The 144,179-nt window shown below is 36.4% G+C and overlaps 1 pseudogene; it reads right to left on the bottom strand.

Annotated features, from left to right (window-relative positions):
• Positions 1-56,639: 56,639 nt before the first annotated feature.
• Positions 56,640-140,757, bottom strand: LOC140506722 (UPF0711 protein C18orf21 homolog pseudogene; annotated as a pseudogene).
• Positions 140,758-144,179: the final 3,422 nt, after the last annotated feature.

Raw genomic sequence — 144,179 nt, 5'->3', positions numbered from 1 at the left:
AACGCATAAATTTTTGTTATTATAACTACTTATAAAAACTCAATTCATGGAGGAGGAGCCAAGATGGTGGAGAAGAAAGATACACATATGCTAGCTCCTAACCCACAACCCATAAAATGTCTGTAAAGAAGAACTCCCAACAAATTCTGGAGCAGCAGAAGCCACATAACAATGGAGTGAAGGAGATTTCTGTTCCAGAGAGCCCTGAGAAGCAGAAACCAAAGATTTGTCATGCACGAGACCCGGAGAAGAGCCCAGTCCTGTCTTGGCTGAGAGGCACTGAGAGGAGCAGATTCGAGCAGGCTTCAGGGACAAAATCTCCACCAGCAGCTCAGGTCCCTCCACCTACAGGCTGCAAAGGTCAGTGAGAGGGTCTTTTCAGCTTGCTGAGGAGGAAGTGGGGTGTCTCCATACCTCAGGCCCCCTCGGGATTTAGCAGAGAAAGCAGCAGCAGACAAGGGCTCCCAAAGCAGGAAGGAGCCTGGATTCATTGCTGAATGTCTCCGCATAAACCCCCTGAGGGAACTGAGCCCTGTGTGGTGGCCCTGCCCCCACCAGAGCACCTGAACTAAATCTCACACTGAATAGCAGCCCTGTCCCCTGCGAAAGTCCTGAGGCTGGGAAGCAGCATTTCAGTCGCAACCCCAAAGCACTAACTGGGCAGATCTGGAGGTGAGGTGTGGGTGGAGAGGAAACTCAGAAGTCAGGTAACTGGCTGGGAAAATGCCCAGAAAATGGAAAAAAAAATAAAACCATAGAAGGTTACTTTCTTGGTGAACACATATCTCCTCCCATCCTTTCTGATGAGGAAGAACAATGCTTACCATCGGGGAAAGACATAGAAGTCAAGGCTTCTGTATCCTAAACATCCAAAATAAATATTCAGTGGGCTCAGGCCATGGAAGTGCTCAAAAAGGATTTTGAAAATCAAGTTAGAGAGGTGGAGGACAAACTGGGAAGAGAAATGAGAGAGATGCAAGAAAAGCAGGTCAACGCCTTGCTAAAGGAGACCCAAAAAAATGCTGAAGAAACTAACACCTTGAAAAATAGGCTAACTCAATTGGCAAAAGAGGTTCAAAAAACCAATGGGGAGAAGAATGCTTTAAAAAGCAGAATTACCCAAATGGAAAAGGAGATTCAAAAGCTCACTGAATAAAATAGTTATTTAAAAATTAGAATGGAATAGATGGAGGCTAATGACTTTATGAAAAACCAAGAAATCACAAAGTAAAACCAAAAGAATGAAAAAATGGAAGATAATATGAAATATCTCATTGGAAAAAAATGACCTGGAAAATAGATCCAGGAGAGACAATTTAAAAATTATGGGCCTACCTGAAAGCCATGATCAAGAAAAGAGCCTAGACATCATCTTTCATGAGATTACCAAGGAAAACTGCCCTGAGATTCTAGAACCAGAGGGCAAAATACATATTCAAGGAATCCACAGAACACCGCCTGAAAGATATCCAAAAAGAGAAACTCCTAGCAACATTGGGGCCAAATTCCAGAGTTCCCTGGTCAAGGAGAAAATATTGCAAGCAGCTAGAAACAAACAATTCAAGTACTGTGGAAATGCAATCAGGATAACACAAGATCTAGCAACTTCTACATTAAGGGAGCAAAGGGTATCTAATAGGATAATCCAGAAGTCAAAGAAACTAGGACTAAAACCAAGAATCACCTACCCAGCAAAACTGAATATAAAACTTCAGGGAAAAATATGGTCTTTCAAGGAAGTTGGGGACGTTCAAGCATTCTTCATGAAAAGACCAGAGCTGAAAAGAAAATTTGCCTTTAAACACAAGAATGAAGAGAAGCATGAAAAGGTAACAGCAAAGACAAGTCATAAGGGACTTACTAAAGTTGAACTGTTTACATTCCTACACGGAAAGACAATATTTATAACTCTTGAAACTTTCCAGTATCTGGGTAGTTGGTGGGATTACACACACACACACACACACACACACACACACACACAAACACACACACACACGCACAAAGAGAAAGGGAGAGAGCGAGAGCGAGAGAGAGCACAGAGTGAATTGAATAGGATCAATAGTGATCATATCTTTAAAAAATGAAATTAAGCAGTGAGAGAGAAATATATTGGGAGGAGAAAGGGAGAAATGGAATGAGGAAAATTATCTCTCATAAAAGAGGCAAGCAAAAGACTTTTTAGTGGAGGGAAAAAGAGGGGAGGTGAGAGAAAAACATGAAGTTTACTCTCATCACGTTCGACTAAAGGAAGGAACAAAATGCACGCTCATTTTGGTATGAAAACCTAACTTAAAATACAGGAAAGTGGGGGATAAGGGGATAAGCAGGGTTGGGGGGATGATGGAAGGGACAACAATGTGAGGAGAGGGCAATTTAAAGTCAACACTCTTGGGGAGGGGCAGGATCAAAAGAGAGAATAGAAGCAATGGGGGGCCAGATAGGATGGAGGGAAAAATAGTTAGTCTTACACAACAAGACTATTGTGGAAGTCATTTATAAAACTACACAGATATGGTCTATATTGAATTGCTTGCCTTCCAAAAGGAATGGGTGGGGAGGGAGGGAAGAAGAGAAGTTGGAATCCAAAGTTTTAGGAACAACTGTCGAATACTGTTCTTGGCACTAGGAAATAAGAAATACAGGTAATGGGGTATAGAAAGTTATCTGGCCCTACAGGACAAAAGAGAAGATCGGGACAAGGGAAGGGAGGGGTAATAGAAGAGAGGGCAGATTGGTGATAGGGGCAATCAGAATGCTCGGTGTTTTGGGGTGGAGCGAGGGGACAAATGGGGAGAAAAATTTGGAACCCAAAGTTTTGTGGAAATGAATGTTAAAAGTTAAATAAAGAAATTTAAATAAAGAAAGAAAGACAAGAAAAAAAACCTAATTAATATAAAATGATTTCTCTAATGGGATCAAATTAGTGAAGAAACTGCCTCAAAGAATAAATAAAAAAATGATACTTCATCTCCGGGATAAGGAACTAAGTATATTGGTCACAAGAAAGACCAGCTTACCAGCTTAATACTCTTTTCTGCAAAATGTTTAGGAAAAGATTCATATAAGATTGTAAACAGCAATATCAGCACAGAAAATTTTTAAAAATAAAAAGGGAGAAAAAAGTTTATGTCAACTGGCAAAAGTTTGTTCCAAAAGCATTTATAGATAAAACAGAAAGTAACTATTACATACATTCCTGTTCTGCTATTTGACAAAGTGCAATGTTGCTTCAGAAACTGAGGTCAAGAACAGCAGTTTTATATCAAATATGTATAGGAGGGCATCAAAGTCATAATGATATTATAAAACTTAGTAGTCTAAAGCTTAAAATGTAATAGTTGAATGGTCAATGGCTTGAAATTGTAATAAGGTTTTAGGAATACCTACTAAAGTAGAAATTTATGTTGGAGGGTATAGAATTTTAAATGCATTTTAGAATAAAAATTCAAGATGATTTTAGAGAAAATTTTTACAAAAGAAAGTAAAATGATCAAAAGTGGTACCTGCACACACACACATGTACATATATATGTATATATGTTTGTGTCTGTATATATGTATATATATATACATATGTATGTATGTATATATATATATATATATATATATATACACTGTGTGTATGTATATGTATGAATAGATAGATAGATATTAAAATAGATACATAGATAGGTAGATAGATAGATATTTTTAAAACTCCTAAAAATATATAAGCTGGTATTGACATTTCTGTTTTCTTTAGTATCTCTACACTAGCTTTATGAGAGTACCCTTAAGATGTACTGTGAGTATTCTTTTTTCTTTCTATTTTTAAAAATTTATTCATTTATTTTTTGTTTCCAATAATCATTTCCACAAGATTTGGGGTTCCAAATATGCACCCCATCTCTCCCCTCTCCACACCCCAAAACACCGTGCATTCTGACTACTCCTTCTTCCAGTCTGCCCTCCCTTCTATCACACCCCTCCCTTCCATTATCCCCATCTTCTTCCTTTCCTTGTAGGGAAAGATAGATTTCAATACCTTATTACCTGTATTTCTTATTTTGCAGTCGAATGCAAAAACAATTCTCAACATTAGTTCCTAAAACTTTGAGTTCCACTTCTCTCCACTCCTCCCTTCCCACCTATCCCCACTGAGAAACTAAGCAATTTTATATAGGCTATAAATGTTTAGTTTTGCAAAAGACTTCAATAGCCGTTATGTTGTGATGGACTAACTATATTTCCCTGCATCCTATCCTGCCCTTATTTATTCTAATCTCTCTTTTGACCTTGTTCCTCACTTAAAGTGTTTACTTCTAACTACTTCCTTCTCTCATTTTCCCTCCCTTCTATTATACCCCTCCACACTTATCCGCTTCTACCCTACTTTCCTGTACTGTAACTTAGATTTTGATACCAAATTGAGTGTGCATGCTGTTCTCTCATTCTGCCAAATATGTTGAGAGTAAGCTTCATTTTTCACCTCTTACCTCCACCCTTTTACCCTCCATTGAAAAAAATTTTTGTAGCCTGTTTTATGAGAGATAATTTGACCCATTCCATTTCTTCCTTTCTCCTCCCAATATATTCCTCTCTCAGCAGTTAATTTTACTTTTTTAGATATTATCCCTTACTATTCAACTCACCTTGTGGCCTCTGTCTATATGTATATAATCCCTCTAACTACCTAAATACTGAGAGAATTTTCAAGAGTTGCAGATATCAACTTTCCATGTAAGAATGTAAACAGTTCACATTCAGTAAATGTCTTCTGATTTATCTTTCTTGTATATCATTTAATCCTGCTCTTGATTTTTGTTCTTGAAAGTCAAATTTTCTATTCAGCTCTGGTCTTTTCCTCAAGAATGCTTCAAAGTCCTCTATTTCATTAAATGACCATTTTTCCCCTGAAATAATATACTGAGTTTTTCTAGGTAGATGATTCTTGGTTTTAATGCTAGTTCCTTTGACTTCAGGAATACCATATTCCAAGCCCTTCAGTCCTTAATGTAGAAGTTGCTAGATCTTGTGTTATCCTGATCGCATTTCCACATTACTCGAATTCTTTCATTCTGGTTGCCTGTAATATTTTCTCCTTGACATAGGGAACTCTGGAATTTTTTTACAGTATTCCTAGGAGTTTTTCTTTTTGGATCTCTTTCAAGAGGTAATCAGTTGATTCTTTCAATATATATTTTACCCTCTAGTTCTAGAATATCAGGGCAGATTTCCTTGAAAATTTCATGAAAAGTGATGTCTATGCTTTTGTTTATTATCAGGTCTTTCACGTAGTCCCATAATTTTTCAATTTTCCCTCCTGGATCTATTTTCCAAGTCCATCACTTTTCCAGTGAGATACTTCACTCTGCCTTCAATTTTTTCATTCTTTTTTTTTTTAATAATTTCGTGTTTTCTCATAAAGTCATTAGCTTCCATCTTCCCCATTTTAAATTTTGAAGGTCTTTTTTCTTCAGTGAACTTTTGTACTTCCTTTTCCATTTGATTAATTATGCCTTGTAAAGCATTCTTCTCCTCATTGGCTTTTTGGACGTCTTTTGCCATTTGAATTAGTCTACTTTTAAAGGTGTTGTTTTCTTCTTCATGGATGTTGACTCAGTTTTCATGATTTTCTTGTATCACTCGCATTTCTCTTTCCAGTTTTTCCTCCACCTTTCTTACTAAATTTTTAAAATCCATTTTGAGCTCTTCCATGGTCTGAGGTGACTGCATATTTATTTTGGAAGTTTAGGATGCAGAAGGCTTTGACTTTTATGTGTTCTTCTGATGGTATCCATTGTTTGTTCTCACCTGAAATGATGGAAGAAAATAACTGTTCATCATGAAATTAGTCTGCTATAGTCTCATTTTCCCCCTTTTTTGGGCATTTCCTCAGTCAGTTACTTGACTTTTGAGTCCTTTGTCAAGAGGAAAGTATAATTTAGAGACCTGTAATTTATCAATTCTTCCAAGGTGGCACAATCAAGGGATAGAGGTTTAATCCTGTCTTCACTTTACTCTGGTCTGGTAGCAACCGCAACCTTTTCTGCCTCAGGATCTGTGAATAGAATTACCCTTCCAGAGCCTCCACCAACTCCACCAGTCACTGTTTCTCCTCATCCCAGGACTGCCACTCAGGGCTGAGATTCAGATCAGTGACTCAATTGCCCCACTGTCTTTAGGCCGAGGGCACATAAAATGGATGCTATAGATCCTGGGGCTGCCTGGGGCTGGGGATAGGGCAGGACCCTGCTCCCTTCTCACCCAGGTGAAAGATCTTTCTCACTGACCTTTGAAGCTATTTTTGGCTTTTCTGGAGTGAGAGATCTGGGAACCGCAGCTTCTCCCTGGCATTTTGTGCCCTGAAGCCTGTTCTGATCCTGTCCATGCTGTGCTTTGCAGTCAAGGCTTATCTGGGCTCTGCTCCCAATATATTTCAATAGACCTTAGTTCTTGATACTCCAGGCTGCCTTGGGATGGAAATCTCTTTCACTCTGTCATTTGTGACTTTTGCTTCTCTAGAATTTGTTTAGAGTCATTTTTCCAGGTATTTTATGAGCGTTTCCACATTCCCATCCTTCTACTTTGCCATCTTGTCTCCACCTACCGTGAATATTCCTGAGTAAATGTTAATTTCTTTTTTGGACAAGCTAGTTGGCTGAATAGATGGAACATTGAGCTTGGGGTGAAGAGGAACCAAGTTCACACCTGGCTTTATACATTTACTAGGTCTTACATAAGTCAATTTATGCTTTCTCAGATTCTTTATTTGTAAAATGAGATAATAATAGCATCTCCTTCCCAGGGCTCTTTGCAAATGTTAAAGAACTATATCAATTCTAAGTGTTATTATTTCCACCACCACCACCACTACTACTACTGCTACTGCTACTAGTACTATTACTACTACTGCTGCTACTACAACTGCATCAATGCACAAGGGAGCTAACATGCACTGAAAGAGAATCCTCTACAGTAGATTTCCACCTTATAATCAGACAAATGACTCAAGTGCACAGAATAAAATATTATTCTGCACTTATTATTTGCTGACCATTAAAATAATGCATTTGATTCAACAGAACAAAATACAGCTTTAGTGGCTTCCATATATGCAATATGTACAATGCTACAGAAGAGCCTTTGATGATAAATACAGCCATAAATATTGCTATACTTAATAATCCTTTTTAGGTTGATTATATTCTAGGTATAAAATAAGACACATAATCATTAGTGCTGTAATCCCATATAATGTCTAATGTCTGGCAAAGAGTATCAAATGGTGGTAAGATAGTCTATCAATGGTGGGCAAACTGCTCTAGATACACCTTTTTTCTCAAACTGTGGTCACAAGCAGAGTCAGCAAGTAATGAAAAAGCAATGAACTAAGTTCCTTTCCAAACTGCAGGACCCTGGAAGAAATCAAGATACAACTATTTTAGTAAGAAACTTGGGAAGGCCCATAAGCATGGGCAAGAATTGAAGAGAAGGAAAACAACATACCATAACTGCATTTTAGTAACTGACTAGTGTTTTTTTTTATCTATAGAATCCTCCCTAAAATGAAAAAAAAACCCTCTCTAATATGGAACTTTTCTCTTTTTTTAGTGTTTATTAATTCCTTTTTAGTTTTCAACATTCATTTTCATAAAATTATCAGTTCCAAATTTTGTCCCTATCTGTCCCCTAACCCTACCCCAAAATGTCATGAATTCTGATTACCACTTCCCCAACATTCTCTCTTTTCTGTAACACCCCTCCCTTCGCTTATCCCCATCTTCTCTCTTTCCTTGTAGGGAAAGATATATTTCTATGCCCCATTGCCTGTATTTCTTATTTTCCTATTGCGTGCAAAAACAATTCTCAACATTTGCTCCTAAAACGTTGAGTTCCAGCTTCTCTCCCATTCTCCTTCCCCATGCATCCCCATTGAGAAGGCAAGCAATTCAACATAAGCTATATATTTCTAGTTTTGCAAAAGATATCCACCCTAGTCATGTTGTGTAAGACTAACTATATTTCCCTCCATTCTATCCTCCCCTCCCATTTATTCTATTCTCCCTTTCTAACTTGTCTATCCTTCGTATGTCCTCCATTCTATCATCCCCCACTCCACTTACCCCCTTCTCCCATACTTTCCTGTAGTGTAAAATAGATTTTCATACCAAATTCAGTGTGCATGTTATTCCCTCATTAAGCCAAATGTGATGAGATTAGGCATCACTTTTCCCTTCTCAGTTCCCTTTACCCCTCCATCGAAAAAGCTTTTTCTTGCATCTTTTATGAGAGTTAATTCACCTCACTCCATTTCTCCCTTTCTCCTCCCAATATATTCCTCTCTCACCCCTTAATTTAATTGTTTTAGATATCATCCCTACCTATTCAACTCACGTTGTGCTCTCTTTGTATATACACACACACATACATATATGTATGTACATATGTGCGTATGTAATCCCTCCAACTACCCAAATACTAGAAAAGTTTCAAGAGTTACAAATATTATATTTCCATATAAGAAAGTTCAAATTTATTAAGTCCCATATGATTTCTCTTTCCTGTTTACCTTTTCTTGCTTCTCTTGATTTTTGTGTTTGAAAGTCATTTTTTTTTTTTAGCTCTGGTCTTTTCATTAAGAATGCTTGAAAGTCCTCTATTTTAGTGAATGACCATTTTTTCCCCTGAAATATTATTTTCAGTTTTGCTGGAATATCATATTCCAAGCCCTTACATTCTTTAATGTAGAAGCTGCTAGTTTTCCATAATACTGAGTTGCTTCTTTCTGACTGCCTGCAATATTTTCTCCTTGTCCTGAAACTCTGGAACTTGGCTACAATATTCTTAGGAGTGTTTTTTTCAAATCTCTTTCAGGAACTGATCCTTGGATTCTTTCAATATTTATTTTAATCTCTGTTTCTGGGACATCAGGGCAGGTTTCCTCGATAGTTTCAAGAAAGATTATGTCTAGGCTCCTTTTTTCATGACTTTCAGGTAGTCCCATAATTTTTAAATTGTCTCTTCTGGATCTATTTTTTCTAGGTGAGTTTTTTTTTTCCAGTGAGATATTTCATATTGTCTTTTAGTTTTTTTTTTTTTTTCATGGTTTTGTTTTGTCATTTCTTGGTTTCTCATAAAGTCTTTAGCTTCCATAGGTTCCATTCTAATTTTTAAAGAACTATTAACTTCAGTGAGTTTTTGAACCTCCTTTTCCATTTGGCTAATTCTAGGTTTTAAATCATTCTTCTACTCATTGACTTTTTGGACTTCTTTAGTTAATTGAGTTAACCTATTTTTTAAAGATTTTATTTTCTTCAGCATTTTTTGGGCCTCCTTTAGCAAGTTGTTGTTTCTCTTTCCATGATTTTCTTGACTCATTCTCATTTCTCTTCCCAATTTTTCTCCACCTCTATTATTGCTTTCAAAATCCTTTTTGAGCTCTTCCATGACATGAGACCATTTCATTTTTATTTTGGATGTTTTGGATGCAGAAACATTGACTTTTACATCTTCCTCTGATTGTATGCATTGTTCTTCCTCATCCGGATGGATCAAAGAAAATACTTGCTCACCAAGAGAGCATCTTTCTATAGTCTTATTTTTTTTCCTTTGTCAGAGCTTTTCACCAGCCAGTTACTTGACTTTTCAGTCCTTTGTCGAGAATACAATTCCTCTAAGGTTGCACAATAAAAGACAATAGTTTATGCCTCTCCTGGCTTCCGCTGTGGTCTGGGAGGAATCACAAGCACTCTTTTCTACCTAACATCAGTGAGTAGAATTCCCTCTTCAGAGCCATGACCAGCTCCACCAGGCCAACCAGAGCTCCTTCTCACCACTGGATCGCCACTGAGGGCTGAGTTGCAGATTAGCCACGTGATTCTCTCAGGTTTTTTTTGATTGAGAACTCCTAAATTGGACACTGCACAGCAGCAAATACTGCTGCCCTGGGGCCTCTGGGGCCAGACTGGGTTCCCTTCTCACCTAGGTGAGAGAGCTTTCTCACTGTCCTTTGAAGCTACTTTTAGCGTTTCTGGGTTGAGCGATCTAGGAACCTCAGCTCTTGCCCAAGATTGTGTGCACCCTGAGATCTGCTCTGGTGCTGTTCCTTTCAAACTGCCAAGGGCGACTTGAGCTCTGCTCAGCACCAGGTGTGACAGACCTTTCCTGTCAGCCTTCCAGGCTGCCTTGGGCTGGAAATTTCTTTCACTGTAATTTTGTGGCTCCTGCTGCTCTAAAATTCGTTTAGAGTTATTACTTACATGTATTTTACACACTATGTGGGCAGCTTCTACAGGTCTGTTCTATTCCACCATCTTGGCTCTGCCCCCCAATATGATACTTTTCAAGGTAACAAAATCATGACTTGCAAAGGGGAATTGAAGATATGTGATAGACATAAATAACATAATACAAATGAGGAATTTTAATGAAAACTTAGAATTAAACATTTTGTTGCTATCCAGTCATGCCTGATTCCATGTGATCTTGTGGACCAAAGAATGCCAATGTTGTCCATAAGATTTTATTTGGAAAGATCCTAGAGTGGTATGTCATTTCCTTCTCCAGTGGTCAACTGACTTGCCCAGGTTTACCGAGCTAGTAAGTGTCTGAGGCCAGTTTGAGCCAATGTCTTCCTGACTCCAGGACTATCACTCTATTTACTGATTCTCCTCTCTTTGGAGAAAATTATTACCATAAATGAAGATGGGTTAATAATTTACTTGGGACAAAAATTAACAGACTGCAATTTTTATTTGCATAATGTTGAGAGACATCTTCAGCACATTTGACAAACCCATTATGGAAGACTTGGTCAAATACTGCATAGGATGAAAAGTTTGGTCTAGTTACAATCCATGCTACATCCACATCAGTAAATTAACAAAGCCCCCATCGTGTAATGGGGAAAAAAAACCCTTCTATTTGGGAGTAACACAAGAAAAAGGTCTAATCCTTATCTCCAGAGTTTCCAAGCTGAGTGATTTTGAGCAAGTCACTTGCTCTCTGAATATCACTTCTCTCATACATAAAGATAACTTATGTAAAATATTTTTAAACAATAATATTTTAAATAACTAAATATACTTTTGTTGCTAGTTGTAAAGCTAGGACTACAACCAGGTCACTTGTTTCACAGAGCAGATTTGTTTCTATAACAATGCATCATCTCTTGTCTTTCATGCCCTTTCTTATTGCAGTTTCCCCCCTGTTCTTAAGGGTCTGATTTCCAGTAAACAAAGCCTAGCTTCAACTTTAGATTAAACTAAATTAGATAGATAGGATAGACAATTTCTAAAGTAACAAAAGAATGGAAAATTCTTAACAGTTTGCATTTTATTTCCTTCAGAACACCACCAGCAAATTATCTTATTTGGTTCCATGGAAGGAATGAAAAGGAGGAAGAGTTTATATAAAAATACAGGAAGTATGAAAAATATTTGCTAATCAATCCATTCAATAGTCATACAATACACCCTTGCTAAGAAAGAACTTACATGCTTGTGTGTATGTCAAAAAGAAGCCATTATAGCTTACTGTCAAGGAATGTATAGTTTAAAAATTTAGGGGTGAAGGAATGTCTTATAAATGAATTATATAAGTGAGAAAGTGAGATGACTATCAAGACAAGGTGACAAAAACTGCTAGAAGAAATTTCTGGAAGTACAGATCATTTTCAGGAATGGGATATCAGGAAAGTATACACGGAAGAGGAAGGCTCTAATTTCAATCTTGAAAGAACAGAGGAAAAAGAAATGGAATTGGGCTGCTGAGGAATCATTTTTAGTCCATGCTGAGCATACACATGATATTGTTTTAACAGTATGTTATGAAAATAACTTGTCAGTAGCTTAGAGGATAAGGATATTGGGTTGAGAACAAGGCTAGTTAGGTTGAATTCACAAAAACAAGATGGAAAGCTTTTATGAAAATCTAGTGAGAATAGTAGGTTTCATTCAATAATACTATTTTAGTACTGAATAATGGCAAAAATCTAAAGCCACAGTAGAGATTAAGGTTTAGAATATAGATATTTGCTTAAAAGAATGCAAATCTGAATTCTAAATGGAGGCTTAGTTATTTTATGCATGCATATATACAGATATCATTTATGTCATTTGAACACATATTTACATACATGCACATATATATGTATATTTTTTACTATATCTTTTCCTTTATGTTTTGAAAAAAATATTTATTTTTAACAGTCATTTTAAAAAGCTAGATGATGGAATAAAGCAGGGACTCATTTAGAATCTCCCCAAACCCCTCCAAATACCTATAAAAATAACTCTAAACAAATTTAGAGCAACAAAACCAATAAAAAGAAGTTAAACAAATTTTTATCCCTACACAATTTGGAATATTGGGAGGAAAAATCTGTTGCACCATGATGAGGGAGGAGTGCAATCTAGTGTGGACCACATCAACAGAGAGAAGGCCCCAGAAAACCTGAAGCAGGCCTCAGGTCACTGAATCATTGTTTTTAGTGGAGGTTTCCAGACTTCTGAGCCCACAGATGCCAAAGACAACTTAGAAGGTTAGTAGGAAAGATGCCTCAGACCTGGGTGAGAGTGGAGCAAGGTCCAACAAAAGTAGCTCCAGCACAGCCCTTTCCACAGAAAACCAGGAGCATGCGTTGGGAGTGACTGAATCAGCAGCATTAGTGGTTGTGGCTTTTTCCAGAGCTCTCAGTCCACAGACAGTAAGGGAATCGAACAAATGATCAAAAGGAGGTTACAGGGGTGTCTTTGCTAGCACTGAAACAGGATTCTATTGCATTTCCCATACTTGGATCCAAGTTAAAGTCCTGGGTGGCTAATACAAAACTAGCACAGCTGAATTCATGGCCACAGTGGGGGAGGGGGGCGGTTGTCAGAGTTCCAGAGCAGAAAAGAGTGCATGTCATAGAAGAACTGAAAATTTACAGGTGCCTTAAAGTATCTCTGGAAATAGATACACAAAACCGCTGATGCTAGAGACAGTGCATCCTTCCCTTTGGAAGCAGATTACTACTTTAAGAAATAGTAAAGGAAAAACAAAGATGACAGAAAAAAAAAGATAGGGACTAGCCTGAGTTTCCCCCAAATCCATTAAAATACCTTTGAAATGAATCAGAAAGAATTCTAGAGCAGCAGAACCCACAAAACAGGAAGCGAAATAAATTTCCAGCCCAAGACAACCTGGAAGGTCAACAAGAAGGGTTTGTTACGGCAGGTTGAGAAAGGAGTGAGGTATATAGCACGGTCTGTTTCAGCTCGGACCTGGCCCCAGTAAAGCCAGAGCAGGTCTTGGGGGAATGAATCACTGGTAGCAGTAGCAGTTTCTGGCCTTCTCAGTCCCCACACACAAAAGACAACTTAGAAGGTCAGTAGGAGAAGTTTGTCAGTCCTAGCTAAAGGAGGAATGCAGTCCAATCCAGGTCGTGACAGCACAGCACTGACCCCACCAAACAGGACCAGGCTTAGGGAGTGACTGAATTGGCAGTGACAGTGGCAGCAGCAGCAGTGCATGCTCCTGGTGCTCTCAGCCAACAGGAAAAATGTGTAAAAGTCACTTATTTGGACTTCAGAAGCCAAGATGATGGAGTAAGCAGTAAATGACTCTCACCTTCCCTTATTGACCTTGAAAAATACAGAAAATATTGCCCCAAGATATATCCTGGAACAGTGGATCCAGAAGAAAAACAGGATTCAACAGTCTTTTAGCTCGGAAAGCTAGGGGGATTAACTGGAAAAGGTTCCTCTTGCTGTGGCAGAAGGGGACCAGCACAGAACGAGTGGCATTCCAGCAAGCCAACTGTAAGTCCCATCTCATCAAACTAGCTGGAGATCATGAGCCCTAAGGTGATATAGCAGGCAAGTGCCAACACTAAGAAACCCTGAGTGCCTTGGCATGGGCAGGAGAAGTAGCAGACAACCAGTGTGGAGAACCACTACGTTCTGAGGCAGACAGGCATCCACTAGGAGCTGAACTTTCCTGTACTCTAATCCAGTGCCTGCAGAGGTGGTCAGTGACTAGACCACACCCATCTCCACTTGCCACTCTGGGAGCTTCGTTGTAATCCTGACAAATGCAGAAAAAATCCCACAGAACCTGGGCACACACCAGCCGCCAAGACCAGCTCTACCTCGGCACCTGGTAAGATACCAGACACATACAACCTCTAGCTGCCAGCACTGGAGGGCCCAGTACACAAAGCTACTAATCAGGCCCCTGTCCCACAGCATAATAAGATTGAGAAAGTGTCCCTTGTGCCCCAGAAGAAGAGGCCAACGTTAAAAGTCAGGAAAAAGGCAAATACCATGAGTAAAAAGCAACAAAGGAATCCAATGACCATAGAGAAGTATCTTGGTAACAGGGAAGATCAAAACACAAATTCAGGAGAGTACAACATTGCCAATATACCCACATCTGAAACATCAAAGGGGAATATGCACTGTACTCAAGCACAAAGAGCCTTCTTGAAAGAGCTCAAGAAGGATTTCAAAAGTCAAATAAGGAAGTCCGAAGGAAAAAATCAAGCAATTACTTTAAAAAATTTTTACAAAATGTAAAAAACAAAGAAAGAAAGAAAGGAAGAAAGAAAGAAAAAGAGGACACTGAAGGAACCAAATCTCTTAAAAGTAGAACTTGACAAATGGAAAAGGAGGTACAAAAACAGCTAACCTGGAAAATAGATCCAGGAGAGATAATTCAAAAATTATTGGTTTACCTGAAATCTATGATCATAAAACAAGCCTGGACAAAATCTTTCTATATATTACTAACAAAGTCCAACAGCAAGAAACAGGAAGAGAAATTCCATTTAAAGTTACTGTAGACATTATAAAATATTTGGTACTCTCCAGTCCAACTCAAACACAGAAACTGTATGAACACAATTACAAAACACTTTTCACACAAATAAAGTCAGATGTATATAAACTGAAAAAAATAAGCATCACTTGCTCCTGCACAGACCAGACTAATATTATGAAAATGACATTTCTACCTAAATTGATTTACTTGTTCAGTACCATACCAATCAAAGCACCAAAAATATTTTATAGAGCTAGAAAAAATTAAAAAAATATATATTAATTTGGAAGAACAAAAGATACAGAATATAAAGAGAATTAATGAAAAGACATGTGAGGGAAAATGACCTAGTTCTGCCAATTCTTAAAATGTATTATAAAGCAGTAATCATTATCAAAAGTACTTGGTACTGGATAAGAAATAGCGTGATGAATCAGTGGGATAGGTTAGACACAAGACTCAAGTCAATGATTATAGTAGTGCACTGTTTGATAAACCCAAAGATGCCAGATACTGGGATAAGAACTCACTATTAAAAATTGCTGAAAAAAATAAAAAATAGTATGGTAGAAACTAGGTATAGATCAACTTCTTGCACAGTATACCAAGAGAAAGTCAAAATAGGTACATAATTTAGGTTTAAATCATGATGCTGTAAACAAACTGGAAGAGGAAGGAGTAGTTTACCTGTCAGATTTATGGAGCAGGGAATAATTTGTGACCAAATAACAGCTAGGGAACATTATGAAATGCAAAATCAATGATTTTGACTACATTCAATTGGGAAAATTTGGCACAAACAATGTGAATGCAACCAATATTAGAAGGGAAGCACAAGGAAAAAGCCACATATGTGGCTGCATACATACATAGATACATACATAGGTATACTTTTTTCAGAGACATGTAAAAATTCTTGTGTATATATGTACATATATGTATATATTAAGAACTGAGTCAAATTTATATGAATACAAATTATTCCCTAATTGATAAGTAGTCAAAGTATATGACCATTTTCAGAGGAATAAATTAAATCAATCTGTAGCCATAAGAAAAAAATGCTCTAAATAACTATTGATTGGAGAAATGCAAATCAAAACAACATCATAGCTATTAAATGGCCTAGGCTGACAAAACAGGAAAATGATAACTGCTAGAGAAAATGTGGGAAAATTGGAACACTAGTCCATCATTGGTGGAGTAGTGAACTGATCCAACCATTCTGGAGCAATTTGGAAGTAAGCCCAATGGGTTATAAAAATTTGCACAGCCTTTAACACATAAATACCACAATTAGGTCTGTATCCCCCCAAAACATTATAAAATGGGGAAAGGACCAACATGTACAAGAATATTGATAGCAGTCTGTTTGTGGTCACAAAGAATTGGAAAATGAGATTTCCATCAGTTTAGAAATGGTTGGAAAATTGGGGTATATGAATATAAGGGAATTCTTTTTTTCTTCTTTTAATTTCATTTATTTTTAGTTTTCAACATTCATTTCCACAAAATTTTGAGTTCCACATTTTCTCCCCAATTCTACACTCCTCCCACTCCATAAAGCCTTGCGTTCTGATTACCTCTTCTCTCAATATTCCCTCCCTTCTATTACACCCCTCCCTTCCCTTATCTTCTCTCTGCAAAAGCAGCTCTCAACATTCGTTCCTAATACTTTGAGTTCCAACTTCTTTCCCTTCCTCCCTCCCTACCCATCCCCACTGAGAAGGCATGTAATTCAGTACAGGCTATATATGTGTAGTTTTGCAAATGACTTACATAATAGTGATGTAGTATAAGGCTAACTATATTTCCCTCCATCCTATCCTACCACACATTTATTCTATTCTCTCTTTTGACCTTGTCCCTCTCTGAAATTCCATTTTTCTATAAGAAATGATGGAAAGTGTGGAGCCAAGATGCCCAAGTGAAGGCAGAGATTTATCTGAGCTCTTCTCTAACCTCCTCCAAATGCCTGTAACCAAAGACTTTAATTAAATTATAGAGCAGCAGGACACACAAAATGCCAGAATGAAACAAACATCCAGCCCAAGAGAACCTGGAGACTTAACAAGAAAAGTTTGTTGCACAGGGCTGAGACTGGCACATCATGTGGCAAAGACAGGGTGGACTCTCAGTGGACTGAATTTTTGGAAGCTGGAACAGTTTCCAGACTTCTCAACCCACAAATGCCAAAGACAACTTTAAAGATCAGTAGCAAGTCTGTTTCCAGCACCAGACAGAGGACAGACAGAGGAACTTGGTCAGGCCTGGGTCCTGGGGCCATGGAGGTCAAGACCAGGTAACGGGTGTAGAAGCAGGGGCTGCTTTCAGAACTCTCTGCACAATAGAAAAGAATGCTCAGAACCCATATAAGATTGCATACCATCTCGGGGAGGAAGAGGAAACGGAAAGGCAGAAAAAAGTTTGAGCTTATGGAAGTGATTGAAGAAAACTGAAAACAAATAAAATAATAAACTTGAAAAAAAAACGGACTAGTCACTGAAGCAATGAGTGTTAAAGTCAGTGCTCAAACCCAGGTCTTCTGGATTCCAAGGCTGACTCTGTCCCCGCCCTGTTATGCTGCCTCTCCTTCAAATGGTGTGTCTATATATGTTACCATGTACAGAGTAATAGCAATATTGGCAAGTGACCACCTTTGATAGACTTAGCTCTTCTCAGTAACGCAAGGCTCTAAGAAGACTCCAAAAAACTCATGATGGAAAATGCTATCCGCATCCCGAGAAAGAACTACAGAGTCTGAATGCAGATTGAAGCATATTATTTTCCTTTTATCCATTTTTTTCTTTCTCATTCTTTTCCCCTTTTGTTCTGATTTTTCTTTAACAATATCACTAATATGGAAATATCTTTAATATGATTGTACATGTATAGGTTATATCAGATTGCATGCTGTCTTGGCTAGGGGAGAATAAAGGTAAGGAGAAATATTTTAAACTCAAAATCTTATAAAAGTGAGTGTTGCTAGCTAAAAATGAATTCAATAAAGAAATTATCATTCAAGATCACAAGCAATTATTAATCCTTATCATTTTCCAAAAGTCATTTAGACAAAATTTTGTTTTAACAATAGTCATCATTTGGGAGGAGGCTAAAACAGCGCATAGTCTTGGGTGAAGTGTCACAATGACCTGGGTTGAAATGCTGCCTCTGATGTTAGATATGCAACTCTGGTATATGGCACCCCATCTTCCTACTAATAGAGCCAGAACCCTGCTTTAGGTATTCATCTGTACCATCATTAGCCTTCCCTTAGTCTGTCTGCCTCAAATCTCTCCCCTAAATTCATTATCCAATCATCTGCCAAGTATATTTTCCTAAATTTCAGGTCTGACCATGTCACCCCTATCCCCCCAATATGTTTTAGTACTCCCACCTTCCACTGACTGAGGATCAAACATAAAGTCTTCAACTTGTTGTTTATACCTCTTCATAATCTGATGCCTTCTTACCTTTCCAGATTTACACCTTGCTACTTTCTATGCCTTGTCATCCAAATAAACTTGTCTATTTACAATTACTTGAATGTATTAACTCTATGGATTTATATTGGTTACCCCTCATGCCTAAAATATGCTTATCCATTTCATAATGTGCCTGGCTTCCTTCAAGATTCAGTTTAAATTTCACCTATTACAAAAGGCCTTTCCCACCCCTTAACTGCTAATGACTTTTTCTTTTCTCTTTCTCTCTCTGTCTCCCTGTGTCACTCTGTCTCTGTCTCTCTCTCATATTTCTATCTATCTATCTATCTATCTATCTATCTATCTATCTATCTATCTATCTATCTATCTATCTATCATCTATCTATCTGTCTATCTAACTATCTGTCTATGTAGTTCGTGCGTCTGTGTGTGAATGTATGTTATAATTCCCATTAGAAAGTATTCTCCTTAAGAGTAGGGGTTTTTAAATATGTTTGTTTTTGTTGTTTTGTGTTACATGCACAGTATTTAGTATAGTGACTAACATATATTTAGTTATTCATTGATGCTTTTTAACTGAATAACTACAAGTAAGTTGGTTCATACCTAAGCACTTGGACCACTGTCTCTGTCAGAAATATGTTTTGTATTGAATTGTTAGAGAATGTTCCCATATTGAAATGTCCATGAACCAATTAAATAAAATTTTTTCAAGAGTTCATTCATTAAGAAGTTACTAGGTTCCTAGCGATTTTGATGGAGAGTAAGGAAAAGTCAAATCAGTATTGTGCTGAGATATAGCTGTTATATATAGTAATAAGTAACACAGAGTGGTGGTCATAAAGCAGTTTGCTGGATATTTATTAATGTCATCACTATCAGTCACTAACTCAATGAATAATGATCCTGCACTTACCTGAGGGAAAATTGTATTAGCAAGTCAACGTGTATGAGCTAGATTTTCTCCTGTGACTAGGTTGAAACAGCAAACTTCAGAGATTTCCCTATGGATAGTTTAGCTTTGAAAAAAAAAACTTATTAATGACATGGGACAGAAGTTAATGATTAGTGTAAAATGCTATTTGCATGACAGCAGGAGAAAAAGCTAAATAAGCTATGATCCCAAGTAAAAAGATGCCATTCAGGAAAGAATGAATGTTATGACAGAGAAACAATGTCAGGTTTTAATGGAGGAGAAAGGATTAGCTATCAAACAGTGAAAGGAGACAAGTATTTACGTTCAGTGGATGAGAACAAGAGACAGTGAGTTTACATGGTGAAGCTATTGGAAACAAGAAGCGATACATCACCTGAAGAAGTATACATCATTAAAATGACTCATCAAGGAATGAGAGGCTCTAGGTCTTTCCCCATAAAGTGTGAAAGAATCAGAATCAACTACATTCAAGGCATACACAGATGAAAGCAGCTGTTATCACAAAGATCATTGCAAAGAAAGAAACAGAAATAGGAAAAAAGAGGTAGGATTCTGATGTATAGACTTTGGGATGTTTCAAAGATGAAAACTGCTGTCCTCTTCCAGACAAAAGAGGACTTTATACTTTTTCAAAAAAAGGATTTAAGCCACAGAGTAAGAATTTTGTGAGCTAATAAAGATTCCACATAATATTGCATGTGGATTTATAAAGGGTTTTTCATGGTAGATTTAGTGTTCCTTAGAAAATCCAGCCAGGCATGTAAGCAATAGAATTATGACTTGGGAAGACTCCAGAAGATATCCTCAAATCAAAGGGATCTGATTTAAAATAAATAAATTAAATGTGTCTGGTACTTGCAGGAAAAAATTCTTCTTAAGTTCACCCATGATTCAGAATCCTTGCTTATTCCACATTTCGCTGTCCTGTATGTTGGCACCAGGATACTGTGGCATGGTAGGGGATGCGCAACACTGCAGAACACCCAGGGGAAGTAAACATCAAGTTCTTTTTTCCATTTTCTGTCAACATAGAAAATTGCTGAAAATGGGCAAGAAATTTAATCAGCCACTCTTATTAAAAAGATACATTCTGGATGTCACTGACAAAACTGAGAAGACAGAGAATGTCTTTGACGTTTTCTTTTTTTGTTCTGAGTCATTTCTATCACTTTTGCAGTTACGTTGTCTGAGCTACCTTATAGCCTCAAAAACAACCAAAAAACCCCCTCTTATTTCAAATTATCAGAACTTCTGCCTCTCTATCTTCTTATCCGGAGAGTCAGAAAAAAGAAATTGTTTTCAAATTTGATATGTAATTTGCAATTTTGAGAAAGACTCAATTATGTATATGCACAGCTATCATTTGCAAATTTTATTTTGTATAGCCTAATCAAAAGAAACCAATTAAATTCAACGAGCATTTATGTAGACAGCTCTGTGGAAAGCCATGAGTGGGAGGAATTATTTTAACTATTCATTATCTGATATCTTGATGTTTAAAAACACTAATTGTTTCTCATTTGAGCCTCAAAGCAAAATTGTGAGAGATATGTACTAGAGATATTAATACTTGCCCATTTTGCAGAGGAGAAAACTGAAGCTTAAAAATTTAAAGTGGCTGTCTCATGCTCATGCATTTCAACTGTTAGAATTGGGATTGAAATCCAGTTATTCCTATCATTTAGTCCAGTGATCTTTCTACTCTATCATTAACAGTCCGCAGATCAACTCAAGTTTATTCAGTTCTGCTTCTGTGCAGTGGTAGTATAACTACAGAAGGCATTGGGGAAGAAATATATTATAATTTTAACCCTGTGCTCTTTTATTTCATAATCCTGTGTTTTACTACACAGAGTCATGCATTTTTTTTAATTCTACGTGTTGTCTATTCAGGTGGTCAGTATCAATATCCATTGGTTGAAAATGTGGTAAATTTGTGATTCCTTATTTCCATCTATCCTCTTTACAAACAGATAAAAACAAAAATAATATTCGCCACCTTTAGTTATTGTATAAAAGCAACAAGTAAGTGAACAAGAACATCCTACTCTCCATTTAAAATTGGTGGCTCCTAAAGTGAAGATCCCCATAGTAACACTCCACCCCCATTTCTTTTGAAATGCCAAATTCTTCTACCCCTCAGGTGCTTGTTTAATAGCTGGAGATAAAAGAACTGCTGACAGATGGTTTTCTGTACTCAAGAGATTACCTTATCTCCCTTTATGATAAAGCCATTTACTCTGAGTTTAGAAGCCCACAGATGGTAAATTTTTTCTCAAAACCTGTAGGATTTTCTTTATACATTTTTTTCAATGTATACCTGTCTTTATGACACATTCAGTTATTACAGCTATCAGGGAGTTGACAAAGGCATTCAGATGACCTTACTTGATTATTTAAAAATATTTAGTTAAACTATAAATTATTATAGCATATTAATAGCAAACAGTTTTATAGATATTTTATATTTTTGTTGTGTAGAGATTAAGATGTTCTATATGTATATATGTTCTATACATGCATAAATCTCTTTTGATGTCTATATGTTAATATATGACTTTTTGGTATGTGTGTACATATATGTGTTTTATATATATATATATATGTATATATATATATATATATAGAGAGAGAGAGAGAGAGAGAGAGAGACACAGCATTATAAACCTTGAAGCTCTACAAAATATTGATATTAATATATGTGTATACACACATACATATGTAACATCCTCTCTGAGTCTGAGTTTCTTATTCTGTAAAATAGGCATAAAAATTATCTACCTTACTTTGATGAGGTCATCATGAGGATACACACATACACATAGACACACACACAGATCTTTCTTCATCCTGTCTGGACACATATGTTCTATACTTACAAAATTATAAGTCACAAATTACACATACATTTAGTATATGAATATATACAACATATACACATAAATGCATTGTAACAAAACATAATGATATGTAGAAGCATGCATATGTTGTGCTTAATATACATGTTACACAAATATATACATTGCTTGTGTACATGCATATCTCTACATATTTATGTATACATGTGCAAAATTCCCTTTGATCCTCATGACACTAGGTAGATGCAATTTTTCTCTCTGTTTTACAGAAGGGGAAACTCAAACTCAAGTAGGATAACTTAATTATCTGGGAGTTTAAAAGTGGGCCAGCTCCTTGAGCCAGTTGACTCTAATCATAGTGCTCTGTCCATTATTCCATTTCATTGTCTCTCTATATGTCAAAAGAACATGAAAAAAATAAACAAATACCACCTTTTGGCATTCCCTTCCATGGAAGAATAATACTATCTCCCCCACACTCCCAGCAGCCTTTCTTAGCCCTTTAGTTCAGCCATGAAAGATAGATCCTTTGGGGAAGTTATGTCTGTGTTATAAAAGAGTACTGACTTCCTCTATTTGAACAGATACGTTAGAGGGGTAAAAATATGCCCTTTCATTTGTGGCCCAGCTGAGTATGCAAGGAATTAATGAAAAGAGAAAAAATAATGGCAGGTGATCCTAAAAGAGATGTTTGTCACTTTGGGGTCAATTACTGGCGTTTTAGCCTAAACTGAAATTGCCTTATATAATTTTGTATTAGCTTATATGTATACATGTTGTCTACCCTCACTAGAATCTAAGTTTTTTTCAGACAAGTACTGCTTGATTTTGCCTTCATGTTTTCACTGACTGGTGTATAGTTACTGATTGCCAACTTATAATTGGATAGATATTTTTTAAATATATATGGCCAACATAATAATGCCATAATAGCCCATCTAGACTTCTAATCTTCTATCATATAGATATGCTGGTAACCTCTGTTAATTAGCAAATACTGCCCCATCGTAATCCTTAGTAAACATTCTGTGATGATAAACTTGAAATAAGAGTAGTTACTCAGACAGCATCTTTGAGAATACTTTTGTTTATTTTGTAAATCCTCACTAGTGAAGATAGAGATGATTAAAACAAATCTTCAGACACATCAGTTTAAGAAAAGAATGATCCCTTTGGTTCAACTCCTAGCAGCATGTTGATTAAGGAGAAATAGTAGACAGAGAATGAGATTTAAAGGGGATTTGGATATTTCATCATTAAAGAGTCATTAAGAGGAAGGGGAGCCAGTAAAATAAATAGAGAATTAGCCATTAGAAAAGAGAACCCGTAAGAATGCAATGTCATAAAAGTCAAAGAAGGAAAATGTATCAAATGGATGAGTTAATTAGTTCTATTTGGAATATTACTGAGTATGAGTGCCTAAACTAACTTAGGAGTAAAAAGTATTATTTTAGGACCTGAGAAAGTTATGCTGGAATTTCTGATATTTATAATTTCCCATTGCTGATGTTATAGTCATAATATGTGGATCAAGATTGTTCATATGTAGTCTACATAACAGATTTGAATGACTCATAGAGTCTCTTTGAGACAAGGATGTTGCTGAGAAGCAGAACAAAGATCAACCTTTCAGAATTTCTCTAGCTAACTCATGCACTGCAATTTGATTATTACTGGACTGATTGAGAGTAAACCTTACCATAATGTCCTCAGACTTCTTTTCGTTTTGAGAAAGTAGAGCCCCAACTCTGCTGAGCTAGTTTACCTGAGTTAGTTTAAATGGTAAGATTTGAGATTTTAAGTATATTCTAACCAAGAGTTACATGACATTGGAACTGAAAGATTCAGGAGAGACATTAGGAGTCATCAAGGGATTTGCTGTGTTAGAGAAATGATTCTCCCCTTCATTCATGAGGAGACAACTTTGACATTAGGAGTTGTTCTTTGTCTTCTTTTTTTTCTGTGAAACTTGATAACTATAGCTCATATTTTTATAGTGCTTTAAAGTGAAAAAATAAGTTATCCACTTTTTCTATTGTATACACACATACACATGCAAACATGCAAATACATATAAGTGCATATATATAGAGATACATATGTATACACACACACACATATATATATATATATATACATATATATCTACATACATATATTTGAGAGAGATTGACTTTAAGCACATAGATCCAAATCCTTTTTTACATTATAACCCTTCAAATATTAGGAGGCAGGTATCAGAATTAAATTTATTTTCACCAGGCTAAATAATATACATTTTCCCAAACAATCTTCATGTGACATTCACCATCTTTATTTTATTCCTCTGCACATTTTCTAACTCATTGTGAGGGCAAGCAAAGTAGTCTCATTTGCTTTTTGTTTGTTTGTTTTAGTATAATCAATAAGTAAAATGCCTCTATCTGAATGTGATTAAAGAAGATCTTCCCCACCCAATGATGGTCCTGCCCATTGAGGGAAGATTGATTAGCGTAGTTGTTTTGTAGGAGGGTCCCAAGTATCTTTTTCTTTTTCTGTTGATACACTGGGTCAAAGGGTCATGCCCTCCAGCTCTGAAAAGAGTATAAATAGTGTGAGGGTGAGGTTTTACTTCAGGGCTTTACTTTTGGAAGAACGTTTGTGTGCCAAATGAGAGACTCTGGGAAGCTGCTAAGCAAACCCCTGGCTTTGAAAACCCAGATGTTGGTGCTTCCATCTCTGGTAAAGATGTATGTATATTAAGAGTCAGACAGTTTGGAAGGGCTGTCTGTTGATTTTTGATTATTCTGAAAGTTTGATTTTGATTTACTTTGATACTTGTGCATGACTAAAGTGATTGGTAACCCCTCAAAAGTTTCTTTTCCTTTTAGAGAAACAGATCAAAGAAGCTGAAATAGCAGGCCCCATTGTGTATGTTAGGGTGTTTACTGATACACTTATTATTGCCATTAAAAAAAAAAAATCTGGGGCTCAGAACTAAAAAAATGATTGATATGCAGCCTGGCAAGGCAAGTGATAAAATGAGAGTATCACAGTCTTCTCTCTAGACATTGTTTCTTTCTTAAGGAAGTATAAGTTTATACTAATTTTCTGTAAAATGCCAATTTATTATTTCACATCAGGCTTGCATTCTAGTAATTTTCACATATTTTGAGGCAATTTTGTTTATCCATTCCTTTCCCATCTCATATTTGTGAAATTGAATTTTGGAAGCCAAAAGTAATATCTATTTCATTAGATTCAGCTCAATATTCTACCCTATCCAGATTTTTCTGATACTGATGCTATCTTGTAACATGTTCATGATCCTTCCTAGTGCTGTCATCAACAAATTCAATAAACATTGCATTTATTATTTCACATAAATAATTGGTAAAAGTCTGGAATAGACTATTGTCAATAATATATCCCCAATAATCCAGAGAAGAGAACTTTTCATTTAGTTGGCATTAAACCATTAATGATTGCTCCTTGTACCTGATATATAAAGAATCTAAGTACTGATTCTGAAAGAGATGGGTTTTCTTCTAATTAAGATATCAGAGTATTAGCATGTACACAATCATTTCCTACTTCTAAAGTATATTTTTAAGCCTCCATGTTGAGTAGTTGATTTTATCTAATCTAAATAGAATTTCACTGACTTCCCTTTAACTATGTTTGGGCTTTTCTAACTGCATTATATTTTGATCACTGATTCTAGATGGGAGGAACCATTTGCTCCTTAAGCAGTTCTGATCCTCTTGTGTTGAATGAGAGAAGAAAATCTATGAAAGGGTCAATTTTGACTATTTTCAAATGTGTCTAAGACATTATTAACTGAGAAATAATTGTCATCCAAGAGTACTTGGTAGGCTTGACAATTTTAGTAGGTTATTGTGGAAGTCATCTTGACTAGTTAAAAAGAAACAGAAAGAACTGATGTCAATATTCTATTTAATGACAATTCATCAGTAGTCTTGCAAGCGTTCTAGAGTCTTAATATATTCTGCTGCCTACCTTTGAAAATGATACATCAATTGGGCCTTTGCTTAATGTGACCAATCAGGCTTAATTGATGATAGCTGAGATTCCTATGTTGAATGTTGAATAAAATATTTTCTCAAGATGGAGCATACTGTTTTTTATAGAAAAATGTACATTTTGAACCTGTAAGCAGAAACATCTATGTAATTTGAATAAGAAAAGATGTGTTTGAACCAATTAGCACATGTTATGAAGTATGTTTTCTGTGTTGTGATTCTCTTGTACAAATCTTTCTACTATATTATAGACAACTTTCATATGAAGAGTAGTTCTTTTTTTTTTTTCTGTGAAACATAATGATAACTACAGCTCACATTTTTATAGTGTTTTAAAGTGAAAAAATAATTTCCCCAAAAATTCTGTGTGAGAAAAAGATAGTCCAAATATTATTTCTACTTTGAAAGATAATTAAATTAGATTCTTAGAGATGAAGTGACTTATTCAAGTTCACCTAGATGATAAGATTTGCGGCCAGGATCTGAAATTAAATATCTTTCCTCTTTCCTCTATTACATTCCCTTTCCCATGATACAACCTTATTGGGCAAGATACTTTCTTGAAGTGTTATTAGTGTTACTTTTTTTTCAATCAAATGGTATCTTTGGAGAGTTCCACAATATGTAATCTAAGATATCTCTGACATAGTAGTGTTGAGAGAGATAGTAGAGTTTTATAGGAGAAACATCATTTCTCTCCTTTAGTCCAGAAGGCTTACATTGGTCTCGTGTTTTAAATTTAGGAATAAAGATTATGATAGCGACTGGGCCAGTGATTTCATTAACATAGGGAACTCTCTCAAGCTCCTCTGTATAAAACATTCATTAAAATCATATCGTCCTCCCCAGCTTCTTCATGCTTTAATGACAAAGTAGAGAGAAAGAAAGCAAGACCCTTGCAGAAGTTTCTAAAGAGATGTCAGTTCTTTGTATAACTAGTGCTGATGTTCAATATTCAATAATAATAATCACCATCAATATTCTTTTCAATAGGATAAATCTATCAACAGCAGACATATCCTCATTCCATTTATTAAATATAGAAGTTTCTGAATGTAATTAATTGATTTTGATCAAATATCAGAAAGATCTCTACAGGATGTTTTTGGGGAAATCAAGGTGTCATTCCCATCATCTTCTTGACTTTCAATTTGTACCCAATGACACAAAGAAACCAAAACAAATGACTATAATATTTTGTTTAGCTCAATTATTTCCCCAAAGTAGAAATCTATCCCTAAGTATATGGAAAAAAATTAGGATTAACTCAAATATTGATCCTATCTTACACACATGCAAATCAATGGCCAGAGTTAAGGATAATTTCCTATATTTCAAGTTTTTCATGCTCCCTATTGTCCCCTCCATATAACATTTTATCCTCAAATCTTCAGTTTTCCTATTCCTACAGAAATCAGTCACCACCATTCTTCTAGTTTCTGAAGTTCATAATCCAGTCATTGTACTGTACTCATTTCCCCCCTTCACCCTACCTATCCATTCATTGCCAAATTTTTTCATTGTCTTGACAATATTTTTTACATCTGACACCTCTGCTTACATAGCAACCATGCTACTTCACACACTCATCACCAGTTACCTAGATTATTGCAACAGCTTGCTAATAGGTCTTCCTCTCTCAACTGTTTCATGACTTAGTCCCATACATTGCTTTAAAAAGTTCGTCCTTAAGAACAGATATGAGTTTGTTCTGTTTTTCAGATCAGCTTCAGTGTTTTCCTGTTGACTGTAAGAATAATTATTTCCCCATTTAGTAGTTAGAGATTTATACAATTGGATTTCAACCTCCCTTTCGAGGTTTATTGAATGTTCTTTTTCCCCTACTGATCCAGACAAATTTGTCTTTTCTTTGTTATTTACACAAGACATTCCACATACTTTTCTATGCTTTTACACTGACCTTCATTTATGCCTGAATTATACTCCTTATTTCCACCTCATAGAATCCCTGCCCTCCTTTAAGACTCAGTTCAAAGACCATCTTTGTGTAATCATTCTGTGTTCCTTCTCTACCCATTAGTGTTCTCCCTTCTCAATTGCCCTGTATTTTACTCCTTTGTATATATTTGCATTTATCAATATTTATCTTGTATATTTTATACTTGTTGGCTCTTCCATGACAACAAAAGTTCTTTTTACAACTAAGTATTGTCTCTGTCTTAAAACTTATCTGAAATCTTTAGCAAAGTGCCTACCACATGCTAGGATCATAAAAAAAAAATATTTGTACATTGACTGATGAAAGATTTTGTTGTTATTATAACATACAGTCATGACACTGCAGAAGATTAGCAGGGGTAGAACAAGTGGAATTATATTAGTTGAATTCATTCTGTGACACTTTTAGTATGTTATAAAGGTTACTGTGACTAAAACAAAACAAAACACTAATACCTTTGGCATCTTCACTCTCTGTGACACGCAGAATTGAGATTTAACTTTCATTCACCTTGATTTTTTTATATTTCTTGCCTATTGGGATACAAATTTTTAAAGTATGTAAAATTTCCCTTTATTGTCCTTCCATTTGTCTTTCTACAGAATAAACTTTCTCTTTTCTCTCTTTATGAACATAGAATTTAATGGTTTTTTTTTTAACCCTTACCCCTTACTACCTCCCATGGTAACCCCCCAGAATAGAGTTCACAGAGTTTCATAAATATAAAAAGTTGAGTAGGTAACCACTGCTATGTTTCTTATGGAATGGCAGTTAGAGGAAGGGGGTATCAAAGAAATATTTTATGCTTCAAAAGATTATTTCATTAACCTAACATGGTTAAAAAACTGTATCATTATTTCCCTTAGAAGAATGTTATGTGGAAGTAAGACATTAAATCATGGTCAATCCTTCTGACTTACTTTTAGTGTCACTACCTCACTCGATTCAGCTTGAAATTTTGTCTTATCCCCTTTCCCTATTCCACTCTTTTCTACCCCTAATTTTATATCTCTTTCATCTCAATTTTCAGATGGAGAATAGCCAGTGCTCATCACTGCTATTCCTTTCTTAACTCTTTCTTTGGTTTCTTCTTTCCAGAATTCCATTGAAGGTTAAGAAGACCACTAGAACCTGGGGAATTCATAGTAGATTCTGTTCACTCAAACATAAATTTCTGTTTCTCAAGTCCCCAATAGTAAAATCAGAGAGCAGTGGACTTAAGGAAGACTTGATTTCACGGCTAAAATAAGAGTACAGAAGTTCATATGAAATAAATATTGCCATTGAAAATTTCTGAGGTTCTTTTTAGTAGTAGTAGGGATAAATGTGCTATATGCTATCCATATTCCATAACCTGCTCCTCTCTATCTCCAGTCTTGCTCCCTTGCAACACAACCAGACAGATGACACAGTGAATAAAGTACTGAGTTTATTGTCTGGAAGAACTAAGTTTAATTCCAGCCTCAGAGAGACAGCACCTCTGAGACAGTTTTGTGGGTAAGTCTTAAGCTCTGTCTAAGACGCCTCAGTTTCCTCAATCATAAAATGGAAACAATAGAAGCACCCTACCGAAAGGGTATTGACAATCAAATGAGATAATGTTTGTAAACCTCTTTATACAGTCTTGGGACATGATAGATGCTTAATAAATGCTTTCTTTATTACTTGTAATTAACTGGCCCACAAAGGTACTAAACATTTGACTAATCAATTTGCTTAATTGTGTATTCTCCAGTAGTGTGACACAGGTGGGGTAAGTTGAACAGATGTTATTTATTGCAATTATTTTGTTTTGTTTTATTTTGTTTTTTCTCCAAATTTATTAACTCGTTTGTTTTCAAATTTCAACAATCACTTCCGTAAGTTCCAAATTTTCCCCCCTCTTTCCCCAAGACAGCATGCACTCTGATATGGATTCTATTCCTATTATAAATTATATATATTATATAATATATTATATATTATATAATTTAATATATTATATTATATAATTATATAATATAATATATATATTATATATTAATAGGATATATTCCTATTAAATACATTTTCACTTTAGTCATGGTGCATAGAAGAATTCAAATGAATAGGAGAAACCATGAGAAAAACAAAACATAATAAAGTAGAAAATGCTATGCTTCATTCCACATTCCAACTCCATAGTTCTTTCACTGGATGTGAATGACATTTTGCATCATGAGACCTTTGGAAATGTTTTAGGTCCTCTCATTCCTGTGAAAGGTTGACTCTATCAAAAAAACAATACTAACACACCACTGTGGCTGTTATATATATATATATATATATATATATATATATATATATATATATATATATATATATATATATATATATATATATATATATATATATATATATATATATATATATATATATATATAAAATGTTCTTTTGACTCTGCTCACTTCACTCAGCATCAGTTCATGTAAAACTTTCCAGGTTTGCTGAAGTCTGCCCGTTTGCCATTTCTAATAGCCCAATAGTATTCAATTACATTCGTATAATTTAGTGTTTTAAGTCTTTCCCCAAGTGATGAGCACCCTTTCGACTTCATGTTTTTGACCACCACAAAAATAATTGCTATAAATATTTTTATACATGTGCGTCCTTTTCCCCTTTTTATGATCTTTTTGTGATACAGCCCTACAAGAAGTACAATTAAAAAAAAAAAACCTTTCCAAATATCTGAAATTGATGCTTCTATCAGTATCTACATCTATGTATATCACACATGCAATCTATATCTATACATCTATATAGATGCACAACTTCATATACTTATACTATGCATATAAATACATACACGATTGTATAGATAGTTATCTATAAACATATAGATCTATATTTTAAAAGTTTCACAGGCACCCATAATTAAGTCATAGTTAAATAATAGAACCATCCATGTTTAACCCTGAAAGTATCCAAAAAATGCCTTATGCACTCGGAGAGAACGTGTACACAAACGCAATGAACTTAAGTTTGTGTATGTATATATTTATACACACATATAGGTACATATATGTGTATGTATATATGTGTATAAGTATGTATATGTTCATATGCACATACATACATATATACATACATATGTATGTGTGTGGTCATGAAATGCTGGTCCATTCATTTCTGTCAATGTAACTCTTAGACTTATTTCTCAATAGTTAAATCTATTTTTCAGCAAGGCTTTGAACAAAGAAAAAGTCGAATAGTGGTCTTTCCAGAAAACTGAGTAGTCAGTATTTTCATCATTCAAGTGTCTCAGTCAAATAAGATTAGATAAAAATAGCAATTTTTTTGAATCCAGTGAAAAGGAAAGCATTCAAGAAGAAGAAAAACCATATAATTACCGTCAAGTGTCTACCAGTTTCTTTGAAATGCACAAATTAAACCAACTCATATTTGAATGACAAAGATAAACTTTATGTAGTAAGCATACCATACAGTACCTCCCTGACAGTAGCTCAAACCATTCAAATGTCCATTTGCAGCATAGATTTAATATTCATAATTAAAAATGAGCATATAATCAATGTATTTTGTCATTAATTTACATTTTCATAAATTCAGATAGTCAAAATAATTTATATGCCAGTACTATGCTCAGCATGGAAGACAGAAAGGCAAAAATGCACAAATATATTGTACATATACATAATATATGTATATACATGTATTTATATATGTATATTAATACAATTCACATATGTATGTATATGAATATTCATCTTTCAGCTGTTAGTTAAGGTTCACTAAGATCATTAGTTCCTTGAGAGAAAATGGTATAAAAAGCATGTGAGGTAGAGAGCAGAAATCTGTTACTATATTCCTTTTATTCTGGCTGCTCTCAGGTCCTATCCACTTTCTAGGTGCTATCTTAATATCAGGTCATTCAATCATCTGCTTGGTTCTCTTTCTTCAACTCCTTTCCAGTGGTTCTTTGCTAATTATATTCATGAACTTTGGGGCATCTTATATTTGTTTTACCCTCTGACATTTATATACAACTGAATTCTACTTAATTTTGAACTAGTCTATTGTGCCATATACACTTTGGTTTAATGTGTGCCTTCTGTTCCATGGCTTTGCTTACTTCTACTGACCTGCTGAAAAACATTATGTGGCATGAATCTTTTCTTCAAAGCTTTTAGATTTTAAGGATGTCTTCTATGATGACATTATTTTAAGGACATAGAAAGATATTCTGTATCTAAAAGAGGGCCAGAAATCTAGAGCATGTTCACATTTTTATATTCCTAATTTGATAAGTAATTTTGACCCATATCTGTACCAGGCTAAAAATGGAATAATATGTGGGCCAAAATTTGAAACTCCCACATAATAATCACATCAAATGCTGAGAAAGGTTAGCCTGTACTTTTTTTTGTATTTTCACTTTTCCTTTCTGCATAGTTCTCTTCATCTAGTATCTCTCCTAAAATATTCATACAGTTCACATGTTAACAACAGTAATGACATTCTTTAGCACAGAAAAATTAAAAAAATGAAGATTTTAAAATATATGCATCCAAAATTTTGTAAAATCTTCTGGGGTAGTAAATGTTGAGTTACAATAAAAGTATATCTCATTGTAAATATGACTTTATAACATTAACATCCAACTATGCAGTTTATATATTTTAATTTTAAGGGAGCTTTTACCATAACAGGGTAATCATTTTATTCTTTCCTGCTTGCCTTTCTGTGGCCCTTCCCAAAGAGGCTGATTCCATATTTCTCTTTTCCACTCAAGCATTCCATGCCACTCTTACCTCATCTCCCCTCACACTTTAAGATAGAATGAGCATTGTTCTCCATGGTTCCCTTTGTTTACACCAGAGGAAACAATTTGTATTATTTGGAGTCAGATCTAGAATAGAATTTTCCCCATTCTCATTCCTCTGCTAAAAGAAGGATGACATTGTCACTGAGGCATTTCAATAAATCCTTTACTTCTTTCATTTGGTAAAAAGAAAACTACGGAGAAGTCTGGACATCTGAAGTCTTCCATCATTATTATGTTATGTCTTTATGATACAATCATTGATATATAGTGGTAACTTCAGATTCGTTGTCCAGAATAGCCACAAATTCTACATTTTCAATCTTCATTCAGATTTCTCTAAAAATTTATATGACTCTAAAATTGATGAAAAATTCAATCATTTTTTGAAGTTATAAAATTACTTCTTTTTTGACTAATTTCCTTGTTTCAATGCTCAGTCTTTTGAATTTAGGCTCTCTCATATTAGCACTGCTGTTTGATCTCAATAGTAAGTGTTGGTTGATAAAGGATAGTTCTACTTTTCCAGTTTTTTTCTGCTTGTAATGTTCTTGTTTCGCGTTGCTGTAACTTTCATTTTGTTAGCCCGTTATCTTTCCAAATACAACAGTTTTGTCCACAATTCAGTTCTCACAATCTTTTTTCCTGAATAGTCCTGCCTTAGGACTTGCACACTATTTAGAGTTTTCTTGTTTTGTTTCTGTAGCCCCTATACAAGGAAGTTTTCTAGTGCTATTTTTAGTTGGTCTGGCCCACCTAGGGTCATCCTCACTCACTCACTGTTCAAATACCTTTGTTTACCAACTTCTTATAAATTATTTTTTTTACCTTCTGATTCAACAGTCTCCAACTATTCCTTGAGTGCTGGGTATCCTTATAATCTTTTTAATATGTATGTTACTCCAATTATATCTACTCCCTTGGGCTATATCATTTCTTTTCCTAAGGTGAACTCAAAGGCCTTATTATCTTTCCTATAGATTCCCTTTCCCCCAGATCACTAGGCAGTACGATGTAATCTGCTGCTCTACCATACTGATCATACAAAACAGATTTCCATTTTAGCCATTGTTCAAAAAGAAAACAGAAATAAAAGAAAAAAATAAAATAATATGTTTTAATCTGCATTCATAGTTCATCCGTCGTTCTTTGGACATTGGTTCATCATCAGATCTTTGGTATAGTTTTGGATTATTGTCTTGGTCATAGTAGCCAAGTTTTTCACAGTTGATCACCCTTACAATATGTTGCTGTGTAGAATATTACTGTGGTTCTTCTCAACTCACTTTGTATGAGTTCACATGTCTTCCAAGATTTTATTGAAAACATTTTCCTCATCATTTCTCATAATGTTCCATCACAATCATATACCACAATTTGTTCAGCCATTCCTGAATTGAAGGGTATTCATTCAATTTCAAATTATTTGCCACCACAAAAAGAGATGCTATATATAACTTGGTTTGAATAGGTCCTTTTCCTATTGAATAAAAATTCAATCTCTTTGAGTAATAGTAGTGATATTGACAATAGTAATATTTCTGGATCAAAAGGTATGAATATTTTTATAATCCTTTGGGCATAGTACCATATTGTTCCACAGAAGAGTTGGAATAATTCACAACTCTACTAACAAAGAATTAGTGGGAACCAAGACAGAGGATAAAATAATAGATCCCTGTCCCTCTCCCATTTTCAACCCCAAACACCTATAAAACAGCACACCATAAAATATCCTGGAATTGTGGAGCCAGAAGAAAGACAAGTCTTTTGACCCAGGATACTTATAGGAACAGAAAATAATGTTTGTATCACTTGTAAAATGGGAACACAGATCAGGACAGAAAGCACTACAGCAAACCAGTGGCAGGCTCCACTTCACAAACCAGATGGAGACCCAGAGGTCCAAATTGGGGGAGCTCACAAACACCAACAAGAGTAAACCCTCCCCCATGTACTTTAGCACAGTCAGGGAAACAGACAGACTTCAGCTCAGAGAGCCACCATGGGTGCTGGAACAACCCAGAAGGTAGGCATCTTTTAGCAGCTAAGCCTCCCTGTGCTTCAGCACAGATCTGGGACAGCACACATACTTCAGCAATGAACCTCCTCATGCTTCATCATAGGCCTGAGGAATGCAGAAAAAATCCACCTGGCCTCAGCACACACAACACACCACTAGTACAACCCCAACTTAGCACAAGGTAAACTGTCAAATACCTACAGCATCCGATAGCCAGCACCTGAGGCCCCAGGACACAAAGCTAGTCCCAACAAAAGAAGCTTGGCTATTGTCCCTTATGTTCCGGCAAGACAACTAAACTTCAACAGCAATAAAATAGGCAAAAAATGTGCAAAAAAGAGAAAACGGAACATAAGGAATTATTACGGTGACAGAGAAGACCGAAATACAAAAGCAGAAGAGGACAAATCTCAAAGGGAAATATAAACTGGTTTCAAGTCCAAAAATGTCTAAAGGATTATTAAAGTTAAATAAAAGAGGTAGAAATAAAATTGGAAAAAGAAATGACAGGTATGCAAGATAAAGTCAACAGCTTGAGAAAAGAGAGACAAAAATTAAATGTAGGAAACACTTCCTTAAAAATGCAATTGGCCAAATGGGGGGAAAATATCCACTGAAGAAAACAACTCGATGAAGATGGTGGAGTGAGTGCAACTACTCATTTAAACTCTAAAACAAACTCTTTCAGATTCCTCTAAAAAGAGAATTTAAACGGATTTTGGAGGGGCAAAATCCAATAGGATATAGACTGTGGCAGATTTCCAGCCCAGAGCAGACTGGAAAGTCCATGGAAAGGATCTGTTCTATGGGGCTGGAGAAGTGTACACCTCACCAGGCACAGGCTGTACCAGTGTTGTCCCCCATGGCAGGGCTAAGCAGGAAGTCCTGGGCTGTCTGAGGGAGCAGCCTCACTGCAGAATCACTGTCATATCAGCCCAGCAAGGGAGTCCAGCTGAACCAACTGGGGAGCCCCAGGTAACATCAGCAGCTGCTCCTGAGACTATCAGCCCGCAGTATAAATGTCTATAATTTACCTACTTGAACTTCTGTGAGCCAAGATGATGGAGTGATAGTAAATGCTCTCCCCCTCCCCTTGTTGACCTCGAAAAACTCATAAAATATTTCCCCAGGAAAAATCCTGGAACAGTGGAATAAATCAAAGAGACTGGAAATGGTCTCTTAGCCCATGAGGCTAAGAAAATGAAAAAGGGGGGTCCCACTTGCTGTGGCTGAAGGAGACCAGTGCAGGACTGGAGCTATCCCAGACAGCCCCACCTTGCAAAACCAGAGTAGATCCTGAGCTCTAGTGGGGTGGAGCTTGTAATTGCCAACACCAGGACCCCAGGCATGCCTTAGCACCCCAGGGGAATAGAGAAGACACTACTGCAGACCAGTTCACCAAATGCTGAGCTTGCCTATGCTATAGCTCAGCAGAGGAGACCACTTGTGACAAGACCACGCCTACACCATGCTGAATGCAATTAGTTCAAGGATAACTCTGGGGAAACCCAGAAAGACTTCACCTGGCCTCTGCATTTGAACATCAGCCACCTCAGCAGCAGGTAAGCTGCAGCATTTTAGCTTCTAGCTGAAAGAATCAGAGGCCACAATACACAAAACCTCAACTTATAGGCATAAGAACTATGGGACAGAGCCCCCAGTGCCCCAGCAGCAGAGATCTATTTTAAAAGCCAGGAAAAGGATGAATATCATGCGTAAGAAGCAAACCAGAAAATAAAAGTCTATAGAATTTTTCTATGAGGACAAGGACCAAAACAAGAATGCCATAAAGGTCAGCATTGAGACGGTACTGCCATCTGAAACTTCAGAAGGGAATAGGAACTGATCTCAAGCCCAGACTACGCTTTTGGAAGAGGTAAAGAAGGATTTTAAAAAGCAAGTTAGAGAAATAGAATAAAAACTGGCCAAAGACATTAAAAATATGGAAAAAGAATTCACAGATGAGAAAAGTTCCTTAAAAAGGAAAATTGGACAAATGGAAAAGGAAGTACCAAAACTAATTGGAGAAAATAACTCCTTAAAAGAAACAATTGGACAGATGGCAAAGGAGATGCAAAAGTTAACTGAAGAAAAAAACTGACAAAAATTAGAATAGGGCAAGTAAAAGTTAATGACTATGACAAATCGAAAATAAGTCAAACAGCATCTAAAGAAAGAAAAGACAGAAGAAAATGTAAAATATTTAATTGGAAATACAACTTACTTGGAAAATAGATCCAGGAGAGAAAATCTAGGAAATATTTATCTACCAGAAAGTTATAAAAGACCCTGGACAATATCTTCCAAGAAATATTCAAGGGAAGCTGTCCAGAAGTCCTAGATCCAGAAGGAAAAATAGTCATAGAGAGAATCTACTGTTCACCTCCTGAAAGGATCTCAAACTAAAATCACCAAGAAATATCACTGCCAGATTTCAGAAATATCAAGTGAAGGAGAAAATATTTCAGGCAATCAGAAAGAAACAATTCAGACATTAAGGAACCACTGTCAGGATCACAGAAGATGTGGCAGCTTGTACATTAAAAGATTGAAGGAATATGATATTACATAAGGCAAAAGAGCTACTATTACAACCAAGGATCAATTACCCAGCTAAGTTGAGCATAATATTTCAGACAAGGAAATGGACATTTAATGAAATAAAGAATTTCCAGACCTTCCTGGTGAAAAGGCCAGAGCTCTATAGAAAATTCAATCTTCACACACAAATCTCAAGAGAGGCATAAAAAGCTAAGTAGGCAAAAATTAAACTTGTTATTCAATATAGGCAAACTGCTTACATACCTGTAAGGATAATAGTATCCTTAATACTTATAAATCTTGAGAATTGCGTATTTATTATGATTTATAAAAGGTATGTACATAGATAGAGGGAGCAGGTACAATGTAAATGATGTGATGATAAAAATATGATTTAAGGGTGCAAATCATATGTAATGGGAGATGAGAGAAGGAGAAAGCAGAGAAAGCTAAATTACATCACAGGAAAAGGAATAAAATTTATTCCAGTAGAGGGGAAGAGGGAAGGGATACCAGCACTTTTTGAGAGTTATTCTCATCTGATCTGATTCAAGGAAGGTACAAAAAAATCAGTTAAGTATAGAAATCTAACTAGCTCTACAGATAGTAGGAGGGAAAGTGGGGAAAAATGAGGGTGAGATTAATGGGAAAGAAGAAGTAGCAAGGGGAAAGGGGAGTAAAAGGGAGCGGGGCTGAAAAAAGGGAGGGAAGCCTGAGGAGGTGGTGGTAAAAATAAGCAACACTCTATTGTGGAGGGGATGAGAGAAGGCAGAACTAAAAGCTAAAAAGGGAGGAAAGAAGATGGAGGGAATATAAAGATAGTAGTCATAACTGTGCCTGTGAATGAAAAGAGCTCTCCCATAAAATGGAGATGGATAGCAGAATGGATTAAAACCATAATCCAACAATAAGCTGTTTCCAATAAACACATTTGAAATGGGGGCATACACACAGGGTAAAGGTGAAAGGTTGGAGCAGAATATATTGTGCTTCATCTGATGTAGAGAAATAACGGTAGCAAAACAAAGGAATCTTTATCTCAGACAAAGCAAACGTTTCAATAGATCTAATCAAAAGAGTTGAAGAAGGAAATTTTCCTGCTAAAAGTCACCATAGAAAACAAATCAATATCATTACTAAACATGTATGCTCCAAGTGGTAAAGAATCCAAACTCCTAGAGGAGAATTTAAGGGAGTTACAGGAAGAAAAAGAGAGTAAAACTACACTATTGGAGGACTTCAACTTCCACCTCTGTGAACTTGATAAATCTAAATTTAAAAAAAAAAACACAAAAGAAGTTAAAGAAGCGAATAAAGTCTGAATAAGGTACATATGATAGATCTCAGGACAAAATTGAATGAGAATAGAAAGGAACATACCTTTCTCAGCAGTGCATGGCACATATACAAAAATCGACCTCGTACTAGGGCATAAAAACCTCACAATCCAGTGCAGAAAGGCAGAGACACTTAATGTGTTCTTCTTTGATCACCATGTAATAAAATTATATGTAAGGGAAGGCCATGGAAAGATGAGCCAAAAATGAATTGGAAAATAAATAATCTACTCTTACAGAATGAGTGGGTTAAACAACAAATCATAGAAACGATCAATAACTTCATTCAAGAGAATGACAACCTACCAAATCTTATGGATTCTTCAAAAGCAGTTCTTAGGGGTAGTTTTATATCTTTGAATGCCTAAATGAATAAAATAGATAAAGATGAGTTCAATGAATTGGGCATACAGTTGAAAAAGCTTGAAAAAGAACAAATTGAAAATTCCCAAGTAAATATCAAATTAGAAACACTGAAAACCAAAGGAGAGACTAATGAAATTAAGAAAACTATTAAAATTATAAATAGAAGTAAGTGTTGGTTTTGTGAAAAAACAATAAAATTGATAAAGTTTTGGTTGATTTGATTAAAAAAGCGAACAAAGAAATGAAATTTCAAAAATCACATATAAAACAGTGAACTCAACTCCAATGAGGAGGAAATTAAAGCAATTATTAGACATGACTCTGCCAAACTCTATGCCCATAAATTAAAGAATGTGAGATCAAAGATTATTTTTAAAAATATAAATCACCCCAATAAACAGAAGAGGAAGTCGAATACTTAAATAACCTCATCTCAGAATCAGAAATTGAAAACGCCATCAATGAACTCCCTAGGAAAAAATCTCCAGGGTCAGATGGATTTACATGTCAAACATTTAAGGAATAGTTAACTCCAATACTATATAGATTATTTGGTAAAATTGTGGAAGAATGACTCCTACCAAATTCTTTTTTATGTCACAAAGATTGTTCTGATATCTGAAATAGGAAGAGTCAAAGTAGAGAAAGAATTGTAGAACAATTTTTCTAATGAAGATTATTAGCAAAAGGAATACAGTGAGTTATCACAAGAATAATACATCGTGATCAGGTAAGATTTATACCAGGAGGGCTGGTTGAATTTTAGGAAAATTACCAATATTATTAGACATATCAACAACAAAATTAACAGAAACCTCATGATTATCTCAATAGATGTGGAAAAAGCTTTTGAGAAAATAAAACACCCATTTGTATTGAAAACAATGGAAAGCATAGGAATAAATGAAACTTTCCATGAAATAATAAGCAGTATCTACTTAAAACCTACTTAAAAACCTACTTAAAAATAAAAATATAAAGAATTATATGCAGTGGGGATAAGCTAGATGCATTTCCAATAAGATCAGGTGTGAAACAAGGATGTCCATTATTACCAATGCTATTCAATATATCCCTAGAAATTTTAGGTGTAGCAATAAGAGAAGAAAAGGAAATTGAGGTAACTAGAACAGGCAAAGAAGAAACTAAGTTATCACTCTTTGCAGATGATATGGTGATATACTTAGAGAAATCCCAGATAATCAAGCAATCTTGTTTTTTCCCCCTTTTCTGGGCATTTTCCCAGCAGTTTACTTGACTTCTGAGTGTCCTCTCCACACCCACCTTACCTCCAGACCTGCCTAGTCAGTGATTGGGGTCTGAGATTCAAATGCTCATTCCCAGCTTTAGGGCTTCAGCGGGGGTAAGGCTGCTATTCAGTGTGAGATAAAGTTCAGGTCCTCAGGCCGGGGTAGGACCTCCACACGGGGCTCAGTTCCCTCAGGGGGTTTATGTGGAGACCTTGACGAATGGATCCCAGCTCCTGCCTGCTTTGGGAGCCCCTATGTGCTGCTGCCTCCCGAGGGGCCTGAATTATGGGGACACCCCTGCTCCCCTCTCAGCAAGCCCAAAAGACCCTCTCACTGACCTTCGGCACCTGTGGGTGGAGGGACCTGCTCTGCCACTGGAGATTCTGTCCCTGAAGCCTGCTCGGATTTGCTCCTCTTGGTGCCATGCAGCCAAGGCAGGGCTGGGCTCGGCTCCAGGTCCCGGGCATGATGGACCTTTGGTGCCAGTTTTTCAGGTCTCTCTGGAACAGAAATCTCCTCCACTCCGTTGTTCTGTGGCTTCTGCTGCTCCAGAATTTGGTGGGAGTTATTCTTTAGAGGTATTTCATGGGCTGTGGGTTAGGACCTAGCATATGTGTATCTTTCTGCTCCACTGTCTTGGCTCCTCTTCCGCTCCTTCAATCTTTTAATGTTGAATCTGCAAGGTCCTGTGTGATTCTGTCTGCAACTCCTCCAAATCTGAATTGTTGCTTTCTGGCTGCCTGTAGTATTTTCTCCTTCACTTGACAGTTCTAGAAATTGGCAACGATATTTCTTGGGGTTTTTAGTTTGGTATCCCTTTCAGGAGGTGAACGGTGGATTCTTTTGATGACTATTTTGCCCTCTGGATCTATCACTTCTGGGCAGTTTTCATTGATGATTTCCTGGAACATATTGTCCAGACTCTTTTTTTCATCGTGGCTTTCTGACAGGTCAATAATTCTTAAATTTTCTTTCCTGGATCTATTTCGAAGGTCAGTTGTTTTCCCAAGTAGCTATTTTACATTTTCTTCTTTCTTTTCATTCTTTAGCTTTTGTTTGACTGATTCTTGCTGTCTCATTGAGTCATTACTTTCTACTTGCCCAAGTCTAATCTTTATCTAATTGTTTTCCTCAGTGTGCTTTTGCATCTCCTTTTCCATCTGTCCAATTTTTCCTTTTAAGGAGTTATTTTCTCTAGTTAAGTTTTGTACTTCTTTTTCCATTAGTCTAATTTTCCCAGTGAGGTTTTGTGTTTCCTTTTCCATTTGACCAACTGTTTCTTTTAGGGAGTTTTTTTCTCCAGTTAATTTTTGTACTTCCTTTTCCATTTCTTCAGTTTTCCTTTTCAAAGAGATGTTCTCATCAGTGAATTCTTTTTTTATAATTTTAAAATGATTGGCCAGTTTTTCTTCTATTTCCTTCTTCAGCTCTTCCAGGGAGCTGTTTGTGCATGTGAGCAGTTCATAGTTCATTCTGAAGTTTCAGATGGAAGTACAGTCTCAGCACTGACCTCTATGGTAGTTGTGTTTCAGTTCTTATCTCTATACAAAGATTCTGGGGTTTTTTCGTGCTCATTTTGGTTTCTTTTATTCATGATGTTGACTGTGTATTGTGGCTCCTGGTTCTTTCAGTTAGAAGCTACAGAACTTTGTGTTGAGCTGATGTGTGGAACAGCTAAGAGCAGGTTTTTGTTTTGTGTTTCCCCGATCAGCCCTGGGGTCCTGGGGTTAGCTTGTTAAGTGTGGGGGAGGAGTGGTTGGCTCACGGGAGATCTCCTCAGATGAACTGAGGCAAAGACAAGCTCAGGAGATGGTGATCCCTGCTGCCCTATTGTCTTTCCGTTTCCCCTGGAGTGCTGAGATCCGCCTAGATGCTAGTTCGAGTTCCCACTCCTCCTGGGGCTCGTCTCCTAGCGCTGAGACTTGCCTGGGTCCTAGTGCGAGTTTCCTCTGCCCTGGGTCCTCTGTTCTTCTGGTTTGCCTCTGCCACAGTAGGAGGAATCCCCCTTAACGATTTTCCTGGCCTCAGGTGTTATGAGACTATTTACCCCCTCTGCTGTTCCTGCTGATCCCGGGTTTTTCTGGGGAAATACTTTATGGTTCTTTCACGGTCATGAAGTGGGGAGGAGAGAGCATTTACTGATCAGTCTGCCATCCTGGTTTCTGGTAGTTCAAGTAAGTGACCTACCAATGCTCAATCTTCGGACTGAAAGACTCAGGAGCTGCTGCGCTGATGTCTGGCTCTCAACAGTCGACACTCATTCAGCTCTGCTGGTCTTCCATCCTCAGCTGCTGCTCTGCAGGTTCCGCCTACTGCTCTCAGGTTTCCTGGGGCCCTCCTGCTCTGCTGTGCTGGACAAGCTGTGCTGTGCTTTGTGGACTCACCCCCGCTGAACCGATCCTTTCCGTGGACCTTCAAGTCTGTCCTGGACTCTGAGTCCCCCACAGTCTGTCTTCCACTGGATTCTGCACCTCCAAAATTTGGTCAGATTCTCCTTTCAGCCATATCAGAAGGAGTTTGTCCAAGAGCTTAGGTGAGTTGTTGCTCTCACTCCACCATACTGACTCTACCCGCCCCCGCCCCCCCCCCCAGCCACTTCTCAATTGATGGACATCTCATTTTCCAATTCTTTACATCAAGGCTTTAGTTGGCGAGGGGTTGCATTATAATGGTAGCAGTGTCATGAGGAAAAAAAAAGTGTGTCTTCAGGAGGTGTTGCAAAGAGAAAATCAATAGGTGTGGGCAAGAACTTGGATATGGAAATGAGAGATACTTAGAAATGATGACTCACAGCTTTCCAAACCGAGAGACTGAAAAAATGATATTGCCCACTACAGTAATAGGGAAGGTAGAAAGTAGATAAGACTTTAGAGGAAAAGATACTGAGTTCTCTTTTGTTATTATAGAGGTTACAATGTCTTCTGGATATCTAGTTTCAGATATCCAAAACACAGTTGGCAATGTCAGATTGGAGGTCAAACGAGGGACTGCAGTAGGAAAGGGAAAGTTGATACTCTTGAGCATAGATATGGGAGTTGATAAAATTGTCAAATATATATACAATAGAGAGAGAAAAGAAAAGAGGGCCACAACAGAAATGAGAGCTACCGACAGTTAGAGGGCAAGATCTTTGGGGGAATCCAGCAAAGAAGACTGAGACGGAATAGTTAGGTAGGTAAGACCAAAACCAGGAAAGATTTGTATCCCCAAAACCTAGAGCGAAACAGAGAAATGAGTATGAATATTGAGAAAAAGCATATATTTGAAAACTAAGAGATTATTAGTAACTTTGGAAAGAGCATTTTTCCTAGAATGATAACTTCAGAAGCTAGAATTTAAGGGGTTAAGATGAGAGTGAGAGGAGAGAAAGTGGAGGCACTTACTGTGATGTTACCTAAAGAGCCGAAGGAATAAAGTATAATATTTTGAAGAGATGGAAGTGTTACAAAAAGTTTTTTTTTCAGTATAAAGATGTTTTCAGGTAGTAGTAAATCAATTAATAGAAAAAGAGATACTGAAAATCAATGCCAGACATGGGATTATAGAAAGGGAATTCTATTAGAAGTCATGAGAAGAAATGTGATGGATTGAATAAGCAGAAGCATTAGCCTTGGTAAAGTATAAGAACATTTCATTATGTGAGACAGAGGTGAAGAAGAAGAATGTGACAGAAAGATGAGAAAGAGGATAGAAGTGGGAGCTTATAGTGGATGGCCCCATCTTTTCTATAAAATATGAGACAAACTTCTCAGCTGAGAGGGTGTGGGGGAGTGGCAGCCAAGAAGAATGAAGAAAGGGGCAACCAGTACCAGGGAGTGGCCAGGGAGAACATGTCATCAAAGGCAAATAGAGGTACAGTAAGAAAAAAATGGGAGAAGCACGCATTTAAAGATTCAGGGAAATTAAGGACATAATGGAAGGACTTGGAGGAATTAGGATTAAAATTTGCAGTGAGAAGACTGAAGGGAATGGGAATAAGGAATGAGTTTGTAGAGGGTAAGGAATGGGATTTAGAGGATGACCTACATTAGTTCAGTCACTGGGATGTGAAAAGTTTGACAACATTTGAGTATATTCACCAACTACATGATACCACTCTTATGCTTTCAAAGGAAGAGGAGATGGGAGCCATGGAATCAAGGGGAGGGTTGATCTTCTTTGAACTGGAGGTTATTCACATCTGACTTGTAAGATTTTGAAGGGAACAAGAGACTACGGATTCCTTGTTCTGGTTACAGATAGAAATGATTGTTTCAAGGAAAATAGAAAACACCTCACCAGATGCCTAGCAGTCTTTCTTCAGGAGACATGCTACACACAGCAGGAAGTAGAAGGATAGGGGAGATAGTGATAATTTCTGAGAAGGATTATTTCCTTTAAATATTAAAATCATTAATTAACAGATACTGATCAGCAGAAAAAATTGAGACCATATTTTAGCCAAGAAAAGATATTTCACTCCTGGTACTTTGGCATATAGCTTTTTTGCATCTCAAACAGCAATAGATTCAGTTCCAACCCTTCCAAAGAAGAAACATGTACCTCTGTGGAAAACAACAACAATAACAAAATATTAGGATTGTATTCTGGACATTTATCAGAACTTTTTAAGGGTAGACAGCTAGAAAAAATAGAAACAGAATTCATCTAGAAAAACACAAGGTCAAGAAAGAAGAAGAAAGAAATAACTGAGGAAAACAGAAAGTTCAGTCTTTTGAGCATATCAATTTATGAAGCAGTGTCTTCCAATTGCCTAAAAAAGAGGCACCACACCTCTCACCTAAGACCTAAACCTGAATACAAACTTTTTTATACCAAAAACAATGAAACAAGGTCAATTAATTAGAAGGATATAATGTTACACTAGGTAATATGATTACTAATTTGCTGAAAGGTTAGGGACTTCTCAAGTTGGGGAGGGGAGAATGAACCAGTATGATTCCTTAAATTCAGAAGAAATAAACATATCTCACTCTTGAAATTTGTAAGTGACCAAGAGAACAAGAAAACAATAACTGACTGATCAGGATGAGGCCAGTTTTCAGATGAGAGATATGAGTTGCTTTAGGTGTACATTTGTGAGAAAACTCCTCACATCAGTCTTTGGATCTGATTGAGTTTCTCGTCAGTATAACCTAGGTCCTTTATAAAGTAGCAGAGAAAGGTAATGCTACTTCCTGGTTGTGCAGAGCTAGATTTAAATGATGCAACAAAGTTTTCTCCCAATTCCCACAAATGAATAAAGCTTTCTCACATAACAAAATTTAAACTAGACCCACAATTGAATAGAAATGGAACTAATCTAGCTTTAGAATTGAGTCAGAAAATGGAGTCAGTGCGGTTCACTCAGTTCCCACAATTAACCATTTGGTATCCCAGTACTCTCAAGTCTATCAAAATATCAAATTAATCAATGATAAATGGTGAGAAAGGCAGAGTAGCAGTTCCACTTTTCAATCTATACAATGTGGCACTGGCTAAGAAAAAGAGCGATAGATTATTGGAATATATTAAGTACACAATACACAGTAGAAAAAAAAAACATAGTAATCTAATATTTTATAAATCCAAACATCCATGCTAAGAACTCAATATTTGACCAAAAGCATGCTAGGGAAACTGAAAAGAAGTTAAGTAGAAACTTGTTATATACTCACAGGTCACAGTGTATACAAACATGATCAAATATATAAATTATTTAGATAGAAAGTATAGTATCAAAGGAAGGGACAACTAGGTTTTAGACTGGATACAGCACTTGACTTAGAATCACGGAAACTTTTTCCTAAGTTCAAATTTGGCCTCAGACACTTACTAGTTATATGGCCCTGAACACAGTTTGCCTCAGTTTACTGATCTGTAAAATTAGTTGAAGAAAGAAAAAGCAAACTACTCTAGTATCTTTTCCAAGAAAACTTCAAATGGGGGCACAAAAAACTGGACGTAAATGAAATGGCTCAACAACATAATCATAAGCAAATTAGAGAATCATGAACAGAAGATACCTATTAGATTTATGGATAAGGAAAGCTTGTGACAAAACAAGAGACTGAGGGGATTACTGGAAGGAAAACAAATAATTTTGATTCTTTGAAATTAAATAGTTTTGTACCAAGAAAGCAAATGCAGCCAAAACAAGAAGGAAAATGGGAAACTTGGGGGCAAAAACGGTATAGCAAGTTAATCTCATAAAAGCCACATTTTTCAAATATATAAGGAGCTGAAGACATTAAAACTGAACATTTAAAAGATTTTGGGATACTACCTCAAACCTATCAGGTTAGGTAACATGATGGAAAATGAAAATACTCAAAGGAGTGTAGAAAAATTGGGACACTAATGCATATTTTAAAAATAATTAATTTTTAGTTTTCAAAAATCTCTTTTATAAGATTTTGAGCTCTAATTTTCCCTCTTCTCTCACCTTCCCCCTCCCAAAGATGACATCATCCCAAAAGATGATATAGGCTATATTTGCATTATCATATTAAACTTATTTCCACATTACTCATGTTATGAAAGAAGAAAAGAACAAAAAAAAATCATGAGAAAGAAAACAATATAAAAAAGAAAGAGAAAATGGTATGCTTAAATCTGCATTCAGATTCCATTATTTCTCTGGATCTTGATGACATTTTCATTTGTGAGTCTTTTGGAATTCTGTAAGATCATTACATTGCTCAGAAGAGCTAAGTCTAAGAAAATTGATCATGATACAAAGTTGCTGTTATTGTGGAAAATGTTCTCCTGGTTCTGCTCACTATACTCAGCATCAGTTCAATTAAGTCTTTTCAGGTTTTTCAAATGTTTGCTTGCTTACCGTTTCTTATGAAACAATATTATTCCATTACATTCATGTACCACAACTTGTTCAGTCATTTCTCAATTGTTGGGCATACATTCAATTTCCAGTTTTATGCCACTACAAAAAGAGTTGCAATAACTATTTTTACATGTGGATCCCTTTCTCTTTTCATGATCACTTTGGAATACAGACATAGTAGTAGTATTGCTGAATTAAAGGGAATGCACAATTTATAGCCCTTTGGACATAGTTCAAAATTATTCTCCAAAGTGGGTGGATCAAGTCTGAACTCCACCAACAATGTATTAGATTTCAATTTTCCCACATCTACAACATCTATCATTGTCCTGTTTTCTCATGTTAGTCAATCTGAGAGATTGGATGTGGTAGTTGAGAGTTGTTTTGAGTAACATTTCTCTAATAAATAGCTATTTAAGGCATTTTAAGTTATTTTTATAATTTATTTCTTTATTTTTAGTTTTCAACATTCATTTCCCAAGATTGTGAGTTCCAAATTCTCTCCCCATCTCTCCCTTCCCCCATCTCAAAACACCGTGCATTCTGATTATTGTTTCCCACAGTCTGCTCTCCCTTCCATAACACCCCTCCCTTCCCTTATCCCCGTCTTCTCTCTTGTCTTATAGGGCAAGATAGATTTCTATACCTCATTACTTGTATTTCTTATTTCCCAGTTGCATGCAAAAACAATTCTCAACATCCTTTCCTAATACTTTGCATTGCAACTTCTTTCCCTTCCACTCTCCAAGCAATTCAATATAGGATATACATGTGTAGCTTTGCAAAAGACTTCCACAATAGTCATATTGTGAAAGACTAACTATATTTCCCTCCATCCTATCCTGCCCCCCATTTATTCTATTCTCTCTTTTGATCCTTTCCCTACTCTAAAATGTTTAATTCTAATTACTCCCTGCTCACATTTACCGTTCCTTCCATCATCCCCACCCAACCGCACATATCCCCTTATCCCCTACTTTCCTTTAGAGTAGATAGAATTTCATACCAAATTGAATGTGTATGTTGTTCCCTAATTAAGTCAAACATGGTAAGAGTAACCTTCACTTTTTGTCTCTCACCACACCCCTTTTTTCCTCCAATGAAAAAAATTTTTCTTTCCTCTTTTATGGGAGATGATTTTCCCAAACCCATTTTTTCCCTTTCTTCTTCCAAAATATTCCTCTCTCATGCCTCAGTGTTTTTTTAGATATCAACCTTTCCTATTCAACTCACCCTGTGTCCTCTCTCTCTCTCTCTCTGTCTCTCTGTCTCTCTGTCTCTGTCTCTGTCTCTCTCTCTCGCTATATATATATATATATATATATATATATATATATATATATATATATATATATATATAATGTATGTATGTATGTATGTATATGTGTGTACGTGTGTGTTCGTCCTTTGTTGCTGAAGAAGACCATGCCATCAGAGAAATGATGACATGACTTACACTTGACTTTGTTTTGAGTGAGGGAGTGCAGGTCACCAGCCTCACTTCTCCTCCAGAGCCATATGAATCCAGTGACCAGATATTCATCAGAATGATTAGAGTTGACTCAGGATGAGGCAATTAGGGTTAAGTGATTTGCCTAGGGTCACACAGCTAGTGAGTGGCAAGTGTCTGAGATGTATGTGTGTATGTGTAATCCCTTCAAATACTGACAAAAATTTCAAGAGTTAAAAATATTATCTTTCTAGGTAGGAATGTAAATAAACCAACTTTAGTAAGTCGCTTGTAATTTCTCTTTCCTGTTTGTGCTTTCATGCTTCTTTTGATTCTTGTTTTTTGTTTTGTTTTGTTTTGTTTTACCATTTCTACTTAGGATGTATTTTACTGAAAAAAATTAGCAGCTACAATATTATGTCATGAAATAACTTTTTAGACCCAGAAACTGTCTAGACCTAGAAATTAATATGTCTTCTTGAGTAAAACATTACTATAGATTTTTTCCAAGAATAAATTAGTGGTGGGAAGAGGAATGTGACTAAAAGTTGTATGTACTTACATCTCACTCTCCAAATGAAAATGTGCAGACAATACAATTCTATCTTCAGAAAAGAGATTACTAAAAGTTAACAAGTAGATTGCATATTTTCAGTACAACTGAATCAGTACCACTGATGCAGTAGAATGAATGAAGAAAAAGGAATTTAAGTCTTGGAAGAACTACTTAAGAATGAATAGACCCTAGCAGAACATGTCAATTTTCTTTTTTTTTTCATTTTTATTATTATTATTTTTTAACGTTTAACAATCACTGCAATACAATTGAGATGTTATCCACCCCACACCTACCTCTCACTACCCCCCTCCCTCCCCACGACTGCATACAATTCTGTATAGGTTCTACATATACTTTCCTATTGAATATATTTTCACTATAGTCATGCTATGTAGTCAGACTAAAATAAATGAAAGAAATCATACAAAAAATCAAAACATGATACACAAACACATACACATACACAAACATGATCTGCTAGATTTTGTGAATGACTTCCATATTTCTTTCTCTGAGTGTGGAAGGCATTTTGCATTGAGAACCACCTTTGGGATTTTTTTTTTTTATAAGAAGCTTTTGCATTATTACAAAATTCCAAGTCTACCAGAAAAAACTCTCGCACACTGTGGTCGTTGCTGTGCACAAAGTTCTCCTGGTGCTGCTCCTTTCACTCAGCATCAGGTCATATAAGTCCTTCCAGGCCTCTCTGAAGTCTTCTTGTTCATCATTTCTTATGGCACAATAGTACTCCATTACATTCATATACCATAATTTATTCAGCCATTCCCCAATTGATGGACATCCCCTTGACTTCCAGGTTTTGGCAACTACATAGAGTGCTGCTATAAATATTTTTGTACATGTGGGACCCTTTCCCATTTTTATGATCTCTTGGGGATATAGTCCTAGTAGAGATATTGCTGGGTCAAAGGGTATGCACATTTTTGTAGCCCTTTGGGCATAGTTCCAAATTACTCTCCAGAATGGTTGGATGCGCTCGCAGCTCCACCAACAATGAATTAGTGTTCCAACTCTCCCACATCCTCTCCAGCATTTATCATTTTCTTGCTCTGTCATGTTTGCCAATCTTATAGGTGTGATGTGGTACCTCAGAGTTGTTTTGATTTGCATCTCTCTAACCAATAGTGATTTAGAGCATTTTTTCATATGATTATAGATAGCTTTAATTTCTTCCTCTGAAAATTGCCTGTTCATATCCTTTGACCGTTTATCAATTGGGGAATGACTTGTATGATTATACATTTGGGTTAGTTCTCTATATATTCTAGAAATGAGGCCTTTATCCCCGAGCTTAGCTGTAAAAATTCTTTCCCAATGTACTATATCCCTCCGGATTTTGGTTGCATTGGGTTTGGTTGTGCAAAAACTTCTCAGTGTAATGTAATCAAAGTTATCCATTTTGCATTTCATAATGCTTTCTATCTCTCCTTTAGTAAAGAATTCTTCCCTTCTCTATAGATCTGATACATACACTATTCCTTGCTTCTCCAGTTTATTCATGGTATCAATCTTTATACCTAAATCATGTACCCATTTGCACTTTATTCTTGTGTACGGTGTCAGGTATGGGTCTATGCCTAATTTCCACCACACTGTTATCCAGTTTTCCCAGCAATTTTTGTCAAACAATGAGTTCTTATCCCAGAAGCTGGGGTCCTTGGGTTTATCAAACAGAAAGTTGCTATATTGCTTGCCTACTGCCTCTTGAGTGCCAAGTCTATTCCACTTGTCTACCTCTCTGTTTTTTAGCCAATACCAAGTGGTTTTGATAATTGCTGCTTTATAGTACAGTTTGAGGTCTGGTAGCGCTAGGCCACCTTCCCAAGCATTTCTTTTCATTAGTCCCTTTGATATTCTGGACCTTTTGTTTTTCCAAATGAATTTTGATATTATTTTATCCAGCTCTAGAAAGTAATTGTCTGATAGTTTAATTGGTATGGCACTAAATAAGTATATTAATTTAGGTAGAATTGTCATTTTTATTATATTAGCACGGCCTACCCAAGAGCAACTAATGTTTTTCCAATTACTTAAATCTGACTTTATTTGTGCAAAAAGTGTCTTGTAATTGTGTTCATATAATCCCTGGGTTTGTTTTGGCAGGTAGACTCCTAAGTATTTTATACTGTCTACCCTAGCTTTAAATGGGATTTCTCTTTCTATCTCTTGCTGTTGGACTTTGTTGCTAATATATAGGAATGAAGAAGATTTGTACGGGTTTATTTTGTAACCTGCAACTTTGCCCAAGTTGTTTATTAATTCAAGTAATTTTTTACTTGAATCTCTGGGATTCTCTAGGTAAATCATCATATCGTCTGCAAAGAGTGATAACTTAGTTTCTTCTTTGGCTATTTTAATTCCTTGGATATCTTTATCTTCTCTAATTGCTACAGCTAACATTTCTAGTACCATAATGAATAATAGTGGTGATAATGGACAACCTTGTTTCACCCCTGATCTTATTGGGAATGCATCTAGCTTATTCCCATTGCATATAATGCTTGCTGAAGGTTTTAGATAGATACTGCTTATTATTTTATGGAAAGTTCCCTTTATTCCTATGTTCTCCAGTGTTTTTAGTAGGAATGGGTGTTGTATTTTGTCAAAAGCTTTTTCTGCATCTATTGAGATAATCATGTGGTTTTTGTTAGCTTTGTTGTTGATGTGATCGATAATGCTAATAGCTTTCCTAATATTGAACCAGCCCTGTAATCCTGGTATGAATCCTACCTGATCATAATGTATTAATCTCGTGATAAGATGCTGTATTCGTTTTGCTAAAATCTTATTTAAAATTTTTGCATCTATATTCATTAGGGAAATTGGTCTATAATTTTCTTTCTCTGTTTTGTCTCTTCCTGGTTTGGGTATCAAAACCATATTTGTATTATAGACAGAATTTGGGAGGACTCCTTCTTCCCCAATATTCAAGAATAGTGTATGTAGTATTGGAATTAACTGTTCTTTAAATGTTTGATAGAATTCACTTGTTAATACATCTGGCCCTGGAGACTTTCCTAGGGAGTTCATTGATGGCTTGTTCAATTTCTTTTTCTGAGATGGGGTTGTTTAATTATTCAACTTCCTCTTCTGTTAATCTGGGCAATTTGTATTTTTTAAAATATTCATCCATCTCGTTTAGATTATCGAATTTGTGGGCATAAAGTTGGGCAAAGTGTTTCTAATTATTGTTTAAATTTCCTCCTCATTGGAGGTGAGTTCACCCCTTTCATTTTTAATATTAGTAATTTGGTTTTCTTCTTTCTTTTTATAAATCGGATTGACCAAAGGTTTATCAATTTTATTAATTTTTTCATAAAACCAATTATTGTTTTTATTTGTTAATTCAATAGTTTTCTTAATTTCAATTTTATTAATCTCTCCTTTGGTTTTAAGTATTTCTAATTTGGTATTTACTTGGGGATTTTCAATTTGTTCTTTTTCTAGCTTTTTCAACTGCAAGCCCAAGTCATTGATCTCCTCTTTCTCTATTTTACTTATGTAAGCATTCAAAGATATAAAACTTCCCCTAATAACTGCTTTTGCAGTATCCCATAAGTTTTGGTATGTTGTCTCACTATTGTCATTCTCTTGAATGAAATTGTTGATTGTTTCTATGATTTCTTCTTTAACCTAACCCTTCTTTAGAATTAGATTATTTAGTTTCCAATTGATTTTTGGTTTCTCTTTCCATGGCCTTTTATTACATGTAATTTTTAACGCATTATGATCTGAAAAGGATGCATTGATTATCTCTACCTTTCTGCACTGGATTGTGAGATTTTTATGTCCTAGCACATGGTCAATATTTGTAAATGTTCCATGTACTGCTGAGAAAAAGGTATATTCCTTTCTATTCCTATTTAATTTTCTCCAAAGATCTATCATATCTACCTTATCCAGAGTTTTATTTACCTCCTTAACCTCTTTCTTGTTTATTTTGAGGTTAGATTTATCGAGTTCAGAGAGGGGGAGTTTGAGGTCCCCCACTAGGATAGTTTTGCTATCAATTTCTTCCTTCAATTCCCCCAACCTCTCCTCTAAGAATTTGGATGCTATACCACTTGGAGCATACATGTTTAGTAATGATATTGCTTCATTGTCTATGGTGCCTTTTAGCAGGATATTGTTTCCATCCTTATCCCTTTTGATTAGATCTATTTCTGCTTTTGCTTTGTCTGAGATTAGGATTGCTACTCTTGCCTTTCTTACATGAGCTGAAGCACAATATATTCTGCTCCATCCTTTGACCTTTATCCTATGTGTATCCCCCCGTTTCAAATGTGTTTCTTGTAAGCAGCATATTGTTGGATTATGGCTTTTAATCCATTCTTCTATCCGTCTCCGTTTTATGGGAGAGTTCATTCCATTCACATTCACAGTTATGATTACAATCTGTGTATTTCCCTCCAACCTCTTTCCCACCATTTGTGCTTTTAGCTCTCCCGTCTCCCTACCCCTCCTCAATAGTATTCACTTTTCTCTCCCTCCTCCTGCAGCCTTCCCCTCCTTCTTTTAGCCCCCCTTCCTTTTACTCCCCTTTACTCTTATTCCTTCTTTCCTCCCTTTTAGCCACCTTCCCCTTTCTTCCCCCTTCCCCTCCTACTACCTATAGAGCTAGTTAGGATTATCTACTTAAGATTATTGTTCCCTCCTTTAAACAAATCAGATGAGAGTACCTCTCAAACAATGCTCATCTCCCTCCCCTCCTTCCGTCTACTATAGTTTTGTACTTCTTCCTGTGATATAATTTGCCATTTTCTGCTTCCCCCTTTTCACACCTCCTATTACAATCCCTTCTCATACTTAAATCATATTTTTGACATGACATCATTTACTTTATACCCATTCCCTCTACATATATCGCTTGTATCATAATAGCTGCATAGTTCTCAAGATTAACAGGTATCATCTTCCCTTATAGGGAGGTAAACAGTTTGCCCTAATTGAGTAGCAAGTTTTTGTTTTTGTTTTATCCCCCCTGTTTACCTTTTTATGATACTCTGGAGACAAGCATTTGAAGATCAAATTGTCTATTGACTTCTGGTGTTTTGGTCAGGAAGCTCTGGAAACCCCTTATTTCGTTGAATGACTTTTTCCTTGCCTGAAATGTTATGCTGAACTTTGCTGGGTAGTTGATCCTTGGTTGAAGTCCCAACTCCTTTGCCTTACGGAATATTGGTTTCCAATTCTTTCGATCTTTTAATGTAGAAGCTGCAAGGTCCTGTGTGATCCTTACTGTGTGTCCTTGATATTTGAATTGTTTCTTTCTGGCTCCTTGTAGTATTTTTTCCTTCACTTGATAGCTCTGGAAGTTGGCAACTATATTTCTTGGGGTTTTGAGTTTGGGATCCCTTTCGGGAGGGGAATGGTGGATTCTTTCGTGAATATTTTGCCCTCTGGGTCTAGTACTTCTGGGCAGTTTTCCTTGATGATTTCCTGGAAGATATTGTCCAGACTCTTTTTTCATCATGGGTTTCTGACAGGCCAACAATTCTTAAATTTTCTCTCCTGGATCTATTTTCCAGGTCAGTTTTTTTTTTTCCAATTAAATATTTTACATTTTCTTCTATCTTTTCATTCTTTAGATTTTGTTTGACTGATTCTTGTTGCCTCATTGAGTCATTAGTTTCTACTTGCCCAATTCTAATCTTCATCTTATTGTTTTCTTCAGTTACCTTTTGCATCTCCTTTTCCATCTGACCAATTTTTTCCTTTAAGGACCTATTTTCTCCATTTAATTTTTGTACTTCTTTTTCCATTCGACCAATTTTCCCAGTTAGGTTTTGTGTTTCCTTTTCCATTTGATCAATTTTCCCAATTAGGCTTTGGGTTTCCTTTTCCGTTTGATTAACTCTTCCTTTTAGGGAATTATTCTCTCCAGTTAATTTTTGAACTTCCTTTTCCATCTGTTCAATTTTCCTTTTCAGAGTGATGTTCTCATCAGTGAATTCTTTTTTTATAATTTTAAAATCATTGGCCAGTTTTTCTTTTATTTCCTTCTTCAGCTGTTCCAGGTAATCTAGTTGAGCTTTCGAGAAATTCATAGTCCCTTCTAAGGTTTCAAATGGAAGTACAGTCTCAGCTCTGACCTCTTTGGTGTTTGTGTTTTGGTCCTTATCCCCATAGAAAGATTCTGTGGTTTTTTCACTTTCCATCTGGTTTTTCCGATTCATGATGTTGGCTGAGTGTTGTAGCCTCTGGTTCTTTAAGTCAGAAGGTACAGATCTTTAAGTTGAGCTGATGTGTGTCTAGGCTAAAAGCAGGTTTTTGTTTTTTGTTTCCCAGATCAACCCTGGGGTTAGCTTGTTAGGTGTGTGGGAGGTGTGGTCTGGTCTCAGGAGATCTCCTCAGCTGACCTGAGGCAAAGACAAGGTCAGGGGATGGTGATCGCAGTTTCCCTATTGTCTTCCCTTTTCCCCTGAAGGGCTGGGGCACGCCTAGATGCTAATGCGTGTTCCTGCCCCTCCTCGGGCTCGTCTCCCAGCGCTGAGGCTTTCCTGGGTCTCAGTGCGAATTTTCTCTGCCCTGGGTCGTCTGTCCTTCCAGATCGCCTCTGCCACAGTAGGAAGAATCCCCCTTTGCTATTTTTCTAGCCTCTGGTGTTATGAGACTATTTGCCCCCTTCTGCTGTTCCCGCTGATCCAGGATTTATCTGGGGAAATATTTTATGGTTCTTTCCCGGTCATCAGGGGGGAGGAGAGAGCATTTACTGATCACTCCGCCATCCTGGCTCCCGGAAGTTCAAGTAGGTGACTTACGGAAGTTTAGTTTTCAGGGTGAAAGTTTCAAGGGCTGCTGCGCTGATATCTGGCTCTCAGCAGCTCTCACCGGCTCGGTTTGACTTGTCTCCTGCTCCGCTGGTTTTGCCCGCCACTCTCGGGCTTCTCAGGTCCCTTCCGCCTTGTTGCGCTGACGCGCTGAGCTGTGCCCTGGGGGCTCACCCCTGAGGAACAGATCCTTCCAGTGGACCTTCCAGTCAAACCTGGGCTCCGAATCCGTCAAATTCTGTCACCCACTGGATTCTGCACCTCCAAAGTTTGGTCAGATTCTCCTTTCAGAGGTATCCAGAGGAATTTGTCCAGGAGCTTATGTGAGTCGTTGCTTTCACTCTGTCATCTTGGCTCCACCGCCTCAATTCTCAATTTTCTTAAAAAGAAAAAGTATGTAAATGACTAAAGTTCGTAACTGATCTGACATCGCAATTTTAATTAATACCCCCACCATACCACATGTGTTAAATATATAACATTAAAGTTGGAATGGGATTTCCTATAGCTGGAAAAGATGTCAGTTGTCCAGTCCCTTGCTGTTATCCTTCCCAGGGACAGCAAACACAACTCAGTGGGTATTTATTTAGTTCTTACTACGTACCAGCCACTTCAGAAACGTGTTGGAAAGTACTGAGAAGGAAGTCGAAGAGAACTGTTTGCTTCTATGAGGACAAAGCAGGCCTCCTCACCTTAGCAGCTGCTCCAATGTCCACAATGCTGGATTCCTTGTTCCAAGTGAAGACAGGAAGTCTCTGAGACCCTTCGCTGGGGTCCTTTGGCTTTCTTCAGTATGAAGCATCATCTTTAGCTGAGATAGATGACGTTTCATTTTACCCAGACTCTTTGAGGAGAAGCCATGGGTCGGCTGTTCTGATGTTGGGGTTCTGAAAATTAATGCTAGACTATTGTCTTTCGAATCAGACTAATTACTGCTGAAGAATTTCTTCTTTTTCTTTGTAGATCCTGAAGCTTTTATATCCAGTGTGTTCGTGCCAGGTTTTATCTTGAGAGTGCTGAGGTAATTTTTCATTTCTGCCAGGAAGCTTCTGTTTTTACCATTATACCTCACCGTTTTGTTGGATGCTTTTCAGGTAAACAACAGAACACTTTTGGAGTCCCAGTACTTTTTAAGAATCTTTTTTTCTTTAAAAGTGAGTCTACAATTTCTTGATTCGCGATTAAGAAGTTTCTTTAGTTTTTGGGTTAGTTATTTCTTGGGCTTCTGGAGAACTCTGTATCTATCAAGCACTAGAAACTGGTAACAATATGGACACTGGCCTTCTGAAACAGACTTTTCATCGTATGAGGAATTGTACATCCAGAGAAGATATCGGGCCTGGCCTGAGCAGGCTTCCATTAGCTTCTCAGCAGCCACTTTGAGGAAATGCTTAGTCTTCCTAACTGCAGCCGCTGACTCCACGGGAAAAGAGTAAAACTCCACGTTGGCCAGAGGGAAAAAGGCAATCAGAGCCAATTCGTGTGTTTTAAAGTCAGATTTTCTGTTCAGCCCTCGTCTTTTCATCAAGAATGCTTCAAAGTCCTCTATTTCATTGATAGACAGTTTTTTCCTCTGAAGTATTATACTCAGTTTTACTGGCTACGTGATTCTTGGTTTGAATCCTAATTCCTTTTACTTCTGCAATAACACTATCAACGCCCTTCGATCCCTTAATGTAGAAGCTGCTAGATCTTGTGTTATCCTGGTTTTGTTTTCACTGTACTCGAATTGTTTCTTTCTGGCTACTCTCAATATTTTCTCCTTGACTTGGGAACTCTGGAATTTGGCTTTAATATTAGCAGAAATTTCTCCTTGTGAATCTTTTTAAGGAGGTGACTGGTGGATCCTCTCAACATTTATTTTACCCTCTGGTTGTAGAATATCGTGGCAGCATGCCTTGATAATTTCATGACAGGTGATGTAGGATCTTTTTATGATCATGGCTTTCAGGTAGTCCCATAATTTTTAAATTATCTCTCCTGGATCTATTTGTCAGGTCAGTTATTTTTGCAGTCAGATATTTTACATTGCCTTCTATTTTTTCATTTTTTTGTTTTTGTTTTGTAATTTGTTGGTTTCTCATAAAATCATTAGCTTCTATCTGCTCCATTCTCATTTTTAAAGAACGATTTTCAGGGGAGGAGCCAAGATGGTGCAGTAGAAAGATACACATATGCTAGGTCCGAACCCACAGCCCATAAAATACCTGTAAAGAACTCCCAACAAATTCTGGAGCAGCAGAAGCCACACAACAACAGAGTGGAGGAGATTTCTGTTCCAGAGAGACCTGAAAAACTGACAAGAGAGGTCCGTCACACCCCAGACTGGGAGCCGAGCCCAGCCCTACTTTGGCCACATGGGCACCGAGAGGAGCGGATCCGAACAGGTTTCAGGGACAGAATCTCCAGTAGCAGCGCAGGTCCCTCCACCCACAGGCGCTAAAGGTCAGTGAGAGGGTCTTTTCAGCTTGCTGAGAGGGGAGCAGCGTGTCTCCATAACTCAAGCCCCCTCGGGAGGCAGCAATGGAGGCAGCAGGGGAGGCAGCAGCACACAAGGGCTCCCAAAGCAGGCAGGAGCTTGGATCCATTCTTGAAGGTCTCCACATAAACCCCCTGAGGGAACTGAGCCCCGAGTGGCAGCACTGCCCCGACCTGAGCACCTGAACTTAATCTCACACTGAACAGCAGCCCTGCCTCCACTGAAAACCCTGAGGCTGGGAATCACCGTTTGAATCTCAGATACCAAGCACTGGCTGGGCGGGTCTGGAGGTAAGGTGGGTGTGGAGAGGACACTCAGAAGTCAAGTAAACTGCTGGGAAAATGCCCATAAAAGGGGGAAAAACAACAAGATCATAGAAGGTTACTTTCTTGGTGAACAGATATCTCCTCCCATCCTTTCTGATGAGGAAGAACAATGTTTACCATCAGGGAAAGACATAGAAATAGAGGCTTCTGTATCTCAGACATTCAAAAAAAATATTCAATGGGCTCAGGCCGTGGAAGAGCTCAAAAAGAATTTTAAAAATCAAATTAGAGAGGTGGAGGAAAAACTGGGAATAGAAATGGGAGAGATGCAAGAATAGCATGAATAGCAGGTCAACACCTTGCCAAAGGAGACCCAAAAAAATGCTGAAGAAAATAACACCTTGAAAAATAGGCTAACTCAATTGGCAAAAGAGGTTCAAAAAGCCAATGAGAAGAAGAATGCTTTCAAAAGCAGAATTAGCCAAATGGAAAAGGAGGTTCAAAATCTCACTGAAGAAAATAGTTCTTTCAAAATTAGAATGGAATAGATGGAGGCTAATGACTTTATGAGAAACCAAGAAATCACAAAACAAAACGAAAAGAATGAAAAAAATGGAAGATAATTTGAAATATCTCATTGGGAAAACAACTGACCTGGAAAATGGATCCAAGAGAGACAATTTAAAAATTATGGGACTACTTGAAAGCCATGATCAAGAAAAGAGCCTACACATCACCTTTCATGAAATTATCAAGGAAAACTACCCTGATATTCTGGAACCAGAAGGCAAAATAAGCATTCAAAGAATCCACCAATCACCACCTGAAAGAGATCCAAAAAGAGGACCTCCTAAGAACATTGTGGTCAAATTCCAGAGTTCATTGGCCAAGGAGAAAGTATTGCAAGCAGCTATAAAGTTTCCTAAAGTGAGGTTCAATTGTGTCACCTCGTCTCTCCCTCTTCCCCATTGAATAACCTTCACTTATTCTCTATTGCCTCTAGAAACGAATAAAAACGTTCTATTTGATATTCAAAGCCCTTGATAATCTAGTCCCCTCTTACCTTTTAAATTTCTTAGATCTTACTCCTAACATCTGCTGTTTGATTTAGTGACACTAACCTTCTGACTTCTCCTAACAAAACACTGAGCTCAGCTCTAGGTATTTTATCTGTCTGTCTCCCAAAGCTGCAATGACTCTCTTCTCCACTCTGACTACTGATCTCTCTGGTTTCTTTTAAGTCATAAATAAAATCCCACCTTTTAGTGGAAGCATTACCCATTCAATTCCCTTGCCTCTCTAAAAGATTTCCTATTTTTCCTGCATGTAGCTTGCTTTGTATATATTTGTTTGCATGTCCTCTCTTCCATTAGATTTTAAGCTCCTTCTGGGCCTCTTTTTGTGTGGTCAGTACTTTGCTTGGTACCCAACACGTAGTAGATGATTAATAAATGCTTATTGATTTATTAAATACTAAGTTATGATCTCTTATTTTCATTATATCAGGAATTTTTAAATGTTTGAGAAAATCTGGTAATTCAAAGAACATTTCCACAATGAATGATCTCTTATTTTCATTATATCAGGAATTTTTAAATGTTTGAGAAAATCTGGTCATTCAAAGAACATTTCCGCAATGAATTATTATGGTTTGACCATGGTATAAATTATTTGTTATTCTCAATTTTATCTAGGTCTTCTCAGTACTCCTACAATGTCGCTGTTTTCATACTTCTCTCATAATAACAGGAGATATTTATGAGTTTTGACAACCAGAACATGAACAAAATGTTTGCAATCAAGTAAGTCCACATTTGTTTTCCAACATGCTACTCCTTCATGATATTATGCAAAACAATAATGCTAAATTAAACACTGGTCTTCGATATTACAGTACAACAGTACAACATCAGAATGAAGAACTTTTAGAGGCAACTTATATTGCAAATAAAGCAAGTATGAAAATCAATGGCAAAATTACTTGACATACAGAGTGTTATATAGAAATATTTACAATGACTAAATCTATATAATGACTGGTATATAACTAGGGAACAATTTGCAATTAACAAGTAATACTCTTAGCAATAAATAATTCATTCCATTAGATCGAGCATTTCTGAAGTGCAAATTATGCGGTGTGCACCATGTTAATCACATGGAATATAAATACAAATAAAAAAATCCCTACCAACAAAGAGCTTACTTTCTAATAGGAAGACACAAGCTATTAAAGTGGGCAGGAGGGAAATACAGAGGGTAGACACCTTCAAGGATGCTAAGTGGAAAATCCTAATACAGAAGGGGCAAATTTGCATCCTCAAGGCTATATATGGTCTTGTAGGTCCTTGGGTACATCCTTTTTATCCAGTCCAAATTTTACGGAAAAATTATTTTATTAAGGGAATTTGCTCTATGAAGTTCAGATTCAGTCAAATGGTTTCAGTTGAGGACTCAGAGGCCTCATGAGTCTTCAAGTCCACAGGTCCCTCATCCTTGGTCCACGGACTCAGAAGAGAAGCTGTCAGAGAATTCAGTATGTATGGTTTGGGGTCTTCACGAACTAGAATTTCCTGTCAGGAAGCCACAATTCAGAAGTGGGGACAAAGGGCGTAGACATATTCACAGTGAGAAGGTTACTGATGAGTAAGTGCAGAGTGAAGCAGGGAGAAATATCAGCAACATTAGTCATTTTACTTTTATCGTCCTCTCATGAAGGCAATGGATTGTTCTTAAAAGGATGCAATTTCCATCATACATAATGTGTGTGCATACGTGTGTGTGTGTGTGTGTGTGTGTGTGTGTGTGTGTGTGTGTGTAGGTAAGTAGTCAGATGAGCAGTGTAAAATAAATAGTTTCCCTGGACAAAACCCGAACTGAAGGATAGAGGGGACAAAATAGGTGTCCAAGCAGTTCCTTCCCCATCCCGTGTTTCAGTCTATCTTGTCTACATGCCTCAGTTCTGAGTACAATCTCTGATTCAGTCTTTCTTTGCAGGCATTCTCCTTTGCTCTTCTTCACTCACATCTTCACTTCAAACCTTCAATAGGCTTCCATAACCACCAGATCTTTCCAAATACATGAAGCCCCATGCAATATGTCTACTCTAACTTCGTTTTTGCCACCCTGTTATTCCATCTGCAAAGTTCATCACTCATCCAAGACACCAGAAACTAGAAGAGATAAGTGAATTGTCACACATAGAATCTTGTTTACTCTGACTCTTTTCGGCCTCTTGGGGAAAAGGATTGTTATACATGTGTTTATTTTGTATATATTTTATATACCCTTATCCAAAGACATGTCTTTCCCAAGAATGGAAGATTATTAATGACAGGGACTGTTTTGAATTTATCTTTCTGTCTTTAGTGACTATCCAAACCTGACATATGCTGGGAATTTCATAAATATATGTTAAGTGATTTATCCAATTTTCCCATATTTATTAAATCGTCTCTCTCAATTCCTTCACCACATTTGCAATTATGGTTCTTTTTTCTCTCCCTCTTTTCCTCATATAATACGCAGTGGTTTAAAATAATTCCCACATCTTTTCTGGTGCCCCATAAGTTCTATGCAATTAAATGAAGAGGAGAATAGCATCAGTAATATTCTATGCCACCAGGGTGAACCACCATCACCTTATAGATTCCATGACATGACAGTGAGGTACAAGAAAGATTTCTTCAATTGATAAGGAAGTTCAGAACAGCTAACAGGAAGTGACCATCAAGGACATGGAGTGATTCAAAACTCATATGTAGCCTTTGTGTACAACAAATAATATTCACATCACCTATATTGATTAACCCTTAAGTAGCTGAATAACAATAGGATATTATAGCCTTGAGCTTGAAATAAGCAACCCCTTTTAGAGCCTGTGAAAACCTACTTTTTAACTTTCTTTAGATTTTACCTTTTTTCTCTGAAATTAATTTCCACTTCTGAGATTTTTTTGTTAATTGACTTAAACTCCTAATGTTAGTAATATGTCACTCTGCACTGGTATTCCATTATTGTGAGACCAAGCAAAGTAGGATCATTGCAGTTTCTATTTTAGTATAATCAAGTTCTAATGCTTCTATTTTAATAATGTCATTGAGGAGGATCTTTCCCACACATTGATGGGAATGGGAAAGTTTGTAGGAAGGTGAAAACTTTTGTTATTGAAGTTGGTTTTCAAGGGATGTGATTCCTTCTGGCTCTAAAAGGTATATAAAGGCTGAGGTATCATTTTACTTTGGGGCTTAGTTTTTGTGCTTAATTAAAGGATGTTGTTAGCTCCTCACAAGTTGCCTTTCCTTTTATGAATGCAGATCTAAGAACCTGTGGTGGCATCTGCCCCCTCCCTCTCCCCCATCTCGTGTATGTCAGGGTGCTTACTGATACAATTATACATTCCTTCGGACTTCTAAAGAGGCAGAGGTACCATCATACTTTCCTATCCAAGATATTTGTCCCACGATCCAGTATGATCTCATCACATTTTCAAGAAGTTCTTTGCCTGTGAGAACTGGTGACCACTCTCTAACCCTCATTCAATTTGCCACCCTGTATCAGGAGCCGCTCAGGCTACCCCTAAGAATTGCATGCTTCTTAGAAGATTAACCACTTTGCAAAAAACTAATGCTTAGCTATATGCCTTTGTCACAGGAGTGATCAGCACTGAGAGCTCTGTGTGTCTACAACACTGAGAAATTTCTTGTCCAATTCTAGTATTTCTCAACCATGTGAAACTATTATTTTATGCTTTAATTTATTATCTCAGGAACTCTATTCAGATGAAGTTTAAATACATTAGCCTGTTTCATATCCTGCCTCTCAGGACAGGATCTTGGCTTTGTGCATACGTATCTATAACTATATATCTATATCTATGTGTATAGATATATAAATGTATAGATACAGATAAAGAGATAGATATATATGTAAATATATAGAGAGACATAGTTATATATATTTATAGATATACAATTTGAAATAGAGTAATATATTATATAGTTATAAATATATAGCTTATATACGGTTATTCATATATAGAGTTTTATGCATATGTAGTTATATAGAGTTATGCAGTTATATATGTATAAAACATACATTTATAGTTTGATAAAGTTATAGCTATATAGTATATAGGTAATTATACACACACATATATATTTAGATATAGTTATAATTTATATCTTCATGTTGTTATATGACTCTACTAACAAATTTTGAGAACAACTAAGGGAGGCATTGGAATGCCTCCTCCATTCCAAGACTGCCAACGAATGGATAAAGTGACTCCTACATAAATTTTTTATTATTCATCAATCAAAATTCTCACACACGTAGTCTCCTATCATACTGACTAGGCAACCAAACTCCCTATATTGTTTATATATGCCCCCTAGTTCTTTCCTATCACTTCCCTCCAGCACCATTTTCATTGTCTCGCACATTGCCACTTGTAGACAATTATATTTGCAAACTTTAGGTGAAAACTTTCAAAAAAACGTAAAGTATTCTCTGTGTATCCAAAAACGACTTACAGAATATGAACAGATACTCACAAAACTTTAGGAAAGATTTTGAAAATGAAAAAAAGTAAAATCTGCTTAGATAGAGAACATGATTAATATACAAAAGGTCTGACACATTGAACTATGTGACCCTTCCTCATTCTATAATTCTTAATAGCCTACTACATATAATTCCCTTCACCCTTACACATTGATTGACTAATCCATTGATACATGTTCAGTCAGAATAGCACGAACATGATATTCACAGAGCCTACATCATCCACGAGTATTCTGGTGCAATACTGAATCGTGAAATACAACAGACTCTTTACATGGAAGACAGAACCAAAATATTTATTCATACACCAGAAAGTCAAATCCATCAGAGTAACCAAAATCTGTACACAACAAAAATGCAGAAGACAACACCATCCATAAGTCTTCCCCCTGCTAGGCTTCCCACAAACAAACTCCACTACACAAACCACAAGCAGGCCCCCTTAAACAAAATCAAAAAAAGGCTCTTTCACTCCTGCTAACCAGTCAACCTGCTTGCCTGCATCCTTCCTAGCTCTGACTAGACTTTGCCCACTTTTTCTTTTGCCCAACTCTTCCTCTTCCACCCATTCAGCAATCTCCTCCCAACAGAGGTTCCGTGGGACTCAGATTTCCATGTGACCCATATAGGTCACAGGGGCCTATTAATGAATGGGAAAGGTCACCTCATTTAAACTACCATTACACCCAGTCACATGTGGATTTAGACCTAGAATCAAAGGTATCTTACTATGACTCAGAGTACAGAAGGTGTCCTTTGTGGAAGAAATCCTAGATTCTCAGAAGTGAACAGAACATCTAAGTAGACCTATTTTAGACCAAGAAAAATGAAAAGACCATAAACGAGTTTCTTAAGCAAAAAGCACCAGAACAGATGGATTTATAAATGAATTCGATCAAATGTTTAAATATCAATTAATTCTAATATTAAATAAATTATTTGGAAAAATAGATAAAGAAAGGATACTACCAAGCTGATTTTATGAAATTAATGTGATACTGATACCTAAACCAGTAAGAGTAGAAATAGAGAAAGAAAATTATAGACCAATTTCATTAATCAATATAAATACAAAAATTTTAACTAAAATACTATCTAAAAAGATTACAATAGCATTTTACAAAGATTTTGCATTATAATCAAGTGGGATTAATACCAGGAATGGAGATACAGTTTAACATAAGGAAAACTATTAACATAGCTGATTACATTAATATTATAATTTAAAATACATATAATTATATCAATAGATGCAAAAAACTATTAATAAAGTATACATTTTCTATTAAGAAACAATTGATACCACATCACACCTATAAGATTGGCAAACATGACAGAACAAGAAAATGATAAATGCTGGAGAGGATGTGGGAGAGTTGGAACACTAATTCATTGTTGGTGGAGCTGTGAGCGCATCCAACCATTCTGGAGAGCAATTTGGAACTATGCCCAAAGGGCTACAAAAATGTGCATACCCTTTGACCCAGCAATATCGCTACTAGGACTATATCCCCAAGAGATCATAAAAATGGGAAAGGGTCCCACATGTACAAAAATATTTATAGCAGCACTCTATGTAGTTGCCAAAAACTGGAAGTCAAGGGGATGTCCATCAATTGGGGAATGGCTGAATAAATTATGGTATATGAATGTAATGGAGTACTATTGTGCCATAAGAAATGATGAACAAGAAGACTTCAGAGAGGCCTGGAAGGACTTATATGACCTGATGCTGAGTGAAAGGAGCAGAACCAGGAGAACTTTATGCACAGCAACAACCACAGTGTGTGAGAGTTTTTTCTGGTAGACTTAGATTTTTGTAATAACACAAGAACTTCTGAAAAAAAAAAAAATCCCAATGGTGGACCTCAAGGCAAAATGCCTTCCACACTCAGAGAGAGAAATATGGAAGTCACTCACATAATGTAGCAGATCATGTTTGTGTATGTGTATCTGTTTGTGTATCATGTTCTGATTTGTTATACGGATTCTTTCATTTATCTTAGTCTGACTACATAGCATGACGATAGTGAAAATATACTCAATAGGAAAGTATATGTAGAATCTATACAGAATTGTATGCAGTCGTGGGGAGGGAGGGAGGTAATCGGGGGGTGGGTGGGGAGGGATAAAATCGCAATTGTATGGCAGTGATTGTTAAACATTAAAAAAATAAAAAAATTAATAAAAAAAAAGAAACAATTGAAATTATTAATATAAATGGATTTTTCTTTCAATTCATTTTAAAAATCATTTAACTAAAATCATCAGATAAACGAGATGAACTAGAAGCCTTCCCAGTAAGATGTATGAAACAAGGAGGCCAGTCACCGTCAGCAATATTATTCAATATTGTATTGGAAATCCTATAAAGAGCAATAAAAGAAAAGAAAAAGAGGCAATTCGAATATGGAATGAAGCAATAGAAATACATCTTTTTGCAGATAATATGATAATACATTTGGAAAATTATAAGTAGAAACATTAAACAATTTAAGGAAAATAATGAGATAAGATATTAAAGTAAATTCACATAAATCATCAGCATATATACACAATCACACACATATATGCACATATAAATATATGAATTTCTATATATCTATATCTATCTATCTGTCTGTCTATCTATCTATCTATCTATCTATCTATCTATCTATCTATCTATCTATCTATTTATCTATCTAGTAAACAAAGCCATGTAAAAAGGGATAGGAGAAGATATCCTATGTAAAATAACTCTAGGCAGTATAAAATCCCAGGGACTGCACCTGCAAAAACAAACCGAAAAGCTATATGAACAAAATAATAATAAAAAAATAAATTTTATGCAAATAAAATCAAAATTAACTAATTAGAGAAATATCAATTATTCAATATTTGACAAAGACAATATAAAAATAATGATTTTACTTAAACTAATTTATAAATTCAAAACTTTCTTAATATATTATCAAAATATCATTTCAGTGAATTAAAAAATATAATAATGAAATTCATTTGAAAAAAAACAAAGGTCAAGAATATCAAGAGAAACAATGGGAAAAAATGTAACAGGATGAAGTTTAGTGGTGCCAAATTTTTAACTATATTATAGGGCATTAATTGTCAAAACTATCTGGTAGTCTGAGAAATAGAAAAGTAGATCAACAAAATAGAATACACCTACAATTTAAGGCAACAAATAAACATAATAACCTAGTATTTGATAGGTGTAAAGACCTAAGCTTTCACGGCCAGAACTGATTATTTGGTTAAAAAAAAAAAAAAGATGTTGGGAAAACTGGGAAGCAGTATGGCAGAAACTGGGCATAGACTACTGTCATATACCATTTACCAAGTTATGTTCAAAATGGGATACATGTTCTAGAAATAGAGACAGTAGCAGAAAATTAGAAGATCATGAAACACATTACTTATCAAACTTATGCATAGGGGGATAATTTATAAACAAACAAGAAATAGAGATCAAAGTTAGGTGCAAAATGGATAATTTTGATTTTATTAAATTAAAAAAGTTTTATACAAATGTAACAAAGAAAAGAACGAAAACAGAAAACTGAGGGTAAAAGTAATTGACAGTTCATTAAACAAAGGTCTCATGTCTAAAACATAAGAAGTAATTTGTCGAATTTATGAGAATATTAGTTATTCCCAGTTGATAAATGGTCAAAAGATATGAACAGGCAACTTTCTGATGAAGAGACAAAAACAATTTATAGCCATATGAAACAATTCTATAAACCATTATTAATTAGAGAAATGCACGTTAAAACAACCTTAAGATATAATTTTATACTTACCAGATTAGCTGAAAGGATTAAAGGGGAAAACAAAACCAAAATGTTGAAACAGATGTGATAATTTTGGGACTCTAATTCAGTGTTGGTGCAATTCCTAACTGATCAAACAATTTTGGAGAGAAATCTAGAATTTTGCCCTAAGAGTTATTAAGCTGATATTCCTTGTAACCTAGTGGTAATACCACTAGTATGTCCATTTCCAAGGATAATTAGGGAAAGACGAAAAGAACCTATATGGTCTAATATGTTTACAGTGGCTTTCTTTGTGCTGGCAAATGACTTGAAATTACAGGGATGTCCATCAACTGGGGAATAGCTAAACACACTGTGGTATATGATTGTGATGGAATACTACTGTACTATAAGAAGTTATGGGTTCATTGATCTTAACGTGAAAAGACTTGAAACAAATAGGAAAGTGACATGAGTGGAAGTGAGAGAACAGTGTATCAGAGATGGGAAACCTGAAGCACTGAGGTCACAAGTGGCCTTCTAAGTTCTCAGATGTGGCCCTTTAAATGAATCTAACCTTCTCAGGACAAATCCCCTTAAAAATATATTTGTTCTGTACAACTTGGACTCAATCAGAAGATTAGACCCAAGGATCTAGCAGAGCAGAGGTTCCTCACCCTTGGATATAGTAACAACAATACTGTCTTTTTATTATTAATTTTTTTTGGAGTTATGTACAATCACTTCTGTAAGTCTTATATTGTCTCCCCCTCACACTGTTCTCCCTCCCTGAGACAGTATGCAATCTTATATGAGTGATACACATACATTTTTATTAAGCACATTTTCACATCAGTCATGTTGCATAGAAGAATTAAAATGAAAGGGAGAAGCCATGAGAAAAACCCAATCCAAAACAAAAAAAAAACATAACACAAGAGAGGATATTCTGCTCCGTTCTGCATTCCAACTTCATAGTTCTTTCACTGGATGTGAATAGCATTTTGTCTCAAGAGTCCTTATGTAATGTGATAGTTCCTTGCATTGCTGTAAAGGGCTAAGTCTACCAAAAATGTTCCTCGCATATAGGGGTTGTTATTGGGTACAATGATCTTTTGGTTTTGCTCCTTTCATGCAACATCAGTTCATATCAGTCCTTCCAAGCCTCTCTGAATTATTTCCTGTTCATCATTTCTTATAGCACAATAGTTTTACATTGCATTCATATACCACAACTTGTTCAACCGTTCCCCAATTGATGGGTATCCCCTGTATTTCCAGTTCTTGGCCACCACAAAGAGAGTGGTTAGAAATATTTTGCTACCCATGGGACCCTTTCCCATTTTTTTATGATTTCTTTGGGATACAGACCTAGGAGCAATATTACTGGGTCAAATGGTGTGCACATTTTTGTATCCCTTTGGGCATAGTTTGTAGCTCCTCTCCAGAATGGTTGGATTAGCTCATAGCTTCACCAATGAATTAGTGTACCAATTCTCCCACATGTACTCCAACACTTATCATCTTCTTGTTTAATCATGTTAGCCATTCTGATAAATATGGTGTAGTACCACAGAGTTGTTTTGATTCGCATCTCTGTAATCAATAGGAATTTAGAGCATTTTTTTTCTTATGACTAGAGAGAGCTTTAATTTCTTTCTCTGAAAATTGCCTGTTCATATCCTTTGACCATTTATCAATTGGGGGATGACTTGTGTTCTTGTACATTTGACTCAATTCTCTATGTATTTTAGAAATGAGGCCTGTATCACAGACACTAGTTGCAAAAATTCTTTCCAGTTTTCTACTTCCCTCCAAATCTTGGTTGCATTGGGTACAATGTACAAAAAAATTTCAATTTATTGTAATCAAAATTATCCATTTTGCACTTCATAATGCTCTCTATCTCGTTTGGTCATAAATTTCTACTTAAATCTCACAAATACATTATACTTCCTGTAATTTGTTTATATTAAACGCCTTTATATTGAGATCATGTATCCATTTGGACTTTATTCTTGTGTATACGGTGTCTGGCATTGGTCTATGCCAGGTTTCCATCACACTGTTATCCAGTTTCCCAGCAGATTTTTTTGTCAAACAGTGAGTTCTTATCCCAGAAACTGGAGTCCTTTGGTTTATCAAGTGTTGGTTTTCTATATTCGTTGACCTCTGAGTCGTGAGTATCTATTCTATTCCACTGGTCTACCCATCTGTTTTTAAGCCACTACCATATGGTTTTGATGATCCCTGCTTTGTAATACAATGTAGGATCTGGTAGGGCTAGGCCATTTTCCTTAACACTAGTTTTCATTAATTTTCTTGATATTTGGAAACTTTTGTTCTACCAGATAAATTGTAATATTATTTTTGTAGCTCTGGAAAAGACTTTTCTGATAATTTGGTTCATATGGAACTGAATAAATAATTAATTTAGGTTGAATTATCATTTTTATTATATTAGTTCAGCCTACCCAAGAAATAATGATGCTTTCTTTCTTACTTAGATCTGACATTCTTCATGGGAAAAGGCTTTTTAAATTGTATTTATATAGCCTCTGGGTGTATTTTGGCAGGTAGAATCACAGATATAGTATCTACCATAACTTTGAATTGAATTTCTCTTTCTATGTCTTGCTTCTGGGCTTTGGTAGTTGAAATGCAGATATTTTATGTGGGTTTGTTTTGTAGCCTGAAAATTTGCCGAAGTTATTTATTATTTCAAGTAGTTTTTTTTTTTTTAACTTGATTCTGTACTATTCTCTAAATATAGCATCATATCATCTGGAAAGAGTGATAACTTAGTTTCTTCTTTGCCTATTCTAATTCATGCAATTAATTTTTCTTGTCTTATTGCTATATCTAACAGATCTAGTACCATATTGAATAACAGTGGTGACAATGGACATTCTTGTTTCAACCCTGATCTTAAAGAAAATGCATCTAGCTCATCCCGAATTCCATATAATGCTTGCTGATGGTTTTAGGTAGATACCGCTTATTATTTTGTGAAAAGCTCCATTTATTCCTATGCCCTTCAGTTTTTCAATAGGAATGGGTGTTGTATTTTGTCAAAAGATTTTTCTGCATCTATTAATATAATCATATGATTTCTCTTGGCTTTCCTGTTGACATGATCAATAATACTGATTGTTTTCCTAACACTGAACCTAATACTGTATACTTCATTCCTGGTAGAAATTCTACCTGATCATAATGTATTATTCTAGTGACAAGTTGATGTATTCTTTTCGTGAATAACGCATTCAAAACTTCTGCATCTATATTCGTTATAGAAATTGGTCTATAATTTTCTTTCCGTCTTTTGGTTCTTCCTTGTTTAGATATAAGGACCACAACTGTTTCATAAAAAGAATTTTGTAAGACTCCTTCTTCACCAAGTTTCCCAAAGAGTCTATATAATATTGGAAACAGCTTTTATTTAAATATTTGATAGAATTCACTTGTAAATCCATCTGGCCCTGGAGAATTTTCATTGATGCTTTATTCAATTTCTTTTCCTTAGATGGGTTTATCTAAATATTCAAATTCCTCTTTTATTAGCCTGTGCTACACACACACACACACACACACACACACACACACATGCGGGTGTGTGTGTGTGTGTGTGTGTGTGTGTGTATCCATTTTATGTGGAATGTCAAATTTATGGGCATACAGTTGGGGAAAGCAATTTCTAATTATTGCTTTAATTTCCTCCTCATTGGAAGTGAGTTCACTCCTTTCATATCCGATTTTGGCAATTTCTTTTTCCAATCAAATTGACCAAACTTTCATGAATTTTATTGTTTTGTTTTGTTTTTTTTTATAAAACCAACTCTTAGGTTTATTTATTAGTTCAACAATTTTCTTAATTTTCACTGTATTAATCTCTCCTTTGGCTTTCAGTATTTGTAATTTGTTATTTACTTGGGGATTTTCAAATTACTCTTTTTTCTAGCTTTTTCAGCTTCATGCTTAATTCATTGATCTCCTCTTTCTATATTTTATTCATGTAGTCGTTCAGTGATATAAAACATCCCCTGAATACTGCTTTTGCAGCATCCCGTAAGTTTTAGTAGATTGTCTCATTATTGGCATTCTCTTGAATGAAGTTATGTATTATTTTTGATCTGTTTAACACACATTCTTGAGGATTAGTTTGTTTAGTTTCCAGTTTATTTTTGTCTATCTTTCCATGGCCTTTTACGACATATAGTTCATATTGCATTATGATCTGAGAAGGATGAATTGCCTACCTATGCCTTTCTGCACTGAACTGCAAGGTTTTTAGCCTATGGTCAATTTTGTACATGTGCCTGAAGTGAAAAAGTTGTATTCCTTTCTTTCCCCATTCAATTTTCTTCAGAGATCTATCATATCTACCTTATCCAGAATTCTACTCACTTCTTTCACTTTCTTCTTGTTTATTCGAGTTCAGATTTATCAGTTTTAAAAAGGGGGAGTTTGAGGTCCCCCACTAGTATAGCTTGCTGTCTGTTTCTTCCTCTATCTCTCATAACTTCTCCTCTAAGAATTTGGATGCCATAACACTTTACGTATATGCTTAGTAAGGATCTTGCTTCATGCCTGTGGTGCCTTTTAGCAGGACATAGTTTCCTTCCTTATCTCTTCTGATTAGATCTCTTTCCATTTTTGCCTTGCCTAAGATTAGCATTGCTAACCCTGCTTTTGTTTTAAATCATCTGAAGCATAATGTATTCTTCTCCAAACTTTTACTTTTACCCTCTGTGTATCCCCCTTTTAACGTGTGTTTCTTATAAAGAACAAATTGTTGGATTATATTTTTTAATCTGTCTTGCTATCTGCCACCATTTTATTGGACAGTTCTTGCCATTCAAATTCAACTTTATGATTACTATCTGTGTCCTTACCTCCATCCTATTTCCCTGCTTTTATAGTTTTAGATCTTCCTTCTCCCTTTCTCCTTCACTATAGAGTTTGAATTTTTGACCAAAGCCTCCCTCAGTCTTCCCTCTCTTTTATCAGCTCCCTTTTAGTTCCCCCTTTCCCTTACTACTTCTTCTCTCTATTTCAGTTTCCCCCCCTTTTCTTTCCCTTTTCCCCTGCTATTGCTTGTAAGGCATGCTGTATTTCGGTACTTAACTGAGTTTGTTGTCCTCTCTTAGAAGCAAATTAGAAGAGAGCAAATCCCAAACACTACTCATCTCCTCCCACTCTTTCCCTCTGTCATTATATGTTTTTGTTCCTTTTCTTGTGATAGAATTTACCTTTTTCTGACTCCTCCTTTTCACACCTCCTATTACAGTACCTTTGCACTGTTAAGGCACATTTTTTTTTATCATCACATCACTTAAATTATACCCACTCCCTCTATCAATGTATGTCCCTTGTAAATATCATATTAAATATACAATTTTCAAAATTAACAAGTATCATCTTCCCTTATAGGGATGTAAACACTTTGTCCATATTGAATCACAAGTTTATTTTCCCCTGTTTGCCTTTTTATGCTTTTCTTGAGACTCGTATTTGAAGATTAAATTTTCTATAGAGCTCTGGCCTTTTCATCAGAAATCCCTTATTTCATTGAATGTTCATCTCCTTGCTTGAAATATTATGTTCAATTTTACTGGATAATTGACCTTTGGTTGCAGTTCAAGGTCCTTTGCTTTACAAAATACCATATTCCATTCCCTCTGATTTTTTAATAGAGAAGCTGTAAAGTCCTGTGTGATCCTGACTTTAGCTCCTCCATATTTGTTTTGTTTCTTTCTGGCTGTTTGCAGTATTTTCTCCTTCACTTCTGTAATTTAGCAACAATATTCCCTGACATTTTCAGTTTGGGCTCTCTTTCAGGAGGCGATTGATGGATTCTCACAATAACTATTTTGCCCTCTGGATTTGTGTCCTCAGGATAGTGTTCCTTGATGATTTATTGGAAGATATTTTCGAGGCTCAATTCTTCATCATTGTTTCTGGGAGACCAATAATTTTTACATTTTTGCTCCTGGATCCATTTCCCAGGCCAGTTGTTTTTCCAATGATGTATTTTATATTTTCTTCCAAATTTTTATATTCTGTTTTATTGATTCGTGATGTCATACAGTCATTAGTTTCTACTTGCCCTATTATACTTTTTAATCGATTGTTTTCTTCATTTAACTTTTGCATCTCCTTTTCTATTTGTTCAATTATTCCGACTATGTTTTGTATCTCTTTATTCATTTGTCCATTTTCAGGATAGTTTGGTGGGGCCCCAATTGCGAATTACTAGAGAAGAGGAATCCCTGAGTTTGAGACCAACTCCAACTCATAATTAAAACTTAAGTATAATGATAGAGTGCTAAAATAAAATCAACCCAAATAAAAATGAGTAAGTAAAGTTAAAAGACCAAACCACGGATAGCTACTTTGGTGTAAAAGAAACTCTAGTTTCATATTTAGCAGAAGATCAAAAAGTTGAAAAGAACCACTCCTCCCCCAAAGAGTAGGATCAAACTGTCTAATCCCTAAGAGAGCTCTTGGAAGAACTTCAAAAGAAGTTCAAAGGTCAGATAAAAGAGATAGAGAAAAATTGAGGAAGAAAGCAATCCAGGTTTAAAAAATCCTTCAATTTCAATTCAGATTTCTTTAGTTTTCTTTCTCTTGAACCATATAACCTTTTATTTCACAAGACCTTCAGAGTTGCCTTGGAACATTGTATCGATCATAACAACCAAGTCATCCACGGTTGACAATCATACAATATTGCTCTTACTGTGTGCAATGTTCTCCTAATTCTGCTTACTTCACTTTGCATCAGTTCATACAAGTCTTCTAAGATTTTTATGAAATCATACTATACGTCATTTCTCATATCAAAATATTACTGTATTTGATCAAAATCACATGCTGCCATTTGTTCAGGAATTCCCCAGTTGATACACTTCCCTTTATTTCCAATTCTTTGCAACAACAAAAAGAGCCACAATAAATGCTTTTATACAAATAGGTAATGTAACCTTTTTAAAAATCTTTTTGAGATACAGACCTATTAGTGGTATTGCTGGGTCATAGGATATGTTCAGTTTTATGGTTCTTTGGGTGTAATTCCAAATTGCTGACCAAGATTATTGGATCAGTTCACCACATCACCAACCGCGCATTAGTTTCCCAATTTTTCCACATCTACTCCAAACTTTGTCATTCTCTTTTTCTTTCATATTAGACAACTTGATAGGTGTCAGCACCCCAAAGTTGTTTTACTTTGCATTTCTTTTATCAGTTTTAATTTAGAGAATTTTTCACATGGATGTAGACATGTGTGATCTCCTTTTTCTGAAAACTGCCTGTTCATGCCTTTTAGTCATTTATCAATTGAAGAATGACTCACATTCCTCCAAATTTGACTCAGTTCTCTATATATTTGAGAAACGAGGCTTTTATCATAGACAACTCTTCTTTGCACTTTTGTGACACAAATAGGTTGCTGATATCTGCTCTCCTGTGTCCACATGTTCTAGCAATCCTCTTCATTTTGAAACTGTGACCCAAAACTACATATGGGCAATGCAAAAGGATCCTTCCCACCTCCCCCAGCTCTAGCAGAGTGGGTTTCCTATAGTCTCTTTCTTCCCTGTTGGTTGACCCGTTTACTTTCTGGGGGCTGAAATCTTCCAAAGCTATTGCTGCTGATATTGCAGCTTCTTCCACAGCTTCCTGCTGGTGTTGCAGAACTGTGTGCTTGGACTGAGAAACGCTCTACTTTCAAGACTTTTCCTTCAGACCTCTTAAATTGTGTTGGGCTGGAAAAAAATATTTCACGATGTTCTTTGTTTCATCAGTTACTCTGGATTTTGATTACAAATGGTATTTTAAAGCTATTTTTATGGAAATGATGGAAAAGTACAGCTGCATACTTGGCTCTATTTCACTAACTTGTCTTTTACTTAAATAATTTCCTAACATAACTCCAAGTTACTTTTTCATAATAGTAACACAAATTCTTAACTCTAGCAACAATATTTCAATTGAACCCATCATTCCATAAACCTTATACCTTTGACTATTCCAAAACTTTATCCATTTGCCAAATCACTGCATGTTAGATGAAACTCATAGTTGTTTTAATTTGCATTTCTCTTATCATTGGTGATTTTAACACTTTTATGATTTGCAGTTTTAAGAGCTCCATTTCTTTCAATCACTTTTGTATTGAAAAATTACTTTTGTTCTTATATATTTCTATTAGCTGCCTACAGGTCTTTGATATTAGACGTTTATCTGAATTACTTAATAAATTAACCCCCCCCTTTTATTGTGTTCCTTCTTATTCTAAATACCACAATTTTATTACTATAAAATTCTTAATTTCTTAAAGGAGCATGTATTTTCTGACCTACTAGCCTACTTTTTCACCACCAACCTACTACATCTCTACTTCAGGGATCTAAAAAATCGAAACAATTTCGAGAGTGCCTCTTTTCTCTCTTAGTGGCTTGTGCTACCACTGACTATATCCCCCCATTCTTTAGGAGCTAGTGACTAGCAGTTGCAGCACCATTTAATCTCACCACTAATCTAGATTTTACATGGGCTATTCACTTCAAAAATAAATCAATAAAAAAACATATATACACCCACCTTAACACTATAGGATATGCTCTCCTCTCTACCACTACAATCTCTGGCAGAGTTGGTTCTAAACTTAGTTTAATTTTTCTTTGCATTAATCACACTAAGTTTATGTTCAAAGGTAGCATCTGTGCTAAATGAGTCCTTCTGCTGAGGTGAGATCTTAAAGATCCCATTCATCAAACTCTTATTTTTTTTCTTGTTTCTTGATCCTTGATCTTTAAGTCATTGATACTTTGATGACTGAAAAAGCTGGATTCTAGAATAACTACATACTTAAAGAGACTATACTCTCTTCATTCCTCAGGTACTTGATGCTTTATTGGTTGCAAATCTGAACTAGTTCTTTGGCTTTATTTGCTTTAATGTTTGTTGAGATCCCCTCAAAAGACTTGAGGTCAAAAGATGGTCTTGAAGATGGATATAACTTTTTGATTGCTTTTGTAGTCAAAGTACCTCTTCATCAATACATGGTTAATCATCTTGATGCCATTACAAAATGTCTGTGAATGAAAAACCATCAGTTTTTCCAAAGCATTTCACTTGTATGTCATCTTAATTCTTTCAGAAGCAGCTCCTTATTATTTTCCACATGAAGAGAATTTATCTCAGGTCATCTGAATATGAGGCAGATCCCCATTACACTCACTAGCTTATACCTCAGTTCATCTGATTTCAGCATATTGTAGCATTCTTCTTACCTCTACTGATGCTGGAATAGTCCTGTAATTCTTTTCTCTCCTGTTCCAAATGAGGGGAGATTCAATCCGCATCATTTCCAGTCACATTTCTAATGAGATCCAAATCCTAGGCCCCAAGCCTGTTATCAGGATTGTATGGGACAGTATGTCTCCTTTATCTGACAAAATTCTCTTAGGCTTTATACCTGGTAGGTATTATTGAGTGAACTCTTCAGATAAATAAAAATGTTCTATGAAGGCATTAGGGAGTAATAAGTAAAAATATCTCCTCTCCTAGAGGATATTGCATTTTCAAAAATAACATAGGGAGAAAGAAGTCTAAATGAATATACCACTAATTCTTGATTAGTAAGATTTTTGACAGTCAGATGAGTGAAATAGTATCCGTTGCTGGAGTCTTCCCCTATCACACAGTTTCCTTATTTGTAAAGTCAAACTCATTGTTTCTAAATTCAAGATAATAGAAAAGAGTTAATGGGTGACCACAATAGCCTTTGAGGCAAGCTAGATAAGCATCAGAATTCACTCAACAATGGAAGCTAGGGAATGAATGGTAGGACTTGTGGGAACAGACAAAAACATATCATACTCGGGCATGTGGCAAATTGAAACAAAATAAATTAGCAATTGAGAACAGGGGCAGTATGAAGCAGTGAAACAGGACAGGAGTCAGCAATCAGGAATTTGAGAATCATTCAGGTACATGCAAAGTGTGAGTGGGCATGTAAAAAAAGACAAGACAATTTGCCACATAAAAAGTCCATGTCCCTGTGTGATTTCTTTTTAACAGTGAGTTAGACTATTCTGTTCTTATTTTATCTTAATTCTTAAAGAGACTGGCTTGCTGGGATTTGGGGAGAAGATAATCCCTGGTTCTGACATTTCTATGAAGAGAGTTTGGTATATGCATCAAACAGCTCAAGCTTCTTAAGATCACTTAGGATAACATGTGCTTAATTTTATTAAATTTTCAATCTTGGCAGTTAGCTTAATAAACAAAGGAGCCAATGGATTCCAGTTAGGTACAGGAAAAAAATCACTCATTTCTATATTTCACAATGACTCCAAGGCTAACAGACAGGACAGAGACTCTCCAGGTTCCTTCCGGCTTTGGCATCTTTTTTGGGGCCTAGTCCACAGAGTCACAAGTACTTTGATTGGCTTTCATTAAAGGCTACCAGAATTGAAAAATAAAGTTTGAGGAAACAAATGGAATATGGCCTACCATCCAAGGTGCCATCAACTGTATGCTGAAAGCCTGTGTTTGCCAGTAAGTATTCACTTATTATTTCATTGACAGATATGGGTATGGTATTACTTAGAGTACCCCATGTGTCCCTCTAACTGCTCACATATTTTTTTTTTCAAAAATGAAATTTGAGGGGCGGAGTCGAGATGGCGAAGTAGAAAGACGAACATACACATAGCTCCGAACCAACAAACCACAGAACGGCTAGAGGGGACCGACCCAGAGCGAATTCTGCACCCAGAGACCACGGAATATTGGAGCGAGGGAGATTTCTGTTCTGGAGAGACCTCTAAACCTCTCGCGGGGGGTCCTTCGCGCTGTGGACTGGGCGCCAGGACGGGGAGCAGAGGGCAGCCCTGCCGCGGCCACGACACCGTGAGGAAAAGATCGGAGAGGGCTACGGGGACGGGATCTCCAGCGGCCACGTGGGTCCTCCCACCCACAGAGGGACCTGCAAACCTCTCGCAAAAGGTCTGTCGCGCTGCAGACGCGGAGCCCAGCCTGGACCTGCGGCGGCCGAGGCTCCGAGAGGCACAGATCTGAGAAGGTTCCAGAGATGGGATCTCCAGCGGCGGCAGAAGCCCCCCCCACCAACAGGTGACTGACGGGGGTAGGTGAGAGAGTCTCTTTGGCTGGTTGAGAGGGGAGTGGGGTGCCCCCATGGCTCGGCCCCCCGCAGGAGATAGAAGCTGAGAGGCGGCTACAGACAGGGGCTCCCCAAATGGGCGGGAGCCTGGATCCATTGTGGAAGGTCTGTGCATAAACCCCCTGAGGGAACTGAGCCAGAGAGGCGGCCCTGCCCCTGACCACCTGAACTTAATTCTCACACTGATTAGCAGCCCTGCCCCCGACAAAAACCCTAAGGTGGGAAGCAGCATTTGAATTTCAGTCCCCAAACTCTGGCTGGGAGGACCAGGAGGCGAGGTGGGTGTGAGGAGAACATTCAGAGGTCAGGTCACTGATTGGGGAGAATGCCCAGAAAAGGCAAAAGAAATAAAACTATTGAAGGGTATTTTCTTGGAGAAAAGACACTTCCTCCCTTCCTTCCTGATGGGGAGGAACAATGCTTGCCATCAGGCAAAGACACAGAAATCGAGGATTCTGTGTCCCAGCCCACCCAATGGGCTCGGGCCATGGAAGAGCTCAAGAGGAATTTTGAAAATCAAGTTAGAGAGGTGGAGGAAAGACCGGGAAGGGAAATGAGAGGGATGAGGGAGAATCATGAAAAGCAGATCAGCTCCCTGCTAAAGGAGAACCAAAAAAATCTTGAAGAAATTGGCACCTTGAGAACTAGCCTAACTCAGTTGGCAAGGGACATGCAAGGGGCCAATGAGGAGAAGAATGCTTTCAAAAGCAGAATTAACCAAATGGAAAAGGAGATTCAAAAGCTCACTGAAGAAAATAGATCTTTCAAAACTGGAATGGTGCAGATGGACGCTAAGGACTTTATGAGAAAGACAGATATCTCAGAACATACCGCGCAGATTCGAAAAATGGAAGATAATGTGAAATATCTTATTGGAAAAACAACTAACCTGGAAAATAGAATCAGGAGAGACAATGTAAAAATTCTGGGACTACCTGAAAACCACGATCAAAAGAAGAGCCTAGACATCATCTTCCAGGAAATTATCAAGGAAAACTGCCCTGAGATTCTAGAACCAGAAGTCAAAATAAATATTCAAGGAATCCACAGAACACCGCATGAAAGAGATCCAAAAAGAGAAACTCCTAGGAGCATTGTGGCCAAATTCCAGAATTCCCAGGTGAAAGAGAAAATATTGCAAGCAGCTAGAAAGAAACAATTCAAGTATTGTGGAAATAAAATCAGGATAGCACAAGATCTGGCACCCTCTACATTGAGGGATAGAAGGGAATGGAATAGGATATTCCAGAAGTCAAAGGAACTAGGACTGAAGCCAAGAATCACCTACCCAGCAAAACTGAGTATAATACTTCAGGAGAAAAAATGGTCTTTCAATGGAATAGAGGACTTTCAAATTTTCCTGATGAAAAGACCAGAGCTGGAAAGAAAATTTGACTTTCTAACACAAGAATGAAGAGAACCATGAAAAGGTGAACAGCAAAGAGAAGTCATAAGGGACTTACTAAAGTTGAACTGTTTACATTCCTACATGGAAAGACAATATTTGTAACTCTTGAAACATTTCAGTATCTGGTACTGGGTGGGAATACACACACACACACATGCACACACACACACACACACACACATAGCGACAGAGTGAATTGAAGAGGATGGGATCATATCTTAAAAAAAAATGAAATCAAGCAGTGAGAGAGAAATATTGGGAGGAGAAAGGGAGAAGTTATATGGGGCAAATTATCTCTCATAAAAGAGGCAAGCAAAAGACTTATTAGTGGTTGGATAAAGAGGGGAGGCAAGAGAAAAACATGATGTCTACTCTCATCACATTCCACGAAAGGAAAGAATATAATGCACACTCATTTTGATAGGAAAACCTATCTCATAATACAGGAGAGTGGGGAACAGGGGCACAAGCAAGGTGGGAGGGAGGATAGAGGGGAGGGTAGGGGAGGAGAATGTAATACGAGGTCCACACTCATGGGTAGGGATAGGACAATAAGAAAATAGAAGTAATGGGGGACAGGATAGGATGGAGGGAAATATAGTTAGTCCTATACAACACAACTACTATGGAAATCATTTGCAAAACTAAACAGATATGGCTTATATTGAATTGCCTGTCTTCCAAGGGGAAGGGGTGGAGAGGGAGGGAGCTAAAGAATTTGGAACTCAAAGTGTTAGGACCAAATGTAATGTTCTTACCACTGGGTAACAAGCAATACAGGTTAAGGGGTCAAGAAAGCTATCTGGCCCTACAGGACAAAAGAGAAGACGGAGACAAGGGCAGGGAGGGAGGATAGAGGAGAGAGCAGATAGGTCACAGGGGCAATTAGAAAGCTTGGGTCTGGGAGGGAGGGGATAAAAGGGGAGAAAATTTGTAATCCAAAAATGTGTGAAAATAAATGTTAAAAGTTAAATAAAAAAAACAAAAAAACAAAAATGAAATTTGAAAATATTGGCTTAGTATCTATTCAAAAGACCCATGACTAAGGTTTAAAGTTAGATTAAGGATTCTCTGTGATAATATTTGGATTTCTGTTTTGTGACATTTAGAAAGTTTGAGGGACATAATTTCTGAATAATTTAATCACTTTATTAATCATGCAGTATTTTAAATAAATGACCAGTGGCACTCATGTATAACGAAGGTAGTCATGGTTTTGGACTCATGGCTTATATGCTCTTAGAAAAAGGGTATTCGAGAATGCAGAATGAAGCACAATATTTTCTCTTGTGTTTTGTTTGGTTTTGTTTGTGTTTTTCTCGTGGTTTCTGCCATTCATTTACATTTTTTTGTGCAACATGACTAATGTTAAAATGTGTTTAATAAGAATGTGAGATTGCATGCTGTCTTGGGGAAGGAGAGGGTAAAGAAGGGGAGAAATTCCAAGACTTATGGAAGTGATTGTAGAAAACTGAAACAAATCATTTAATAAAAGAAAAGAATTACCCTTCTCCCCAAAAAGAAAAGGAGTGTTCCTGAAAGTGGTAATCAACTCTGACTGGTTAACAATTAATGAGAGAACAAATATTACAATGGGGGACTGAAGATATTTTATTGAACTCTAATTTTGTCATTTAATTCTAAGTTACCGTCAGCCTTGGGCAATCTATTTAAGTAATTTATTCCTTACCCAAGTCTGAGCAGAAGAGATTTTCACCTTAGATTAAAAGTCTGATCCAGTTGCGTGGAGTAGCAATGCCCAGAAAGAGGAAAATGTTAATCCTATCTGCCATCAGCCCTATTCCTGAGAGGATGGACAAGAAAATAGAATAGGGAAGATAGATATAATACTTGGCTATTAGACAGAATTAACCATTTCAGTTTTGAATAAGTTTTGTAAGACCTGTTAAAAGTCCTAAAAGGAATAATAACTACCATATAAGTTCACAGGGAAAATATTGCTACATATCAAACTTTCTGTAATAATGACTTTTTTTGGTCCTCTGATTGCTTAGCAAGAAAGCATTCTTTATTCTGTCCTGTGAATATACTATGTAATTTTACTACTTGCAACTAAGGAAAAAGAAGCATAAGGTATACTTTCTGCCCTCAACAAATCTGGCAGTTTTGAAGCCTGTCCAAGTGACCAAGGTTCAGCCCTAGAGAAAATATGAAACAATAAACTTTCTGCCTTCTTTGAATGGGGGACATGATGGATGTAGAAATGTACATATACTGTCATACTCAGTTAATGTGTTGGTTGCTTTTGTTGAATCATTCTTCTCTTACATTTAGCCAATAATACAATGGAAGGCTCACTGAACACTGGGTTAAGGAACGGGTAAATGTATGTGTATGTAAGGGAATGGGGTGATTCATGTGTAAGTGTGTAATATATTTAAAAATGCAGACAGCAGAGACAAAAGGGCAGAGTAGAAGGACAGACCTGTAGAAGCTCCTCCCCCATAGCCCATAAAATGTCTGTAAAAAAAATGAATCTAAGCAAATTATACAGCAACAGAAGCCACGAAACCACAGAGTGAAAGAGATTTCCAGGCAAGGCAGCCTAGAAGGCTGCCAGGAATAGTCTATTGCATTTAGGGTTAGAGTGCAGCTAAGCCTGGCCCTGGCCACATGGCAGGGACAAGATTGAAACAGTCATCAGGGTACCTGGAATCCCTGGGAGCAGATGCAGTTCCCAGATTCCTCAACCCACAAACTCCACAGGGAGCTTCAGAGGTCAGTGAGAAAGTTCTTTCACCTGTGTGAGAAGGGAACACTGTCTACCCCAGACGATCCAGGAGTGGCAGCAGTTGCTGTGCATGCAGATTCCATTTTAGGAACCCTCAGTCTAAAGCCCACTGGAGAATCCCACAACTAATCTGGAACTCAACCCTGAGTGGTAGCCCTAGAGTGAGGAGGAGCTCTGTGGGGTGTAGTGGAGCTGGTGGAGGATCTCAAGAGGGAATTCTACTCAGAGATCCTGATGAGAAAAGAATATTTGTGGCAGCTCCCAGACCAGAGCACAAGTCAGGAGAGGAGTATACACTTCTTCCTTGATTGTGCCACCTTGGAGGAACTGAGAATTTACAGGTCCCCAGAGTATACCCTCCTCCTGACAAAAGACTCAAATGTCAAGTAACTGGCTGGGAAAATGCCCTAAAGAGGGGGGGGGGGATAAGACTACAGAAGGCTATTTTCTTGGTGAACAGGTATTTTCTTTCATCCTTTCACATGAGGAAGAAAAATGCATACCATCAGAGGAAGACATAAAAGTCAAGACTTCTGCATCCAGGCCATGGAAAAGCTCAAAAAGGATTTTGGAAATCAAATAAGAGAGGTGGAGGAAAAATTGGGAAGAGAAATGAGAGCAATGCAAGAAAACCATGAAAAGCTGGTCAACAGGTTGCAAAAGGAGACCCCAAAAATGTGTGTGTGTGTGTGTGTGTGTATATATATATATATATATATATATTTTATATTAGTATTATATATCATATAATTTTCTCTCTAGGCTTCTTTCGCATTTTGCACTTTCCAAGTATGGGTTATAAGTCTTTCTCAGTGTCCTTCCCATTAACATTCAGGCAATAGAGACCATAATCTCACAACAAAGACAGTTACTAAGTTGCCGTACTAAGTGTCAGAAGGGGAAACTGGACACAAACTTAGAGTACAGTGGTAGTGAGAAATGTGGCAGCTTACTAAGGTACATGTGATCTTGGTAAATTGCTTCTTTCCTATTATTCTGCTTTGAAATCGTCTATCTTCTGTCCTAAATACTGCAGCTCTGGGTGGGTTGGTCAGCTGGATTTCAAGGGTTAGCTCCTCAAAGTGTACAATAGGTCTCATAAATCCTAAATCCTTAGGCAATGCTCTTCTCTAGTATCAGAAGTTCAGGGATTTTTTTTTTACTTCCTTAGTATCTGCCTGTCTCTATTCATTTCTGACTAGGGGTGTGTACTTCTGATCTTTCAACTCTGCCTCTAACACCCTTAAACTTCTTTCCAGCTTCTGAACGGGAAATTTGTCTCTGGAGGAGTAGATTTACTGCTATACACCATTGTTGTTGGGGCGAGGGGAAAAGAAATATAAACTTGAGCTCATCAAGGGGAAAGGAGCCATAATAATTTCAGAACTCACAGCTCTTCCCTCACCTGTCTCTAATTGGATGAATTTTGTTTATTAGCGTTTATGAAGATACCATCTCCAATCATAGTCCATACAAGAATATTGCTCTGATTCACTCAAAGGGTTAATACAATTATCATCAAGGGACTAAATTATTTTCTATGATCAGGTCCTAGATTTTAAGGACCAAGTTCTTTTCATCACCAAGGGAAATTTCATAGGATCATGCATTTACAGTTATAATATATCTGGCAGATTATCAGCTCCAACCTTATCATTTTATAGATGGATATAAACTAAAGCATAGAGAAGTTAAGTGAATTGTCCAGAGTAATACGGCTAGCAAACGTCTGAGGCAGTATTCATATTCAGAAATTACTGAGACCAGTCTGCTCTCTAGTCACCGTCATCTCTCTGTGTTCTCTGCCACCCTGTTCACTTTTCCATCAATCTCATCTCAGAGAGAAAAGGAACATTTTTCCAGGTGAACTAAATAATAAGCCTAGGACTAATATAAATATATAACAGTTTATATTGAATTATTTTGCTCTCATCCTATAAATCATTCAAGTGTAATTTAATGTTTCCTAAGTTCAAAGTACTAAAAACTAACAAATGAATGGCTTGTTGTTTATTTGGGTTTCTTAGTCCACTGTAATCTGTGTTATATGTTTATAAGAAATATTATGCTTGAATTACACTGAAGTATAGTTGGTTTGCTTTGTTGTTGGGTTTTTTTGGGTTTTTTTTGACTTGTGATTTGTTTTTCTTAGCAAAAGCCATCTTAATTCAAATTTGGTTTTTTACAGAATGAGAATTATCAAGGAGGAAAAGTTTTATTTAAGTTCATAAATGGAAGTAAAAATAGAATAATAATTAATGAATTTTAAAGCTCTTTCCCATTTAGTCCAAGACCCTAAATATACTCTCCTTTCTTTTCTCTTCATGTACATTCAGTATTTCCCATTGCCCATCACCAAACCCTCAACATCAATAGCAACAATATTTTTAAAGGATAAAATGAATTCAGGTTTAAAGCTATTTCTTCAATTTGTAGAAATTAACATTTAAATTACGATAAAATATAAGTATTTAACACTTCCTGGAGCCAAGATGGTGCAGTAAAATGCTGTAGCTCTTCGGTACTCACCTCCAAACTACCATAGAATAGTGCCACAGAACAAATCCTGGAATAGTAGAAACAGCAGAAAGATGAGATGGAGCATTCTTTTAGCCCAGGAGACTTGAGGGGATCAGCAAGAAAAGTCCCTCTCAGGTAAAAAGTGAGTGCGTTCCATGATTGGAACCATCCCAGAAAGCTAGCAGTAAGCTCCTGAAGTAGAAAACCAGTATGGTGGAAGAGGCAATGCCAACTCCAGGATGCCCCTACACGTCTTAGCATAGTCAGGAGAACTGTCAGACCCCAGCTTCAAGAACCACTATCAGCTTCAGCATAGCCGTAGGCAGGGAGGTGTCCTAAGGTGGCTAGACTCCCCCATGCTTCAGCAAAGCCCAGGGCAGATGGGCATCCTTGCTAGCCAGACTTCCATGTTTTTCAGTGCAGCCCTGAACAAATGCAGAAAATGCCACCTGCCCCCACTACACAATAGATATCACTGATAGGACTCCAGTTCAGCACCACAAGCTACCAGACTCCTATAAACTCCAGCAGCACCAGTCTGGACACCACTCCCTCAACACAGCGCAAGACTCTAGAGTCCTGGGAACCACACTGCACATTTCTGTAGCACAAGATAATAGCCAGGCCCTTCAGCCAGTAGCACAAAAAATGTGAGGCAGACTCCCTTCTACCCTGTGAGCAGAGATCAAATTTTAACAAAAAGGCAAAAGACAAAAATAAAAACATAAAAGATGAGCAAAAGCCACAACAAAAACGGAATATGACCATGGAGAGTCATAGTGACAGGGAAGATAAAGTCACAAACTCAGAAGAGGAAAATAATGTCAAAATATTTATGGCAAAAACCACAGAGGAAAATGGGAAATAGTCTCATGCCCAGAAATAACTCTTGGATGAGTTCAATAAGGAGTTCTAGCCCTAATATTACAAAAGTATTCTAGTTTAATGATCTTCAAAATGTGGCTCAAACTTTATTTCTTTCGATGGGAAAAGCAGACGTAGCAATCCTAATCTCAGAGAAAGCAAAAGCAGAAAAAGTTATAATCAAAGAGATAAAGAAGGAAAATGCATCCTGCTAAAAGGCACCATAGAAAATGAAGCAAGGTCATTACAAAACATACATGCTCCAAGTGGTATAGCATCCAAATTCTTAGAGAAGAATTTAAGGGAGTTACAGGAAGAAATAGACAGCAAAATTATACTTCTACTAGTATAGGAACTCAACCTCCTCATCCCTGAACTTGATAAATCTAAGCTTAAAATAAACAAGAAAGAAGTTAAGGAGGTGAATAAACATCTGGATAAGATAGATATGATAGATCTCTGGAGAAAATTAAATGAGGATAGAAAGGAATATACCTTTTCCTCAGATGCATATTGTACATATACAGAAATTTGCCACGTTCTAGGACATAAAACCTCACAATCCAGTTCAGAAAGGCAGAGATAGTGCAATCTTCTCAGACCACAGTGCAATAAAAACCATATGTAATTAAAGCCCATGGAAAGGTAGATCAAAAATTAACTGGAAACTAAATAATCTAATTGTAAAGAATGAGTGGGTTAAACAGCAAATCATAGAAACAATCAAGAACTTGTTTCAAGAGAATGACAATAATGAGACAACTTACCAAATCTTATGGGATACGGCCAAAGAAGGTCTTAGGGGAAGCTTTATATCTTTGAATGCCTACACAAATAACTTAGAGAAAAAGGAAATTAAGAAATTGGGCATGCAGTTGAGAAAGCTCGAAAAAGAAGAAATTGAAAATTTATAAGTAAATACCAAATTAGAAATACTGAAAACCAAAGGAGAGATTAATAAAATTGAAATTAAGAAAACCATTTAAATAATAAATAAAAGTAAGAGTTAGTTTTATGGAAAAAAACAACAAAACTGACAAACTTTTGCTCAATTTGATTAAAAAAAAAAACCAAAAAACAAGGAAACCAAATTACCAATTTCAAAAATGAAAGGGATAAACTCACCTCCAATGAGGAGGAAATTAAAACAATAATTAGAAATTACTTTGCCCAACTTTATGCCCATGAATTCGACAATCTAAATGAGGTGGATGATTATTTAAAAAAAAATATAAATTGCCTAGATTAACAGAAGAGGTATTTGAATCCTTAAACAATTCCATCTTAAAAAAAGTAATTGAGCACTCCATCAATGAACTCCCTAGGAAAAAAAATTACAGGGCCAGATGGATTTACAAGTGAATTCTATCAAACATTTAAAGAACAGTTAATTCCAATACTATAATGACTATTTGGGAAAATTAGGGAAGAAGAATCCTCCCAAATTCTTTTATATTACAAATATGGTTTTGATACCTAAACCAGGGAGAGACAAAATAGAGAAATAAATTTATAGACAAATTTCTCTAATGAATATTGATGTAAAAATTTTAAATAAGATTTTAGCAAAAAGAATTCAGCAACTTATCACAACAATAATACATTATGATACGGTATGATTCATACCAGGAATGCATGGGTGGTTCAATATTAGAAAGATTATTGGCCTTATTAATCATATCAACATCAAACCTAACAGAAACCACTTGATTATGTCAATAGATGCATAAAAAGCTTTTGAGAAAATACAACACCCATCCCTATTAAAAACACTGGAGAGCACAGCAATAAAGGGAACTTTCCATAAAATAATAAGCACTATCTATCTAAAACACTCAGCAAGCATTATATGCAATGGAGACAAGCTAGATGCACTTCCAATAAGATCATGTGTGAAACAAGGATTTCCATTACCACCACTATTACTCAATATAGGACTAGAAATGTTATCTGTAGCAATAAGAGAAGAAAAAGAAATTGAAGGAACTAGAATAGGCAAAGAAGAAACTAAGTTATCACTCTTTGAAGATGATATAATGATATACGTGGAAAATCCCAGAGAATCTAATAAAAAAGTATTTCAGATAATAAGTAAATTTGGCAAATTTTCAGGTTACAAAATAAACCCAAACAAATCTACTGCATTTCTATATGTAACTAACTATGCCCAACAACAAGAGATAGAAAGAGAAATTCCTTTTAAAGCTATAAAAAATATTTGGAGTCTGCCTGTCAAAACAAATCCAGGGACCATACGAACACAATTACAAGACACTTTTCACACAAATAAAGTCAGATCTAAGTAAGTAGAAAAAACATCAGTTGCTCATGGGAAGGCCACGCCAATATAATAAAAATAACAATTTTACTTAAATTAGTTTGCTTATATCTTGCCATACCAATCAAACTATGTGATAATTATTTTCTAGAGCTGGAAAAAATAATATCAAAATTCATCTGGAAGAACAAAAGGTCCAGAATAAAAAGGGAAATAATGGAAAGAAATGCTAGCGAAGGTGACCTAGCTCTACCAGTTCTCAAATTGTATTATAAAGCAGCAATTATCATAACCACTTGATACTGGCTAAGAAACAGAAGGGTAGACAAGTGGAATATGCTAGGTACTCAAGATACAATGGTCAATGAACATAGCAATCTATTGTTTGTAAACCTAAGAGCCCCACGTTCTGGGATAAGAACTTAGTATTTGACAAAAATTGCTAGGAAAACAGAATAAAAATGTAGCAGAAACTGGACATAGTCCATTGCCTGACACCGTACACAAGGATAAAATCCATATGGGTACATGATCTAGTTATAAATATTGATACTATAAACAAATTTGTGGAGCAAGGAATATTGTATGAAATTTATCGAGAGGGGAAGAATTTTGACTATAGAAGAGATAGAAAGCATCACGAAGTGCAAAATGGATAATTTTGATTACGTTAAACTGAAAAGTTTTTGCACAACCAAATCCAATACATCCAAGATTAGGAGGGGAGCAGAAAACTGGGAAAGAATTTTTGTAACTAGTGTCTGTGATAAAAGTCTCATTTCTAAAATACATGTAGAACTGAGTCAAATATACAAGGATACATGTCATTTCCTCATTGATAAATGGTCAAAGGATATGAACAGGCAATTTACAGAGGAAGCAAATAAAGATATCTATAATCATATGAAAAAATGCTCTAAATCACTATTGATTAGAGAGATGCAAATCAAAAGAACTCTGAGATACCACCTCATACTTATCAAATTGTCTGACATGACAGAACAGTTAATTGATAAATGTTGGAGAAGATGTGGGAGAGTTGAAACACTAATTCATTGTTGGTGGAGTTTTGAGCTGATCCAACCATTCTTGAGAACAATTTAGAACTATGCCCAAAGGGATAAAAAATGTTCATACTCTTTGACCCAGCCATCCCGCTTCTAGGACTGTATTCCCTAGAAAACATCAAAATATTTATAGCAGCCCTCTTTGTGGTAGCCAAAAACTAGACATCAAGGAGATGCCCATCAATTGGGGAGTGGCTGAATAAATAATGTTATATGAATATAATGGAATACTATTGTACTATAAGAAATGATGAACAAGAAGTCTTCAGAGAAGCCTGGCAAGACTCATATGCTCTCACGCTGAGTGAAAGGAGCAGAACCAGGAGAACTCTGTGCACAGTAACGACCACAGTGTGTGAGAGTTGTTTTCTGCTAGACTTGGAACTTCACTGCAATGCAAGTACTTAAAAAAAATTCCCAATTGTCTTTTAAAGCAAAACGCCTTCCATACCCATGGAAAGAACTTTGGAAATCAATGGCAGAATGCAGCAGATCATTTTCTTTTGTATTACGTTATACACAACATGAGTATAGTGAAAATATATTTAATAGGATTGTATGTATAGAACCTATATAAAATTTTATGCTGTCTTGGGCACGAAGGGGGGAATGTAGGGAGGATGGAGGGGAAAACTAATCTAAGTTATATGATAGTGCTTGTAGAACAATGAAAAGAAATAAAAGTAATTTTTAAAAAAATTCATATTTTGCCCTGAAGTATTATACTCAGTTTTGCTCGGTAAGTGATTCTTGGATTTAATTTTATGTCCTTTGACATCTGTAATATCATATTTCAAGCCCATCAATCCCTTACTGTACAAGCTGATAAATCCTATGTTATCCTGATTGTATTCCCACAATAGCTGAATTTTTTCTTTCTGGCTCCTTGTAATATTTTCTCCTTGATCTGGGAACTTTGAAATTTGGCAAAACTATTCCTAGGAGCTTTTCTTTTGGTATCTCTTTCAGGAGGTGACCTGTGAATTCTTTCCATTTCTATTTTATTCTCTGCTTCACAAATATCAGGGAAGTTTTCCTTGATAATTTCTTGAAGAATGATGTCTAAGTTCTTTCTTTGATCATGGATTTCAGATAGACCAATAATTTTTAAATTTTCTTTTCTGGATCTCTTTTCCATATCAGTTGTTTTTCAAATGGCATATTTCACGTTATCTTCTATTTTTTCACTCTTTTGGTTTTGTTTTATAATTTCTTGGTTTCTAATAAAGTTATTAGCTTTGATCTTCTCCATTCTAATTTAAAAATAAAACTATTTTCTTCAATGACTTTGTGAACCTTATTTTCCAATTGTTCAATTCTGATTTACTAAGCATTCTTCTCCTCATTTGCTATTTGTACGTCTTTTGCCATTTGAGTTAGTCTATTTGTAAGCATATAATTTTTTTTCAACAATATTTGACATCTCCTTTAGTAAGCTGTTGACTTGCTTTTCATAATTTTCTTGCATCACTCATTTCTCTTCCCAGTTTTTCCTCCACCTCTCTTTCTTGGTTTTCAAAATCCTTTTTGAACTCTTCCATGACCTGAGACCACTGCATTTCTTTGGAGCTTTGAATGTAGAAGTCTTTATCTTGCTGTCTTCTTCTGACAGTATGCTTTGGTCTTCCTCTTCTGAAAGAGTGGAAGAAAATACCTTTTCACTAAATAAGTAACCTTCTGTAGTCTTATTTTTCCTCTTTTTGGGCATTTTCCATGCCAATTTCTTGACTTTTGAGTCCTTTACCAATTTAAGGGTGTATTACCCAAAGCCTCAGAGGTTTTCTTCAGCTATTCTCTGACATAACTCTAGGGACTTGTAAGTTCTCAACTCCTCCATGTTGGCACAATCAAGGGAGAGGAGTTTGCTTCTCTCCTGACCTGTGCTGTAGTCAGTGAGCAACAGCAAGCACTCTTTTCTGCTGTGGAACTGCGAGTATGATTTCCTCTTCACAGCTGTCACCAGCTCTGCTACACCAGCTCTCCTCCTAACACCAGGACCACCACTCAGCACTGAAACTAGATCAACCACTTGATTCCCCCAGGGTCTTTAAGTGGAGGGTTCCAGAAGTGGAAGTTACTTCTCCAGTGGTTGCCATTACCTTGGGGCTGGGTTTGGGGTCCATTGTTCTCTCCTCTCACCCAGGTGGAAGAGCTTTCTTACTGACCTTTGAAGCTGTCTTTGATGTTTCTGGGTTGAGAAATATGGGAACTGAAACAGCTCCTCATGATTCTGCAACCTGAAGCCTGCTCCAGTCATGTCCATGCTGTACAGCCCAAGCTGGGCTGGGTTCCACTCTGACCCCCATGTGATAGATCTTTCTTGTTAGCCTTTCAGGCTTTCTTGGTCTGGAAATCTGTTTCACTCTATCCTTTTGTAATTTCTACTCCTCTATGATTTGTGTAGCGTCATTTTTAGAGGTGTCTTATGGGCTACGTGGGGAGAGCTACAGTAGGTTCTTCCTTCTACTCTGCCATCTTGCCTCTGTCCCCAATAGATAACCTTTTACCTCTGCTTTCATATACGCATTAAGTAAAGGTAAATTTCCTTTACTTCTGAGTGGGTAAGGGGTGAATTATAAACCAATTTCTAAGCACTGTCCCATATGTTGATTTTTTTCAGTATTTTTTGTTAAACTTGTTCTGCTTCTCAGTTAGCCCTAACAATCACCTATTAGTGACCAATTGTGCATTATTTTATATTTTCCCCTGACCTCCGTTACCTTATTGCATGTATCAAGATATTCATAACATCCTTGTTTATAACCATAGCATCTACTCCAAATATCACAAATACTTTGAGAGTATTGATGGCAAATTTCAAAGACTTCAGTAATGTTTTCACAATGATAATGAATAATATCAATTTTTGTTGAACCACCAAAGGAAACATATATTGATTAATCATTTTTAAACTATACAGACTCTAGAAACAATGGCATGTGATAAGAAGAAGCAAGTGATTATGCAATTAGCAGCAAATGAAATATCACCATTTCTTAATAAAAGGACAGGAAATTACTTTGTTTACGTTGTGACCACCAAATATTAGCCCCTCCATTACAGATGCAATATAATATAAAATAGGAAAGGCCTATTCACATACAGTGAAAAGGGAGAAAAAAAAGAGCACAAAATAAATTATATCTTAAAACAGAAACAATATTTAAAACAAAATCACAATCAAAAGCTTCAGCAACGTTAGTTGCACAAGTGGAAATAAAATTATACATCAAAAGGAAACAGAAGTTTATATATATTTTTAAATTCAATAAGCAGCTTTCTCTCAAAGTAATAAAAATTTAAACTAATTCAACTAAAAAGAATATATGTGTGTGTGTGTGTTTTCTGCGAAAAGTCATGCACGTCAAAATTTAAATGTGGAAAAATTCAGGGTGTTTTTTAAAGAAATAATTTAAATTGTGTCTAAGGTTTCAGACAGATGAAAAAGTTATTAATGAGAACAATAACACCCAACAAATCTCATGGATGAAATTCTTGTCTATACCAATATAAAGAACACCAAAGTTTTCTTTGTTGAAGTCACAGGTGCCAGTTATTTTTTTCTTCATCTAGTTCTCACCTTCAGAAAGCAGGAGCACCATCATTTCTCAACTATCCTCTTAACTGTCCCAGATAATATGACTATTTTTTCATCAGTACATCCACTCTTCATTCAGGTTTATATAGAGGCATTTGAATTTCATGGCACAACATGATATGAGGAGTAAAACTTCTCATGCTTCAGTATTTCTGAGAAAGAAAAAAATCCTCTGCTTATCAATCCGTTTTTCATCACCTCCATCTGCTTACTCAGAATTGATGGTAAAGATATTCATGGTTTGAAATTTCTCTGCTATTGCAAAAATTATGAAAATATGAATCAATCAAAACTCCTGGAGGTTGTTTCTCATTTGAGTCAAGCCTTCAGTCAAGAAAAAGTCTGGTGCTCTGGACCCAGATCTGAATTTCTGTTGTTTTTCTTGTTTTTCCTTCCATATGTATAGTTTTATGTTCATGCAACATGACACATTTTCTGGGTTAAATTGCAACTTTCTTATTCCTAATTAAGAATGTAAACTTCAACTTTTATTTAGAGTGAGCTGACTTAAAATTATGAGTAAATCAGGAGTTTTAAATAGAGAAGCTTTGGAGTAAAACTCTGTCAACCCAGGAAGAAGTGCAAGGAGAAGGAGAGTTTAATTATTTCACTATCTTATTCAGTTTTTGAGAGAAATGTTTCAGATGTTCTTACTTTGCTCCAGTCCACCCTCATAACAGGGTAGCATCAGGAAAAATGAGTGGTTGATCTGACTAAGCTTCTTTAGATGTCCACACTCTAGTACCTGATGAAGTTCCCATTCTCTTTCAGTTACCTCAGTCCTTCAACTCCCCTTGAATCCTATCCTTACTGCTTCTCTAACTATCCTGAAGGGGCAGTTATGTGGTGCAGTGGATAGAGCACCAGTACAGAAGTCAGGAGGAACTGAGTTCAGACACCTCAGACACTTGAAACTCACTAGCTTGGGCAAGTTACTTAACCCCAGTTGCCTCATCCTGGGTCATCTCCAGTCATCCTGATGAATATCTGGTCACTGGATCCAGATGACTCTGGAAGAGAAGTGAGGCTGCTGACCTGCACAGCCCTCCCTCACTCAAAACAAAGTCAAGTGCAAGTCATGTCGATTCTAACCCTAACCCTAACCCTAACATGGCATGGTCTTCTTCTGCAATGAAGGACGAACATACCAACTATCTATACTGAAAAGCTTTTTGTCCTGGCACAACAGCTATCACCTTAGAGTGAACGATATTCTCTGTCCCTGGGCCTGACAAAAACAACATATGTCCCAGAAATTTATATAGTGAAGCCCTAATAACTTGCCTTCTCTGCCTGCAGAGGAATTGGTTTACCAAAGCCATCTTTATCAATAATATTGGCAGTATTTTAATGTTTCAACACTGTATTCTTCTCCATGAACAAGGTAAATTTAGTATTTTTTTTACATGTTGAAAAATTTGTACTGGGGATTAAACAGTGAATTGAAGTTTTAGAAACAACTAAATGCATTGGAGTTTTAGGGAGGTTAACACAAAAGTGTTAACATCATTAATCTATATACCTCACATACTAGAAGGCAATCTTGCTCTATTAATATTTATAATATAGTTATTTCTTGAAAAGTAAGACTTTCTATATGAGTAACACATTGTTTCTATTAGCTTGGCAGCATTGAATTTAAGTGCAGGGCAGAAAAGCTAAACTGACTCCTTGGTATTTGAAAATTTCCATACATTCCTTTTAGTAAAATATTTAATTCATTTTCTTGATTATAGTTAAAGAATTAAATATTTTGCTTTGTTGTAAAATTTTGTCTACTTTCTACTCCCTCCTCCTTTATTTCCCTTCCTTCTTCCTTATATTTTCTGTTTCATTACTGTCTAACTATTCTTTTCTTCCTTTTAACTCAGCATTATATTTATCTTCAGCCCTTTCCAATGTTTCTGTCTCTAATAACTACAGTCCTATCACTTCCCATGCCTTTGTTTAATTGAAATCCTCTAGATGCATCATCATTATATAAATGTGATAACAAATCTTTCCAATTATTTGCCCCCACCAAAAGAGCTAATATAAAAATTTTTTGTACATGTGGACCCTTTTCCTATTTGTATGATCTCTAGAAGTGGTATTGTTGGGTCTAAGGGTATACATGGTTTTGCACCAATTGTGCATAGTTGCAAATTGCTCTAGAAAATGGTTGGATCAGTTCACAACTCTACCAACAATGCATTAGTTTTCCAATTCTCCCACAACTTCTTCAGCATTTATATTTTTTCATGTTTTGTCAAGTTAGCCAATCTGATAGGTGTGATGTGATACCTCAGAGTTGTTTTGATTTGCATTTCTCTAATCATTAAAAATTTAAAGCATTTTTTTCATATGGCTATAGGTATCGTTAATTTCTTCATCTACAAACTGAATTTTCATATTCTTTGTCTATTTATAAATTGGATAATAACTTATATTCTTATAAACTGAACTCATTTCTTTATATAGTTTAGGAATGGGACCTTTATCAGAGATACTGGTTTTAAAATTTTTTCCCCAGTTTTCTGTTTTCCTCCTAATCTTTTCAATTTAATATAATTAAAATTAACCATGTTGCATTTCATAATATTCTCTACCTCTTATTTGCTTATAAAGTCTTCCATTCTCCATAAATGTGGCAATTAAACTTTTCCTTTCTTCCCTACATTGCTTATAGTATGAGTTTCGCATATAAGTCATGAATTCATTTAGACTTTATTTTGGTATATGGTGTAAGATATTGGTCCAAACAGAGTTGATGCCATACTATTTTCCAGTTTTCTCAGAAAATTTTGTCAAATAAGGAGTTTTTTTCCAGAAGTACCTAACCTGTCCCACTGATCCCTCACTCTTTGCTTTAGCCAGTACCAAGTAGTTTTGATAATTGCTACTTTATAATCCAATTTAAGATCTGGAATGACTAGGCCACCTTCCCTAACATTACTTTTTATTAATTTCTTTAATATTTTGGACCATTTGTTCTTCCAGATGAATTTTATTTTTGTTTTTCCTAGCTCTATAAAACATTTTTGGTAGTTTGATTGATATGACACTAAATATTCGAATTATTTTGGTCAAAATTGACATTAAAAAAAGCAAATATTAGATTGGCCTACCCACATGCACCTGCTGTTTTTTTTTTAATTATTTTTTCTGATTTTATTTGTGAGAAAAGTGTTGTGTAATTATATTCACATAGTCTCTACATTTGTTTTGGGACATAAACTCTGAAATATTTTATAAAGTCTGCAGTCACTTTAAATAGGATTTCTCTTACTATCTCTTCTTATTGATCTTTCTTAGTCATATATATATAATAATATAGAATTAAATTATATATATATATATTTACATACAGGAATGACAAAGATTTATGTCGATTTATTTTCTAAATTGCAAATTTGCTAGAGTTATTTATTTTATCAAGTAGTGTTTTAGTTTATTCTCTAAATTTCTCTAAGTACATCATCATATCATCTACAGAATTATATCTTTGTTTCTTCTTTGCCTGTTCTAATTCCTTAAATTTCTTTTTCTTCTCTTATTGCTAACACTAACATTTCTATTACCACACTGCACAACAGAGGTGATAATGGGCATACTTGTTTTTACTCACAATGCCATTAGAAATACTTCTAGCTCATCCCCATTACATATAATACTTGGTGCTGGTTTTAGGTAGATCACCCTTATCATTTTAAGGAAAACTCCAGTTATTCTTATGCAATCCAATGTTTTTAATAGGGATAGGTTTTGTATTTTGTCAAAAGCCTTTTTTGCATCAATTGAGATAATCATATGGTTTCTATTAGTTTTATTGTTGATATGATCAATTATGCTGTTAATTTTCTTAATATTAAACAAGCCTCGTATTCCTGGAATAAACCGTGCCTACTCATCTTGTGGAAGTTGCTGTAATTTTTTTGTTAGTATTTTATTCAAATTTTTGCATCTATATTCATTGGGGAAATTGGTCTACAAATTTTTTTCTCTATTTCAACTCTTCCTGGCTTACATATCAGTACTATATTTGTATGATAAAAAAAATTATTTGGTACGACTTTACTTATTTTCCCATATAGTCAGTATTGTATTGGAATTAATTGTTCTTTAAATGTTTGATAGAATTCCCTTGTAAATCCACCTGACCCTGGACATTCTTTTTCCTTGTGAGTTCATTAATGACCCGTTAAATTTCTTTGTCTGTGAATCTGGACAATTTATATATTTATAAATATTCATCCGTTTCACTCAGATTATCAAAGTTATGGGCATACAGCTGCACGAAACAGCTCTTAAATATTGTTCTAATTTCCTCTTCCTTAGTGGTGAATTTACTCTTCATTTCTGATACTGAAAATTTGGTTTTCTTTCTTTTGTAAATCAATTTAACTAAAGGCTTATCTATTTTATAATTTTTTCATAAACTCTAAGTTGTATTCAGTAGTTCAATAATTTTCTTAATTTCAATTTTATTAATCTCTCCTTGGGTTTTCAGCATTTCTAATTTGGTACTTACTTGGTGATTTTTTGTTTTCTTTGTCTAGTCCTTTTAGTTACATGCCCAATTAATTGATCTCTTTATTTTATTCATATAACCTTTAGAGATACAAAACTTCTTCCAAAAAAAAGGCTTGTTTTGGTATGTTGTGTCATTATTGTTATTTTATTTGATGAAGCTATTGATTGTTTTTATGATTTGTTGTTTGACCAACTCTTTCCTTAAGATTAGATTACCTAGTTTCCAATTGATTTTTTGTGTATTTTTACGTGGTCCTTTATTGCATAATTTTATTGCATGATCTGAAAGGGATACATTTAATATTTTTGCCCTTCTGTGTGGATTGTTTGTATTTTATGCACTAGTACATGATCAATTATAGTGTAGGTGTCATGTATTGCCAAGAAAAAAATCATATCCCTTTCTATACTCATTCAGTTTTCTCCAGAGATCTACCCTATGTGATTTTTCTGAAATTCTATTCACCTCTTTGTCTTCCTTCTTGTATATTTAGTAGTTAGATTTATTTAAGTCAAAGAGGGGGCAGGTTGAGGTCTGCCACTAATATACGTTTGCTGTACATTTCTTCCCACAACTCCCTTAACTTCTCCTCTAAGAACCTGGATGCTGTACTACTTGGTCCATAAGTGTTTTGCAATAATATTGCTTTATTGTCTACGGTGCTTTTTATCAGGATACAATTTCCTTCCTGATCTCTTTTTATTAGATCTATTTTTGCTTTTGATTTGTCTGAGATCAGGATTGCTACCCTTACTTTTAACTTCCCCTGAAGCGTAATATATTTTATTCCAGCCTTTTACATTTACCCTGTGTGCATCCCTCTATTTCAGGTGTGTTTCTTGTAATAAACATGGTTTACGATTATGATTAGGATTACTATTTTTGATCCATTCTGCTATCTGCTTCCATTTTATGGGAGAATTCATCCCATTCACATTCACAGTTTTGATTAATATATTTTTATTTCTTTCCATCCTATCATCCCCATCCTTTACTCTTTTCTTTCTCCTTTTCCCCTTCCCCTCCTCATTAGAGTTTTATTTTTGATGGTTTCCTCCCTCAATTTTCCCTCCCTTTTAATTCTTCTTCCCTTTTCTTTTCCCTTTCCCCTCTAACTGTGGATAGGACAAGTTATATTTATATACCTATTGGGGAATGTTATTCCCTCCTTGAGCCAAATCTGATGAGATCAAAGTTCAAACTTTGAGGGTGATGATAACCCTCCTTTCTTTCCCTGTACTGTAATTTGTCTTCGTGCTTCTTCATGTGGTGTAATTCGCCCTTTTCTCTTTTTCTCTTCTCCCATTACAATCTTTTCTCAGCACTTAATTAGGTCTTTTATCATCACATCAAAATAAACAAATCCACCCCCTCTGTCTATATATTTCTCTTTTATATGATGTAATAAAGATACAGTTATCAAGAGATTTTAATGTCATCTCCCCATGCTTTTCTTTGTTGAATAACATTTCCCATTTTGGTGTTTGCCTTTTTATGCCTTTCTTGAGATTTGTAATTGAAGTTCAAATTATTCCTTGAGCTCTGTCTTTCAGGAAAGTCTGGATGTTTCCAAGTTCATTGAGTGTCCGTTTCCTCCCTTGAAAGTTGGGTAGATGATTTTTAGGGGAGCGGAGCCAAGAAGGTGGAGTGAGACCAACTATTCACCTAAGATCTTACACAAACTCCTTCATATACTTTTAAAAAGAGAATCTGACCAAATTTTGGAGATGCAGATTCCAACAGGAGACAGACTGTGGCAGATTCAAAGACCAGGACAGACTGGAAAGTCCATGGGATCTGTTCCAGAGAGGTGAGCCTACAGTGCACAGCACAGCACTTCCAGTGCAGCAGAGTGGGAGCAGCCCAGGAAACCTGAGACAGCAGCAGGCGGAACAAGTGGAGCCTCAGCCCAGGGTGAGAGACCAGCAGAGTGGAGCCAGTGACAGACTTTGAGGGCCAGATATCAGTGCAGCACCTCCTGAGACTTTCTGCCTGTCGATTAAACATTGGAAAGTCACATACTTGAACGTCTGGGAGCAGGATGGCAGAGTGATCAGTAACTGCTCTCTCCTTCCCCCCCGATGACTGTGAAAGAACCATAAAATTTTTCCCCAGAAAAATCCCCGAACTGTGGGAACAGCAGAGGGAGCAAATAGTCTCATAATACCTGAGGCTAGAAAAATTTCAAATAGGTGGATTCTTTCTACTGTGGTGGAAGCAAACTGGAAGGAACGGGGACTCAGGGTGGAGAAAACTCTCACTAAGACTCAGGCAAGCCTTAGCGCAAGGAGAGGGACCTCAGGAGGGGTGGAAACTCTCACTAGGATCTAGGCATGCCTCAGCACTCCAGGGCAAAAGGAAAGACAGTAGGGGAGCTGGGATCACCATCCCCTGAACTTGCCTTTACCTCATTTCAGCTGAGGGGACCTCCTGTGACTAGACCACTCCTACCCCACACTTAACAAGATAACGCCAAGGCTAATTGGGGAAACACAAAACAAAAACCTACTCCTAGCTTTTTCACACAAGTCAGCTCAACACCAAGTTATACTGCTGCTAACTGAAAGAACTAGAAGCCACAACACACAATCACCATCATGAACAAGAAAAAGCAAAAGAATGGTGAAAAAAAAAACATAGAATCTTTCTATGGGGACAAAGACCAAAATACAAATACCAAAAAGGTCAGTGGTGAGACTGTACTTCCATCTGAAACTTCAGAAGGGACTATGATCTGCTCTCATGGACAAACAACTCTCTTGGAACAGCTGAAGAAGGAAATAGAAGAAAAGCTGGTCAACGATTTTAAAAGTATATAAAAATAATTCATTGATGACAACATCTCTTTGAAAAGGAAAATTGAACAAATGGAAAAGGAAGTACAAAAATTAACTGGAGAAAATAACTCTTTAAAAGGAACCACTGGACAGATGGAAAAGGAGATGCAAAAGTTCGCTGAAGAAAACAATTTGATAAAGATTAGAATTGGAGAAGTAGAAACAAATGACTCTATGAGACAGCAAGAATCAGTCAAACAAAAGCTAAAGAATGAAAAGATAGAAGAAAATGTAAAATATCTAATTGGTAAAACAACTTACCTGGAAAATAGATCCAGGAGAGATAATCTAAGAATTATTGGCCTGCCAGAAAGTCATGATGAAAAAAAGAGTCTGGACAACATATTCCAGGAAATCATCAAGGAAAACTGCCCAGAAGTTCTAGATCCAGAGGGCAAAATAGTCATCAAAAGAATCCACTGTTCGCTTTCCGAAAGGGATTCCAAACTCAAAACCCCAAGATATATCGTTGACAAATTCCAGAACTATCAAGTGAAGGAGAACATGCTACAGACAGCCAGAAAGAAACCATTCAAATATTGAGGAGCTACAGTTAGGATCACACAGGACCTTGCAGCTTCTACATTAAAAGATTTAAGAACTGGAATCCAATATACAGTAAGATAAAGGAGTTGGGACTACAACCAAGGATCAACTCCCCAGCAAAGTTCAGCATAATATTGAGGGCAAGGAGATGGTCAATCAACGAAATAATGGATTTCCAGATCTTCCTGACAAAAATGCTAAAACTTGATAGAAAAGTCGATCTGCAAACGCAGGTCTCAAAAGAGGCATTGAAAAGTAAAGAGGGGAGAGAAGAAAAGAAAAACTTATTCCTCAATTTGGGCAAACTCTTTACTTCCCTATCAGGCAAGATGATACCTGTTAATCTTGAGAATGTGCATTTATTATGAAACATAAAAGGGATATACATAGAGGGAATGGGTATAAAGTAAGTGAATTCATGTTAAAACTGTGATTTAAGTATGCAAAGGAATTGTGACAGGAGTCTGAAAAGGAGGAAGTAGAAAATGGCAAATCACTTGAGAGGAAGAAATACAAAATTATAGTAGAGGAAAAGAGGGGAGGAAGGTGAACATTGTTTGAGAGGTACTCTCATCTGGTTTGGTTCAAGTATATAATCCTTAGTAGCTCTATAGGAAGTAGGAGGGGAAGGGAAGAGAAAGGGAAGGGAGGCTAAAAGGGAGGGAAAAAGCAGTATCAGTAAAGGGGAGTAAAAGGGAGGGGGGCTAAAATAAGGAAGGGAAGGTTGCAGGAGGTGGTGGTGAAAAGTGAAAACTACTGAGAAGGGGAAGGGATACGGGAGAACTAAAAGCATAAATGGTGGGAAAGAGGATGGAAGGAAACATACAGATTCACATTCACATTCACATGAATGAACTCTCCCATAAAACGGAGAGGGATAGCAGAATGGATTAAAAGCAATAATCCGACAATATGTTGTTTAGAAGAAACATATTTGAAAGGGGGGGATACACACAGGATAAAGGTCAAAGGTTGGGGTACAATATATTGTGCTTCAACTGATGTAAGAAAAGCAGGAGTAGCAATCCTTATCTCAAACAATGCAAAAGCAGAAATCGATCTAATCAAAAGAGATAAGGATGAAAACTACATCCAACTAAAAGACACCATAGAGAGTGAAGCAATATCATTACTAAACATGTATGCTCCAAGTGGTATAGCATCCAAATTCTTAGAGGACAGATTGGGGGAGATGAAGGAAGAAATTGACAGCAAAACTATGCTGGTGGGAGACCTCTCTGAACTCCATAAATTTAACCTCAAAATAAACAAGAAAGAGGTTAAGGAAGTAAATAAAACTCTAGATAAGGTAGATATGATAGATCTCTGGAGAAAACTGAATGGCAATAGAAAAAAATATACCTTTTTCTCAGCGGTACATGGCACATTTTAAAAAATTGAGCATGTACTAGGACATAAAAACCTCACGATCCATTGCAGAAAGGAAGAGATAATCAATACATCCTTCTCAGATCATAATGCAATAAAAATTACATATAGTAAAAGGCCATGGAAAGATTAATGAAAAATCAATTGGAAACTAAATAATCCAATTCTAAAAAAGGAGTTGGTTAAAGAAGAATTCAAAAAAAACAATCAACAACTTCATTAAAGAGAATGACAATAATAAGACAGCCTACGAAAACTTATGAGATACTGCAAAAGCAGTTCTTAGGGGAAATTTTATATTTTTGAATGCCTACATAAATAAATTAGAGAAAAAAGAGATCAATGACTTGGGCATGCAGCTGAATAAGCTAGAAAAAAAACTGATTGAAAATCCCCAATAAAATACCAAATTAGAAATACTGAAAACCAGAGATTCATATAATTGAAATTAAGAAAACTATTGAATTAATAAATAAAAGCAATAGTTGGTTTTATGAAAAAACTAATAAAATTGATGAATCTTTCATCAATTTGACTAAAAAAAAAGAAAGAAGAAAATCAAATTACTAATATCTAAAATAAAAGGGGTGAACTCACTTCCAATGAGGAGGAAATTAAAACAATTATTAGAAATTACTTTGCCCAACTTTATGCCCACAAATTCGATAATTTAAACGAGATGGAGGAGTATTTTAAAAAATACAAATTGCCCAGATTCACAGAAGAGGAAATTGAATAGTTCAACAACACCATCTCAGAAAAAGAAGTTGAACAAGCAATCAAGGAAATCCCTAGGAAAAAATCTCCAGGGCCAGATGGATTTACAAGCGAATTATATCAAACATTTAAAGAATAGTTACTTCCAATACTATATAGACTATTTTTGAAAACTGGGGAAGAAGAAGTTCTCCCAAAATCTTTCTCTGATACTAACATGGTTTTGATACCTAAACCAGAAAGAGACAAAACAGAGAAAAAAAATTATAGAGGAATTTATCTAATGAATATAGATGCAAATATTTTAAGAAAGATTTTAGCGAAACGAATACAGTATCTTATCATGAGATTAATACAATATGATCAGGTAGGATTCATACCAGGAATGCAGGGCTGGTTCAATATTAGGAAAACTATTAGCATTATCGATCACATCAGCAACAAAGCTAACAAAAACCACATGATTATCTCAATAGATGCAGACAAAGCTTTCGACAAAATACAACATCCATTCCTATTAAAAACACTGGAGAACATAGGAATAAAGGGAACTTTCCATAAAATAATAAGCAGTATCTACCTAAAGTCTTCAGCAAGTATTATATGCAATGGAGATAAGCTAGATGCATTTCCATTTAGATGAAGATGAAACAAATGTCGATTATCACCACTATTATTCAATATGGTACTAGAAATGTTAGCTGTAGCAATTAGACAAGATAAAGAAATTGAAGGAATAAGAACAGGCAAAGAAGAAACTAAGTTATCACTCTTTGCAGATGCTATGATGGTGTACTTAGGGAATCCCAGAGATGCCAGTAAAAAATTATTTCAAATAATAAACAACTTTGGCAAAATTGCAGGTAACAAAATAAACCCGCACAAATCTTCTGCATTCCTATATACTAGCAACAAGTCCAACAACACGAGATAGTAAGAGAAAGACCATTCAAAACTAGAGTAGACACTATAAAATTCTTGGGAGTTTACTCGCCAAAACCAACCTAGGGACTATAAGAACACAATTACAAGACACCTTTTGCACAAATAAAGTCAGATCTAAGTCAGTGGAAAAACATTAGTTGCTCATGGGTAGGGCTCGCTAATATAACAAAAATGACAATTCTATCTAAATCAATTTACTTATTTAGTGCCATACCAATTAAACGATCAGATAGTTATTTTCTAGACCTGGATAAAATAATATCACAATTCATCAGGAAGAACAAAAGGGCCAGAATATCAAAGGGACTAATGAAAAGAAATGCTAGGGAAGGTGGCCTAGTGCTACCAGATCTCAAATCGTATTATAAAGCAGCAATTATCAATACCACTTGGTACTCGCTAAGAAACAGAAGGATGAACACTCAAGACACAGTACGCAAGGAATATAGGAACCTACTGTTTGACAAACCCAAGGACTCCAGCTTCTGGGATAAGAACTCACTGTTCGACAAAAATTGTTGGGAAAACTGGATAACATTGTGGAGGAAACTAGGCATAGACCCATGCCTGACACCGTACATAAGAATAAAGTCTAAATGGGTACACGATCTAGGTAAAAAGATTGATATCATGAATAAACTGGAGGAGCAAGGAATAGTGTATTTATCAGATTTATGAAGAAATGAAGAATTTTTGACTAAAGAAGAGATAGAAAGCATTATGAAATGCAAGATCGATAATTTTGATTATATCAAACTGAAAATTTTTTGCACAACCACAGCCAATATAACCAAAATTAGGAGGGATGTAGGAAATTAGGAAAGATTTTTACAGCTAATCTCTGGGATAAAGGCCTCATTTCTAAAATATGTAGAGAACTGACTCAAATGTGCAACATTACAAGTCATTCCCCAATTGATAAATGGTCAAAGGATATGAACAGGCAATTTTCAGAGGAAGAAACTGAAGATATCTATAATCATATGAAAAAATGCTCTAAATCACTTTTGAGTAGAGAGACGCAAATTAAAACAACTCTGAGGTACCACATCACACCTATTAGATTGGCAAACATGGCAGATCAGGAAAATGATAGATGTTGGAGAGGATGTGGGAGAGTTGGAACACTAATTCATTGTTAGTGGAGTTGTGAGTTCATCCAACCATTCTGGAGAGCAATTTGGAACTGTGCCCAAAGGGCTACAAAAATGTGCATACCCTTTGACCCAGCAATATCACTACTAGGACTGTATCCCCAAGAGATCATAAAAATGGGAAAGGGTCCCACATGTACAAAAATATTTATAGCAGCACTCTACGTAGTTGCCAAAAACTGGAAGTCAAGGGGATGTCCATCAATTGGGGAATGGCTGAATAAATTATGGTATATGAATGTAATAGAGTACTATTGTGCCTTAAAAAATGATGAACAAGAAGACTTCAGAGAGGCCTGGAAGGACTTATATGACCTGATGCTGAGTGAAAGGAGCAGAACCAGGAGAACTTTGTGCACAGCAACGACCACGGTGTGCGAGAGTTTTTTCTGGTAGACTTGGAACTTTGTAGCGACGCAAGAACTTTAAAAAAAAAAAATTCCCAGTTGTCTTTTAAGGCAAAATGCCTTCCACACTTAGAGAAAGAACTGTGGAATTAATTCGCAGAATGTAGTAGATAATGTGTGTGTGTGTGTGTGTGTGTGTGTGTGTATTATGTTTTGATTTGTTATATGATTTCTTCCACTTATTTTAGTTCGTCTACACAGCATGAGTATAGTGAAATCTTATTCAATAGGAAAGTGTGTGTAGATCCTGTATAGAATTGTACGCTGTTCTGAGGATGGAGGGGTGAGGTGAGGTGTAGGTAGGTGGAAAAAATCTAAATTTTATGGTAGTTATTGTAGAATATTAAAAATAAAAAATTGGCAGTTATTTTTGATTCTACTATAAGCTCATTTGCCTTATTGATTATTATATTCCAAGCCTCCACTCTTTTAATGTAGAAGCTACAAGGTCATGTGAAGTCCTGACTGTGGTTCCACAAAATTTAAATTGTTTCTTTGTGACCCCTTGAACCATTTTCTCCTTGATCTAATCATTCTAGAATTTGGCTACTATATTTCTTGGAATTTTCAATTTGGGAACTGATTTAGACGTGAGGACTACTTTACCCTTTGATTCTTGGAACTCAGGGTAGTTTTCCTTAATTATTTCTTGAAAGATGCTCTCCAGGCTCTTTGTTTTGCATTGTGGTCCTCAGGTAGGCCAATAATTCTGAAATTTTCTCTCCTCGATGGATGTTCTAATTCAGTTGTTTGTGCAATGAGGTATTTTACATTTTCTTTTATTTTTTTTCATTCTTTCATTTATATTCTTGATGTGTCATAAGGTCATCAGCTTCCAGTTGCCCCAGTCTAATTTTTTATTACATTGATATCTGCAGTTAGCTTTTGTACCTCCTTTTCCATTTGACCAATTGTACATTTTTTCATTTAATTTAAAAGTTATACTTTAGGAGTGTTTTCCATATAAAAACCTGTTTGATATAACACTACTTATTGGTCCTATTTCTACCTTCTGGGACCAAACATAAAAATAACCCCTCAGCCATGTGATAAAAATTAAAATACAAAAAGTCAGTCACTACCCCTCCTCATTTCCAACAAGAATAAAACAAAGGAACAAAAACAAAACTTCTAAATTCCATACAAAACATGCTTAGTTCTTTCAATCACTCTTAAAATGATATATTTGGGTCTTTTGCAATCTTTGGGGTTCTTCCGTGTAATTTCTCCAATTTATCAGTGTTCTTCCTAAAATATGGCACAAATCTGAATAAAATACTATATCCTTCAGCTACAGTAGAATAGAGGGACATCATATTTACCTCAGTTTCCTCAATTGTAAAATGCAGATAGCTTCATGAGTGTATGAGTATCAAATGAAGTCATGCTTTTAAAGTGTTTGTGGCAGTTTTGGTATATAATAGGTGCTGAATCAATACTTGTTTCCTTCCTTCTTTGCTTTTTCCTTCTTTCTTATCTTCCTTCCTCTATCCATACCTCCCTTACATCTAGAAAGCTATGATCACATTTGCTTCTCCATTGTTTTGCTGCATTTTTAGATATGATTCACCAAAATCCTAGCTTTTAATTCAATTAAAGTACTCTCTGACCACTCCTTTCTGATCTTTCTTTTTTCTTTTTTTTTAAAGAAAATGATATGCTTCATTCTGTGACACAATTCCACAGTTCTTTCTCGAGATGTGGAAGGTGCTTTGCCTCAAAGTACATTGGGAATTTTTTAGGTCCTTACATAGCTATGAAGGACTGAATCTATTCAAAAATTAATTGCACACTGTGGTTGTTGCTGTGTAAAAATTTCTCCTGGTTTGTTAAGGTAAGCTCAGTTCTCACGCACGTGAACGGCCTCGGGTCAGGTAAAGGTGAGGGCTCTTGAAACCGCTGAGCTCTCACGAGGCCCCCCAGAGAACAGCTGGGAATTGAGGAGTGAGACACCAGTTATCTTGTTTTCCACCTCTTCTCAGTGGAAACTTGCTGGGGAGAGCATTGAGATTGGTCCTTGGTCTGAGTACACCTTTTGTTAATTGGCTAAGGGGCTGAGAGCATGCGGTCGAGGAGCGAACTAGCAGGGAGAGAGCTTAAATGGGGACAGGAAAGCCTAAGGGGTTGTTGTTCTTCCTTGCTCCTCAGGAGGGAGAAGGGGGCTCCAGTGGGGGGGCTTCCGGGGGAGCACTAGCCCTGCATGCTGACATGTAGCTTGTATCTGGAATAAAGCCTACACCCCTGTTTGACTCTGGAGGTCTCTTCTCTCATACGTTTATCTGGTTAGCCACCAAAGACCTGATATAGGTAAGATGACCAGGGCAGCCCACGGCAGTTAGGCTGGACACTGGTTCTGCTCCTTTCATTCAACATGAGTTCGTGTAAGTCTTTCCAGAACTCTCCAAAATCTTCTTATTCAGCATTTCTTAAGGCATAATAGTATTCCATTACATTTATGTACCACAATTTATTCATGCATTCCACGAATGATGGGCATCCCTTTGATTTCCAATTTTTGGCCACCACAATGAGAGCTGCTATAAATATTTTCGTACATGTGGGACACTTTTCCATTTTTATGATCTGTTTAGGATACAGTCCTAGAAGCAATACTGCTGGGTCAAAGGGCATGCACATTTTTGTAGCCCTTTGGGCCTAGTACTAAATTGCTCTCCAGACTGGTTGGATCAGGTCACAGCTCCAACAACAATGAATTAGTGTTCCAACTCTCCCACATCTTCCCCAACATTTATCATCTTGCTGTTTTGTTATATTAGTAAATCTGATAAATGTGATGTGGTACCTCAGAGTTATTTTGATTTACATCTCTCTACTCAATAGTGATTTAGATCATTTTTTTTTTGTATGACTATACAAAGCTTTAACTTCTTCCTCTGAAAACTGTCTGTTCATATCCTTTGACCATTTATCAATTGGGGAATGACTTGCATTCTTGCACATTTGACTCATTTCTCTATATATTTTAGAAATGAGGCCTTTATCGCAAACACTAGTTGCAAAAGTTCTTTCCCAGTTCTCTGCTTCCCTTGTAATCTTTGTTGCATTGGGTTTCTTTGTACAAGAGTTTTCAATTTAATGTAATCAAAATTATCCATGTTGCAGTTCAAAATGTTTTCTGTCTCTTGTTTATTCACCAATTTCTCCATTCTCCATAAATCTGACAAATTCACTCTTCCTTGCTCCACAAATTCGTTTGTAGCATCAACTTTTATAACTAGGTCATGTACCCATTTGTATTTTATCCTTATGTGCAATGTCAGGCATTGGTTTATGCCCAGGTTCTGCCACACTGTTATCCAGTTGTCCCAGAAATTTTTGTCAAAAAAATTGTACTTATCCCAGAAGTTCGGGTCCTTGGGTTTCTCAAACAGTAGATTGCTGTGCTCTTTGACCACTGTGTCTTGAGTACCTATTCTATTCCACTGGCCTATGCTTCTGTTTCTTAGCCAGTACCAAGTGGTTTTGATGATTGCTTCATTATATTTGTGATCTTGTAGGGCTAGGCTACCTTCCTTAGCATTTCTTTCCATTAGTTCTTGTGATATTCTGGACCATTTTTTCTTCCAGATGAATTTTGATACTATTTCTTCTAGCTTTAGAAAATAATTATCTAGTTGTTTGATTGGTATGACACTGAATAAGTAAATTAATTTAGATAGAATTGCCATTTTTATTATATTGGCTTGTACTACCAACAAGAAATTGGTATTTTCCCACTTCCCACTTTCGCTAAATCAGTCTTCATTTGTGTGAAAAGTGTTTTGTAATTATATTCATATAGTTCCTGGGTTTGTTTTGACAAGTAGACACTCAGATATTTTAGAGTGTCAACCCTATTTTTAAATGGAATTTGTCTTTCTATCTCTTGCTTTTGGGCTTTCTCACTAATATATAGAAACGTCGATGACTTATGGGGGAGGTTTGGTAACCTGAAACTTTGCCAAAGTTGTTTATTGTTTCAAGTAGTTTCTTTTTTACTAGATTCTCTGGGATTCTCTAAGTATATCATAATATCATTTGCTAAGAGTTATAACTTAGTTACTTCTTTGCCTGTTCTAATACCTTCAATTTATTTTTCTTCTCTTATTGCTGCAGCTAACATTTCTAGTCCAGTATTGAATAACAGTGGTGATAATCGGCATTCTTATTTCACCCCTGCTCACAGTGAAAATGAATTTAGCTTATCCCCATTGTATATAATTTTTGCTGACGATTTTAGGTAGTGATTGCTTGTCATTTTATGGAAAGTTCCCATGCTTTCCAGTGTTTTCAATAGTTCCATGTTTTTCAGTGTTGTATTTTGACAAAAGTTTTTCCGTGTCTATTGAGATAATCATGTGTTTTCTGTAAGTTTTGCTGCTCATATGATCAATAATGCTAATAGTTTTCCTAATATTGAACCAGCCTTGCATCCCTGGCATGAATCCTACCTGATCATAATGTATTATTCTCTTGATAAGTTGCTGTATTCTTTTTGCTAAAATTATCTTTAAAATTTTTGCATCTATATTCATTAGATAAATTTGTTTATAAATTTCTGTCTTTGTTTTGGCTCTTCCTGGTTTATATACCAGAACCATATTTGTATCATAAAAAGAATATGGTAGTGCTCCTTGTCCCCCAATTTTCCCAAGTAGTCTATATAGCATTGGAATTAACTGTTCTTTAAATGTTGGATCGAGGGGGGCAGAGCCAAGATGGCGGAGTAGAAAGACGCACATAGCTCTGAACCCACAACCCACAGAACGGCTAGAGGGGACCAACTCGCGGTGAATTCTGCACCCAGAGGCCATGGAATATTGGAGCGAGGGAGATTTCTGTTCCGGAGAGACCTGCAAACCTCTCGCGGGGGGTCCTTCGCGCTGTGGACTGGGCGCCGGGACTAGGAGCTGAGTGCAGCCCTGCAGTGGCCGCGACACCGTGACGAAAAGATCCGAGCGGGCTACGGGGACGGGATATCCTGTGGCCACGCGGGTCCCTCCACCCACACAGGGACCTGCAAACCTCTTGCAAAAGATCTGTTGCGCTGCAGACGTGGAGCCCAGCCCAGACCTGCAGCGGCCGTGGCTCGGAGAGGTACAGATCCAAGCAGGCTTCAGGGACGGGATCTCCAGTGGCGGCACAAGTCCCGCCACCCACAGGTGACAGGGGTCAGTGAGAGAGTCTCTTTGGCGGGTCGAGAGGGGAGTGGGGTGCCACCATGGATCGGGCCCCCCCGGGAGAGAGAAGCTGAGAGGCGGCTGCAGACAGGGGCTCCCCAAGTGGGCGGGAGCCTGGATCCATTGTGGAAGGTCTGTGCATAAACCCCCTGAGGGAACTGTGCCTGAGAGGCGGCCCTGCCCCGACCTGAACATCTGAATTTAATTCTCACACTGAATAGCAGCCCTGCCCCCACCAAAAGCCCTAAGGCGGGAAGCAGCATTTGAATCTCAGTCCCCAAACGCTGGCTGGGAGGATCAGGAGGCGAGGTGGGTGTGAGGAGAATATTCAGAGGTCAAGCCACTGGCTGGGGAGAATGCCCAGAAAAGCGAAAAGAAATAAAACTATTGAAGGGTACTTTCTCAGAGAAAAGACACTTCCTCCCTTCCTTTCTGATGAGGAAGAACAATGCTTACCATCAGACAAAGACACAGAAATCACGGATTCTGTGTCCCAGCCCACCCAATGGGCTCAGGCCATGGAAGAGCTCAAAAAGAATTTTGAAAATCAAGTAAGAGAGGTGGAGGAAAAACTGGGAAGAGAAATCAGAGGGATGAAAGAGAAGCATGAAAAGCAGATCAGCTCCCTGCTAAAGGAGAACCAAAAAAATGTTGAAGAAATTAACACCTTGAAAACTTCAAAAGGCCAATGAGTAGAAGAATGCTTTCAAAAGCAGAATTAGCCAAATGGAAAAGGAGATTCAACAGCTCACTGAAGAAAATAGATCTTTCAAAACTGGAATGGCACAGATGGACGCTAAGGACATTGTGAGAAAGACAGATATCACAGAACATAGCGAGAAGATTCGAAAAATGGAAGATAATGTGAAATATCTTATTGGAAAAACAACTGACCTGGAAAATAGAATCGGGAGAGACAATGTAAAAATTCGGGGACTACCTGAAAACCATGATCAAAAGAAGAGCCTAGACATCATCTTCCATGAAATTATCAAGGAAAACTGCCCTGAGATTCTAGAACCAGAGGGCAAAATAAATATTCAAGGAATCCGCAGAACACCGCATGAAAGAGATCCAAAAAGAGAAACTCCTAGGAGCATTGTGGCCAAATTCCAGAATTCCCAGGTGAAAGAGAAAATATTGCAAGCAGCTAGAAAGAAACAATTCAAGTATTGTGGAAATACAATCAGGATAACACAAGATCTAGCACCCTCTACATTAAGGGATCGAAGGGAATGGAATAGGATATTCCAGAAGTCAAAGGAACTAGGACTAAAACCAAGAATCACCTACCCAGCAAAACTGAGTATAATACTTCAGGAGAAAAATTGGTCTTTCAATGGAATAGAGGACTTTCAAATTTTCCTGATGAAAAGACCAGAGCTGAAAAGAAAATTTGACTTTCTAACACAAGAATGAAGAGAACCATGAAAAGGTGAACAGCAAAGAGAAGTCATTAGGGACTTACTAAAGTTGAACTGTTTACATTCCTACATGGAAAGACAATATTTGTAACTCTGGAAACATTTCAGTATCTGGGTACTGGGTGGGAGTACATACACACACATGCACACACGCACACATACATAGAGACAGAGTGCACAGAGTGAATTGAAGAGGATGGGATCATATCTTAAAAAAAAATGAAATCAAGCAGTGAGAGAGAAATATTGGGAGGAGAAAGGGAGAAGTTGAATGTGGCAAATTATCCCTCATAAAAGAGGCAAGCAAAAGACTTATTAGTGGAGGGATAAAGAGGGGAGGCAAGAGAAAAACATGAGGTCTACTCTCATCACATTCCACGAAAGGAAAGAATAAAATGCACACTCATTTTGATAGGAAAACCTATCTCATAATACAGGAGAGTGGGGGACAGGGGTACAAGCAGGGTGGGGGGGAGGATGGAGGGGAGGGCATGGGGAGGAGAATGCAATCCGAGGTCGACACTCATGGGGAGGGAAAGCATCATAAGAGAATAGAAGTAATGGGGGACAAGATAGCATGGAGGGAAATATAGTTAGTCCTATACAACACAACTAGTATGGAAATCATTTGCAAAACTACACAGATTTGGCCTATACTGAATTGCTTGTCTTCCAAGGGGAAGGGGTGGAGAGGGAGGGAGCTAAAGAAATTGGAACTCAAAGTGTTAGGATCAAATGTAATGTTCTTACCACTGGGAAATAAGAAATACAGGTTAAGGGGTTAAGAAAGCTATATGGCCCTACAGGACAAAAGAGAAGACGGAGACAAGGGCAGGGAGGGAGGATAGAGGAGGGAGCAGATTGGTCACAGGGGCAACTAGAATTTTTGGGTTTGGCGGGGGGAGGGGATAAAAGGGGAGAAAATTTGTAATCCATAATTTTGTGAAAATAAATGTTAAAAGTAAATAAAAAAAAAACAATAAATGTTGGATCGAATTCAATTGGAAATCCATCGGAGCCTAGGGACTTTTTCCTAGAGTTCATTGATGACTTGTTCAATTTAATTTTCTGAGACTGGGTTGTTTACATATTCAACTTCCTCTTCTGTTAGTCTGGGCAATTTACATTTTTTAAAAATAGTCATTCATCTCATTCAGATTGTCAAATTTATGGAAATACAGTTGGGTACAATAATTTCTAATTATTTTTTAATTTCTTCCTCATAAGAGCTTAGTACACCCTTTTCGTTTTTGATATTGTTAATTTGGTTTTCTTCTTTCATTTTTTTAATCAAGCTGACCAATGGTTTATCGTTATTGATTTTTTCATAAAATTAATTCTTAGCTTTATTTATTAATTCAATAGTTTTCATAATATCAATTTTATTTATCTCTCCTTTGATTTTCTGATTTATAATTTGTTATTTACCTGGAGATTTTCAATTTGTTCTTTTTCTAGCTTTTTCAGTTACATGCCCAATTAATTGACCTCCTTTTTCTCTATTTTATTCATATATGCGTTGAAAGATATAAAATTCCCCTAACAACTTCTTTTGCAGTATCTCACAAGATTTGGTAGGTTGTCTCATTATTGTCATTCTCTTGAATGAAGTTGTTGATTGTTTCTGTGATTTGTTGTTTAACTCCTTCATTCTTTAGGATTAGATTATTTAGTTTCCAATTAATTTTTGATCTATCTTTCCATGGCTTTTTATTACATATAATTTTTATTCTATTATGATATGAGAAGGTTGCATTGACTAGCTCTGCATTTCTGCACTGGCTTGTGAGGTTTTTATGCCCTAGTAAATGTCAATTTTTGCATATGTGCCATGAACTACTGAAAAAAATATATATTCCTTTCTATTCCCATTCAATTTTCTCCTGAGATCTATCATGTCTACCTTATCCGGAGTTTTATTCACCTCCTTAGCTTCTTCCTTGTCTATTCTGAGGTTAGGTTTGTCACGTTCAGAGTGGGGAAGTTGAAATCCCCACTAGTATAGTTTTGCTGTCTATTTCTTCCTGTAACTCCCTTTACTTCTCTTCTAAGAATTTGGATCCTATACCACTTGGAGCATATATATTTACTAATCATACCGCTTTTTTGTCTATGGTGCTTTTTATCAGAAAATAGTTTCCTTCCTTATCTCTTTGAATGAGATCTATTTCTGCTTCTGCTTTGTCTGAGATTGGGATTGCTACTCCTGCTTTTATTGCATGGGATGAAACATAATATATTCTGCTCCAACCTCTTACTTTCACCCTGTAGTTATTTCCCCATTTCAAATGTGTTTCTTGAAAACAACATATTGTTGGATTGAGATTTTTAATCCATTCTGCTATCAGTCTCTGTTTTATGGGGGTGGCGTTCATCCCATTCACATTCACAGTTATGGTTACCCTTCAATTCTATTTCCCCCCATGTGTCCTTTTAGTTCTCCCTTCTCCCTTCCCCTCCACAACAGAGTTTTAATTTTTGACCACTGCGTTCCTCAGTCTTGCCTTCCTTCCTTCAGGTCCCCTCCCTTTTAATCCTCTTTTCCCTTACTATTTCTTCCTCCTCCTTTCAGCATCTCCTCCCTTTCCCCACCTTCCCCTCCTGCTGCCTATAGAGCTAGCTAGATTTCTATACTTAACTGAGCTTGTTGTTCCCTCCTTTAACCAAATAAGATGAGAGCAAATCTCGAATACTGCTAATTTACTTCCCGTCTTTGCCTCTACTGTAATATATTTTTGTGGCTCTTCCTGTGTTGTAATTTACCATTTTCTACATCCTCCTTTTCACATCTCCCATTACAATCCCTTTGCATGCTTCAATCATTTTTATTAATACATCATTTACTTTATCTCTGCCCCCTCTAACTGTGTATATCACTTTTGAATATCATGATAAATATATAATTCTCAAGATTAACAAGTATCATTGTCCCTTATGGGGATGTAAACAGTTTGTCCATATTGAATAACAATTTTTTCCTGTTTACTTTTTATGTTTCTCCTGAGACATGTCTTTGAAGATTGAATTTTCTATTGAGCTCTGGCCTTTTCATAAGCAAGTTCTCGAAGTGCCTCATTTCACTGAATGCTGTCTCCTTGCCTGAAGTATTATGCTGAACTTTCCTGGGTATTGATCCTTGGTTGTAGTTCCATCTCCTTTGCCTTACAGAATATCATATTCCAATTCCTTCAGTCTTTTAGTGTAGAAGCTGTCAGGCTCTGTGTGATCTTGGCTGTAGCTCCTCGATATTTGCATGTCTGCCCATAGTATTTTCTCCTTCACTTCATTAGGATTGCTACCCTTGCTTTTTTATATCAGATGAAGCACAATAAATTCTGCTCCAACTGTTTACCTTTACCCTGTGTGTATCTCCCCTTTTCAAATGCTTCTTGTTCACAACATGTTGGATTATGGTTTTTAATCCTTTTTGCTATCCTTCTGTATTTTATGGAAGAGTTCATCCCATTCACCTGCACAGTTATGACTACAATTTGTGTCTCTCCCTACATCCCTTTTCCACTTGTTTATGTGTTTAGTTCTCCCTTCTCCCTTCCCCTAACCAATAGAGTTTTAATTTTTGACCACTACCTCCTATTGCCTATAGAGTTAGTTTTATTTCTACACTTAACTGAATTTGTTGCACACTCCCTGAATTCAATCAAATGAGAGTACTTCTAAAATAATACTCCTCTCCCTCCCCTCTTTCCCTCTACTGTAGTATATTTTTGCGCCTCTTCCTGAGATGGCATTTATTTTTTTCTACCTCCTCTTTTGAACATCTCCCATTAGAATCCCTTCACACCCTTAAAACACATTTGTTATCATCACATCATTTAATTTATACCCTCTTCCACTCTCTGTGTATATCCCTTTTACAGTTCATAATACGCATATAATTCTCAAGATTAGCAAGTATCATCTTTTCTTATAAGGATGTAAGCAATTTGCCCATATTGTGCAACAAGTTTTGTTTTCCTGGTTTACATTTTTATACCTCTCTTGAGATCTGTGTTTGAAGATCACATTTTCTATTGAGTTCTGACCTTTTCATCAGGAAGTTCTGGAAATCCTTTATTTCATTGAATTTTCATCTCCTTGCCTGAAACATTATGTTCAACTTTTCTGGGTAAGTCATTCTTGGTTGTAGTCCCAGATCCTTTGCCTTATGGAATATCGTTTCCACTTTCGTCAATCTTTTAATGTAGAATCTGCAAGGTGCTGTGTGATCCTGACTGTAGTTCCTCTATAACTGAATTGTTTCTTTCTGGCTGCCTGCAGTAGTTTTTCATTCGTTTGATAGTTCTGGAATTTGGCAACGATACTCCTTGGGGTTTTTAGCTTGGGTTGCCTCTTAGGAGGTTAACGGTGGATTCTTTCAGTGACTATTTGCCCTCTGAGTCTAGGACTTCTGAGTAATTTTCCTTTGTTTTCTTGGATGATATTGTCCAGGAACTTTCTTTCATCATGGCTCTCTGGTAGACCAATGATCCTTACATTTTCTCTACTGGATATGTTTTCCAAGTCAGTTATTTTTCCAATTAAATATTTTACATTTTCTTCTATCTTTTCCTTCTTTAGAATCTGTTTGACTGGTTCTTGAGGTCTCATAGATTCATTAGCTTCTACTTACCTGATTCTATTTTTTATCAAATTGTTTTCATCCATTAAGTTTTGAATCTCCTTCTCCATATGTCCCATTGTTCCCTTTAAGGAGTTATTTTCACCTGTTGGGTTTTGTACTTCCTTTTCAATTTGTCCAATTTTCCGTTTCAAGGAGATGTTCTCTTCAGTGAAATTTTTTTCAATATTTTAAAATCATTGGCCAGTTTTTCTTCTATTTCTCTGATTTTGGTTTTAAGATCCTTCCAGAGCTCTTCCATGAGAGCTCTTTGTGCTTCCAAGCAGTTCATATTCCCTCCTGAAATTTCAGATAGGATTACAATCTCAGTAATGACCTCTTTGGTATTAATGCTTTGATCCTTGTCCCCATAGAAAGATTCTATGGTCTTTTCTTTCATGTTTTGCTTTTTAGTCATTATAATCATCCTTTTCCTGACTTTTAAAGTAGATTTCTACTTCTGTGGCACAGGAGTGCAGCAAACCTCGGGGTCAGAATCACCAGCAGCAGCAGCAACTGCAGTTTACAGATCTCTCAACCCAAAGGCACCAGAAGCAGCTTCACAGAACATTGAGAGAGTGTTTTCACCTCTGTGACAAGGGAGCAGGGTTTTCCCCTAGGCCCAGCCCAAGATGGTGACAGAAGGAATAGCATGGGCTGTGGCTCCTGCAGGCAGCAATCAACCTCCATTCTTGCAGCCCTCATTGTAAAGCCCTTGGGGGAACTGAGCAGCTTATCTGAACCTCAGCCCTGAGTGGTAGCCCCATGTCCACATAAAGCACCTGGGGGAATTGAGCAGTTGATCTAAATCTCAGGAGCAAGACCAAGGAGTAAACTCTTCTCCCTTAATTGTGCTACACTGGAGGAGCTGAGATATTACATGTCCTCTAAGTATATCCCATTCTTGACAAAGGACTCAAAAGTCAAGCAACTGGTTGGGAAAATGCCGAAGAAAGGGGAAAAAAAAATTAAGATTATCGACGGTTGCTTTCTTGGTGAAAAGGTATTTCTTCCATCCTTTTGGATGAGGAAGAACAATGTTTTCCATCAGGGGAAGAGATAAAAGTCAAGGTTTATTCATTCAAAACCTCAAAAATAAATATGCAATGGTCCCAGTCCATGGAAGAGCTCAAAAAGGATTTTGAAAATCAAATAAGAGAGGTGGAGGAAAAAATGGGTAGAAAAATGAGAGCTATGCAAAAAAATAATGAAAAACGAGTCAACAACTTGCTAAAGGAGACCAAAAAAATGCTGAAGGAAATAACACCTTTAAAAAATAGAGTAACTCAATTGGCAAAAGAGGTCCAAAAGGCCAACGAGGAAAAGAATGCTTTAAAAAGCAGAATTAGCCAATGAGAAGAAAAGGTTAAAAACTCACTGAAGAAAGTAGTTCTTTAAAAATTAGAGTGGAGCAGATGGAAGCTAATGGCTTCATTAGAAACCAAGAAATTACAAAACAAAGCCAAAAGAATGAAATAAATGGAAGATAATGTGAAGTATTTCACTGGAAAAAACAATTGAACGGGAAAAGAGATCCAAAAGAGACAATTAAAAAATTGCTAGACTACCTGAAAGCCATGATCAGAAAAAGAGGCTAGGCATCATCTTTAATAAAATTATCAAGGAAAACTTTCCTGATATTCTGGGACCAGAGGGTATTGAAAGAATCCACCAACCTCCTGAAAGGGGTCCAGAAAGAGAAATTCCTAGGAATATTGGAGCCCAATTCCAGAGTTCCCATGTCAAGGAGAAAATATTATAAGCACCTAGAAAGAAACAATTCGAGTATTGTGGAAATACAATCAGCATAACACAAGATCTAGCGACTTCTATATTAAGGGGTCGAAGGGCTTGGAATATGATATTCCAGAAGGCAAAAGAACTAGGATTAAAACTAAGAATAACCTACCCAAAAAAAGTGAGTATAATACTTCAGGGAAAACAAGTTTATTCAATGTAATAGAGGACTTTGAAGCACTCTTGATGAAAAGACCAGAATAGAATAGAAAATGTCACTTTCAAACACAAGAATCAAGAGAAGCATGAAAAGATAAACAGGAACTTTTTGAAGTTGAATTGTTTATATTCCTATATGGAAATATAATATTTCTAACTCTTGAAACTTTTCTCAGTATTTGGGTAGTTGGAGGTATTATACACACACACACACACACACACAGAAAGAGAGACAGACAGACAGACAGAGACAGAGAGCACAGGGTGAGTTGGATAGGAAGGGATAATATTTAAAAAATAAAATTAAGGGATGAGAGTGGAATATTTTGAGAGTAGCAACGGAGAAATAGAAGGGGGCAAATTATCTCTCATAGAAGAGGCAATAAAAAGCTTTTCCAGTGGTGGGGAAAGAGGGAGAGGTGAGAGGGAAAAATTGAATCTTACTCTCATCACATTTGCCTCAAGGAAGGAACAACATGCACACTAAATTCGGTATGAAAATGTTTGTTACACTACAGGAAAGTATGAGAGAAAGGGTTAAACTGTGTGAGGGGACATGATAGAACGGAGGGCAAATGGGAGAAGGGAGCAATTCGAAGTAATCTCTCTTTGATTGGGACAAGATCAAAAGAGAGAATAGAAGAAATGGAGGGCAGGATAGGATGGAGGGAAATATAGTTAATCTTACACAGCATGACTATTATGGAAGTCATTTTCAAAACTACACCTATATAGCCTATATTGGATTGTTTGCCTTCTCAGTAGGAATGGGTGGGAAAGAAGGACGGTGGAGAATTTAGAACCCAAAATTTTGGGAAGTAATGTTGAGAATTGTTTTTGCATACAACTGGGAAATAAGAAATACAGGTAAAGGGGTGTAGAAATTTATCTTGCCCTACAGGACAAGAGAGAAGATGGGGATAAGGGAAGGGAGGGGACTTAGAAAGGAGACCACATTCGTGGAAGGAGCAATCAGAATGCAATGTATTTTGGAATGGGGGAGGGGAGAGATGGGGAGAGAATTTTGAACTGGAAATTTTGTTGAAATGAATATTGAAAATTTAAAATATATTTTAAAAATCATTCAAAAAACCTTTGGCTATTTTTTCTTCTATTTCTCAAATTTTTTTTTTTATAATCCTTCTTCATCTTTTCCAAGTATGCTCTTTGTTCTTCAAAGCAGTTCATATTCCCTTCTAATATTTCAGATGGGAGTACAGTCTCAATGCTGTCCTCTTTGGTATGCCTGTGTTGGTGCTTCTTCCCATTGAAAAATTCTATGGTCTTTTCTTTTCTGGTTTGCTTCTTACTCATAATGATCATCTTTTTCCTGACTTTTAAAGTAGATCTCTGCTTTTGTGGCACATGGGTCTCTGTCCCACAATTTTTGTGCTTCGAACTTGAGTTTTTGTGTCTTGTGGCCTCTGTTTCTTTTAGCTAGAAACTAAAATGCTGAAGCTTATCTGGTTCTGAACTCACTGGTGTGAGAAGGCAGAAGGCAGGTGAAGTCTTTCTGTGTTTCCCTGGAGTTACACTGGAGCTAGTTGCATTAAGTGTGGAGGAGGGGTGGTCTGGCCACGGGAGGCTCTTCTGCTTAGCTAGAGCATAGCAAAGCTCAAGTTTCTGTTCTAGAGTCTTCCCGATTCCACTAGGGTGCTGAGGCATACCTGGGGTCATTGTGTTGGCAGTTGCTGGCTTCCCCCTGGGGTTCCAGATCTTCACCTGGTTTGTTGAGGTGGGACTGTTTGGGACAGCTCTGATCCTGCACTGTTCACCTTTGGCCACAGCAAGAATAACCCTCCTTAGTTATCTTTCTAGCCTCATATGCTTAGAGTCTATTTACCCCTTCTGCTTCTTGCATTCTTACAGGGAGGTGTTTCTTTGCTATTCAAGGTCAACAAGAGGAGAGAGAGAGCCATTACCAATCACTCCCCCATCTTGGCTCCCAGAACCGTCTCTCTTTAGCTTTTTCTAAGATCAGGATTGGTACTCCTGTGTTTTTTATTAGTTCAGCTGAAGCACCATGTATTATGCTGTAACCTTTTACCTTCACTTTGTGTATCCTGCTTCAAATGTATTTCTTTTAAATAACATATTTCAGAACTATGGTTTTTATTCTACTCTGCTCTCTGCTTCTATTTTATTAACAAGTTCAGACTGTTCACATTCACAGTTGTAATTACTGTGTCTTTCTCTTCATCCTATCCCCTCATTTATACTTTTCTTTTTAATTTCTCCCTTTTCCTCCTCAACAGTGTTTCTTCTGATCACCATTTCCCTCAATCTGCCTTCTGTTCTATCATCTCCTTCGTCTCTTTTCTTTCTCCTTTGTACTCCTACTTCCCATAGAGAATGATAGATTTCTTTACCCAATTGAGTGTATGTTATTCCCATGCTGAGTCATGATGAGAGTAAGTTTCACACAATCTTCACCTCTCTCCCTTATTTCCATATACTGTAATCCAACTCTTTGTGTGACGTAATTCATCTTTTTTCAGCCTATTCCTTTTCTCTTCTCCCTGACCAATCACTTTTTCCAACCATTATTTAATATCTTTAATCGTCACATCAAAGTGAACTTATTCCCATATCTATTGTTTATATGCACACTCCTATAATGTCAAAATAAAGATATAGTTCTCAAGGGTTGCAAGTATCATTTTTCCCTGGAAGAATATTAGAAGTTAATCTTGATACCTCCTTTTCCATTCAGAAAATTACGTTTTTTCAAGAGCTGTTTTCTTTTATGTTCTTTTTAAAAGATAATTTTTATTTATTATTATTTATTATATTATACCAATTTATATTATATTATTTCAGTGTTCTACAATCACTTCCATATAACTTGTGCTTTCCCCCCTCCCTCATCGTCTTTCCTGTCTCCCTCCCTTCTCCATCCCTGAGATAGCATACGATTTTATATACAATCTGCAATACATTCCTATTAAATACATTTTCACTTCAGTCGTGTTGGGTAGAAGAATTAAAACGAATGGTAGAAATCATAAAACAAACCAAAACATAATGCAAAAGAAAATGATCTGCTACATTTTGCGACTGAATTCCATAGTTCTTTCTTTATATGGGGAAGGCATTTTGCCTTTAGAGAACCTTGGGAATTCTTTAGGTCCTTGCGTTGCAATAAAGTTCTAAGTCTACCAGAAAAAATCTTAGCACACTCTCATTGTTGCTGTTTAAAACGTTTTCTGGGTTCTGCTCTTTTCGCTAAGCATCGTATAAGTCTTTGCAGGTCTCTCTGAATTCTTTCTGTTCATCGTTTCTCATAGCACAGTAGTATTCCATTACACTCATATACCACAATTTATTCAGCCATTTCCCAATTCATGGGCATCCCCTTGATTTCCAGTTTTTCGTCACCACAAAGAGTGTTGCTATAAATATTTTTATACTATTGGGATCCTTTTCTACTTTTATGATCTCTTGGGGATACAGTCCTAGATAGGTATTGCTGGGTCAAAAGGTATGCACATTTTTGTAGCGCTTTGGACATAGTTCCAAATAGCTCTCCAGAAAGGTTGGATCAGCTCACAGCTCCACGAACAATGAATTAGTGTTCCAATTCTAATACATTTCCTCCAACATTTATCATCATCCTGTTTTGTCATGTTAGCCAATCTCATAGGTGTGATATGGTACTTCAGAGTTATTTTGATTTGCATCTCTCTAATCAATAGTGCTTTAGATCATTTTTTCATGTGACTATAGATAGCTTTGATTTCTTCCTCTGAAAACTGCCTGTTCATTTCGTTTGACCTTTTATCATTTGGGGCAATGACTCCTATTATTGTTTATAGCTCTACAAAATTATTATATGACAGTTTGATTGGTATAGCACTACGTAAGTAAATTACTTTACATAGAATTGTCATTTTTATTATATTGGCTCGGCCCACCCAGGAGCAACTAATGTTTTTCCACTTATTTAGATTTGACGTAATTTGTTGAAAAAGTGTTTTGTAATTGTGTTTAAATAGTCTTTGGGTTTGTTTTGACAGGTAGACTCCCAGATATTTGATAATGTCTACCATAACTTTAAATGGGATTGCTCTTTCTATCTCTTGCTGTTGAGCTTTGTTAGTAACATATAGCAATGCAGAAGATTTCTGTGAGTTTACTTTGTAATCTGAAACTTTGCCAAAGTTGTTTGTTATTTCAAGTACTTTTTTACTTGATTCTCTGGGATTCTGTAAGCATATCATCATATCATCTGTTAAGAGTGATGATTTAGTTTCTTCTTTGCCTCTTCTAATTCCTTCAATTTGTTTTTCTTCTGTAATTGCTACAGCTAACATTTATATTCACATATTAAATAATACTGGTGGAAATGTACATCCTTGTTTTACTTCTGATCTTATTGGACACGCATCTGGTTTATCTCCATGTCATAAAATGTGTGCTGAAGGTTTTAGGTAGATAATGCTTAATGTTTTATGGAAAGTTCCATTTGTTCTTATATTCTCCAGTGTTTTCAATAGGAAAAGATGTTATATTTTGCCAAAAGCTTTTTCTGCATCTATTGCGAAAATCGTTTGGTTTCTGTCAGTTTTGTTGTTGATATGATAAATAATGTTAATAGTTTTCCTAATATTGAATCATCCCTACAATCCTGGTATAAATCCTACCCTATCATATCTCATGATAAATTGTATTCCTTTTGCTAAAATCTTATTTAAAATTATTGCATCTATATTCATTAGAAAAATTGGTCTATGATTTTCTTTCTGTTTTGTTTCTTCCTATATTTGTATCATAGAAAGAATTTAGGAGGACTCCTTCTTCCCCAATTTTCAAAAATAGTCCACATAGTATTCGAATTAGCTGTTCTTTCAATGTTTGACAGTATTCACCTGTAAATACACTTGACCCTGGAGATTTTTTCTAGGGAATCCATTGATGACTTCTTCAAATTCTGTTTCTGAGATGGGGTTATTTAGGCATTCAAATTCCTGTTCTGTTGGTCTGGGCAATTTATATCTTTTAAAATAATTATCCATCTCCTTTACATTGTCTAACTTATGGACATACATTTGGGCAAAATAATTTCTCATTAGTGTTTTAATCTCCTTCTCAGTGGAGGTGAGTTCAACCTTTCTGTTTTTGATATTGGTAATTTCATTTTCTTCTTTCTGTTTTTTAAATCAAATTAACCAAACTTTTATCTATTTTATAAAGACAACTCTTAGTATTTTCTATTAGTTCAAGAGTTTTCTTAATTTCAATTGTATTAATCTCTCCTTTGGTTTTCAGTATTCCTAATCTGGTATTTAATTGGGTATTTTCAAATTGTTCTTTCTCTAACTTTCAGCCAGAAAGAAACAATTCAAATATCAAGGAGCCACAGTCAGGATTACACAGGACCTTGCAGCCTTCACATTAAAAGATCAAAGGAGGGGCGGAGCCAAGATGGCGAAGTGAAAGCAATGACTCACCCAAGCTCCTGGAAAAACTCCTCTGGATATCTCTGGGGGGAGAGTCTGACCAGACTTTGGAGGTATAGAATGCAGTGGGTGACGGACTTTGACGGATTCAGAGCCCAGGTTGGACTGGAGGGTCCACGAGACGGATCTGTTCCGCGGGGGTAAGACTCTGGCGCACAGCGCAGCGTGGTCGGCGCGACAGGGTGGAGGGGACCTGAGGGGCCCGAGAGTGGCGGGCAAAACCAGCGGAGCAGGAGATAAGCCAGGCAGAGCCGATGAGAGCCGCTGAGCGCTAGATATCAGCGCAGCAGCCCTTGAAACCTTCCGCCTGAAGACTGGACTTCGGTGGGTCAGCTACTTGAACTTCCAGGAGTTGGGATGGCAGAGTGATCAGTAAGTGCTCTCTCCTCCCCCCTGATGACCGTGAGGGAACCATAAAATTCCTCCCCAGATTAATCCTGGATCAGCGGGAACAGTAGAAGGGGGCGGGTGGTCTCACAACACCAGAGGCTGGAAAAGTGGCAAGGGGGGATTCTTCCTACTGTGGCGGAGGCGAACTGGAGGGACAGACGACCCAGGGCAGAGAAAATTCGCACTGAGACCCAGGCAAGCCTCAGAGCCAGGAGACAAGCCCCAGGAGGGGCGGGAACACGCATTAACTTCTAGGCGTACCCCAGCCCTCCAGGGGAAAAGGGAAGACAATAGGGAAGCTGGGATCACCATGCCCAGACCTTGCCTTTGCCTCAAGTCAGCTGAGGAGATCTCCTGAGACCAGACAACCCCTCCCACACACCTAACAAGCTAACCCCAGGGTTGATCTGGGAAACAACAACAAAAAAAAAAAAAAAAAAAGCCTGCTTTCAGCCTAGACACACAGCAGCCCAACTTAAAAGATCTGTATCTTCTGACTGAAAGAACCAAAAGCTACAACACTCAGCCAATATCATGAATCGGAAAAAGCAGACGAAAAGTGAAAAAACCATAGAATCTTTCTATGGGGATAAGGACCAAAACACAAACACCAAAGAGGTCAGAGCTGAGACTGTACTTCCATCTCAAACCTTAGATGGGACTATGAATTTCTCGCAAGCACAACTAGATTACCTGGAACGTCTGAAGAAGGATATAAAAGAAAAACTAGCCAATGATTTTAAAATTATAAAAAAAGATTTCACTGATGAGAACATCATTCTGAAAAAGAAAATTGAAGAAATGGAAAAGGAAGTTCAAAAATTAACTGGAGAGAACAACTCCCAAAAAGGACGAGTTAATCAAACGGAAAAGGAAACCCAAAACCTAATTGGGTAAATTGATCAGATGGAAAAGGAAAGACAAAACCTAACTGGGAAAATTGGTCGAATGGAAAAAGAAATACAAAAATTAAATGGAGAAAATAGCTACTTAAAGGGAAAAATTGGTCAGATGGAAAAGGAAATGCAAAAGCTAACGAAAGAAAACAATATGATGAAGATTAGAATTGGGCAAGTAGAAACTAATGACTCAATGAGGCAAAAAGAATCAGTCAAACAAAATCTAAAGAATGAAAAGATAGAAGAAAATGTAAAATATTTAATTGGAAAAACAACTGACCTGGAAAATAGATCCAGGAGAGAAAATTTAAGAATTATTGGCCTGCCAGAAACCCATGATGAAGAAAAGAGTCTGGACAACATCTTCCAGGAAATCATCAAGGAAAACTGCCCAGAAGTACTAGACTCAGAGGGCAAAATAGTCACGAAAGAATCCACCGTTCCCCTCCCGAAAGGGATGCCAAACTCAAAACCCCAAGAAATATAGTTGCCAAATTCCAGAATTATCAAATGAAGGAGAAAATACTACAAGCAGCCAGAAAGAAACAATTCAAATATCAAGGACACACAGTCAGGATCACACAGGACCTTCCAGCTTCTACATTAAAAGATCGAAAGAACTGGAACCCAATATTCCGTAAGGCAAAGGAGTTGGGACTTCAACCAAGGATCAACTACCCAGCAAAGTACAGCATAACATTTCAGGCAAGGAGAAAGTCATTCAACGAAATAAGGGATTTCCAGAGCTTCCTGGCCAAAACACCAGAACTCAATAGACAATTTGATCTTCAAATGCAGGTCTCCAGAGAATCCTAAAAAGGTAAACAGAGGGGAAAAAAAAAAAACAAAAACTGGCGACTCAATTAGGGCAAACTGTTTACCTACCTATAAGGGAAGATGATACCTGTTATTCTTGAGAACTGTGCAGCTATTATGATAAAAGGGACATATGTAGAGGGAACGGGCATAAAGTAAATGATGTCATGTCAAAATATGATTTAAGTATGAGAAGGGAATGTAATAGGAGGTGTGGAAAGGGGGAAGCAGAAAATGGCAAATTATATCACAGGAAGAAGTACAAAACTATAGTAGAGGGAAGGAGGGGAGGGAGATGAGCATTGTTTGAGAGGTACTCTTATCTGATTTGTTCAAAGGAGGGAACAGTAATCTTAAGTAGATAACCCTAACTAGCTCTATAGGTAGTAGGAGGGGAAGGGGGAAGAAAGGGGAGGGTGGCTAAAAGGGAGGAAAGAAGCAATAAGAGTAAAGGGGAGTAAAAGGGAGGGGGGCTAAAAGAAGGAGGGGAAGGCTTCAGGAGGAAGGGGAGAAAAGTGAATACTACTGAGGAGGGGAAGGGAGACGGGAGAGCTAAAAGCACAAATGGTGGGAAAGAGGTTGGAGGGAAATACACAGATTGTAATCATAACTGTGAATGTGAATGGAATGAACTCTCCCATAAAACGGAGACGGATAGCAGAATAGATTAAAAGCCATAATCCAACAATATGCTGCTTACAAGAAACACATTTGAAACGGGGGGATACACATAGGATAAAGGTCAAAGGATGGAGCAGAATATATTGTGCTTCAGCTCATGTAAGAAAGGCAGGAGTAGCAATCCTAATCTCAGACAAAGCAAAAGCAGAAATAGATCTAATCAAAAGGGATAAGGATGGAAACTATATCCTGCTAAAAGGCACCATAGACAATGAAGCAATATCATTACTAAACATGAATACTCCAAGTGTTATAGCATCCAGATTCTTAGAGGAGAGGTAGGGGGAGTTTAAGGAAGAAATTGATAGCAAAACTATACTAGTGGGGGACCTCAACCTCCCCCTCTCTGAACTCTGTAAATCCAACCTCAAAATAAACAAGAAAGAGGTTAAGGAGGTAAATAAAACTCTGGATAAGGTAGATATGATAGATCTTTGGAGAAAATTAAATGGGAATAGAAAGGAATATACCTTTTTCTCAGCGGTACATGGAACATTTACAAAAATTGACCATGTACTAGGACATAAAAATCTCACAATCCAGTGCAGAAAGGTAGAGATAATCAATGCATCCTTTTCAGATCATAATGCATTAAAAATTACATGTAATAAAAGGCCATGGAAAGAGAAACCAAAAATCAATTGGAAACTAAATAATCTAATTCTAAAGAAGGGTTGGGTTAAAGAAGAAATCATAGAAACAATCAACAATTTCATTCAAGAGAATGACAATAGTGAGACAACATACCAAAACTTATGGGATACTGCAAAAGCAGTTATTAGGGGAAGTTTTATGTCTTTGAATGCTTACATAAATAAAATAGAGAAAGAGGAGATGAATGACTTGGGCTTGCAGTTGAAAAAGCTAGAAAAAGAACAAATTGAAAATCCCCAAGTAAATACCAAATTAGAAATACTGAAAACCAAAGGAGAGATTAATAAAATTGAAATTAAGAAAACTATTGAATTAATAAATAAAACTAATAGTTGGTTTTATGAAAAAACTAATAAAATTGATAAACCTTTAGTCAATCTGATTTAAAAAAAGAAAGAAGAAAACCAAATTACTAATAATAAAAATGAAAGGGGTGAACTCACCTCCAATGAGGAGGAAATTAAAACCATAATTAGACACTACTTTGCCCAACTTTATGCCCACAAATTCGATAATCTAAATGAGATGGATGAATATTTTAAATAATACAAATTGCCCAGATTGACAGAAGAGGAAGTTGAATACTTCAACAAGCCCATCTAGGAAAAAGAAATTGAACAAGTCATCAATGAACTCCCTAGGAAAAAATCTCCAGGGCCAGATGGATTCACATGTGAATTCTATCAAACATTTAAAGAACAGTTAATTCCAATACTACATACACTATTTTTGAAAATCGGGGAAGAAGGAGTCCTCCCAAATTCTTTCTGTGATACAAATATGGTTTTGATACCCAAACCCTGAAGACACAAAACAGAGAAAGAAAATTATAGACCAATTTCCCTAAAGAATATAAATGTAAAGATTTTAAATAAGATTTTAGCAAAACGAATACAGCATCTTATCACCAGATTAATACATTATGATCAGGTAGGATTCATACCAGGACTACAGGGCTGGTTCAACATTAGGAAAAGTATTAGCATTATTGGTCACATCAACAACAAAGCTAACAAAAACCACATGATTATCTCAATAGATGCAGAAAAAGCTTTTGACAAAATACAACATCCATTCCTACTAAAAACATTGGAGAACGTAGGAATAAAGGGAACTTTCCATAAAATAATAGGCAGTATCTATCTAAAACCTTCAGCAAGCATTATATGCAATGGGGATAAGCTAGATGCATTCCCAATAAGATCAGGGGTGAAACAAGGTTGTCCAATATCACCACTATTATTCAATATGGTACTAGAAATGTTAGCTGTAGCAATTAGACAAGATAAAGATATTCAAGGAATAAGAATAGCCAAAGAAGAAACTAAGTTATCACTCTTTGCAGATGATATGATGATTTACCTAGAGAATCCCAGAGATTCAAGTAAAAAATTGAATTAATAAACAACTTTGGCAAAGTTGCAGGTTACAAAATAAACCCGTACAAATCTTCTGCATTCCTATATATTAGCAACAAAGTCCAACAGCAAGAGATAGAAAGAGAAATCCCATTTAAAGCTAGGGTAGACAGTATAAAATACTTAGGAGTCTACCTGTCAAAACAAACCCAGGGATTGTATGAACACAATTACAAGACACTTTTTGCACAAATAAAGTCAGATTTAAGTAAGTGGAAAAACACCTACCCAAATTAATATACTTATTTAGTGCCATACCAATTAAACTATCAGACAATTACTTTCTAGAGCTGGATAAAATAATATCAAAATTCATTTGGAAAAACAAAAGGTCCAGAATATCAAAGGGACTAATGAAAAGAAATGATTGGGAAGGTGGCCTAGCCCTACCAGACCTCAAACTCCACTATAAAGCAGCAATTATGAAAACCACTTGGTATTGGCTAAGAAACAGAGAGGTAGACAAGTGGAATAGACTTGGCACTCAAGAGGCAGTAGGCAAGCAATATAGCAACCTTCTGTTTGATAAACCCAAGGACCCCAGCTTCTGGGATAAGAACTCATTGTTTGACAAAAATTGCTGGGAAAACTGGATAACAGTGTGGTGGAAATTAGGCATAGACCCATACCTGACACCGTACACAAGAATAAAGTCCAAATGGGTACATGATTTAGGTATAAAGATTGATACCATGAATAAACTGGAGAAGCAAGGAATAGTGTATGTATCAGATCTATGGAGAAGGGAAGAATTCTTTACTAAAGTAGAGATAGAAAGCATTATGAAATGCAAAATGGATAACTTTGATTACATTACACTGAGAAGTTTTTGCACAACCAAACCCAATGCAACCAAAATCCGGAGGGATGTAGTACATTGGGAAAGAATTTTTACAGCTAAGCTCGGGGATAAAGGCCTCATTTCTAGAATATATGGAGAACTGAACCATATGTATAATCATACAAGTCATTCCCCAATTGATAAATGGTCAAAGGATATGAACAGGCAATTTTCAGAAGAAGAAATTAAAGCTATCTATAATCATATGAAATAATGCTCTAAATCACTATTGGTTAGAGAGATGCAAATCAAAACAACTCTGAGCTACCACATCACACCTATAAGATTGGCAAACATGACAGAACAAGAAAATGATAAATGCTGGAGAGGATATTGGAGAGTTGGAACACTATTTCATTGTTGGTGGAGCTGCGAGCGCATCCAACTATTCTGGAGAGCAATTTGGAACTATGCCCAAAGGGCTACAAAAATGTGCATACCCTTTGACCCAGCAATATCGCTACTAGGACTGTATCCCCAAGAGATCATAAAAATGGGAAAGGGTCCCACATGTACAAAAATATTTATAGCAGCACTCTATGTAGTTGCCAAAAACTGGAAGTCAAGGGGATGTCCATCAATTGGGGAATGGCTGAATAAATTATGGTATATGAATGTAATGGAGTACTATTGTGCCATAAGAAATGATGAACAAGAAGACTTCAGAGAGGCCTGGAAGGACTTATATGACCTGATGCTGAGTGAAAGGAGCAGAACCAGGAGAACTTTATGCACAGCAACGACCACAGTGTGTGAGAGTTTTTTCTGGTAGACTTAGATTTTTGTAATAACACAAGAACTTCTTACCAAAAAAAAAAAAAATCCCAATGGTGGTTCTCAAGGCAAAATGCCTTCCACACTCAGTGAGAGAAATATGGAAGTCACTCATATAATGTAGCAGATCATGTTTGTGTATGTGTATATGTTTGTGTATCATGTTCTGATTTGTTATACGATTTCTTTCACTTATCTTAGTCTGACTACAGAGCATGACTATAGTGAAAATATACTCAATAGGAAAGTATATGTAGAATCTATACAGAATTGTATGCAGTCGTGGGGAGGGAAGGGGGTAGTGGGGGGTAGGTGGGGGGGATAAAATCACAATTGTATGGCCTTGATTGTTAAACATTAAAAAAAAAAGAATAAAGATGATTAATTTGAGGGAAAAAAAAGATCAAAGGAGATGGAATAGTATATTCTGTAAGACAAAGGAGCTTTTACTGCAACCAAGGCTTAATTATGCAGCAAAGTTGAGTATAATATTTCAGGCAAGGAGATGGACATTCAGTGAAATAGGGGATTTCCAGACCTTCCTGATTAAAAGGACAGAACTCAATAGAAAATCTGATCTTCAAAAGCTGGTCTCAAGAGAGGCATAAAATGTTAACCAGAGTGGAAAAGAGCTTATTACACAGTATCACAATATGGGCAAACTGTTTACATCCCTATAAGGGAAGATGATACTTGTTCATCTTGAGAATTGCATATTTATTTTGAAATGTAAAAGGGGTACACATAGATAGAGGGAGAGGTTATAAGCTAAAATGATACGATGATGATAAATGTGATTTAAGGATGTGAAGGGATTGCAATAGGAGATGTGAAAAGGAGGAGGCAGAAAACAATAAATTCCATCACAGGAAGAGGCACAAAAACATACTGCGTTAGAGGGAAAGAGGGGAGGGGGATGAGCATTGTTTTTTTAGCTACTCTCATCTGATTGGATTCAAGGAAGGTAAAATAAACTCTGTTAAGTATAGAAATGAAGAAAGCCCTATAGGCAGTAGGAGGTGTTGGGGGAAAGAAAAGGGAAGAGAGGCTAAAAAAGAGGGAATAAATAGTAAGGGAAAAGGGAATGAAAAGTGAGGGGGGTTGAAAGAATGGAGGGAAGCCTGAGGGAGGCTGTGGTCAAAAATTAAAACTCTGTTTTGGAGGGGAACAGAGAAGGCAGAAATAAAATCGTGAATAACTGGAAAGGTTTTTTATGAGGGGTGGTTTTCTTCAGTCAATTTTTGCACTTCTTTTTCCAAATTCTTCTCATATATCTTTCATTTCTTTTCCATTTTTCCTCTGCCTCTCTTCCGTAACTTTTAAAATCCCTCTTGAACTCTTCCAAGGAGACTTTTTGGACTTGAGACAAATTTATATTCCCCTTGTAGGTTTGGGTTTTGGCATATTGGCAATGTTACCCTCTTTTGAGTTTGTATTTTGATCTTCATGTCCCTATTGAATATATCTATGATTAGTGTTAATTTTTCTTCTTAGTCAATTGTTTGGCCTATGTCATGTCTTTTGAAGTTGAGTTCTCCTGCTAGAACATGTGAAGCATTGTCCCAATCTTCTTGGGGTTGGTTCCAGGGGCCTGGACACTGGTTTTGTGTGCTGGGACCTCAGTTACTGGTAGCTGGAGGTTATAGATGTCTGGCATCTTATGTGGTACTGAGTTGGGCTCATAGTGGTGACTTGTGGCATATACTGAGGATCGAATGGGATGTTCTGAGTTTTCAAGGATACACTGAATCATGTGGATGTCCACTGCTAGAAGACACCAGCTTCTCAGAGAGTTAGATGAAGCCTGTGTAGGTCCACAAAGGTCTTTCTGCCAGTTCCCCTGCTTATGCTAAGGCACATGGGTGGGGATTCTTGTGTTGGTGTTTGCCTACTCCACTTCAATGGGATTCAGGATCCCGTGCTGGATTTCTGGGGTTCTTCCTGTCCTGGAATGCATTTCACCTAAGCTCTTCCTCCAAGTTTCCCAAGGTAAAAGATTGTTCCACCAAGTATTTCTGCTGTTTCAGCTTTCACAGGATTTTTTCCTGGGCTGCCATTTTTGGAGTTGTTTTTAGAGGTCAATAAGAGAGAATGACAGCTATTTACTACTTACTCTTCCATTCTGGACCTTGATAATCAGAGTTCCATTTTTTTCCTCCTCCCTCCCTCCTTCTCCTTCCTCTCCCTAAAATGGCAAACAAATTTATATGGGCTATACATGTGCAATCATATTAAACATATTTCCATATTAGTCATTTTGTGAGAGAAAAATCAGAAGAAAACGGGAAAACCATGAGAAAAGAAACAAACAAAAAGAGAAAATATTATGTTTCAATCTGCATTCAGACTCCAAAGTTCTTTCTCTTGATGTCTGTGGCATTTCACCTCATAAGTCCTTTGAAACTGACTTAGATCACTGTATTGCTGGGAAGCGCTATATCTATCAAAGTTGATCATTGTATAATGTTCCTATTATTCTGTAAAATGTTCTCCTGTTTCTGATCACTTGACTCAGCATGTAAATGGATGAATATTTACAAAAACTTGTATAAATTGTCCTGATTTACAGAAGAGAAAGTAAAATAGTTAACTCCATCTTAGCAAAATATAATGAGCAAACCATCAATTAACTGCCTAAGAAAAAATCCTCAGGGCTTACTGGATTTACAATTGAATGCTATCAAACATTTAAAGAACAGTTAATTCCAATATATAAAAAGCTATTTGGAAAAATAGATGAAGAATGAGTTATTTTAAATTTCTTTTATGACGCAAGTATAGTGCTGACACCTAAACTGGGAAGAGACAAAACAGAGAAACAAATGAGAGACCAATTTTCTTAACAGATGTTGACACAAAATTTAAAATAATATATTACCAAAGATATTACAGCAATTTATCACAAAGATAATATACTATAACCATGTGAGATTTAAACCAGCAATGCAGGGCTGGTTCAATGTTGGTAAAAAACTATTAGATTAATTGACCATAACTAAAATCATGTGATTATCTCAATATGTGCTGAAAAAGCTTTTCACAAAAAGCAGCACCCATTTCTATTAAAAACCCTATGAAAAATGAGCTGGGCAGTCAATCAAGGAAAAATAATTTAAATATTATTTACTTCTCTTTGCTTCTCTTCAGAAAGTTGGTTTGTACATATTTTGTATAATATTGTATTGATATACAATAATATATTGTATAATGTATTTGTATAATTATTCTTGTTTCTGTTCCTCCCTTTCAATGTGAGCTCTAAGTTAGAGAATTCTTCATATAATTTGTTTTTCAATACCAAGGAGAGTTACCACCACATAATATTTGTGTTTTTATATGAGACTTGAAAAGTAAAATGTCTTCACAAATGAAAATAATGAAGGTCTAATAGAGAATGTGAGTCATCCTGGCAATGTGGTGTTTCTTAGATCTTTGGAATTCTCAAATCCACAAAACCTATCCACCATCTATAAATATCAAATATTTATTGAGAATCTATAACCTGAAAAAAACTGTAGTAGTTGTTTGAGGATATAAACCAAATCAAAACAGTCCTTAAATTGAAATGTTTAGAATCTGCTAGGTGATAGGAAACAAAAACAAATGAGTATTATACAACATAGAACGGAAAGAGAGTCTGAGAAATTGTATGGAACTCTGGGAAAATTTGAGGATATGCAGAATACTAACATGCAAAAAAATAATGAAAGACTTCAGAGAGTGGTGGCATACGAACTCATTACTAAAGGAATAAGTGATTTCTGAAAAGCAAAGTGGAAAGCAGAATTCATCGTTGACATGGTTGATGGCTCTTGAAAATGTGATATATGGATATGATAGGTGGCATATCAATTTGGGGCAACAGTTAACAATTTACTTTGGCTGAAACTCCATTTAAGAATGCTTTTATATGAGTAATGGGTAATTAGACTGCAAAAAGAAGCTGGAGAGTCCTGGAGGATTTTAAATGTCAGACTGAAAAAATAGCATATGATTCCAGATCTTATGAGAAACTAATGAAGGTTCTTGATAAGGATAGAGAGTGTTGGGATGTATCTTAGGAAAATATTATGGAAGTTTTATAAAATTATTGATGAGGATAAATTGGAGTAAGTAGAGATTAAAGACGGGAAACTAATTTAATGAATATTAAGATAGCTTGAGGCAGAAATGATGTCTGAACTGTATGGAGACATGTAGGGAGCAGCTTGAACAGGACTCTTGTGAAAGACAGTAGCACCCTGGCCTATGGGTGTCAGCTCAGGCAGTATGGGAAAGAGTGATAACCCACCACCAGCAGCCAATTAGATGGAACATTGTGGGCACTCACAGCAGGTCTAATATGCAATGAACAACATTTGCTAAGTGCCTACTCTGTCAGTTAATCAAGGAGCTTACAGTCTAATGGGGGAGAAAAAAGACAACAGGAGACAGGAAAGTGGGGGGTGGAGGTAGAGAAATGAAAGGACATCTTTTCTTCCATGGAGTTGAAATCAGACAGAGCATCAGATGCATAACGTACTAAGCTGAATGGTATTATAGGTGATGAGGTTAACCTGAGAGGGACATCAGTTTGAAGCAGGCAGAGCAGCAAATACAGAGTGGAGAATTGCTCCACAGGTAACAACAATTGCATGATAAACTTTTTTTTTTTTTTTTTTTTTTTTTTTAGTATTGCTCTTCTGATAAGGCCCCTTCTACTTTAACGCAAGGCTTTAAGAGATGTTCTGTGAAGATGAAGTATATGACCCTGGCTATCCAGGTTATTGGTGCTAGGGAATAGATTGCTATGGGAATACAATATTTTGATAAATATTTTGGGCAGTTTGATTTAATTCACTATCCCTCCCCCACTCCCTACCCTCTGTGATCGAAGCTGTCGTGATATAGATCCAGGTGAAGTGATCTGAAAGCTTTGGGATAAATAGTATATAAGAACCATTGTATGTATTAAAGAATAGGCTTCCAACACTTCACAGACCCCCACTGAAGTTGCTTTCTAACTTTTTGTGAGTTGTTTTTAACCTCTGGTGGAATGCTTTTACTTTTTCTGGTTTGCATTTATCTCCCTCTAGGTTGAATTTACCTAGGAGTACATTTTTAAAATAATTACATATGGGAACACTTAAGATTGAAGTGCTCCATTACTCCAGTTGGAAAAGTCATACCAATGAAAGAAAATATGAAAAAGATTCTGTAAAGCAGAGACAGTATTGCATAATTATGGGTGACTTGTCTTAGAATTGAGAAGATGAAAGTTCAAATGACACTTCTGGCACTACTTTTATCATCCCAGGAAAATCACTTAACATCTCTGTACCTCACTTTTCTGATCTAGATAATGATTGCTGAATTGGATGGTCTCTAAGTTCACGATTTATAATGTTTTGTCTTCATAACTGAGTTTATAGGTGGGAGAAAAGAAAAAAGTCAATGATTACACTGAGATTAAGTTGCAATATAGTATTGCTTCCATAAACTTAGGACATTCTCTTACACATTTCATTGTGAAATGTGAATGTACGTAGTTATGATATTAATGAGCACCATGTGAGAAGCACTTGTACCCGGAGCACGTACATGGAAAGGAAACTGATGAATTATGCTAAAGTAAAGCTCATATCCTCTGCTAATATCATCACAGAGAAATCATTGGGCCTTCTCCCCAGTGGATGTGACATCTCTGATATATTGGTTTCTATAATGTTCTCATAATGACTACTATGCAGGTAGTCATAGTGCCTAATAATTATTGGGTACCCAGTTTCTTCTGGGCATTTACATCTGTTAAAGAGATTATGGGACCGTTATGTGGCACAGTCCATATATCACTGTGCTTGGAATCAGGGAGATTCATCACTATGAGTTTAAATCTAGACTTACAAATTGTGCAACCCAGGGAAAGTCACTTAACTGTTTCAGTTTATTCATCTGTAAAATAAGCTACAGAAAATAATGACAAACAATTCTAGCATTTTTGCCAAAAAAACTCTAAATAAGGTCATTAAGAGTCTGACATGACTGAAACAACCCAACAAAAACAATATATGTAATTATGAATATGATCAGTTCTTTAAAGAACAAAATGAAACAAAACACAACTAGTATGACATTTCTTCATTTCTACACCCACACACGTGTATATGTGTGTATATATAAACATATACACACGTGTGTTTATTTATGCATATATTTATATATTGTATTTTGAATATAATATGCATATATTGCACACACACATGCAAAATATACATATATGTGTCGATATAGGTATGTATATAATTGACCTTGTAACTGGGACCTGGCTGTATTGTGAAGATTACGGGACACAAATATGCTAGTCATTACTTAATGCTTATTCAGTGTGATCAAACTGGAGTCGTAAGCACAGATTGGAAGAAGGGAGGTGGTAACAATTTTAGTTATTAATGAGAAGAATCACAACAGAAATCAAAAACCCACACATTATTAAAATTAGGCTTCATATGCGAACTTCTATTTTTAATAAACGATTTTGGTGGGGGAGGAGAAGCTACTTTGTAAAACATTTATTAACAGAACAAGATTTTGGGGCAATGGTTATATATACAAGATCTTGTGTAACTGCTGTAATAATGCTTTATTGTGCATGTTTTGATTATATATAACTAAACATATAATGTATTTTCTGTGCATGGATATGTTTATTTGTGTTTGTGTGTTTGTGTATTCTATGTCTATATGTGTGTGTGTGTGTGTGTGAGATAGAAGCATCAAACTCAAATAACAATGAGTGTCATTAAACCATAGATAAGGATTCATATGGATATATTCTGAATTAGGAAACCACATGTTGACATTATGTTTTCTTGTATTTTCATTTATTTTATTGCATATTTCCCAATTACCTTTCATCTCATCTGGGTTTCACTCAGTAATGTTGTGGACCATATGATCCACAGGTAACACGTTGGACACATGGTAAAATGGACATAAATTGGGTCAGGAATAATTAGGTTTAATTTCTATCTCTGAGACATGCTAACTATGGGACTATGAGCAAATCATTCAACCTCTCACTGCCAATAAGCACATGAATTGTTAATCTGAACCTCTGTTTGAACAGGAGTTTTCACACCAGAAGACATGTCTAGCGATTAATTTCATTTCTTTAGATGAATAAATACAAATTTTTAAAATAATTTGATAACAATATTCTCATCATATATACATTACCATTCCAAGACTAAACTAGGTGTCAAAGACGAAATCCAAATTATTAGTTTGTCCACATTTATATGCCTACTCTCAATCTAATATTGCAAACATTCATTGCCTTCCTATTATGTGTAAAAATGTGCTGAGTAATTAAATCCAACACGTATATGAATTTATGTTCATAAATAAACTTAAGACAGTATATTCAAATCTTAGCTCATCTGCAATTAATTAGTGAAAAGTCCTGCTTATATTTTAGACAGGTTGATTCACAGCAAGCACTGTTTTTTATTAGATCCCAAAGTCCCGAGATCTTCATTACAAATATTAAAATGCCCTACAAATTATTTTTTAAATATTTTCCCGTGAAAAAAGCATTCATCTTAGTCCAATGAAGTGGAGCCATCTATAGAAGCCAGTAAAAGCTTAGGAGCATAAAGTCAACTAAAATTGTCATTTTTAATTACATAGTTTCAACAGAAGAAAGAATAAAACATATGAAAATGTGGACAATGAAATTAGAAAGAGGCCAAATAAAGTGACTAACATTTCTTTGTAAATGCATAATGAGTAGAAGTCTTGCACATGAAACTCTTAGTACTGTAATGCGAAATACATTCTTTAATGAAAAGCCTTGGAATTAAATTACAATGAAAGCTGTAAAAATGTTTCTGCTAGAAGTTAAGAAGATAGTTTATGAAGAGTCAGTGTTCCAGACTAAATTGCCTGGGGTACTTAGGCTTTTGAGGCCAGTAATAAATTTCCATTTTATCTTTGTGCACCAAGAATTTAACATAACTCTTAACAATGAAGTAACAAGGAAGCAAGCATTTTTAAGGACCTATGATAGGTGGCAGGCATTATAATAGGCCCCAGGTAAACAGAAAAATCAATATAGAGGAATCAGGAACCAGTGTAAGGGATGACATGTGACATGTAAGCTCAGCACTGAAGGAAGCTGATATTCTAAGTAGTGGAGGAGAGGCATATAATAAGTGCTTGATATATGTGTTCTGAATGAATGAATAAATGCAAATATGAGTGGTAAATGGATGTGGAAAGAAAACAATCAAGGAAGAAAACAAAGTAACAAGAAGAAAAGGAGGAAGGAAGAGAAGGAAAGAGGAAAGGAAGAAAGGAATGAAGGAAGGAAAGGAGGAAGGAAGGAAAGGAGATAATGAGAAGGGAAGAGTGGGAGGGAGGGAAGAAGGAAGGAAAGGAGGAAACAAGGAAAGATAATACTTTTCCAGTATCGTTGTTGCTGCTGCCAACAACATTCATATTGGTGGCACATCCTACTTTTGTCGAATTACATCTTTTGTCCTTGATCCTACTGGTTTCCAGTGAAGTAGTAGTCTCTACTAGGGCTATTTCAGAAAACTTGTAGGTGTTCAGTTTGTAGGTAGAATAAAAAGAAACTCCCTTCAGTTTGGGAGGGTGCAACCCCATAGAGTGTGATGGCAAGCAAAACAGGATCTTTGTTTTTATTTCAGTATAATCAAATGCCTCTGGTTGAATCTTGCCTCTTTCAATCAAGAGTCTTTAGTAAGAGGAAAGTAGAGAAGCAAGAGTTTCTTCAACTAAACATAGTATATGTATATATGTATATATATGTGTGTGTATGTATGTATTTACATATGTGTGTATGTATGTGTATATATGCATTTATATGTGTGTGTATTTATGTGTGTATTTTATATATATATATATATATATATATATATATATATATATATATATATATATATATATATATATATATATATATATATATAATTTGTATTGGTGATGATTTTAATATAATTAAAGATCTCCGCCCCTCCAAATGGTCCTGCCCATTAAGGGGAGTTTTATTAGAGACGATTTGTGGGAAGGACCAAGCCTTCTGTTAATGAGGCAGTAGTCTTAAGGGTTGTCATGCCATCTGGCTTTAAAAAAGGTATAAATCCTCTGAATTGAGGTTTTACATTAGGGCTTAGTTTTTGTCAGAAGTGCCAGATGAAGACTCTGGGAAGCTGCTTTTAAGGAGCCCCTGGCTTTGAAAACCAGATGCCAGTGCTTTCCTCTCTGGTTACTATGGTTTGACAGTTGTACCTGTCTGTTGAATTATGGCCAGGCAAATGAAGCCATATGTCTTGATTACTTTGGAGTTTACTGATGGGAAATGTTTGGCCAGACGAGGACTCTGGAAAGCCACTTTAAAGAGCCCTCCCACTTTGAAAACACAGATGCCAGTGGTTGCCATTCTGGTAACTATGACCACACAGTTAGGGTCTAATAGTCTGTTGAATTCAGGCAGGGGAAGCCATGTCTGTTGATCTTTTGATTTATTTGTATTTTCTTTGAAATTTAGGGTAATGACTCCCCTGAATTAGGTGAATAATATATGTGCTTTGTTAAAAGAATGATATGTATGCTTCATTAAAATGATTGTTAACCCCTCAAAAATTGTCTTTCCTTTTAAGAATGCGGATCTAAGAGCCTGTAATAGCAGCCCCCCTCCCTTCCCCCCCCCCCCCCCCCCCGTGTATGTTGGAGTGCTTATCGATATATACAGTTAAAGAACTGAAATCAGTGATTTCACGCAAAGGGTCCATCTCTACTCCTAAGGTCAGGAGTGATATTTGTCACCCATAAGTAGAATAGTTTGTACAAACATAGAAATCACAATCTGAGCATGTCAAACTAGACAGTATCTAGAGGATTATGATCTGAATGATTAAGGCTTAACTAAAACAATTGAAGTAAGAATGATTGCCATACTAAATGAAGGAATACATGAACGAATGGACAAACAAATAAATACAAAGTAATGCTACTCACAAAAAAACCATCAGATATATAAAATAATAGTAAATTAACTTGCTAACACAAATCTAACACCAAAATAATGAAAACACTAAAAAAAATCAGAATAGAGGGAAAAATCAAACAATGTGTGAGGCTTCCATTTCCATGACTAGGTAAAAACTCGACATTGGAAAGGTGGTAACACTAAACAATTTTGTCTATACATTTACTAGAATGCCAAAGAAGCAATGGATTAAATCAAACAAGTAGTCAACGTTATGATGAAACTGATGAAGCAGATTGATCATTTTTATGTGTATTTTTTGTTTTCAACATTCATTTTCACAAAATTTTGAGTTCCAAATTTTCTCCCCAACTCTCCCCTCCCCCGCCCCATAACACCTTGCATTCTGATTACACCTTCCCTCAATATGCCCTTCCTTCTATCACACACCTCCCTTCCCTTATCCCCATATGCTCTCTTTTCTTGTAGGGCAAGATAGATTTCTATACTCCATTGCCTGTATTTCTAATTTCCCAGATGTATGCAAAAACAGTTCTCAACATTTGTTCCTAAAACTCTGAGTTCCAAGTTCTCTTCTTTCTTCCCTCCCTACCCATCCCCACTGAAAAAGCAAATAATTCAATATAGGCTATTTATGTATAGTTTTGAAAAAGACTTCCATAATTGTCATGTTGAGTAAAATTAACTGTATTTCCCTCCATCCTATCCTGGCCCCCATTTATTCTGTTATCTCTTTTGACCTTGTCCTTCCCCAAAAGTGTTTGCTTCTAATTACTCCCTCTTCCCATTTTCCTTCCCTAGTATCATCCCTTCCACCTCACTTGTCCCCTTCCCTTCTACTTTCATGTAGTATAATATAGATTTCCATACCAAATTCAGTGACTATGTTATTCCCTCCTTAAGCCAAATGTGAAAAGAGTAAGCTTCCCTTTTTCCTTATGACCTCCTCCCTTTTCTCCACCATTAAAAAAACATTTTCTTGCCTCTTTTATGAGATATAATTTGTGCTATTACATTTCTCCCTTTCTGTTCCTAATATATTCTTCTCTCATCCCTTAATTTCATTGTTTTAGGTATGATCCCTTCTTATTCAAATCGCCTTATACTCTGTGTGTGTGTATGTGTGTGTGTGTGTGTGTGTGTGTGTGTGTGTGTGTGTGTGTGTAAAATCGCTCCAACTTTCCAAACACTGAGAAAAATTTCAAGAGTTACAAATATTATCTTTCCATCTAGGAAGTTCAACTTTAGAAAGTCCCTTATGATTTCTCCTTCCTGCCTACCTTTTCATGCTTCTTTTGATTCTTATGTTTAAAAGTCAAATTTTCTATTCAATTCTGGTCTTTTCATCAAGTCTTCAAAGTCATACTGAATGAATATTTTCCCCTGAACTATTATATTCAGTTTTGGTGATTCTTGGTTTTAATCCTAGTTCATTTGCCTTCTGGAATATCATATTCCAAGTCCTTCGATCGCTTGATGTAGAAGATGTTGTGTCATGCTGACTGTATTTCCACAATACTCAAATTGTTTTTCTAGCTCCTTGCAGTGTGTTTTTCACCTGGGAACTCTAGAATTAGGCTACCATTTTCTAAAGAGTTTCTTTTTTGGATCTCTTTCAAGAGGTGATTAGTAGATTCTTTCCATATTTATTTTACCCTCCAGTTCCAGAATATCAGGGCAGATTTCCTTAATAATTACATGAAAGATGATGCCTAGCCTCTTTTTATGATCATGGCTTTCAGGTAGTCCCATAATTTTCATATTTTCTCTCATGGATTTATTTTCCAGGTCAGTTGTTTTTCCAATGAAATATTTCACATTATCTTCTATTTCTTCATTATTTTATTTTTGCTTTTTTAATTTATTGGTTTTTCATAAAGTCATTATCTTCCATCTGCTCCATTCTACTTATTAAAGAACTATTTCTTCAGTGAGCATTTGAACATCTTTTTACATTTGGCTGATTTTGCTTTTTAAAGTATTCTTCTCCTCGTTAGCTTTTTGGACCTCGTTTTTGCCAACTGAGTTAGCCCGTTTTTAAAGGTGTTATTTTCTTCTGCATTTTTGGGGTCTCCTTTAGCAAGCTGTTGACTAGTTTTACATGATTTTCTTGCATTGCTCTCATTTCTCTTCCCAATTTTTCCTCCACCTCTCTTATTTGAGTTTCAAAATTCTTTTTGTGTTCTTCCACAGCCTGAGATTATTGAATATTTATTTTGGAGGTTTTGGAAGCCTTAACTTCCTCTGATCACATGCATTGTTCTTCCTCATCCGAAAAGATGGAAAAAAATACATGTTCATCAAGACAGTAACCTTCTATAGTCTTATTTTCTTTCTCTTTTTTGAGCATTTTCCCAACCAGTTATTTGACTTCAGAGTCCTTTTTCAAGAGGATAGTATACTCTGAGGACCTGTATGTTCTCAGTTCCTCCAAGGTGGCACAATGAAGGGAAAGGAGTTTAGTCCTCTCCTGGCCTGCTCAGTGGTCTTGGAGAAATGTAATAGTAGTAACACTAAATGAATCTTCATCTGTTTGCTTTTATTTAGTGTTACTACTGTTACATTTTGGATACAACGCAGAGGCATAGGGAGTTATGCTCACTGTATGTACTGGTGCTGATTATTTAAAACAAAAGTTGGAATGTGTACTTAAGACCTCAAATGCATTATTGCTTTAGTACAGAACAGATTCAAATTTTGGGCCAACACAGAATAATTTATAATTCATGCTAAGATGTAAATTGTAAAGTTATTTATGATGATCTAAATTATCTCTTTGTTTTTAAGGGAAAGATACAATGAAGATCTCAGGGAACCATAAGGACTCACATCTGGCAGGTTGGTTTTGCTCT

Source organism: Notamacropus eugenii, chromosome 1, assembly GCF_028372415.1.
Source record: "Notamacropus eugenii isolate mMacEug1 chromosome 1, mMacEug1.pri_v2, whole genome shotgun sequence".
Lineage (NCBI taxonomy): Eukaryota > Metazoa > Chordata > Mammalia > Diprotodontia > Macropodidae > Notamacropus > Notamacropus eugenii.
Note: the sequence above shows the minus strand (reverse complement) of the source record. Positions and strands in the feature narration are given on the sequence as shown.